The 134,097-nt window shown below is 37.8% G+C and overlaps 5 protein-coding genes across 13 annotated transcripts; 2 read left to right on the top strand and 3 right to left on the bottom strand.

Annotated features, from left to right (window-relative positions):
* The first annotated feature begins 20,585 nt into the window (after nucleotides 1-20,585).
* LOC104212513 (uncharacterized) lies at nucleotides 20,586-20,957 on the top strand. The gene has a single exon (XM_009761803.2). It carries the CDS (start codon nucleotides 20,586-20,588, stop codon nucleotides 20,955-20,957), a length of 372 nt encoding a protein of 123 aa, XP_009760105.2.
* Nucleotides 20,958-25,558: 4,601 nt separating this feature from the next.
* On the bottom strand, nucleotides 25,559-28,218 carry LOC138868127 (uncharacterized). The gene is made up of 3 exons (XM_070162592.1): nucleotides 27,535-28,218; nucleotides 26,688-26,754; nucleotides 25,559-26,453 (listed from the first exon to the last, which is right to left on the bottom strand). Exons 1-3 carry the CDS (start codon nucleotides 27,570-27,572, stop codon nucleotides 26,187-26,189), a joined length of 372 nt encoding a protein of 123 aa, XP_070018693.1. The 5' UTR covers nucleotides 27,573-28,218; the 3' UTR covers nucleotides 25,559-26,186.
* A 909-nt stretch (nucleotides 28,219-29,127) lies between these two features.
* Nucleotides 29,128-39,666, bottom strand: LOC104212514 (uncharacterized). Of its 2 annotated transcripts, XM_070162590.1 has the most exons (9): nucleotides 38,089-39,666; nucleotides 37,717-37,923; nucleotides 32,042-32,146; nucleotides 31,895-31,960; nucleotides 31,645-31,809; nucleotides 31,154-31,228; nucleotides 30,943-31,073; nucleotides 29,644-29,700; nucleotides 29,128-29,220 (listed from the first exon to the last, which is right to left on the bottom strand). In XM_070162590.1, the coding sequence occupies exons 1-8, from the start codon at nucleotides 38,704-38,706 to the stop codon at nucleotides 29,658-29,660; spliced, it is 1,410 nt and encodes a 469-aa protein (XP_070018691.1). In that variant the 5' UTR covers nucleotides 38,707-39,666; the 3' UTR covers nucleotides 29,128-29,220; nucleotides 29,644-29,657. The 2 variants fall into 2 exon arrangements, with proteins under 2 accessions (XP_070018691.1, XP_070018692.1); XM_070162591.1 differs by lacking the exon at nucleotides 32,042-32,146 and having other exon boundaries at nucleotides 38,089-39,665.
* Nucleotides 39,667-63,705: 24,039 nt separating this feature from the next.
* Nucleotides 63,706-86,180, bottom strand: LOC104212510 (uncharacterized). Of its 8 annotated transcripts, none has more exons than XM_070163061.1 (19): nucleotides 84,307-86,180; nucleotides 83,569-83,787; nucleotides 81,575-81,679; nucleotides 81,408-81,473; nucleotides 81,153-81,311; nucleotides 73,618-73,692; nucleotides 73,385-73,536; nucleotides 70,359-70,497; nucleotides 70,198-70,267; nucleotides 69,863-69,990; nucleotides 69,696-69,752; nucleotides 68,777-69,055; nucleotides 68,599-68,684; nucleotides 68,461-68,527; nucleotides 68,306-68,341; nucleotides 68,067-68,138; nucleotides 65,616-65,695; nucleotides 64,763-64,829; nucleotides 63,706-64,453 (listed from the first exon to the last, which is right to left on the bottom strand). In XM_070163061.1, the coding sequence occupies exons 1-19, from the start codon at nucleotides 85,510-85,512 to the stop codon at nucleotides 64,187-64,189; spliced, it is 3,330 nt and encodes a 1,109-aa protein (XP_070019162.1). In that variant the 5' UTR covers nucleotides 85,513-86,180; the 3' UTR covers nucleotides 63,706-64,186. The 8 variants fall into 8 exon arrangements, with proteins under 8 accessions (XP_070019162.1, XP_070019161.1, XP_070019165.1 ...); XM_070163060.1 differs by having other exon boundaries at nucleotides 68,067-68,203; nucleotides 68,306-68,372; nucleotides 84,307-86,179; XM_070163064.1 differs by lacking the exon at nucleotides 64,763-64,829 and having other exon boundaries at nucleotides 68,067-68,203; nucleotides 68,306-68,372; nucleotides 84,307-86,179.
* Nucleotides 86,181-96,309: 10,129 nt separating this feature from the next.
* Nucleotides 96,310-99,768, top strand: LOC138881950 (uncharacterized). The gene is made up of 3 exons (XM_070162256.1): nucleotides 96,310-97,239; nucleotides 99,127-99,220; nucleotides 99,707-99,768. Exons 1-3 carry the CDS (start codon nucleotides 96,310-96,312, stop codon nucleotides 99,766-99,768), a joined length of 1,086 nt encoding a protein of 361 aa, XP_070018357.1.
* Nucleotides 99,769-134,097: the final 34,329 nt, after the last annotated feature.

Genomic DNA, 134,097 nt, shown 5'->3' with positions numbered 1-134,097 from the left:
CCCAGAAATAGATTACAACAAGGGTTGGGGAGACATAGCAGGGAGGATCCTACAATTTCTGGGGAAGAGCATCAACATTAGATTTCAAAGCTTTGCTGATGTGCAGAACAAGAAATATCTGGATGCAGCAAAAATAATCCAGTGGCCATTACAGCAGACTGAGTCACAGGAGCAAACTAAGAATGATAGGGACGACAGAAACAGAGACGATGAAAACTTCTTCTCCAAATGCTTGGTTGGGACATTCAACGACGCCTTTAACCTCAGCCCCAACACAGAAGTTATCAAAAAATGGTTCCTTTACAGGTGGAAGATCACTGCAGGGCTCATTGTTACACCATTAGGCCACAATAAATTTCTCTTTGAGTTCCCATCAAGGCTTGAAGCGGTGCGAATCATAGCCGGTGAGTGGTTCTGGAATGGCAGGCGTCTCGCGCTTCAATGGTGGTCGCCGGAAAATGGTGCAGCTCCGACCAACAGCAAATCTGTGCAAAAATGGATAAAGGCTTTTGGTATACCATTGCATGCATGGAACCCCAATTCCTTTCGGTTTATTGGAGACAACTGTGGTGGCTTCATTGACACTGATGAAGACACGAAGCTTAGATCACACTTTTCTGGGCCAGAATATGTGTTAAATTTAAGGAAGGTGGTTTACCCAACAATTTGGTACTAGAAATTGGGAAGTTGAAGTACAAAATCACTATTTTGGATGACAATCTCGTAGAAATTATCACCGGCAGCGGAATAGAGACAGCCGGAGTGGAGGTGAAGAAGATGAAGTCAAGTACAGTAGCTTCCTCGAGCCAAACAAAGGCTACTGAAGTACAGCCTGTCAAACCTAAGCTTTTGCAATTGGGTTTGAACCACTTTAATTCAAATAAAGTGGTCAAAAAACATGTTGACCAGGTCAACAAACCAGCCCACTTGATGAAAGCCCAAAAGAGTAAAGAAAAGCAGCAGGTCTTGGGCCATAAACTGGATCAACTTCATTACTCTAAGAGTCCAAAAAACAAAGCAAGGAGAGCAAATAATAAATCAGTATGGAGGGCTGTTGGGCCAATCTCTGATCCTTGCCTCAACAAGTCTATGGAGCTCTTGATTGAAAACAGGTTTGACCCTCTATCGGTGGAAATACAAGTAGCATGTGCAAAACCCACAAAAAGAACTCCAACTCCACAGGCCAACACTTTTCAGTCACAGATGGAGGACACTTTTGAGCTCGTTACTGGAGCATCCGAGGAAACTTCCAACGAGGGAGACGATGAAGCAGACCAGTCACAATGCATGCCAATATCCTCGCTCCCATGTCTGAAGCTGACACCTACTCTGGTTAGTGCTTCTGATTCTGACCTCTCTTGCAGTCAGTTTTTGGCACTACCCTGGTACAAGGGTAGCTCTCAGAACAACCACTCTATTGCCGACCCATCTGTGATTGAGACAACTCAATGGACAAAAATTATCATGGCAAAGGCATGCCAAGCTATTGGTATTAATGTCTCGGGTTTTGAACATGAAATCCTTGACATGATATTGAGGATGGAACAAAAGAGGAGGGATCAACTCCAATCTCAAAGAACCGGGGCAAGGGCAGATAAGAAATCGAAAAAGAAGGGGAAATTGAGGTAAACAACCTCAGGAGTATGATTAATTATGAAAATGGGAGCTGCAGTTCAGTGGAAAGGCTTATGAGGGGTAGAAAACAAAAAGCTCTTTCTGAATGAGAGTTAAAATTATCAGCTGGAATGTGTGGGGGTTACATGATAGTGGTAAAAGAAGCACTATCAAATCTATGGTGCAAAAGTGGAAGCCAGATATTTTGTGTATACAGGAAACAAAATTGGAAGACTGTACTGTTGCGATGGCAAGGAGCATCTGGGGTTCAAGATGGGTAGACTGGGCAGAACTCAAGGCAAATGGTTCTAGTGGGGGAATAATTATATTTTGGGACAGGAGAATATGGACTTGTACTGATGTTCAGCAGGGCTTCTATTCTTTATCCACAATGCTTGAAGGGGTACAGATGGATCTTAGGTGGTGCTTCATTGGAGTCTATGGGCCTCACTCCAAGTGGGAAAGAACGGTTTTTTGGGAGGAATTGTCTTCCACAAGGGGCTTATGGAGTGAACACTGGGTGATAGGCGGAGATTTCAATGTATGTAGATTTGAGCATGAAAGGTTCAATTGCATAAGAAGATCCGGAGCTATGAGAAATTTTTCTGACTTCATCCAAGAGATGGAATAGATTGATCTCCCACTCCAGGGAGCCACATATACCTGGTTTAGGGGAGAAGACTCTGCTCAAGCATCTAGGATTGATAGATTCCTCATCTCCAATGAATGGAATGACATTATTGGCTCTGTGAAGCAATTAGCTCTCCCAAAGGTTACATCAGATCCCAGGCCAATAGTGTTGGAAAGTGGTGACTGGTCATCAAATCCCTCCTACTTCAAATTTGAAAATATGTGGTTACAACACGAGGGTTTCAGGGAAAAAATTTCAGAATGGTGGCAGAGTTACATGGTTAATGGCACCGCTAATTTTATCCTTTTCCAAAAGCTAAAACATCTGAAGAAAGACATAGCCATATGGAACAAAGAAGTATTTGGCAAAATAGAAACATGGAAAGCCAGAGCTTTGGAGGAACTGATGCTACTGGAGCAACTAACTGAAGGCAGGATCTTGAGCCAAGCTGAAAAAACAACGATGTTGAACTTAAAGATTGAACTACAGCACCTGGCAAAGATAGAGGAGATTTCATGGAGACAAAAATCCAGGTGCTTGTGGCTTAAAGAAGGGGATAGGAACACAAAATTCTTCCAAAAAGTTGCTAACTCCCACAGAAGATACAACTGCATAGACATGCTAAAGGTGGACGATGAAATCATTGAGGACAAAGATCTTATCAAAGGTAAAATACTCGACTACTACCAGAATCTATACTCTGAGGATGAGGATTGGAGACCTACAGCACATTTTGAGGGTCTAGAACGCCTAACACCTGAAGAAAGGGTGGATCTGGAGAATGCCTTTTCAGAAGATGAAGTGAGAGATGCCATAAACAGTTGTGCCCCTGACAAGAGCCCCGGTCCAGATGGCTTCACAATGGCCTTCTTTCAGAAGTCATGGGATACCATTAAGCATGATGTACTTGCCGCCATCAACCACTTCCATCAAAACTGTCACATGGTTACGTCTTTCAACGCATCATTTATTGCACTCATCCCTAAAAGAAAAGGAGCTATAGAGCTAAGAGATTATAGATCTATAAGTCTCATAGGCAGCATTTACAAGATTGTAGCTACAGTGCTAGCTGAAAGACTCAAATGGGTGATAGGGAAGCTTGTTTCTGGTCATCAAAATGCTTTTATCAAGGGGAGGCAAATAACTGATGCTACTCTTATAGCAAATGAAGTTTTGGACGGGAAAATGAGAACGGGGGAAGCTGGACTTTTGCTCAAGTTGGATGTTGAAAAAGCTTTTGACAAATTGGGTTGGTCTTATCTATTCTCAATACTTAGACAAATTGGATTCGGAGAGAAATGGATCCAGTGGATTAGATATTGCATCACTACAGTCAAGTACTCCATGCTTGTTAATAGAAGCCCAGTGGGATTCTTCTCTCCAAAAAGAGGGATTAGACAGGGGGACCCTCTTTCACCCTTCCTTTTTATACTGGCTATGGGGGGACTCAGTAGAATGCTTGAAAAAGCTAAACAATTACAATGGTTTGAAGGGTTCTCAGTGGGTAATAGCAGGAGCTCTCCTATTTCTGTGTCACACCTTCTGTTTGCATATGACACCCTCATCTTCTGTGGAGCAGAAAAGTCTCAAGTCCTTCACCTAAACATCACTCTTATGTTATTTGAAGTTATGTCTGGCCTGCACATTAATATGCTCAAAAGTGTTATCTACCCAGTGAACTCGGTACCAAATTTGCTAGAACTAGCAGACATTATGAGTTGTAATACAGGCTCCTTCCCTACCACATATCTGGGTCTTCCTTTAGGTGCCAAATACAAGTCTACTGAGATATGGAATGCAGTAGTTGAAAAATTTGAGAAGAAATTGGCTACGTGGCAGAGGCAATACATATCTCTTGGTGGCAAACTTACTCTTATCAATGGTGTATTAAATAGCATACCCATCTATTTCATGGCACTCTTTCCTATCCCAGCAAAGGTTCAAAAGCAATCGGACAGAATAAGAAGGAACTTTCTATGGGAAGGGAATAACATCAGTCACAAGATTCGCCTGGTGAAATGGACCAAAGTCACAATTCCGAAAGCACTTGGTGGACTTGGAGTTAAGGACCTAGCCTTACATAACAAAAGTATGTTGATGAAATGGCACTGGAGGTTTAATCAAGATGATGCTGGCTTATGGAAGAAAGTTATCATAGCAAAATATGGTAGACTCAACCATTGGTGTACCAACAGAATTAGAACTCCTTATGGCACAGGAGTGTGTGCCGACCCGCCAAACTCGTTACTGATTTTGCCGCCTACAGGGCCACAAACCGAGTCAAACCTGAATCATGGCAGCCACCCTCTGCCAACAAAGACAAGTGCTGCACAGCTGGGCAGGGCCACAACCTAGCAGCACAATCATAGGAGCCAATCTGGGCCAGCAGGAATTAGGGCCCAGCAGTTGGACGGGGCCACAGGCAGGAAATCTGCCAACATAATGATGGAGGCCACTTAGGGCAGTGCCTCACAGCTGGACGGGTCCATTGCCCACCAGTGGACAGTTTTGTATATAAATAGGCATACTTAGGCCTTGTTGGAAGGCATCTCATATACACTTTGTATTTTCCCTTTGTTTATCAAGTAAATCAAAAAATTGGCCTTGGCCTCCCAATCTTTGTGTGCCTTTCATTTCATTGTCTTTCCAGCCTTTGTGTGTGTTTGCCTTAGCTTGAGCACGACTTTGTGCTTGCTATTTTGTTAGGACTGAGACTAGAAGCAGATAACAGTTGTCTAGTTGTCCGCACGTAGCTTACTGGAGTTAAGCTCGTGACAAGTGACCCTGCCGAAATTTTGAAAAATGATTTTTTTTTTTCTTTTTTATAGTTTGATTTATTTGAAAAAACAAAAGAAAGGAGCCTTGTTTACAAGTTTAGTTTATGTTGGGCGAACTACGCCGGTTTGATTCTCATAGGGCGTTAGATACGTAGGCAACCGTTATTTTCGGCAGAGAGAATGATCAATTTACTTTTTACGTTCCAGTATGTATAATTTATTAGAATCTTGTGCTTAAATCTCCACCATAATAGTCTTTGAAAGAAAGAGATAAAACAAATCAAGAGATATAGATCGATTAATACCTTTGATGGTTGTGAGGAGCGGCCTGTAGCGGCTCTAAAGAAGGTACTGCTGTGATGTATTTCTTCCTTTACTTTTTGCTTATTAGCTTGAGCACGACTTTGTGCTTGTTATTTCGTTAGGACTGAGACTAGAAGCAGATAACAGCTGTCTAGTTGTCCGCACGTAGCTTACTGGAGTTAAGCTCGTGACAAGTGGTACCTCATAGCTGGACGGGTCAACTGCCCACCAGTGGACAGTTTTGTATATAAATAGGCACACTTAGGACATGCAATACAACATATCTTGATGGTTGTTGCCTCATACATAGTCCCTATGTCGGATGTTCCTTCACAATGCTTTGTCAGCACACGTCGCCTACGCGACTGACAGGATTTTAAAACTTAGAAGGGGATCACACCTATACAAGTCTAGTTCTTGACCGTGTTTACTGATTTCTTGCCCAACATATCTAATAGAAACATTCATGAAAATGGAGGAAGGGGCAAAGAGTTTCACCATGAAACATAGCTGCTTCTGAATTTGGATAACAAGATGTTCAGAGTAGCTGTAGAGGAACCATCCATTCACCGGTTGACTCAATGTGATTCAAGCAAACAGCAATAGCCTAGCAAATTGCATCATACCTTCATCTTCCTGGTCATGTTTGAAGGACACAAAGTTGCATAAATCATAGCTTTATTGCACTCAGAAGTGGAAGTTAGAATATTAGAAAATTTCAAGAATGCCACGGTTAGATTTGAACCTATATCCTAAAGCAATTTTTAAGCCATCTTTGCCACTCCACTAGCATCTTCTCTTTTGTCAAGAGAATTATTTTACCCTATTTGCGCAATTTAAGTTTTTGACGACGGCCTTTCAATTTACGCCCCTTGCGTTCACCTAACTTTGCCCCTGATTGCACTGATGACAAGTTAGCATTTTCTTTAGGTGATAGAATGGATTCTAGTTACATCTCCTGCTGAGGCAATAGCAATGACCACGCCGATGCCCAGGTGGCTGCTGGTACTGTTTTATGAAGATTCCTCAACGGATTAATCATTCGGTTTATCATTTCTTCAGTAGCAAGATCTTTTCCAGCACATAGAACCTAAAAGAGCAAAACTTATTTGACGTAAGATCGTTGCAAATTATTTCAACAATTTGAAACTATTTTACCTATCTACTTCTTTGATTAATGTTTATGTTATTTCGTATCAGAAATTCATTTTGTATGTGCTGTAAGTGGTATAGATCTGATAGACAAATTACTAACATACAACAAAAATTACTAAATAAGATTTTGTATTACTTCTCTTAATTTACTGGATAAAAAGGAGAATAAGAGTTGAAAATTTTAAGGGGCAAATACAAAGGGGCGTATAACCACTATAATCATTATCAATTATAGTTATTCTGTAATTAAGCACTATAATCATTATCAGCACTATAATCATTATCAGCACTTATCCATGTTTGGTGGAGCACTCAGCCATGTTTGCTGGAGCACTCATCCCTTAATGGGACCTTCCACGAAATGGCATCATCAGCATTATCCCACTGTCACATGTCTTGCACACTTGTCTCACAGCTCTGCCCACACTTTGTCTTTAACCTGCCTAGCCTTCGGACCATGCCTCGCACATTTGCTTATGACAACGTTCTTGTCACAGTCATGCCGTCCCACTGTTCCGTACACATGCCTTAGTCAAGTGCCATGTGTTTATCTTTCTCTGCCATAGTCGTCGCCCACAACCAAAGTTGTCTTGCCATCACTGAAGACACTTGTCTAGCTAACCCGCCCAAGTTCGTGCACAACTTAGACACACACCCATACATTGCTTTGTCAAAACTTCCACAAACCATGTCAAGGGGCAATGTACAAGCCTTTTACATTGTTTCTTCCCGGCATCCGTCATGACTCAACTTTAGGGGCTAACAAACCACCCCCACTAGTTGAACTCGACGTCCTCGTCGAGGCTTATTTCAAGTAGTCCTCTACTTGTTGTTCGTATTGCCACAATGAAGCACCCTTTTCCCAAGTCGCATCTGCCTCAAGCTTTCCTTTCCACTGTATCAAGAATTTTGTCCGCCTATTTTTCTTATGCATCCCAAGAACTCTGTGGTCAAGCACTTTCTCTATCTTTTCCTCTAGCTGAGTGCGCATCTCAGGAGGAGCTCTCTTTGTTTTGTGCCGGTCCGGATCTTCGGGATCATCAACATAAGGTTTCAGAAAACTCACATGGAAAGTCGGATGTATTTTCATTCTCTCAGGCAGAATTAGTCGGTAAGCAACTTCACCAACTTCAAAAGGACCCTCATACCTTGAAACTAAGGCTCTATGCCTAACCCGGCTACCAATGTTTTTCCAAATCTGTGGAGTAAGTTTTAGCAACACCTTTTCACCCACCCTGAACTCTAGTGGACGTCTGTATATGTCAGCATACTTCTTCATCCTCCTCTGAGCTTTTGCCAAGCTATCTGTCGCCTCTTTGATTATAATTTGTCTATCCCAACCATAACGGTAAGCTGCTGGACATTTACCCCGTCTTTTGTTGTGCAATCACCAATGGTTGTGTAGGCTGTTTCCCCAAAACAATCTCATCTCCGTTGCTGAAGACTTGTGCAAATTATAGAAGAGTTGTGCACAATCTAGCAAATCTGTCCAGTTGCATTGACTCGCAGTCACAAAGTGCCTCAAATATTCTTCCAACAGTTGGTTAGTTCTTTCTGTTTGACCATCAGTTTGGGGATGGTTTGCCGTTGAGAACTTCAAGTTTGTACCCATCAAATTGAACAGATAGGTCTAAAACCGACCTGTAAACCATGCATCCCTGTCACTAATGATATCCTTCGGCATTCCGAAGTATTTAACCACATTTTTGAAGAATAATTCATTTTTGAAGGGTGCTCACAACTAGAGCAACCCACTCTTGTCTTAAATTGCACAAACAATGAGGTTATTCTGGTTTGGTTTAAGTCGGGGATTCTTATCACTTGAACATAGTAAAATATGTAAAGTTAGTAATTATTCTGCCTAAGGACAGCAACACAAAACTTTAAAGATTCAACTCACTAAACCTATACGGCTATACCAAGTTATAGGTCATCGACTTTATGGAATATGTAACCCAATTGTAAAAGTGCAGCTAGATAGATACTTTTGCAGGTTGTTTCCTGTATCAATAATGATAAATTATTTTATAGCTGCTATTATATGACCATAAAGGTTTCATATCACCATAGGTAAAACCTGTAGCTGAGGATTTTGAAAATCATCCATAGCTGTAGCTAATGCTGGCAATACTTGGCTATGATACTGTTCTTGCAAATCTGGACAGAAGTCAGTCGACATGTTGCAAATTGCATTAATAGCAGCCCATCTGACTCGAGGATGAGGATCTCGAAAAGAATGAAGGACCATATTCACTACTTGCTCCAAATACTTCAAGCTTAACAGCCTAAGAAAATTTAGCTAAAACAAATAGGGGCGTGTGGGCAAACTATCTTATATCCTGACAAAAGAGCAGCTCTTAAATGCTACAAAATAATCCCATGAATACCCCAATTAATGAAAAAGAGTTGTACCTTTGAGCTACCTTCAGCAATTTGGGCAAGTGTCATGAGAGCTGTGTGGCATTTCTCCCACTCAGGGGCAACCACATAAGAAGTCAGCTTTTCTATGGCTATATGAGCAATAGTCTTGCCACCTAATGCAATAGAAAACCGGTATAAACAGCAAGCACCATAGAGGTAGTTGTCTATTGTCCATTGATTCCAGTATCTATAAATGCGGTCGTCTGTCTCTTCACCCTCGGCACTATGCCAACTAGGTCCATCCTTAATATCCAGTACCAAATTCAAAAACATTGTGAAACAAGTGTCAATAAACCGTGGGAGCTTTTTCATCATACCGGGGACTTTCTCCCTCGCCTCGACCAAAGTTAACAGAAAATTGCGAAGCGCCTTGTAGACTGTTGCAAAATCTTATCCTCTGCTATCTCAAACATGGTATTAACCGCTTCCACTAGTTGCAGCCTGAAAAACCTAGGCTCATTCTTCGCCAACTGTATAAGACTACTCAGCCCGTCTTATGCTGCCTTCTGACATTCCCCATTCGTCATTAATGCGTCAGCCAGTGTTTTCATCATCCCTGGAAGTAAATCCTAAAACCGCTCCTTTTCATATGAACTCGTTGTGCACTGAATGAAGATGTGCACTCTAAACAAGGATGTGATCCTCAAATTGAGATCGAGTGTATCGTCATTCAGTGTATCAAGGAATAAAGAGTGCAAATCTCGTACATAAGGAACCATATTTTCGCCAAATTCATCTCTTAGAATGCAAAATAATGAGAAAATTGAGTCTTTAGACAACTCGTCTGTATTGGGATCAGTGAGGCAATGATACAAGAACGACAATAATTCAGGCCTATTGTCATAGGGGAGAAGTGAAGCAGCTAGAGTCAAAACAGTTTCAGAGAGATGTTTGTTGATTGTTCGAGCTTGAGACGCATAAGGAGATTAGTCCTTAAAATGGATTGAGTTGAAACGCTTAACCTGTTCCAAACAGGGGTGGGCATAAAATCCAAAAAACGGAATTCCGAACTGAATTAATATTTCAGTTTCGGCTTTTTTAGGTATTTCGATATAATTTGGTATTGCATTTTCGGTATTTCGGTATTTCGATACATGGTATTAGAATTTTAAAATTTCGGTATACCGAAATACTGAAATTTTAAAGCTTTTTTTGGACCCTGCCGAGTCCTAAGCCCAATTTTATAATTTCTTTAATGGAATTTTTACCTCCTATAGCGAAGGTTAACACCTTATTTATGTTAAATAAATACCATTTAAAAAAATTATATTCTATAGATACCTTTTAAGTTTATAGCAAAATATTTAATTTTGGTTACCTCCTAGCCTAAGTCACTAAATACGCTAATCAGTTACACTATTTTCTTTCTCTCTCTACTTTAGATACATCCCATTGTAAAACATAACCCTTTATCTTAATACCCTCCAGAATTTTTGCGGATCAGTTGTGCCATTCAAACCCCATTGAAACAAGGATGAGTTTGGAGAAGAGGTGAGGACAAAATATGGAAGCAATAACACCGATCAAAATCGAGCTCCTAACAAATTTGAAGCTCCTCCAAAAGGATATAGCATACAACAACTGATTTGAAGTGCAAGTGTCTGATTTGAAAGGCCTTATCAAAATCAAGGTAAGGCCGCCACAGATTCGCCGACGAGGTGTCGATATTCACCGACGAGGTAAGGTACAAGGTGTTTCCACACAAATTGGTCAGTGCCAAATCCATGGTCGAAGACTATTGTATAATCATGGGTTCTTTATCCCTATGGAGTGTATTGTTTAGATCTCTCATTCTTTCTGATGGAGGTTAGAAATCCAAGCAACGACCATCGAAATCAGGCCATAAGAGTGGAAAGGCCTCATTAAAATCGACGGCGTTCCGATCGAGTAGTCCAGCCTGAAATCCTCCATTACAAATTTTTCGAACCAATTCTCCTCTTAGGCCGCCACAGATTCGCCGGAGTGGCTTCATGTATTTCATTATATTCATTGTCTTTTTTTCATTGTAATTTAATGTATCTCGTTGTATTCTGTGTATTTCATTGTATTCTCCGTCTTTTTTTCATTGTATTTCAATGTATCCCGCTGTATTCTATGTATTTATATGTTTTTTCAATTAATATAATTTATGTATTCAGATGTATTATATAATTTCTCTGAAAATTGCTATATTTTAGGGGGGGTTCCAGTTAAGAAAATTGTTTATAACCGAAAATACAAACTTTATGTGTTATAATTGAGTTTGTTGAGCGATATTAGTAGTCTTTTATGTTAATTGATACACTTTCCGTTTTAAAACAGTGTAATCCCCTGTTTCACGCCGTGAATACAGTCGAATACAGTAATCTGTCCAGTTGTAATCCCATGTTTCACTCCATGAAAATAGTCGAATACAACAGCTGATTAGCTGGACTTCCATGATTCACGCTTATTTTGCTACTGTATTCATGAATACAATAGCTTAAATACATCAAATGCATCATATAGCCACAGAAAAGGTATCTATAACCTGTAATATAGCAAATGATATCTATAGATGGCTAATTAATACTAAAAGATAGTGTTTTATGAAAATTTCTCTTAATGGATTTTTTACCTCCTGTAGCGAAGGTTAACACCTTATTTATGTTAAATAAATACTATTTTAAAAAATTATATTCTATAGATACCTTTTAAGGTTTATAGCAAAATATTTAATTTTGGTTATCTCCTAGCTTAAGTCACTAAATATGCTAATTAGTTACACTATTTTTTTTTCTCTACGTTAGATACATCCCATTGTAAAACATAACCCTTTATCTTAATACCCTCCAGAATTTTTGCGGATCAGTTGTGCCATTCAAACCCCATTGAAACAAGGATGAGTTTGGAGAAGAGGTGAGGACAAAATATGGAAGCAACAACACCGATCAAAATCGAGCTCCTAACTAATTTGAAGCTCCTCCAAAAGGATATAGCATACAACAACTGATTTGAAATGCAAGTGTCTGATTTGAAAGGCCTCATCAAAATCGAGGTAAGGCCGCCACAGATTCGCCGACGAGGTGTCGATATTCATCGACGAGGTAAGGTACAAGGTGTTTCCACACAGATTGGTCAGTGCCAAATCCATGGCCGAAGACTATTGTATAATCATGGGTTCTTTATCCCTATTGAGTGTATTGTTTAGATCTCTCATTCTTTCTGATGGAGGTTAGAAATCAAAGCAACGGCCATCGAAATCAGGCCCTAAGAGTGGAAAGGCCTCATTAAAATTGACGGCGTTCTGATCGAGTAGTCCAGCCTGAAAACCTCCGTTACAAATTTTTCGAACCAATTCTCCTCTTAGGCCGCCACAGATTCGCCGGAGTGGCTTCATGTATTTCATTATATTCATTGTCTTTTTTCATTGTAATTCAATGTATCTCGTTGTATTATGTGTATTTCATTGTATTCTCTATCTTTTTTTCATTGTATTTCAATGTATCCCGCTGTATTCATATGTTTTTTTCAATTAATATAATTTATGTATTCAGATGTATTATATAATTTCTCTGAAAATTGCTATATTTTTGGGGGGTTTTCCAGTTGAGAAAATTTTTTATAACCGAAAATACAAACTTTATGTGTTATAATTGAGTTTGTTGAGCTATATTAGTAGTCTTTTATGTTAATTGATACACTTTCCATTTTAAAACAGTGTAATTCCCTGTTTCACGCCGTGAATACAGTCGAATACAGTAATCTGTCCAGTTGTAATCCCATGTTTCACGCCATGAATATAGTCGAATACACTCGAATACAACAACTGATTAGTTGGACTTCCATGATTCACGCTTATTTTTGCTATACAATAGCTTAAATACATCAAATGCATCATATAGCCACAGAAAAAGTATCTATAACCTGTAATATAGCAAATGATATTTATAGATGGCTAATTAATACTAAAAGATAGTGTTTTATGAAAATTTCTCTAATTTAATTCTCAATTTCCCATCGCCCCACCCCTGCCCCAAGCCCAACTGCCCAAGCCCATGCTCAGTTTTGTCTCTTAGTTCTGAAGTCCACTCGCATTAGCAAAAAGAAATTACTACTCTCACAAATGTTGGTCACTAATATATGGTCTCATTTAAATTAAAAAAGAAAACAAGAATAAAGAAACTAAAATTGAAGCACAAAGAAATTAAAGACAGTACTCTTGTTATTTTGTGAAAAGAAAAATATTATTGTAGTATGTTATACAAAATCCAGATACATACAATTTTATAGTATTCAAAAGTTTAGGGAAAGTTTATCTCATTAGAAAAAATCAATGAAAATGTTAACATTGTTATGATAAATATCATATTATGGTGGATGTCTATTCTTGCTCCATGATCTTCATGTCAAATGCTTAATGACATATTCAATAACATATTTTATATGTTCAATGACATATTCCATGACATATTTTTTTCACTTTTCATGCCTATATAAAAGTCTTGTAATAGATAGGAAAATACAAGTTTGAAGAAAAAAATCTCTTCCTTCTTTCTATTTCCATTTCTTGTTCATGTTTTACTGAATTACTTTTATTTCCTTGTTCCATATTGATACTTTGAGTTATATTTCATAACAAACATCATTTTGTGTTGCTTATTTAGAAAATATTAAACTGAAACCGTACCGAACCAAAATAATAAATACCGAACCGTACCGAAATAATTTGGTACGGTATTTGGTATATACAATTGATAAACGGACTACCAAAATATCGAACCAAAATTCTTAAATATCAAACCAAAATTCTTAAATATCGAACCGAAATACTGAATGACCACCCCAGTTTCAAAAGCACAAGCCATAAACCAACGTGAAAAAGAAGGTAACACACTTGGTACGGAAAACAATGTCATCATGTGAAGAACCAATATCGAGTTTAAGAGCAAAGGAATTTGGATCATCGTTGTGAAACCTCAAGGTGAACATTGACACAGCCACCAAACCTTTATCATCGGTTTCACATTTGTATTCGGAAACAAGGCTTTCAAGCGAAATCCCCTCCATCTTCAAAATTTCTTAGTATTGTGATACATCAACTATTCTTCAAAAATAGCTAACTATTCTTCAAAAATAGCTCTTTCCCTGTATATCTAAACCATAAGTAGTAGCATAAATGCATAATCAATAATTAGATTCCCTTTCAATTAGTGGAGTAGGTTTGATTATTGATTTGCCCCACCAATTGTTAATGATTAATGAAAAAGTAACTTTAAACACACAAAAAAACGTTACATTACTTTGACACATACACAATCTATATTATATTTTATATGAATAATGCAATCATGTTTCTCACCATATGACAAATGGGAAAAATTATGGACATCCACTTCAAGATTATATATATTATTAAGGCCAATTAACATATGGAGCAACTAATTAGCTCACTTTTCATTTTTTGATTAAAAAGGAGCTGTTTGTAGGGTGATTACTTTAGCACCATAGAAGAATCTTATCTCTCTTCTTTTAAAATTATTATTATATGTTTTCCCCTTTGTGGTAGTATATCTGTCATTATATTCTGTTACAAATAATTGTCCGGAGAATTAGTAACTCAAATTAAGAGTAAACTACACTATGGTTTGCCTAGGCCGGTCAAATGGGCCGGGTTGACCCACAAAGCTACTCACATAACTCATTAAAATTGGTAAAAATAGCACGATCTAGCCAGTTTTCGGATTGGTCATTCAAAAATAGTCAGCGTTTACCAAGTCAATAAAAAATAGCCAATATTTTGCTGCAACAGAGACCGGTCCAACATAATATACTGGAGTTCGGTGCACCTGTATATGAACTTCCAGCATATTATGCTAGAACTCCAACACACGGAAAGTTCCAGCATAATATACTGGAGATTCGAGCACTTGTGTATGAACTTCCAGTATATTATGCTGGACCGGTATACTTGCTGGAACTCCAGTATATTATGCTGGAGTTCTAGTGTACTTATGCTGGAACTCCATCATATTATGCTGGAGTTCCAACATACTTATCATGGAACTCCAATATAATATGCTGAAGTTCAAGTATACTTATACTGGAACTCCAGCATAATATACTGGCGTATTTTTCAGGTTTTGAATAGTGTTTTCGCTAAGATTTATCTTTACATGAAAAGTGGCTAAATTTCGATTACTTTTGAAATTGGGCTATTTTTGAACGACCTCTTATAAATCTGGTTATTTTTGAATTTCCCCCTTAAAATTGATCCTTTAACCGGCCCATGACTCATGGAATCCTAATCGGACCAACCCATTAATTTAAGGGGCCTGGGCCGAGCTATAATATTTCACCCCATTGAATCGGAGGACCTGAACCAGTAGCTGATCCACGAGTCAACCTGCCCGGACCACCTCAGACACACACACAAACACACACATAAGTGGTAAACAATTTAATCCAACCATTGAAGAAAGAATATAGCAGCAGACACTATAAGGTGTCTTATCGATATAGTCGAATTTCATATGCTTCAGACTATTAGTTATAGAAATAGTTGAATTCCATATGTTTCTCAAGTTTTAATGTTACTTAAGTATGATTTTTCTTTCATTTTTATTCTAATTGGCTTCAACGACATGTAGTAATTTCAAGTTCGTATATATGTACAAAATTTGAAATTTTTCTATCATTTATTAGCTTTTAATAGGTTAAATTTGGACCGGGCCCTATAAGAAAGTGAACTTGACCGACCCGATTAAGGACTCACTGGCAAAGAGTCAACGAGTTAAGGTCCGAGTCAGATCGACCCATTTAACAGGTCTAGGTTTGCCTATGGTGTTAAGGCCATCCGACATAGCATAAGTACTAACTTATCATTACCTTTTTAATCAGTTTTAGCTCTTCTATCCAAACACATAACTATTTATTGATAAAACACTTAAAAATACTTTTCAACATTTAAAGCTTATCGATCATTTACTATCATTAGGGGTGTTCACAAAAACCCGAAAAATCGAACCAAACTGAAAACCAAACCAAACCGACCAAAAAACCCGATACTTTTTGGTTTGTTTTGGTTTTGAATTTTAAAAACCGATCAAATTTGGTTTGGTTTTGGTTTTAATCATAAAAAAAACGAACATATATATATATATATATATGTGTGTGTGTGTGTGTGTGTGTAATAATAAATTTGAAATAGTCGGTTTGGTTCGTTTTTTTTTTCTGATTAAAACCAAAACCAAACCAAATTTGATAAGTTTCAAAAAATTCGTGGTAAATGTTAATAGTTTGCACTTTTTTGAAAACTTTTCTTTTCTCTCTTTCTCTCGGCGCACGTTAGAGTGCATGAACTAACGTACGCCAAATAGCCATGGGAAGGGGAAGGCCGAAGAAACTCGTCGCTACTCATACTCTAATGGAAGCTTCAACATCAAAGACTCTAGTTCAAAAGTCTGGAAATGATTTGATAAACGATCATAACAAAACTCTGATGGAACAGTGGCCGGCATTGATGAACATGAAGGATAGGGGACAAACTCCAATGATAAGAACCGAACAAGCTAGTATAATTCATACGGAAGCAGTGATAGCTCATGCAGTTACTAATTCAAGTGGAAAAGGGACAATTGAGCAGAACACTCGATCAATTACAAAGGAAACAGAGATGCAAGGCGATATAGGGGAATTAGCGTCAAAATATGGTGAAGAAGTTGGAAAAGGACAAAAACAATGGGCGAATTTATTTGTAGGTTCAACTTATGCAGCTAAAAGTATGGATCTGAGCTATATTCCACCTATTATAAAAATGGTGAAATAACAGTTGAATTATGCAAAGAAGAGATAGATAAGGAAACTAAAAAATGGAAATTAGCTTTAATTTTGTATGTTGTAGGGGGTAGTCCAACAATTGGTGCAATGGAGAGGTATATAGCTTCCATGTGCAATTTTGTAGCGAAACCTAGAGTTTACTTCCATAACGATGGGTATTTTTTGGTGAAGTACAATTCGATTGAAGATCGGGATGAGGTGTTGTACTCTGGGCCTCACATGATAAATAATAAATCAATTATAGTTAAAGTGTGGTCGGCTGAGTTTGATTTAAACAAAGAAGTACTACAGACCATACCAGTGTGGGTGAAATATCCAAATTTACCTTTGAATTGCTGGGGTAATAAATCACTGAGCAGAATCAGTAGTGGATTGGGAGTACCTTTATATGCAGATGCATGTACTACACAGGTTGATAGGATCTCATATGCAAGAGTGTTAGTGGAGATGGATGTGACAAAAGAGTTACCAAAATCAGTTAAAGTAACTGATCCTAATGGGAGAGAGTTTATGCAGGAAATTGATTATGATTGGGTGCCGGAATTATGCACAAAATGTATGCAGGTGGGACATCAAATGTAGAATGAGGGACCAACCTAACATGAGGAACAAGAGTATGAAGCAGAAATAGGAATGACAATCAAAAAGGATATCAAAAGTAAAAGAGACAGTGAAGAAGATGACAGTACAAGGGGAGGTGACAAACAAATAGACAATAAATAATCAGCTTGAGAACAATAAAGGGAATGAGGAACAAAAATGGCAAACAGTTATAGGAAGATCAGCAGCAAGGAGTAGGGACAGACAACAGGCAGATGTAGTAAATGTATTAAATGGCTTCAATTTGCTTGCAGAGTCCATGGTGCCATACAAAGAAAGAGAAGGATCAAGTAGACAAAAAGAGGATACAGGGCAAGAGGGAGTTACTCAGAGCCTATTTATCCCAATATGAAGCTCATCACTTGGAACATAAGAGGGTTGAATAAAGCTGCTAGGCAGAAGGAGGTAAAGTGGTTTCTTACAAGTAATAAAGTGTATATAATAGCAATATTAGAACATAAAATCAAAAAACAGAATGCAGATCAAGTTACTAGGAGAATAGCTCCAGGATGGAAGTATATGGACAACTATGAACAGAGTAGCAAAGGGAGAATTTGGATATTGTGGGATCCCAGTGAAATAGAATGCAAAGAGATGTGTAAAACTGATCAACTAATTCATACTAGTGTATATGCGAAGAGGTTAGATACGCAGTTTAACTTTACTGTAGTATATGGATTGCACAAAATAGAACACAAGAAATGTTTGTGGTCTGAATTGGTAAGGATTCATTTAGTACATCAAGGGGCTTGGTTAGTTATGGGTGACTATAATGCTATAAGGGAGGGAGAAGATAGACCTGTGGGAAATTTGTACAAGAAGCTGAGGTTAGAGATTTTAATGAGTTCATGACAAGCAAAGGACTAGTTGAGCTAAAATCGAATGGAAGAAGGTATACATAGACCAATAGGAGTACATATAGTAAGATAGACAGGGCAATTGTTAATACAGACTGGTTACTCTCAATGCCACAGAATGAAGTGTGGGTTATGGATCCTCACTGTTCAGACCATTCTCCTTTGAGTATTGGTCTAGATATAAATGAAGAAAAGAATGCCAAGCCTTTTAAATTCTTAAATCACTTAGCTGAGCATGACAACTTTCTGAAGATTGTTGATGAAGCATGGAGGCAATCTTATGGTAGGTAGAAAATGTGGAATGTATGGAAAAAATGAAGAAAGTAAAACAAGCAATGAAGGAATTGAACAAGGCTGAATATAATGTTGTAGGGGTTAAGGTTAAGGAATACAGGTAGAAATTGATAGAAGTGCAGGAACATGTGAGTGATCTAGGGCAGAATAGACAACTAATAGAAGATGAGAAAGCAGCAAAACTTCAACCGGAAAAATGGTCACGAATAGAGGAAAGTATTATGAAGCAGAAGTCCAGAATAAAGTGGTTACAATTAGGGGATGCAAACACAACTTATTTTTTTGCAAGTATGAAGAGTAGGTGCAGTCAAAACAAAATCAGAAGGTTGATAAAAAGTGATGGCAACTCAGTTCACACAAAAAAGGATATAGAGTAAGAGGTGATAGGTTTCTATAAACAACTATTGGGGACTTCAACAAATGAACTACCAGCAGTAAATCCAGTAGTAATGAAAGATGGTCCAAAGGTGAACGGACTACAGCAGATGCAGTTAGTAGCAGAGGTGACTAAGGATGAAATATATCAAGCTTTGAAAGGTATAAGTGATGCAAAAGCTCCATGTTGTGATGGCTTCAATGTAGTGTTCTTTAAAAAAGCTTGGCTAGTGATAGGTGAAGAGGTCACAAATGCAGTGTTAGAGTTCTTTGCAGAATCCAAAATGTGCAAGCCAATTAATGTTACAACAGTTACACTCATACCAAAGGTGAAAAGTCCTGCAAGAATCTCTGAGTACAAGCCTATTTTCTGCTGCACAATTCTGTACAAAATTATATCAAAGGTCTTGACTAACAGATTAAAGGGTGTCATGGATGATCTAGTGGATAAAAGCCAGGCTGCTTTTGTTCCTGGCAGATTGATTAATGATAACATAATCCTAAGTCATGAGCTAGTTAAAGGATATAATAGAAAAGGGGTATCTCCTAGATGTATGATGAATATAGACATGAAAAAAGCTTATGATTTTGTGGAATGGAGCTACTTAGAACAAGTCCTAGCATACTTGCAACTGCCTGAGAAGTTCATACAGTAGATCATGCAATGTACTACCACAGTATCCTACTTTATCTTGATTAATGGTGACCTACAGAACCTTTTAAAGCTAAGAAGGGATTAAGGCAAGGGGACCCCTTGTCATCTTATCTCTTTGTGCTAGCTATGGAGTACCTAACAAGAATACTAAAGACTCTCAGAAAGAACCCAGATTTCAACTACCATCCAAAATGCATCAAAATGAATATTATTCAATTGAGTTTTGCAGATGTTCTATTGCTGTTTAGTAGGGGTGATATTATGTCAGTACAACTGGTATTTCAATGCTTTCAACAGTTTTCAAAAACATCAGGTTTAATAGCTAACAAAGAGAAAAGCTCTATAATTTTTGGAGGAGTAAAAGAAGAGCAACAACAACAAATACTAGATGGCCTGGGGTTTGTGAAGGGAGAGCTACCAGTGAGGTATCTAGGAGTGCCTCTTAGCACTAAGAGGCTATCCTTAATACAGTGTCAGCCCTTAATAGAGAAAATGCTAGGAAGGATAGAATCTTGGACAATAAAAATTTTGTCCTATGCAGGAAGAATTCAGTTAATCAAAAGTATCTTGTTCTCTATATAGATATATTGGTCACAGATATTTCTCCTCCCAAAGAAACCGATCCACTTGATTGAGAAAGTTTGCAGAACTTTCCTATGGACTGGGGGGATTGAAGAGTCTAGGAAAGCATTAGTGGCCTGGGAAACTTTGTGCAAGCCTAAGACAGCTGGTGGATTAAACATATTGAATGTTGAAGTCTGGAATAAAACTGTCATTTGTAAGTTGATGTGAAACTTAAGCAAGAAGAAAGATAGGTTATGGGTACAGTGGGTGCATGTGTACTACAAGAAGCAGATAGCAGGATGGAGTATTGAGGCAAAACAAGCTTCCTGGATAATTCAGAAGATTTTCAAAGCTAGACAATACTTTGAGGAAACTGGATACAATGAAACTGAAGTGAAAAAGATGGAAAGCTTTCAGTGAAGAATTTCTACACAAAACTGCGAGGAAACTTTGAACGAGTAACGTGGAGGAAACTTATGCAAAGTAATCTGGGAGTTCCAAAGTGGAAATTTATTGTCTATCTAGCTGTTCAAAGAAAATTAATGGCTAAAGATAGACTGAGAGGACTGGGATACGTGGAGGAGGTCACATATGAACTATGCAACAAAGAAGAGGAGTCTATCGATCACCTGTTCTTTTCCTGTTCCTACACTTCACAATTATGGACAGTGCTGTTGCAATGGCAGGGGATTTGCAGAATGACAATGCGATGGACTGATGAACTCAACTGGACAATCAAATGCTGCAAAGGAAGGAGCATTAAAATAGAACTATATCGACTAATACTTGCAGAAGCAGTATATCATGTCTGGCAGGAAAGAAATAATAGAATTTTTAGAGGAATGAAGCAGTCCATACAGGAGCTTGTTCGAGAGATAGTTCAAGCAGTACATGGACGAGGAAGATGTGTATAACGACTACAAGCTAGACTAGACGAGATGAATTACTATCCTACTTATAATTGTGTGTAATAGGTAGGACGATAATGTAGAGTAAAGAAGGTAGAAGATAGAGCTGGGAGATGTAAACAATTATGATCTTTGTATTCTGTTTGTTTGAAATGAAATGAAATTAATTACCAAAAAAAAAAATATAGTTCTTTACCTTTACATTCTAATTTGATTGGTAGTTTTCTTTTGTTTTGGGTAAGAATCCATTTCGTGTTAAAAATAACCTATTTTTTAATTGAGTCCTTAAATTATTCATCACTATTTGATTCAATTATCATCAATATATTTTGGTAAATAATATATTTCTCAAAAGGTAATTGATTTGATAGTGTTACATTGAAAATGTGGTCGCCGGAATATGTGTTTGGTAGTGTTGTCTTATATTTAAGAAAAAACCGACAAATAACCGCAAAAACTGAAAAACCGACATAAATCGAATCGAGAAAAAACGACTTAATTGGTTTTGTTTGGTTCTAATATTTGAAAAACCGACTTACTTGGTTTGGTTTCTTTTTAGGGAAAAATCAATCCAAATCGAACCATGAACACCCCTAACCATCATTTAAAACAATTAATTAAAAAAGAAACCACATGCCCCCAAGTCTCGTAATCTCTTGTTCGTGACTTGTTACTTTCGTTATTTTCTCCTCTCAAGTCTCCCAATATGGTCAACATTTTCCCGGTGTGAACACATGTAAATGCTCAGGAAAAAGACATCATAATACGAAGAACAAAGCTTAGCTTCTTTTTTCTTCTTCTATTTTTTTCTCTGAATTAAAGATTTGACAAATGGGAAAAAAGTCGCCTGGAAAATATCAGGAAAAACAATCACAAATAAGCTACAATACGCATTGTGTCTTTATATAACTTACTAGTATTAGTACCCGCGCAGATGCACTAATCATATTAAATATTTAAGTTATTTGGATTGTATGTAAATAATCTTAAAATTTACACTTTCTTAGTAAATATAGATAATCATTGGATATTAACTACATGAAAAAATTAACCATTTCTTCTATTTTTCTTTTTTGATATCATTTTTGCCGGTGTCATTAGATCTTAAAAATAGTAAGGAAGTAAAATAATAACTCATATTTATGGCAAAATAATCAAATGTTGAGACAATGAATGACTCTTTAGATAAGACTTAACTCTTTTACTACTACTTGAACTCTTATTTGGTGTGTTGATATCTCTTAAAAAATATTTCTTTCTTAAAAATTCAGTTTCTAAAACATTATTTTTCAATAATAATTATTTTTATAATAATATAATTGAAAATATTATTCTTAATTCAAAGCTCATTTTAGTTAGCTATCTAAAAATATAAAAAAATTCTTTAGCTAGTGAATTTTTTTACTCCATTTTGATATTTGACACTAACCATGTTAAATATCTGAGTTATTTGAATTATATGTAAATAACTTTAACATTTAAACCTTCTAAATAATTATAGATAATCGTCATATATTAATTAAGAAACACTACATGAAAAAAGACTAACATTATCTCAATTCTCGTAGTGATAATTTTATTTTTGCACTATTCTCATAGGTGTCATTGAAACCTAAAAATAGTCACAAAGTGAAATAGTAACTCGTATTTATGGTAAAGCACAAAGGTTGACACGATATAAACGATTATTTGATTACGGCGTGACTCTTATACTACGACTTGAACTCTTATTTGGTATGATTCTATCTTTCAAAAAATATTTCTATTTTGAAATTTCATATATATATATATATTATAATAATGATTATCTTTATAATGATGCAAGTGAAGATATTATCTTTTAATTTAAAATTCACTTTAATCGGCTATCTAAAAATTTAAATGATTCTTTGGCCGTATGTATTTCAGTATGACTCCACTTTAAGTTTATCGATATCTCTAGCCCCAGAATTTGAATTTTTAATACCCTTTTTATATACAAAAATTTTATTCTTTGAATCATTAAAAGTTAAATTAGTTGATTATTATTATAAAACATTGCATATATTGTCTTAAAATTGTCAAGTAATTTATTTTTCGATACCATACTGAGCTTAACCTCAATGCAAAGTACTCAAATTGCATTCTAATTCAAATTCGAATATCATATCAGTTTGTTAGTAATAGTGATTTTTTAAAAACGACAAAAATATAAATTAAAAAAAAAATATTCGAAGATATCCTTATCTTATAATCTATGTATTTGAGTTGAAAAAAAAATATTTGAAATCTATGAGATTAACTTTCAAATTTTTTATACTCAACAAAGATGAAACATAAGAAGAAGTTTGTTGTCATCTTTTATTTCTCGCTATTAGATCTTTCTAACATTTTTTTCAATATTTATTTTCTTTTATCTTATTTTTTATGTCATTATTTCTTTTGTTACAAAAAATTATTTTTTCACTATAAAAGGATGAGTTTTAAAAAAATTGTCTATACATGAACTTTAATTATATTTTTAGTCTTTGGTTGAAATTATTTCATATTTTTCTTTTGGCTTTATCTAATCAACCTAAATTGGTGCTCACCCGACCACTTAAATTAAAAAATTAAATGATATGTAATTTATATATAATTCATATTTAATATGTATATAATCATGTGTTGTCGGTATATCATCTATTTTATATTAGCTATAAAAAGTAAACAATAAATATGAACCGGATATTATGTAAATATTCCATAAGATTTCGTTTTTTTTTTGAGTTTATCCATGATATAACTTCTATTATAATAATTTTAAAACTCTCTACTAATCTTCAAAAATATCTTATCTTTTCATATAAATTTTTTTCTTTATATATACTCTTTGTTACACTTAAAAGTCGCTATAGAAACTATCAAATAAAAACCAATTTATCTCTTGTTGAGTTTGAAAAAAAAAACCTTTCACATAATCTAATGATTCAAAACTAATATTCTTCAACGGAAAAAATATTATACCTTTGCAATATTGGCTTGACTATAGCTAAATAAAGGAGTTTCAACTTATACCCTTCAATTCCTTGAATGTCTAAATTGAAATTAATGATAGCAATTGTATAGTCAAAGTTTAGTTATTTGTTTGATGTCCATTTATGCAAATTGACTCTTCAAACAAATATTCTTCAATAAGAAAAAAGAAACAATTTTTTTTAATATTGTCTGATTTTGTGATGTTTCTTTCTCTAGCATGTATGTTTACTTTATTATATATGTAAGTAAACTTTTATTTGGTTTTGTAAACTCTTTTTTGTTATTTAGATAAACATAGACGTGTACCCAATATATTACATTTATTTCAAAAGAATTTCATTTTATTCAAATCTAGCTACAGTGTTTCAAAGAACTATACATATAGGTTTTAAATGTGAAAGAGTTCTATAGTTATATGGAGTAGTTTTTTTTTTTGCTAGAGATGAAGTTGTATTTAAATAATTATAAAAAATAACAAAAGTTCCTAACATGATTGCATATGATCATTAACCGAATTAAGTATGATAACATGATAAAAAAAGATAAATTTTGTTTTTAATTTAAATTCAAATTTTAGAACTTTATCCATAAATTTAAAATTATCTTTTAATTCAAATAAAATAGTCAAATATAGAATAAAGTTACTATATACTATTTACATTTATTAGCTTGCCACTTGACTTAACCATAATATTAATTATATATGATAACTTTCTTGCTTTAATATATATACAGATTATAGTTATATCTATCCACATATCATAGGGAAAAGTAGGATCAGTTCCTATACAGAGTAAAAATAAAATATTTTAGGGCAAAAGGAAGTGTTATAAACATATAAAAAAAAATTCTGTGATAAGGCTGCAAATCTCATGTTTGGTCCTAGCATGTGATTTGTTTTAAATCTCTTTACTCTCAGAGCTGTCTACACCATTCTGAGGACAACTCCGCGAGAGAACAAATGTCTGAAATAGAGAGGAAATTTCTTGCTACATTTTTGTATTTGGCAACTCAAAAAGGAAGTTGTGAGGACATGGAATGCAAGTTGGAGATAGTATTTCAGCCTAAAGAGGATTGAAGTGAAACGATGCGGTGATTCTCTTGAAAAATCAATGAAGAATTGAGGAAGAGCTAGACTATAATGGAAAGGCAATCGAGCCATTGTTTACACCTTAGTTCGTCCGCCTGACGTGCACATAAAAGCTGCAACACTGGTTCAACAGGTAAGTGACACAAGCTTATTTGCATTATCTCCTGAGCTTGTTCATACAACTTTTTAAACATTAGTAAAACATACCTGACAAGTATTTCTTTGCTTTGCAGAGGTGAAAGACTGCAAATTAAAGATAGAAATGAACAACTCAGTCGAGCAACTGCTGCTCCTAGTTTCAAACTACCTTTGCGAAAATTGAAACGGAACTCTTAGTTGAGACCAGAAGGTTGAATCTGGCCTGTAAGTCGAGAAATTTGATAAACATACAGGACTAGGAGGTACTAATCCATGAGATTACTTGTTAGTCTCAACACAGAAGTTTGCAGGCTAAACCAAATTAGATTTTGCAGTTTCAATTGGACTATCATAAGCTAGTAAACAAGCCTATCAAGGAGAATGAGAGAACCAGATTCAATATGGCTTCACATAAATTCTTGATCATGTTTACTGATTTTCTTGCTCAACATATCTTATATAAACTTTCATGAAAATAGAGGAAGGGGTACAGCTTTTACTATGAAACATCGCCGCTTCTGAATTGGAATAATATCACCGCTTGGCTGAATGAGATACAAGCAAACAGCAATTGGCTAGCAAATTGCATCACACCTTCATCTTTTTGTTGAAAAAGGAAATTGTCTGCACCATAATTGTTCAGGCTCCTTAATTGTAATATATTGAAGCAAAGTTCAGCTGGAACAGTAGTATTATTCACATTGACACAATACAAAAGTAAAGGAAAGGTTCCACCTTTAGCTTGCAGGCTCTCATACTCCGCGCACACCTATGAAGGCCAATATAAAACGTCATTCCCCAAAATGAATGATTTTCGCTGGAGCAGCAAAATGTTTTAAGGACACAAAGTTGCAGAAATCATAGCTTCATTGCACTCAGCGGTGGGGTTAGAATATCAGAAAATTTCAAGAATGCTACGGTTGGATTTGAACCTATAACCTTAAGCTATTTTTAAGCCACCTTTGCCACTCCACTAGCATCTTCCCTTTTGTCAAGAGAATTATTTTACCCTATTTGCGCAATATAAGTTTTTGACGACGGCCTTTCAATTTACGCCCCTTGCGTCCTCCTAACTTTGCCCCTGATTGCACTGATGACAAGTTAGCATCTTCCTTATGGGATAGAATGGATTCCAGTTCCATCTCCTGCTGAGGCAATAACAATGACCACGCCGATGCCCAGGTGGCTGCTGGTACTGTTTTCTGAAGATTCCTCAATGGATTAATCATTCGGTTTTTCATTTCTTCAGTAGCAAGATCTTTTCCAGTACATAAAACCTAAAAAAACAAAACATATTAAGTGGCTACATGAGGGAAAGTTAATTTGATAAAAAGCCAGTGTAATTGTGAGATAGTCATCATGATAGATAAAATATAAGATTTTATGCAAATCTATAAGATTTTTATTACTTCTTTACTGGATAAAATATAAGAATTAGAGTTGAGAATATTTATATCAGGAACAAATGAACAACTCAATCTGGCATCTATAGGTTCTGATATAGAAATAACCTCTGCAAAAACTGATAAATTTTTTGGAAAATGCTCATATTTGGGACCCAAAAGTTCTCTGTCTGACCTGCAAAGCGTGAAAATTTGCAAAAACATTAAAGAATAGAAGGAAATTGATTTAAAAGATTACATATTAGAGTTTGCAAACTTTAGCTGGTGTTCAATTTGCAGAATGAGAAAATAGACAAATCATAGTAACAACCACCAATAAGATGATCAAGTCAACCCCACAAATGCTACAAAGATTATAGTTTAAAATTCATCTAACATTAGAAAGAACATGATGATTTTTTTAATTTAGCAGAAAGCCTTCTGTCAATATTCAAGATTGCAACTGCTAACCAAATTCTGTTAAACCAAATGTAACAGATATTTTCTAGTTACACCATCATAACTTTGAAAATGGACACAATACTATAACATTACTTCAAGCATTTATTTTGGCTAATGGTCGTGTAATTTTCCTATTATATATCTGAAATTAGGAAATTTATTTGGAACATATGCATCATGCATGCTATTATAAGAACACTCGTACTTTTATCTACGGAAAACATTTTAAATTATATGTTGCTATTTTGTGATCCTTTTTTCTTCTTCTAATTTTACAATTGATGCACCAAAATTTTGGAGTAATGAGAAACAATTGCTGAAAGCTAGTTGACCAACAAATGTGTTGACAAAAACCCAAAACAATTGAATTCGAAATTAGTAAAGATACGTTGTCATTAATAATCTTGTGACCTGCCTTAGCAATCAGTCGCCTTAACAAAAAGAAGATCTGAAAAGTAAATTAAAGAGCAGATGATGATAAAAAACTATAGAACAGACTAGTCCAGGACAGTACCTTTCGACCATTGAACAGAGCTGGTCGTGAACAACCATGTTACCTCTTATAAGCAGACAGTTCAACCAAGCCGGAATAATCTAGCAAAAAATTGGAATGAGAAATAAATGGAATCTCAACAAGTTATGTACATTGGAGGAGCATCATTTCATCTAGGAAGAACAAAAGCGACATGTTTTACCAAAATTCAGATATGGTGAGCATATGCATACTCAGTTGTACCAAACACCAAGCACCATGTTAGCAGTCCAGTTTCTTCAAAACAATGAAAAGTACTGACAATGCATGTTATACGTAAACGTGCCTTATATTTCCTTTTAGTAAATATATAGAAGTGTCTAAACTCTCCTTTTCGTAAGCTGACTAAATATCCTCAGCTACAGGATAATTAAACAAAATAAGTTGGAATGAAAACCAGCCACTAGAAGATTAAATAAGAATTATAGAAGTCTTGTAAATCACTATATAAGTGGTTGAAACGAGCACCATGTGTCTATATTCCTAGTTTATTGCAATCATTTATCAGGCTGGTATACTGACTTTCAGATTTTAAAATTTGTAGGACAAAAGTGCAAACATGAAATGAAGTTAGTAGAGAAGTACAACAACAAAATCTAAATGCATATATATGTGTGTGTGTGGGTGTATGAGCTGAGCAATAAAACATTAGGGATTCCCAGAAAATCGCACCTGTGTGGAGTCAATACTTTCCCGATGAAATTGACATATCTGACCAAGTGCAAAAACAGCATCATGATATGCCTGTTCATTTTCAGGTGCCAGAGCATGTAGATGTGTTATCACAACATTGATCCTTGAAAGAGCCTCTGAATCACGTTATGAGATTTGGTAAATACAAAAATATATCACTCTTCATCCACTTCCCCATGATGAGAAGAATCTCAAAATCACATTCAACGATATCATACCTCCAATAAATGGTTTGAAAACAAAACCACCATATTTCGCACAAAGCCTAAGTCCATAAAGTGCATTCTGAACATAACATTAATGGCGTTTGGATGAATCAAACAGTAAATGTCACATGACTGAAAACTATCCGAACCACCAAGATGCACAAACCTCTCTAAGAACTGGATTTTCGTTGTTGCTTGAGTCCAAAAGAAAAGGAAGACATATATTATAATACCTGGTTTGAACAGAAAGTACTATCAGAATTGTGACCTTATTTAAGAAAAACCTCATAAAGATAGACCTACTTTAGAGCTGATTCGTTGCATTCCTCCACAAGTTTATTAAAGATATTTACACATGCACTTCTCCCTTGAGCTGTTTTATCCTTGCCCTTTCAAGCAGTGAAAAAAGAACAATGAGAAATAATGGTGGAAAACAACCTAGGGGATCGAAACGTCATTGGTTACCATAAACTGAAACTCACTGTCATAGGCATTAGATATGAGGAAAGCTCATCAAGGAAAGGCAAGAAAGCAGCCTTGAAGGTTTTGATCAATGTCAACAATATGCAACCAACCCTATAAAATACTTTTTCTTCTAGCTCTCTTTCCTCTCTCAGCAATTCAGCTTCCTCAGCATCAAAGTCTTCTGATTTCTCTCTCTCTCTCTCTCTCTGAGTTTTCCTTTTCTACGTGAACTTTCTATAATGACGTGCTTTATCCCATCTGTGATTCTATGAACCTGATATTCATTGAGAAGTGTTCCACCGATCTGAAAGAAGACACAAAAAGAACCATAAGAAGTGAAAGCTGCCGTTCTAACTCATGTCAAGGTAACTTTTGTAAATACAGGATTTATGGTAAATTCTAGTCCACGTTTCAATTCTTAAGCATTATGTGATGGTCCAAGTATGTCTTTTGTAGGAATAACTAGAAATTCTGCATGTGCCCACGCACAGACTAAGAATGACCAAGCCTGCCGCTCCTATTTTACTTTTCCCTGAAGATCTTACTCTATGCAAGTTATTACTCTTGTTTCCAGGTCTTGCTATGTACAAGGTTGTCCTATTTTACACTTTCATTCTTACGAGCATGGACAAGTGTGTTGCTTATCATAATGGACATAAAAAGCTTGAAAAGAAACTGCATAGAGTAAATTCCTGCAAAGTAAATAAACCATCATAACCTGACATACATTTAGGCAATTATTCAATTCCTGCAATATCTTTTCACATAGTTTTGTCTCAGGCTCCTGCATGCAATAGCAATTGAAGTGTCACTTTCTCCTTGTTCAGATAAATGGAGATCAAACCTTTTCCCAACAGGAAAAAGAAACCGTAAATATTAATGTGTTGAAGGTAACCGAATACAATGCGTCCCCCAAAGCCAATATTATACGGCCAGGCAACTGCTTAAAGTACCACTTGTTTCCACCTCGAGCAGTCCCTTTCTCTACTGCCAGTTTAGCAGAACGCAACAAGGATACCGTTGCTTAACCACCACAAATTAAAACAATATCTCATTAGAAATTCGATAAGTTAAAGAAAAAAAATTGGCGACCTAAGAAGTATTGGGGAGAGGTGATCAGACAGGACATGGCGCGACTTAGGATTACTGAGGACATGGCCCTTGACAGGGAATTATGGAGGTCGAGCATTAAGGTTGTAGGTTAGGGGAAAGTTGTGAATATTTCTACAGCACAATAGAGTGAGACTAGCCAGTTAGGAGTTAGACTAAGAATGTCATTGGTCGTCTATTGATGCAGGGCTTTACCTGCTAGTTTTACTATACCAGCCATCTATTTCGTATTTCGTATTCTGTATTTCATATCTCTTATATTGCTGTTATTTTATTATGCATTTTTATGGTACTAATATATCGGCTCCTGTTGCTTTTTTGAGCCGAGGGTCTCCTGGAAACAGCCTCTCTACCCTTCGGGGTAGGGGTAAGGTCTGCGTACATATTACCCTCCCCAGACCCCACTTGTGGGATTATACTGGGTCGTTGTTGTTGTTGTTGAGGTCACTTCCATAGATGCATATCATTTCACCCCCAAACATGACTTTGTGCATACTGCAAAATGTGAAACTTAAGCAAGATATCCCTGGTAGCCCGAATTATTTTGAGAATCACTCGTGTTGTTATCTGTTGGGAGATATGGAAGTCTATGTGTGCTATTAAGTATGGATCCTCCACGCTATCCATTAAGCGTACGACTTATCAGATTTTGTTCTTCTTGAATTGGGTGGTATTCAAATATAAAGGGAATAATGAACGGCCTACAAGTTAGGAAGCTATATGCAGGTTGGTTATTGATCTTTCTCCCAGAACTGAATCATCACAGTTAATGGGAAAGGCCACCTCCGAACTGGATGAAAATAAACACCGACGGCAGTAGAAATATGGAGGAAATGATTGGTGCAGGAGGAATCTGTAGAGACCATAATGGCAAGATGATAAATGAAAAATCCAAACCTCAATGATAAAAACTTACCTATCATATAGTTTATCTGAGGATACAGTCTTATCGGGCTCAAGTTGAGCACATTCAACTGCATATGGCATGACTATACTCATGTAAGGAAGAAATTCCTTCCCAATGCACACACAAATCCCGTACGACGCCTGCAGTAAATCAAGAAAAGATTGAGAGGCTAATCTAATAAAAAGTTCTGAGCCTGTAAAACCAAACGAGTAACACTTACCTTTAGACAGCGAAGAATATTTGTATACTCTGTCACATGTGATTCTTGTAAGGAGTACTTAAGCACTTCCATAACCTTTAATATAACAGAACATATAGAAAGGAAGGTCCGCGTTTAGAAATGAATGAATGGATAAGATCACACCGCCAAGAGAAGAAAAGAATGCCAAGAGAGATGCAGAATGCTGGACCAAAAAGGAACTAGGAGGAGAAAATATATGAGGCAGTAGTCATTGATCCCAACAGTTGAAGAAAGTGGTATTTCAAATAGGTGTAATCAATAATATGGTTTGTCTATGGAAAAGCCATTTAAGCACACTTTTCACTTAATCATGGTTAATTAACATATATTTTCACCTCAAATTATCAATAAACCATGATAAATCTTTGTGGCATGGTATAAATACCGGTACTGTAGATAAGTTTTTCCCATAGCACTAATACATCGCACGCACATGCAAAGAGAAGCATCGAGTATAGTTTGGAGACGACCTGCTTCAAGTCATCTCTGAATTTCTCTTTGCCTGCAGCAAGCGCAACGTTGCTTATGCACAGCAAGACTTTGCTTTGAAGCATCTGATTAGATTCATCATTTGCATTTACCAGGATTGTTTTTAAATACGGCATTACAAAATCATAGTACTTTTGGAAGTGCTCCTGTTGAAGTAATATATTAGTCATCATTAGCTACAACATAAGTAGAAACAGAATTGAGTCAAAAATAAATGCAAGTAGGTAATACCTTATAGAAATAAGCTACACTACCCAATGCAAATAATGCTTCATCTTGAACCATTTGATTGTCATTCTGCATTTCAGACAACAGCAATGAATCTCTTAAGACTCGTTAACAATAATCTACCTTTATAACAAATCTATCTTTGCATACCTGTAGAAGTACAAACAGTTTGTTAAGTATTCTATCAATGTGGGAAGAGCTTATTGGCTCTTTAAGTGCAAGTAGGAACATCACGGAAGCTGTAGCTGCACATGCCTATGAAAACGCAAAGGGAGTAAAACGAGTAACATTGTAGGTATTTTGAACTGAATGAAGTAGCAATGACACAGCTGTACCAAAGCTTTACACTACAAATTCTTCAAACTCTATTCTGAAAAGGGCCAAAGCTATCCCTTTTGTTTAGTAAATGGTTTAAAATTAACCTTTGTCCGCCTTTTGGTCCAAAAATACACACAATGCTATTTTCAGGCTTAAAATTACCCCTCCTGCTAACGGCACAACATGTCGGCCCCACCTTTAATGAGTTGGCAACGTACACGTGTCATTAGCTTTAAAGAAAACTTGCATCCTCTTCCCGCACCATCTTCACCACCCCATTTTAGCCATAACCACTGCAAAATCCAGCCGGAAAATATTTCCAAAGCAATAAATTGGATCCGTTGCCACCCCAGCCAAATCTGTGGTGTCCAAATTTGTGGACTTAGTGTTTGGTGTCTAATCTTCCATGTTTCTATTTTTACGAGCTTTGTCTTGTTTCTGCTCATTGATGGAAAATTTCAAATCTGCTTTTCCGGCATGTAAATTGACTGCAAAATACAATTGGGTTATGAGTTTGCGATTCTCACTCCCTTCTGTCACGGGCCGACCTTTTTCCGGACGCTAGCTGCACCAAATAGCCCGTGCGGCGCCTGTAGTCACCCCTCTCTACAGGCTAGCCTTTCCTCTTTCCCAGGTTTTCTAGCACGATCTTGTGCCTGTGGTGGAGCTTGCCTAGGAGGCTTACGTCAAATGTGTCGTCCGTCTGATGTCTAGGCTCATAGCCTTGACTAGCTGTGGCACTTCTCATCTGCCGGATCTCATCGATGCGCACACCCGGGGTTGGCTAAGGACATGTCCGTCCCTCACCTAGCACAAAGCATCGCTCTCGCGTGCACAGTCTAATCCTCAAGCTTGACACTCGCCTCGTGCATCCGCACCCAGTTTGTGCTTCGCCCGAGTAGGTTAACCTTTAGTCCTTGGCCTTTGTCATGTGTGTCTTTCATAACATGCCCATGGTTGTCTTATGGCATAGCCAAACATATCCCTCGCAACATACTTCCATCCCGCATAGTGCAGTGTCGTCCCACAACTGCATGTCCAGGCCAACAGACCCTTTCTCGCCTAGCTGAACCCTAGCCAAGCTCACAAGTCGACAAATGAGGTCCCTAAGATAGGTGCTTCAAGTATCTAATCGGCACGGAGGTCTTTATCCACCATTTCGGTAGTCCACAGGGCATAATCATCCCACACGTCAAGCCTCCGGTGCTAGTTTTGTGCCCAACGCTAGCCCTGAGGCGTCGAGTCGTCAATAGAGTTCCCAAGCTCGTATGGATACCTTACACACTCTTTTGAGATGTCCAGGCAGGCCCTTGAGGTTCCCCCTCAAGGTAGCTCACTTGGTGTGGCTTGGTGGCAGCACGCACGGTGGAGGCTGGCTGAGCTTCAACACCTCTGCCCCCCTTTTATATGCTTAAAATAAGAAAGCCAATGATCCCCTAGTAGACATGTTTTGGCCACAAAAGGAAAAGCTGTGAAGACCTAAGATTCGCCAGTTAGTCATAATGCAGAACTGATTATAGTAAATCTATCTTATGCCATTCGCAGTGGATGTTTGTCATTTGTGCTTAAAATTTAATGTTTCATACTTGGAACATGTGGCATGCCACCATCTATCTATATCTATCTATATCTATACTATATTAAAAGCACGAAAGCCTTTAGCGAAATGTCGTTCGCCTTTTTTACCCTTTCAAAATAAATCTCACACTGGACTAACTTGTAATTTAAGTTATTTTCCTAGTATTTAGGAATTTAAAATTACTAAAATTTTATTTATCAAATCATTCCTTATTTGAACTATGTATGAAGTCCTAATATTTAAGATTTAATAAGAATACTATAAGGAAAGGAAAACATGTAAAAGATTTTCCAACAAAGTAAAACAATTCGATTACATAGCATGTATTGGATCAAAATTTTAGTTCCGACAACCAATGGTGTAACTTTAAAGTCAAGTACAAATATTTTAACTTATAATTTATAATTTTTTTCTAGAATTTAATACTTTAGTAGTATAAATAAAAATAGATAATAGATAATACGCTTTCATATAATATTTGAACTACCTTCATATTCAAATAATATATTCTCTTCATCATTTTTGTTATAATATTTGAACTACCTTCATATTCAAATAATATATTCTCTTCATTTGGGTTCTCAGCCCAAATGAAAAGCAATTTAATCATCAAGAAACTTTGAATCTTTTTCCACTGCACCCAACTGGGATTTTGCAAGAAGGGACTACAAGCTCTTCTCCTGCTTCTGCTCATGATCAGTTGACTATTCCTAGTAATTATACTCCTTCAAATTTAGTGGAAGCAAACTGTTTTACTGATCTTGGAATTGGTGCTGGTGATCATCAAGTCTTTAACTTCTTATGTGGAAAGGGCCCTTGTGAGAGCCATTATTGAGAATTATTTTGTGACATTTTGCTGTGTTTTCACCTGGTTGGGTTCTGCTTCATGTTTTGTGTTGATCTCAAAGAGTATATGTGAGCATATCCATCTGAACAACGCAATATATTGTGAATTTAATTGTAATTTCATTTTGTGGAAAGGAACCTTTCTTTTTAATTTCTCTACCTTCATCATTTCATCTCATCACAATGTTATTACACTTGATTTCATTGTATGTTGGGTTCATGGTGGTCGTACAATTTGAAGCTGAAACCCCCTTATAAGGCGGTGAACTGAATTCTAGATTTAGACTTTTCGAAATAAAATTGTAGTTTGCAGTACTTATCGTCTAAGTTTATTCTAGTTGCAGTTTCACGAGAATTATTATTATTAGTAGTACCTTGTTGAGCTGCTTCCTCCCATTTTCTAGAATTTAATTTAGGCTTGGTCAAAGCTATCCTTATTGTCCAAGTAAACTAAGGGACGGTTTACATAGCTACATTGAGTGCAACTAAGAAGGAATAATTACTTGTATCTTAGCCGCTGAAATTATCTATTAAGAAGAAAGAGTAACTGAATGCCGGAGATCTTAAAGATTCTTTTTTTTGTGTGCAAATCAAGTAAAAGGAGTAGACAACTGTCTCTCTTTTCTCTCAGCGCACGTTAGGTGCTAGCTAACCTGCGCCTTCGCCGGAAATGGGAGGAAGAGGGCGATCTAAGAAGAACACCAGCAAAACACCAGTAATTGAATGAAAACTAATAGATATCATCACGCGAGAGCAAGGAAACACAATGCAAAAGCCAAAGATATGGCCTTCGGACACTTCGAACTCCGAATAAGGCACCGTCTGTTCTTAAAGCTTTATCTTGACTTCCTTCACACTTCCATGAAGTTTCACCCCATTCCCATAGTCGTGGAAATAGTTATGGCCTTCGGACACTTCAGCAAATTACGACAATGCCACTGTCCTTGCGAAGTCAAGCCCATAGGCAAACGAACTCCAAATGACGCCAAACTTGGTCAGCATATATAAGAGCATACTAGGAACAAGGCCTACTACCGAAATTCTCTGATGATGATTTTATTATTTTATTGCTTTATGTGTTTGACATGCTTATTGTTCGCAAGAATAAATCCAGAATTGTAGTCCTTAAGAAGCAGTTGAGCAAATCGTTTGCGATGAAGGACTTGGGGCTCCTCCCCCTTTCCCTCTATTGTCTTCTTTGTTCTCATCCAGGTGCTTGTTCATGGATAAAGGTGGCAAAATGGTTAAAAGAAAACAGTTATCCACCCATATTATCCATAAAAAAATGGGTTGGATAATGAACGATTTAAAAACGGGTCGAATATGGATAAAGAACCATATTATCACTTAGAAAATGGTTAACCAAATGGATAACCAATGGATAACTAATGTATTTAACTTTTACATTTGTAAAGCCTTAAATTGGAGTTCCTCAAGTTTGGAAGACTAGGAATTCTCCCATAAGTGACCATATTTAAGAAGTCATTGATAATATATAGATACCATATTATCCACCAGATAAACTCGTTTTATCCATCTCAAATACGGGTCGGGTCAGATAATTTATCCGTTTTTTTAATTACCCGTTTGAACCGCTCATATCCGATCTGACCCGCCCGTTTGCCACCCCTATTCATGGAGTATATGTATCAGCGTGAGTCCCTTAGAGGGTGGTGAATCACAATAGGTGTTATAGTCAAGAGACCTTCTCAAAATATTCAAAAGTTACATCTAGAACACAAGAACTTAAGCAGATGCAATAAAATAATCAGTTTGGTATAAAGTTATATTGCACCAACAATGAGGTTATTATGTTCATGTTTAAGCCGAGGATTCTTATCAGTTGAACATAGTAAAATATGTAAAGTTAAGTAGTTATTCTGCCTAAGGATAGAAACACAAAACTTTAAAGATTCAATTTACTAAACCTATACCAAGTTATGGATCATCAACTTTATGGAATATACATTAGAACAAGTGGGTTTCCTACTTTTCAATTTTATAGCCCATATTTCAATTTACAACCAACTAGCCCAGAAATAATAGGCTAATACCCAACATTCAACTCCAATAGGTTCTCGAAATTACTATTTAATTTTTAAAAAAGATTGCTCAAGCTTTTAAGTTAATTTTCGAATCAGTAACTGTGACTCAATTATTAGTTCAACAAACCAAATCCATTTAGGTGGTGAAAATTAGATTTTTAACAAGCTTAAATATGTGGATTTAAATTCCGGATTTGATTTTGTAAAAAATTTGGAGTGATTGTTATTCAGGCTTGTTAGAAATAGTATAAGGAGGTTGTATATAAAATTTGAAGTCATTTAATGGAGATTTGGACTGGTTTTGAAAAGAATTGCAACTGAAAATCGTGGAAGAAGTTCGTCTACGGACGCTTGTATAAAGGTGTATAATAGTGTATAAGATGTGTTTATACACTCATACACTATTATACATAATTATAAAAAAAAAACTGACTTCATCTTCTCCCTTGCGTCTTTTCTAAAATTTAACTCAAATCTTGCTCAAATCTACTCCAAATCACTTCAAATTTAAATTTTGAACTCCTTTTGATATTTTCGATCAATTGGAACAACACGCAATCCAAACAACTAACAAACTCAAAAAATCATATTTTCGAAAGCAAAGCTTTGAATGGCCTTCAATGGTGGACTTCTACTTTTCAATTTTCTGACATCGCAATCAAGTGACACAAGGAGAGAAGCAGTAATGGCGGATTGTCATTTGAAGCATATGTAGAAGATATGAGAAGAAGAGAGAGTGATAGCAATGGACGTGAGAACACAGAGTTAACTCTATAGCTTTTAGAAGCAATGGTTGTACGAACACAGATTTTGAATTTGCTAGTGCTTTCAAAATATGTACAATATGGGCTAGGTCAGGTAAAACTTAAAACATGGGTCATTTTTTGTTATGATATGAAGTCATGTGTATTTTCTTGTAATTCCCCATTGTAAAAGTGCAGCAAACTAGATACTTTTGCTGGTTGTTTCCTGTATCAATAATAAAAAATTATTTTATAGCTGCTATTATAAAGGTTTTATATAACCATAGGTCAAACCTGCACTCGAGGATTTTGAAAATCATCCATAGCTGCAGCTAATTCTGGTAATACTTGGTTATGATACTGTTCTTGCAAATCCGGACAGAAGTCAGTCGACAAATAGACAATTGCATTAATAGCAGCCCATCTGACTCGAGGATGAGAATCTCGAAAAGAATGCAGGACCATATTCACTACTTGCTCCAAATACTTGATCATCATCACCTATAAACAGAGAAACCATGGGTTCAAGCTTAACAGCCTAAGAAAATTAAACTAAAACAAATAGGGGCATGTGGGCAAACTATCTTATATCCTAACAAAATAACACCCTCTTAAATGCTACAAAATAATCCCATGAATACACTAATTAATGAAAAGGAGTTGTACCTTTGAGCTACATTTAGCAATTTGAGCAAGTGCCATGAGAGCTGCGTGGCGTTTCTCCCACTCAGGGGCAACCACATAAGAACTCAGCTGTTCTATGGCAATAGGAGTAGTGTTGCCACCTAATGCTTTAGCAAACCGGCGTAAACAGATGGCACCATAAAGGTAGTTGTCCACTGTCCATCGATCCCGGTATCTATTAATGTGGTCGTTTATCTCTGCACCCTCAGCAGTATGCCAAGTAGGTTCATCTTTAGTATCCAGTATCAAATTCAAAAACATTGTGAAACAAGCGTCAATAAACCGTGGCAGCTTCTTCATCATACCGGGGACTTTCTCCCTCGCCTCGACCAAAGTTAACAGAAATTCAATTGCCAAACGCCTTGTCTTCTCTTCCAAAATCTTAGCCTCTGCTATCTCAAACATGGTATTAACCACTTCCACTAGTTGCAGCCTCAAAAACCTAGGCTCATTCTTCGCCAACTGTATAAGAAAACCCAGCGCGGCGTGTGCTGCCACTTGATTTTCCCCATTTGTCATTAATGTGTCAGTCAGTAAATCCTGAAACCTGGCAGTAAATCCGGAAACCTGGCAGTAAATCCTGAAACCGCTCCTTTTCATATGAACTCGGTGTGCACTGAATGAAGATGTGCACAGCAAACATGGCCGTGATCCTCACATTGAGATCGAGTTTATCGTCATTCAGTGTATTAAGGAATAAAGTGTGCAAATCTCGTACCCAAGTAAGTATTTTTTTCGCCAATCTTACCTAGATGGCAAAATATTAAGAAAACTGAGTCTTTTAACAACTTGTTTGAACTGGAATCAGTGACGTAATGATACAAGAATGGCAATAATTCAGGCCAATTGTCATCGGGCAGAAGTGAAGCAGCTAGTTCCAAAACGGTTCGAGAGAGCATGTTGTTGATGTATGTTGATTGTTCGAGCTTGAGACGCATAAGGAGATTAGACTTTAAAATGGATTGAGTTGAAACGCTTAAACTGTTCCAAAGGCAAAAGTCATTAACCAACGTGAAAAGAGGGCAACACACTTGGTACGGAAATCAATGTCATCGTGTGAACAACCAACATCAAGTTTAAGAGCAAAGGAATTTGGATCGTTGTGAAACATTAAATTGAATATTGACATAGCCATCAAACCTTTTTCATCGGCTTCCCACATGTATTGTGAAACAAGGCTTTCAAAGGAAATCCCCTCCATCTGCAAAATTTCTTAGTATTAACGTAAGTAGTTGTTATGTCAGTAGAAGAGAGTCTCTAAATTGGGAAATTGATCGAATTAGGGTTGGGCTTTATATTCCAAAGAGCTGGGAAGGAGACGGTTATGCAAATTCTAGTAAATCATTTCCCAACTTCTCTTCTTCTTATTCTCTCAGGTGAATCCGCCATTAAAGTTCAAGCTCCAATTGAAGGCCCATTAGTTTCCAATTGCAAACTCTCTGAGTTGTAATAAAAGTTTGAACTCCATTTGTTTACAATTTCACATAAGAGCATTACAGTACTACCCTATTATATACTACTACTCCACTATATGTTCTTCCTTAGCAACTGCGATAGATCAATTATTTAAGTCTTCCAAAATATCTTTTTTAAGTGGAAGTAAGTCTCATTAATTGATAATAATAGCTGTCTTCATATAAATGATAAACGTGTCTTCACTATGTGACAAGTGACTTGACGGGCAAATTTCCTTTCTCCGCTTTATTAAATGAAGATTTTTATCTATTATTATTTTTCAACTTTTCCGTAATTGGTAAAGTTGATGTAATATGTCTAGAATATCGTGGATTCGAGAATAGACCCTCGTGTTCCGCCTCTTTCTGTACCCTATTCATAACGGAAACTTAATGTATCGGGCTACCCTGCATTGTTTTTATTTTATTTTATATTATATAGATTACTATATTCTTAAAAAAAGAGCTCTACAAATGTTGGCATAATAAGCTTGCAAAATTTAGTAAACAAAATCGTGCTTGAAAATTGTAACAATTTGTCAATTATCCAATATTTTTATATTTAGTCATTTTCCCTATATATATATATATATATATATATATATATATATATATATATATATATATATATATATATAAACCATAAGTAGTAGCATAAATGCATAATCAGTAATTCGATTCCCTTTTAATAAGTGGAGTAGATTTGATTATAGATTTAGCCCACCGATTGTCAATGATTAAAGAAAAAGTAACTTTAAACACAAAAAAACGTTACATGTAGGCTACCATTTTTGAAGAAGTTTTGCCATTACTTTGACACATACACAATCTATATTTTATATGAAAATTGCAATTATGTTTTTCACCATATGACAATGGGAAAATTATGGACATCCATTTCAAGATTTCCAGGGAATAGCAGGCAGGACCCGTCAACATGTCTGCCTATCATGAGGCAGTTTTGGTATTTCATAATTATTGCGTTGTATATGTACATTTCCTTGCTTGGACAGAAAAAACCAGATAAACATGGGTTGGAGAGATAAAGTGAAGTACATCTTCTCTTAAACGTGGGCTCCGGAACATCCATTTGGTCACACATAATAACTCTCAAGACACTATCCCATTTGAATTCTCTATTTTACACATAACTTATTGTTCTCTTGATACATATAACTAGGAAGAGTTAGTTTAATCGTAAAAATACAAAACTAGAATCGGGACCAGAAAAATAGTAAGGCTTAAATAAGCAAAAACTTAATCAACTAACTTCGCATAGAAAATGTAAGAATTGTTCTATTTAATGTTAGAGTAAATCTGTCGACTCTAGTAATCTAAAGATTTTAAGGAAAATTAGAGAAATTACAAAGTAACATATAAATTAGATTCCCCCCCCCCTAATATCTCCTCTTTTAACGTTTAGGATTTAGGGTTAATTGAAATTTAGGATAATCAAAACTTTAAAAAAGAAGGTAAAACAAAAGGTTCTTTTTAGAAATTATATTTAAGGGTAAAATAAAAGGCTCTTTTTAGAAATTATATTTATTCTCTAATACCTCATTTTGTTTAAAGGTCTATGATATAGTTAATTGAGATTTAGGAGGATCAAAACTTTTAACAGAAAAAAAGGTTATTTGTAGAAAATGTCATCCTTCTGTAATATCTGAATTTGCTTGAAATTTAGTCTGAAAAATCAATGACGGAGCATATAATTCAAAGAGGAATCCATCTTCAATGAGAAAAAATTATCATGCATAGTGGCATTTATTTTGCTCTAGCTATGATAAAGCATTTTTGTTCAATTTGAACTGTGATATTTTAACTATTGTAATCTAAGAGAATAGTTTTAAAGAGATGATCACTTTATATACAAATATAAGAGCTCAAAAATTAAACAATTTTCAAATCAATCATGTATGCAAATATATTCCAAATATTTTCAAAAAGTTTTTGGTAATGACAAATAGAAAGGTGTATAGCATGTTAATCTTGCTTACCGTGACTTATGAAGAGATTTAAACATTAAGGTTCTTGATTTTAATTTGTTAATCCTATTGCCATTGTTAGATAGTTTGAAATCTTTTAAATCGTCTCTGGTTGAACATCTGGATGCACATATATAGGTATAAAGGAAAAATATACTTTGCAAATGGTAATCTAATGTAAATATATTTCCAGAAATATGAAGAAAAATGGTAACAAAGGCCAATTGATGATACTGAATTTCTCTACCAATAAAAATATTACTTTTCCAACCGATTCTTTGAAGATCAACATAAAGTTTATACTTTAAAAATCAACTTCCAACAAGTAGTCACAAAAGTGAAAGATAACTAAAAGATTTTGAGGATCAAACGTTTGAAAAGAAGAATTCTCAACCAATTTATAAAGAACGCAAAATAAAGTGGTAAATAAAGGGGACAATTTCATAATAATTCTTGGGTTGTAGCACACAATCTAATTTTTTTTGAATTGTCATATTTTGTGAAATAATATATAAAAACTGATGTTTGATATATTATTAAAACTTATATTGTCAGAACATATAAGTTGTCTTTTAAAATTTATTTCTCAGATAATATTTGGGATAAAAAAAATTGGAAAAATTACACTACACAACAAATATATATACGCTGTATTTATTATTTGTAGCTATACTTTCAGCAAATTTATCATTCATAGCTATATTTGAAATTTGTAATAAATCCATGAAATAAATGATTAATTGTTTTGAACTGAAATAAGAGAGCAAAGATCTCTTAGCTTAGTTGGTTGGAGCACCGTTTATTAAGCTGAGGTCTTGAGTTTTGACTCTCAACAAGTGCATTTTAATTTTTGGTATTTTGCCTTGGTTTGTATCCGTTACGTGAAAAAACTATACTCATTGCACGTCTGAATATGCAACCATAATACTTTATGAAAATTTCTCTTCTTTATTCATAACTATACTATATTGTTTAGCGGTGTTATTGGGCCCGTGCACTGCACGGGCTGTCTATACTAGTATGTATATATATATATATATATATATATTAAGGCCAATTAGGCTCGCTTATCATTTCATTCTTGAGCCCTGTCTCGTGTTCGCGTAGAGTAGATGGGGAGCTGAAGCAGGTTGTGCTTCACGAACGCGAGGGTAGTGCCGTGTTCACGAAGAAGGGTTCTCCTCCACTCTTTTTTTTTTTAATTATAAAGATCGGGGTCTTACTTATTCGGGGGGGGGGGGCTCGCTCCCTCTTTTCCAAGAATTCATCCACTTTGTTAGTTTGTAGTCCACCAAACTGTAGAGTATCTGGTCCTATATGAGATAATGCTGAGAATACTGTAAAGACTGAAAGTAAAGAAGACAAGGGATTTTTACGTGGAAAAATTCCACACAAGGGGATCAAAAAATCACGACCTACTCTTGTAGGCTTTTAACTTTACTAACTTGCAATCTCCATATTACAAGCCACTTTGCAATAACCCTATTACAAAGTCTTCAACTAACTTGTGATGCTCTCACCGCAGGCCATTTTATAACTCTCCTAGTTACAAAGGCTTTAAACTTATGACTATTCCTAGTCACAACATAAACTCGAAAGTTTACGGATTTTTGGTTTTTTCCTAAGACAGAGAATCTAAGAAAGCAGACTAGGAAATACAACGAAGAACAAACGACAAGATTACAACTCAACTACGGATGTACATAATCTCAATAAGAAACTGATCATTAGTGGAGTTGTCTTCTTGTTCTTGACACACCAGTGAATTCAATGTCGGATAAACACTGTTATGCTTGAGAGAAAATCATTGAATGCTCAAAGATGTTGTGCCTTGCACTAGGTTGTTATATCACAATAGATAGTGATGTCAATTCTTGGTACACGCTTCTTTCCAATGAGAAGTGACTGATGTACTCTCTGCACAACCACTTCTGTGCAGTTGCGTTCCAGCTGGATAGTCGACTTGTACTTCTGTCAGAGAACACTAACGAACTGGGTCCTCATTGTGTTCCTCTTCTGTAGCAGTTGCGAGATGATCACTTTCTGCTGCTACGTTCCAGCTGTACAGTTAACATGTACTTCTATCAGAGAAGCCTAAGGGACCAGGTCCCTATTGTGTTTCTCTTTATAATGATTGTGGACAGTCACTGACTTGTACTTGTATCAGAGAACCCTAAGGGACTAGGTCACCAGGTCCCTATTATGTTCCTCCCTGTGGTCGTTCATTCATTTGCTGATTTTCAGATTTGGACGAGGTTCTCTATCTGGTTCTTCACAACAAGTTTGTTAGATCATCAAAACATAAGAGGCATAAGGCAAAGACATTGAAAACCCATCAATTTCCTCATTTTTGATAATGACAAACTTAGGCATGGATAGTATTTGTTTAGAGCAGAAATAACCAGATAAGCTACCAAAAACTACACAAAGTTCCCCCTTAATCGTAGTTTTTTTTTTTTGTATTCCCTTAATCTCAGTTCACAAAGTTCCCATTTAATCTCATTTATTCCCCCTTTGGCATCATTAAAAAGAGCACAAACAGGTATTTAGTACAAAGAAGTCTAACATAGCTAACTCATGCCACATATGTGCACACAACATGATAGAAAAGAGAAGCCAGAGAAACAAAGCAATGTATAGGCAAAAGGGAAGCTATTTTATTAATGTTTACAATGGACTGAGCAAGACAGGAGCAGTAATGGTGAATTCCAATATGCCATCACAAAAACAAAGGCAAACAAAAATAAAACAGTAGCCACAAAATATTAGAGCAAAAATAGATGGACATTAAGAGGATCCTAGGGGACACTAGAAGAAGGAGGCTTGGAAGAGGAGATATCAATGGTTTTGAGAACCAGGTCCAGTCGAACATTAGCAGATAATTATTCTTCAAGCAATTGTGACCGAAGTTTATCATTTTCCTTTGTCAGTCGTGCAACTTCTTCATTAACAGAATCATGTCCTTTAACTGCTTAACTGAGCTGAGTTTCTAGTATGGCATTTCGAGCCCTCAACCTTCTGATCTCTTCAGAAGCTACATTTTGAGCATTGATCAGCTGAGAAATGGTTGAGATGCTTCCACCAACTCTTTCTACACATTTATATTCTTCTAAAGTGGTCTTAGAGAAGGTTTGTTTGCGTGTGCCTACTCTGGGATTCCCCGAGGGGACCTTGTAGAATCTGAACACCTAAGTGAGGAGAAAGCCATATGGTACCCTATGATTCTCACCTTTAAAGTTTGCCACCTTTTGCATATGATCTATCATGATTGCCGACAAATTGATTGGGACAAACTCATCAAGTGTTTACATTAAGACCATATCCGATTTTGTAGCAATAGATCGCCTCTCAGAATGAGGTAAGAGCACCTTATTGACCAGTTCAAAGAGAAACTGATACTCAGGAAGCAATACCTTCTTATGCACCTGTTCCCCATGCTGAATAGCTTGCTCCTTCATAATGGCTCTCCTAAAGTTTACACCACAGACACCCTTGGCAGAAAACATTCCTTCACATGGAATTCTGAGAACCTTTCCCAATGTTGAAGCGTCGAGTACAATGTCTACTCCATTTACTAGCGCACAAGTATGATCCCCTCAACAGTGAAGAGAGATGCTTAAAAAGTTTTTACCGCATCTTCGTACACCAGAGGCATGATCCCTTCAGATAAGTGTTCCCATTGTTGAAATTCCACAATCTCCAGAATTTTTCTCATACCGGCCATCTCTGAAATTGTTGGATCGAATGTGAGACCCCACAAGACTTTCCGAGTTCTTAATCTCTACTGCCAAAGACTACTCTCACAGGGCATGGTCTTTAGTGAACCAGGTTCTTTAGCAGTTTCCCGTTTTTGTTTGCTAGACCCTTCAACAGACTTTCCTTTCCAGCTTACTATCCCTACAATATCATCTTGATACATAGCTTGCTCAGTTTGACTCCTTTTAGACTTGTTGCTGCCCTTTACGGCTGACCCTTTTTGTTGCTCAATAGTTTCATCGGAGGCTTTATCCTCAGGCTTTTGAGCTTTCATAGATTGTTGTACTGATGAACCAGGTTTCCTTGGAGCATTTTTGTCAACCCCGCTTACTAAAGCACTCTTATCAGTGACAAATTCCCTTTGGTTCATTATCCTCCTTTTTCTTTTCTTGATACTCCTCTTACTTTTCTGCAATGTGGGCTCAAAATTCTCTTGCTGCTGTGACCTGATAGTGGGTGACTTGGAGGAGGATTCTACGAGCTTAGAATGATCAGGAGGTGCAGGAGTGGTTTTGCATGGAAGGGAATCAGGTTCTTCAGAAGGTTTTTCTGAGAACGTCTCATGAGCCAAAGACTTAAGGAGTACTGTGGTTCTTACATCTCCTAGGAATGGAGTTTCTTCCCTTTGATACCCAGATAAGAGATACGCTTCTTCATTCATCAAACTCTCAGCAACGATAGCCATGATGTTATGCATTGCTTCCTTTTCTGGTGACTCTGAGAGAGTCACTAAGTCCAGGATGGAGGAGTTCAGATATTGGTCAGGATCATCCTTAGAAAGTTCTAACACTTGAGAGGTAAAACCTCTTGAGTGTACGTTGATGAGATTAGAGGAATGACTAGACATAGGTTTTTCAAAATGAGAGAGAGCAGGGTTTATCAGAAAAGGAAAAACTGTAGGAAAGGAGGAGGATCTAGGAGTGGGTAAAGTAGGAGAAGGAGTGAAATAGTGAAGCTATAGGGATGATTTCAGGGATGATAGGGAAGAAGGAGTGGTGTTAATAGTGGGAGAAGGAAGCGATTTTTCGATTGCCATTATATGAGTACTTGGAAGACGAGTAGAGTGACAGAGAGAGAGATGAAGAGAGGATCACAGCTACACAAACGAGATGAAGGTTCATGACTTGCTGTGAGAGAGAAAGAAAGTTTTATTGGAAGAAGGGCTAATGATGAGGGGAGAGAGAAACATGTTCTGAATAGTTCTGAAAATGGTGGTTGGTTTATGGGAAAGCATTACCGTGCAAAGGAGATGAGGGGATTTGATAGACAAGATAAGACATACAGATTTTGAAAAGTCGGATGAAATGGCAGTTGAGTTAATTTTGTTTGAATTTTTTTTGTTTTGTGATGGCATGCAGAATAAGTATATTACTACTAACCTGGGGTACAGGAACCTGATGCCAGACCATTTTTTTTGAAAAAGGTTTTAGCAGCTCATCTCTCGTAGTTCATACTATACCCTTAGCTTCTATGATCGTCATGTGTGTTTACCTGCGACGGTATTGATTTGAGTTAGTCTTGGTCAGAAAACACTTTAGCTAACTTTACCTGATGGTGTCTTACATAGCCAGCTGATGGAGGATCAGGTTCTTTATTAGACTCTTATGACCCCATATTCACCTTGTTTGATCCAGAATATTCTCTACTCAAGGCTTTGACAAAGATATCTGGAATTTAGTCTTATGTTCTGCAAGGCTTTCCCCAGATCAACCCTTTCTTCATATTGACCTTCAGAAGATAATCCCACCCCTGAATGTGCTTGGTCCTTTTGTTCTGAGATTCTTCTTCAGTTGTTGACGAGGCCATTGAGTTTTGCTTCCTTTTCCCCCCAAGGGATGAGGCATGATCATGGCCAATGAACCGTTCCAGAAGTGCTTTTCCTTTCCACAAAAAAACTGCACATTAACATCATCATACCTAACAGGATTAGGAACTTTGTCACTTGAGGGGGAACACGGGAACGGGTCCTAAGTTCCCTTAAGGTATCTCAAACTTCTGTGGACATTCTTCAAGTAGGATTCCTATGGAGTTTCACTTTGGATTCTATTCTGGAGTGGTGATATAGAAGGAACAATTTTTTTTTTGAAAAGAGAAGGAAAAAAACTTATCTAACTCTAGAATAAAAGAAAATGATTAGCTTGTCACACAGATGGGAGCTTTGTGTTTCTAGTTTAGGGCTGAAGTTTGATTGGAAGGGGAGATTTGGAAGAATTTGATTTTCCATACTCTGTGTTCTGTTGCTTGAGAGGTGCCATGAGCTGCATCTCCACTCTTTCTTCAACTTTAGTGGTAGTAGGTGAAGTACCAGGTTCCTTGTGAGAAGTGGAAGATGATGTTGCATTATCTTTCACCAGTCTCCTTCATCTTACTCATTTTATCAGCCTCCCTATTTGAAAACTCAGATATTTCCTAGTGACTAGAGCTGGTCCATCATATTGATCATCACTGTTTCTTCCTTGGCTAGAGGAAGGTGTCTTGTTGAATACCCCATGAGCATTTAATTCCATTTAGCACCCTTTGTTATAGACCTTGTGGCCTTGCTTTGTGGAGAGTACCCCAGCAAGATTCCTTTGTTCGTCTTTTGCATTCAACTTCCCAAGCTGATCCTTCCCGTTGTCGAGAACATGGCATTTTCAGTAAAGAAGGTTCTCAGATGAGTTATCTTTCAGTCAAGAAGGCATTTTCTTCCATTTGGCAGCTCATAGTGGGTTTTGATTCAGGAGGGACCTGATCAAACACCTGTTCACCAAGTAGAAAGCAGTATTTACTGCTTTTGCCCAGAATTTCTTGGTGATTCCATAGTTGATGAGCATTTTCCATGTCACATCTTCCAGTTCCGTTCTCTCTTTCAGCAATACCATTTTGTTGTGGAGTCCTTGGTATAGAGACATTGTGCGTGATCCCTTTTTTTTTGCTTTCACTTGAATCTTCTTGACAAGAACCATTAACACCTCGAGAGTCTCCTCCTTTGTTTTGTGAACCGTGTCCAAGTGACTCTTGAGTTTGGCAGACTACGCACCAGGTCCTTCTGAGTTAATTTATTCAGAGATGAGAAGCTTGCATACACCAATCTTTCATGCTAATTTTTCGACTTCACCCATCTCATACCACCAACTTTTGGAGATTCTTAGTCGACCGAGTGGATGTTCTTGTTTTCTTTGTCCATTGAGACCACTCGACCAGTTATCAGATTGGTACCTGTACTTTAGGCCATTCACATAATACATGTTCCCATCTGAGTGCCAAAAAAAACTTTCCAACTTTACATCTACTGAGAATGTACTCTCTCATTTCTTTTTAAGGATACATTCCCTTCTTGCAGGGCTTTCAGTGAGAGAAATTCATGATGTTTTCAGTCACGTACTTTGAACATCCATAGTCCACTGTCCATCGTAGTTCGCTTCCTCTCATTGTTCCCTGCACATGCAAATCAAAGGTTAAATTTAGGAACCCAAACTAGTTTGAGTCCCTTGTTATGATTGAAAGGATGAATAAAGGCTTTCCTAGTCCATGCACAACATCCACTTCTTGTGAGTGGTACCTGGTCCTTTGATAATAGTCACTTTATCAGTAAACACTTTGTTTTTCTGAACATACTGAACCTTGGCCTTGCAATTTTCTTTAAAATGCTCATTGTTCCCACAGTGGGTACATAGCCAGTTATCAGGGACAGTGACATACTTGCTGTGAGGGTTGTAAGGAGTTTTCTCCCTTTGGAACCAGATGCCCTACCTATTTCCACTATTGTTAAGATACATGGCAATGACAACATCTGAGGACCAGGTCCACTTCAGAGATTTCTCAAGATCAATTCTTACTTTCTCCAATTCAGCTTGAAATTGCTGATTTTTCTCGAGTTCACTACATAGACTGGTTTTCACAACAATTAATTCCTTTTCAAGCTTGATGTGTGTCTCACTAGCTACTTCATTCCCTTTCCCAAGACTCAAATTCCTATGTTCTCTATTGAGCCCCTCAATGGTTTCCTCTAGATCAGTGCATATCACTAAAAGATCATCCCTCTCTTCCTCAGTAGTTGCAATTTTTCCTTCTAAAGTGTATTTCTCATTGCTAAGACCTTCTATTGTTTCTTTTAAATCAACAACTACTACCATCAGGTCGTCTCTCTTATTTTCCATACTAGTTATTCTTTCATTCAAGGCTTCCTTTTTTTTTCAGGATTAGCTATGGTCTCATTTAGGTCCACTACACAGACCACCAGATCATCTCTAGATTGTTCTGCCTCCCATAATTCTATGGTCAGGATCTCCTTATCATTAACAAGGCTATAATAAGCATCAATTAGGACATTTGCTAATGACCTTAGCTTCTTAGAAGAGTAGTATTTCAGATTTCTCTGAACATCCCTGAAGTTTACCTTATCGTCTTCATCTTTTTCATTATCATCAGACTGAGCCATCAGCGCGCACAATGAATCATACTTCGTTGCTTCGGTTTCCATTGCCATCATGTAACTATTTTCTGCCTCTAGTTCCCTTTCGGATTTACTAGAGGAGTCTCCCCAAGCAGCAAGAGCCTACTTAACAATATTGTCAGCAACACTTTTTCAATTGAATCGTTTGTCTGGAACCAGGTTCCTTTTTGCTGCTTTGTTAGGATTTTGTTTGTATTGTTCCTGTTTTGCGAGTGGGCAGTCTTTGATGAAATGCCCTGGCTTTTCACATCTGTGATAGAGATCGTTGTTCCTTGCTTTACTTGAACTGCCCCACTTTGGTATACCACCATTTCTTCGGACCATCTTTTGAAATCTCTTAGTAAGATAGGCCATGTCACTATATTCATCACTTGAGTCACTGCTTTCAGCTTTGAGTACCAGGTTCTTTTCCTTCTTATGCTCTATTCTTTCACTATCTTTCTTTCTTTTCATCTCGTATGTCTTCAGATTACCAATCAACTCATCCATAGTCAGAGTTTGTAGATCTTTAGCTTTAATAATGGCATTTACCTTACTTTCCCAAGAACCAGGTAGAACACTGAGGATTTTCCTTACAAGCTTGTTTCTGGGAATGACATCTCCAAGTGAATGAAGCTCATTTATGATGGGGGTGAATCTGGTGTGCATATCTTGTATAGACTCATCATCCTTCATCCTAAAGAGCTCATATTTCGTGGTGAGCATGTCGATCTTGGACTGTTTGACCTGAGTGGTTCCTTCGTGTGCGGTTTGCAATGCTTCCCATATTTCTTTGGCAGTGTCACAAGCTGAGACTCTGTTGTACTCATCAGGTCATATGCCACACATCAAGATTTTCTTGGCACGATAGTTCTTTTCTAACAACTTTTCTTTCAATGTCGATGTACTCCTTTCTGCCTTTCGGCACCATTGGTCCTGTTTCATCAAGCTTCTTCATGGGGACATGTGGACCATCACAAATGATGTCCCATAGTTCTGAATCTTCTACCATCATAAAATCATACATGCGGGTCTTCCACCAGCCATAGTACTGACCATTGAATCTGGGAGGTCTGTAGGTTGATTGTCCTTCCTCAAAGTTGGGTGGAGCAACCATTGAGGTCCTTTCTAGGTGTTAACCTTTTAGAAAGAACCCGTTCTGATACCAATTGTTAGTTTGTATAAGTCCACCAAACTGTAGAGTACCTGATCCTATATGAGATAATGCTGAGAATACTTTAAAGACTGAAAGTAAAGAAGATAAGGAATTTTTACATGGAAAAATCCCACACAAGGGGATCAAAAAACCACGACCTACTCTTATAGGCTTTTAACTTCACTAACTTGCAATATTCCTATTACAAACCACTTTGCAATAACCCTATTACAAAGACTTCAACTAACATGTGATGCTCTCACCACAAGCCACTTTATAACTCTCCTAGTTACAAAGGCTTTAAACTTATGACTATTCCTAGTCACAACATAAACTCGGAAGTTTACGGATTTTTGGTTTTCTCCTAAGACAAAGCTTCTAAGAAAGCAAACTAGGAAATACAATGAAGAACAAATGAAAAGATTACAACTCAACTACGGATGTACATAAACTCAATAAGAAATTGATCCTTAATGGAGTTGTTTCTTGTTCTTGACACACCAGTGACTTCAATGCCGGATAAACACTGCTATGCTTGAGAGAAAATCACTGAATGCACAAAGATGTTGTGCCTTGCACCAGGTTGTTATATCACAAAAGACATCACAATAGATAGTGATGTCAATTCTTGGTACACGCTTCTTCCCAATGAGAAGTGACTGTTGTACTGTCTGCACAACCATTTCTGTGCAGTTTCATTCCAGCTAGATAGTCAACTTGTACTTCTGTCAGAGAACACTAACTGTCATGCCCCAAACCTGGGGAGGCCTGGCTGGCACTCGATGACGCATTTGCCCGAGCGAACCACTCTGCAACTCTTTTATTTTCTTTGTAACTATCACGGGCCAACATGGTCACAACTTATAATGTACAACTATAAGTGGGAAAGCACTGTATCCCTGAATCATTTTTCTTAAAACACTAATACATATGGGCTGTCAAGGCCTCTGACATACTGCACATAGTAAACTTGTGTCTACAAAGCTTATAAGATTATTTGACATAAAATGGGACAAGGTACCAGCCTACCCATAAGTCTATAGCAAAACTCTGACATGTGACTCATAAACTTGGCTGCACTCCGAATGAGATGGAGTCTTACCGACCCTTCGCTGAATGCCAATCTTGTCTACGATGAAGGCTTGTCAAACTGATTATCTATACCTGCGGGCATGAATTCAGCTTCCCCAACAAAAGAACGTCAGTACGAATAATGTAGTGAGTATGTAAGACATATAAATAAGTATATAAAGGACATGGAAGAAAACATGGAGTAAATGACTCAGCATGTAAATCTGGATAGCTCTGTAAATAATGAAATATTTATAAGGTCATGCATATGCGTATAAATGTCATGTAATACATAGGTTGGTATGTACATAACATTATCAAGCTTCTAAGGGCATCCCATCATATCATTTCAGCCACTGTGGGCAACATCATCATCGTATACCAGCTGATCAGGTGGTGGTGCGTATATAACGCCGTAACCTTTTTCCCATATCCCATATACATATATTTATATATATACGCGTATATAACACCATGTGGTGCCACTGTGGGCAAAATCATCAACATATAACAGCTGATCAGGTGATGATGCGTATATAATGCTGCGAAGCAATGGCCACGTCCGGATCTGATCTATTTACTCAGCAATTCACAATATTTGGACATCTATTGCAAGTGCATATACCACTTTTGCACAACATAATTATGAAAATCCATGAAAAGCGACTAGGTGTCTGGGCAGTGTCTTTTAAAGACGGGAATTTGGCCATTTTTATCTCATTTCCTCCATGGGAGCCGACCTAGGAGCAATTTCGGAGCACCATTTTCATCGCCAATCATGAGGTAAGTGATTTATATTAGTTGTGAGTTAAATACAAGGTTTATATATGGACTTAGACATAAAAATTTGTAGAAATTTGGGATTTTAAAAAGACCTAGAAATTGATATTTTTGGATTTTGACCACGAATTTGGGCATACAATTGAGACTAAATTATATATTTGAATTCGTGAGGTTATGGGTAATGGTTATCTTCATAAATATTTAGAATCTGGGCACGTGGCCTCGAGAGTTGATTCTTATCGACTTTTTGAGTGGAGTTGGAATTGTTTACATTGATTAAGTATGGGTATTAGAACATATTTTGATTGGTTTGAACATTGGTTGCGTAGTTTTGGGCCGTCAAGCTTTGGGTTGAGGTGTTAGAGTGGCATCAGAGCCGGTTATGGAACGTCGGAGCGAGGTAAGTCTCTTTTCTAACCTTGTAAGAGGAAATTCACCTCATAGGTGATTTAATTTAATATGTGCTTCTAATTGTGGGGGCTACGTATGCACGAGGTGATGAGAGTCCGTACGTAGCTACTAGTTGTGCTTATGTCCAGGTAGTCTAGGACCCAAATCATGTTATACCTGCGATGTTTGCACCCTACTTGTTAATTTAATTGTTTAAATCATATTAGAACTTGATAAAGGGATTTTAAAAGGTTAAACTTCATTTACTTGAGTTTTGGACGGGTCACTTGACCGTTAATGAGAATTGATATTTCTTTGAATATTAACCCCTTAATAATCTTGAATCGCCTTTTTAATGTATTTTCTCTTTCTGTGGAATGGGCCGAACGCCTCGGTAGTAGATAGATGCATATATGTTTCGTGTCGTTCGCCCCTCGGTAGTGCACAGTTTATATCTATATGTTGGATCAGGTCGTAGGACCTTGGCATAATTCGTGCGTAAAATTTTTCTTAGAGTCCAATTATAATCGATATTGTTTCATTGACTTGAGAGATTAATTTGTTAAATGATGGAAACTAATTTGGAATATACTATCAGTGAAAAAATTATTTAGTTACTTCTTGTTCTTGATTTTCAGTTGTTCCTGCATAATCCATGCTTAATTATAATATCGATATTTTTGGTTAGCCGATAGTAAGTGTCGAAGTCGACCCCTTGTCACTACTTCTTCGAGGTTAGACTAGATACTTATTGGGTACACGTTGATTTAGGTACTCATACTATACTTGATGCACATTTTGTGCATGTACATATATGTTTTGTGGTCTTGTGGGCGTAGAGGCGCGGCTATTGCGGAGACTTAGGTGAGCTACATCCCATGTTACGAATCTGGAGCACACAGAGTCTTCATTAGAGTTATTAGACTCTCCTGTCTACTTTGTACTCCAAACAGATGTTGTATTATACCTTATTTCCTAGTTGATGCTCATGCACTTGTGACACCGGATTTTGGGGGGTTCTTATGGGTTTTTCATTATTATAGTGGCAAAAAATATTATCACTTACCCTGTAAATTTTATTTCTCACTATTTTATTGAAGGAAGTTATGATTTCAAAAAAATACTAAAATGAGTAATTGAGTTAATCGTTTATTGTTGGCTTTCCTGACGGCGGTGTTAGGCATCATCACGACCTTTAATGGATTTTGGATCGTGACAGCTTGGTATCAGAGCATTAAGTTCACTTAGGTCTCACGAGTCATGAGCAAGTCTAGTAGAGTCTTTCGGATCGGTACGGAGACGTCTATACTTATTTTTGAGAGGCTACAAGGCTATTAGGAGCATTCCCCTTTTTTATTCCTCATTGTGCTATTTGATTCCCTTGAGGCTTATGCCTTTATTTCTTTCCTATTCAATCTTATGCGACGTAAAGCGCTTGTTATCAATTGGGAATTGAGGAATTGTAATAGTACTACAGACATGGAGCAGGATGTTTCTCCCTGCGCATTCGAGCAAGTCATTATCGACTTCTTGCGAAAGGATGTTCTGTCATTTTGGCTCAGTTCCTATGTTTTCAATGGTTTCGAGGCCGCGCGCAGATTGTTATGATGTTTAGACGTTGTTATCGCACTGTGTTGGTGTAATGGTAAGGCGTTTGTTTAAGTGTCGAGGCAGTGAATGACTTGAAATGAGGTTTTTCTTAGTGCATGATTCGGAGGTTCAGCATTTTATTTCCAATGGAGGAAAGGTAATCGAACTATGAATGTTCAGGTTTAGGATAATGGAGTAATGAGACTTGGTATTTTTGAGCATGGTAGAATTCTCAATTGTGATGTGGTGTCATCGTCCTTGTTGAACATGTTAAGGTTCGCCGGTATTATGGTCTTCATCAATTTTGCCTTTGGGGCAGGTTTTTGTAAAATGGTGCTGGAGAAGCGGTTGTCAGAGATAGCAGAGTGTAGCGATTCCGGAATCATATGGGTATTACTAATGTTGATGGCTCGAGAAGGATGATCTTCTAGGAGGCTTGGAGTTGGTGGCAATTTATTAGCTCAAGTGTTACAGAGATGGATTCAAATTTGAGGCAACAATTGGGCAACAAAGGATGAGGAAGGACATGTGGAAGGTGTTTTGCGGCGATTGAATTGCTAGAAGGTGAAGTATGAAAAACAAAAGTCGAGGAGTTGCTTAAAGGCGAGAGTTTAACCAAAGTGGGAGAGTGGCACAGTAACATATGGGTTCTGTGGTAGGATGGCCACATGCCTTGATAAAAGTTTAGAATGATTTGGGATTTATGGTGGACAGTGACTAGGTCTACGGACTTAATTTGGAATGTTGGCTACTATACTGAGGAAGATTGGATACGACAGAAAGGAGTTTGCTTGATATGAAAAGGAATGCAACATGACTTCAGGTTGGAATATATTGTCGCACTTTTAGTGATGTCAATGGGGAGTGAACGAACTTGTATAGCTAGTGAATAAGCATGGGCTTAGGATGGTTTACTGATTTCGTAGTAATTGTACCCAGCACATCAGCGTTGGAAGATGTCGGCATAGAATTTCCACATATAGGTCATCTCATGTAAGCAGGTTAGCTGTTGCATGGTGTTGATGAAGCTTTTACAAAGAATTCTATTGGCTACCCAGTAAGAGGTCAATATGTGAATATGGCTAGTGATTCAGAATGCTCATTGAATTTTAACATGAAGATTTCAAGAAAATTTGGTGGGTTGATTGTGCAAGATCATGTCAATGAGGAAGGAGGAGTCTTGGTGGGTTCTGGGGTTATGTAATTGTAGCTTCAAGCTAAGTGGGAGAGCCCCACTGTCTACAATTGGATAGCATGGTTGTCTACTTGTGAGGTTCCTGGTTATCGGCATATTGGTGGGCTATTACGACTAAGGAAAGAAAATATCAGTGGTAATTTGAGTAAAAGATTTGGGGAATGTGTGCTATATTTGGCTTTATCAATTCATGTTGAGGCTTTAGGAAGACTCAGAGTTTATGTTTCGTGTAGATATGATGTACAAGGAAAGTGATTCAGTTGGGTGCTTCTTTGAGAGGGTGTTCATGTGCTAGTAGAGCTTTGGAGTTGATTATATTCGGGACCAAGTCGGAGTGGGTGGCACTCAACAACAGTCCTAGTGGATTCAAAATTTAAGAGTGGTGCCTAAGGATTTCGAGTCCATGGTATGGTTAAGTATCGAGCTTTTACAGCGGATTATGAAAGGGGCTTGGAGTATTCTATGTTATCTTCGGTCTGTGGCGTAGCATTTGAGGAATAGGAGAAAATAACTTCGAATTTATAGAGGAATTATCAGAATGGGTGTACCAGTTGAAGATGCAAATGGGCGCACCCGGGGGGTACAAGATGGTTTGTGGGTTTTGAGACAATGTGGTCTCGTGAAATAGGGCCACTCGGGATAAGTGCGGATTGAGTTTGTTATATTTTGAATGGATCTATTGTTATTTCTAAGGAAAGTCTAGAGTAAATTAGAAGAAGTTGGTTCGGTTAGCAATGGTTGAATCGGCATGGTGGTGGCAATGATCCGTTCCTTTAGCGTGTTAAGTCATGCAGGTGATTTGTGGCGGTATGTGCGAGGCTTGATGGCCTCCATAATTTGATTTATTTTAAGGCATTCGAGTATTTGTGGCATGTTATGGGTAGATGGATTCCGGAAGAGTTATGGTGGCCTAGACCACAACTTGAGGTTGTATTTTCTGCGGTTTTGGGATTCGGTCACGTGTTCAATGGTTTTCCATAAATGAGCTAAGTGAAAGGTTTCTAGATGATGAAGTGTTTATTCTATTAGTGGTTCAAAAGTTATGATGAAATTCTGGTACTCTCGTGTAGTGGCTAGGTGCAGTGAGCGGTATGGGAATTGGAAGCTGAGGATCAAGGTTGTGGTTTGGTGTTGACAAGAATGTCACGAGCTCAGATGAGCAGGGAAATTTTTTAGATGTTTAGAGTAAGCTGGTATTGTCTTCAGCGTCATCTGAGATCGATGTCATATGTAAGAGGCTTTGTGTACTGATCTGCGGATCCTTGAGTCGCTTTATAGCATTAGTATGGCCGGTGGCATGGATGTGCAGACTTGTTACCTGGTGGGGAAGGTCGTGGGAGCGTATCCCATGGGAAGATTATATTAGTGTGACATGTAGTCACTTGATTGATTAAAGATTGAAATCAAGTATGGATATTGTGGTACTATCGCTAATGTGAGTATTTATGCCTGAAGGGCGCTTTGTTCATTTGGCTGTGAACCGTGAAAGTTTTTTCTGGATTTGATGACTATTCTTAGGTGTCATGGGAGAAAGGTCAGTGTAGATCCTTGAAAGATTATTAGCTCAGTACGGTACGATCAGAATTAGCTTGAGGTCCGTGGATGGATCTAAATGTGAATGTGTGCTCTATATCATGTCGGATGTACATTTCAGCATAGCATTGCTTACGGAGGGGTCTTCGGGCCTTAGATGTTATTTCTATCGTCAGATATTTCGTGTAGTCTATATTATGCCATGTGGGTTGTGGGATGGCTTGATTTGTCGCACATGTGTTGTGGTCCCGTGTAGCTTGCGGTGTTATATGAGTAGGATGGCTTTCGAGATGCATGTCATTTATTGTACTTTAGTCGTGCTTGAGTTCTGTAACGTATGGCGCTATCTGCCTCCCAGGGATGGTATTATGCACTTGGCGTGCTTGTGGTCGACATTCGGGTATTTCGTAGGTATGAGTATTCTAGCTCGGTAAGTATTTCCTTATATTTTATTATGTGTGGATCGGGTGGCACGCTGCCACAATATCATGGTTGGATCGGGTTACACGCTACAACAGTATCATGTATGGATCGAGTTGCACACCGCAACATTGTGAAGTTGAGTACAGTTCCCCATATCTATCTTTGTGTGTTGTTTCTCATTTTCTGAGGAAGGTTCATAATGTCTTTTCGGTTGTTTAATTAGTTACGTGGGTTGAGTAGTTCTTTATAGAGTTCATTTTTCTTATGTATCACATTCGAGTTTATAGTTTGTTGGCACATTGTGGCATCATATGAGACTTTTGGTAGTGTCTGGTGTGGCTTATTGCCTGAGCATCTTGAAATGGGTGAGGCGAGATTATTGGACCTGGGATCAGTGCGATCGGATTTATAGAAGGCATATTAAAGAGCAGATATCGTTATTCAGTTCAGAGTGAGGTAATGGTTCTTGTCAGAAGGAGAGACTTCATAAATTGTGATTCCCCAGGTGGTTATGAGTTTCTACACATATCTTCCGTCGTGGAAGTACTGCAAGGGTTGGAACACAACTTATATACGTCATGAGGTATGTTGTGGGCATCAGATTCGTGGGATTTCAACTATTGTTGTCAGAGGATGTTATTATGGTCATGTGAATTATGCAGTGCATGGTGTGAATTCAGTAAAGGTATGAAATCATATATTGGTACATTGTGTAGTGATTGATACGGTGTTCGTATGTTGGCAACATGCCCGATAGAGAATTTCGGACGTTAGAATTTGGCTTTAAGGCATTTTGACTAAATAAAAGGGAGAATCTTTAGATTGGCTCGAGCTAATGTGCTCAACTGGGTTGTGGTAGCACGTGTAAGTACTCAAGGGGTTAAACAATGATTTCGACCAACTCCGATCCAGAGCAGTTCTTAGCACGTTCGAGGGCGAATGTATATTTAAGTGGGAGAGAATGTAACGACCTGACCGGCCATTTCTTTATCTCTTGCACGTCGTTCAGCGGTTAGGCCATGAATAGCTTCACTTCAGGTATTATGAATTGTACGTGTGGTCGGAATTGAATTTCAGGCAGTTCGAAGTTGATTAGGAAAAAAAATTCTAATTTCGGAAGCTTTAAGTTGGAGGAATTGACTAAGGTTTGATTTTTGAGTAAACGACCTCGGAATTGGGATTTGAAGATTCCAACAGGTTCGTATGATGATTTTGGACTTAGGCGTATGTCCGGATCGGATTTTGGATGACCCGGGAGCGTTTCAGTGCCTAATGTGGAAAGTTAGCATTTTGGAAGAATTTCATGAATTTGGGTTGAAGTGTATTTCAATGTTATCGATGTCCATTTGGGATTCTGAGCCTAGGAATCGCTCCGTATGGTGATTCTGGTCTTAGGAGCGTGTGCGGATGTGGATTTGGAGGTCCGTAGGTCATTTCGGGGTCATTTGGCGAAAGTTGGAAATTTGAAGGTTCTTGTAAAGTTTGACCGGACTGGACTTTTTGATATCAGGGTCAGATTCCGATTCTAAAAGTTGGAGTAGGTCTGTAATGTCTAATGTGACTTTTGTGCAAAATTTGAGGTCAATCGGACGTGATATGATAGGTTTCGGCATCAAATGTAGAAGTTTGAAGTTCTAAAGTTCATTAGGCATAAATTGAGGTGTGATTCATGATTTTGATGGTGTTTGATGTGATTTGAGGCCTCGAGCAAGTTTGTGTTATGCTATTGGACTAGTTGGTGTGATTGGACGGGGTCCGTAGGGCGTCATGTGTGTTTCAGGATGGTTTCGGACCAAGTTTGTATGATTAGTTGTTGTTGGTTTGCTGGTGCTGGTTTTGTCCTTCACGAACGCGGAGGGTAAGACGCGTTCGTGAAGAAGGAATTTGGACTGGGAGCCTTTTGTTCTTCTCATTCGCGACAGGGGGGTCGCCTTCGCGAAACGCTGGGCAGTGGTGCTTCACGTTCTCGAGCCCTGTCTCGCATTCGCGTAGAGTAGATAGGAAGCTGAAGCAGGTTGTGCTTCACGAATGCGAGGGGCTTGCCGCGTTCGCGAAGAAGAAACTTTGGTACTGGTTTGCTAAGCTTCGCGAACGTTAGGACAATGCAGCGTTCGTGAAGAAGGGTTGGACTGGGAAGTGTCTTTCAAAGACAAGGATTTGGCCATTTTTATCTCATTTCCTCCATGGGAGCCGACCTAGGAGCAATTTTGGAGCACTATTTTCATCGTCAATTATGAGGTAAGTGATTTCTACTTGTTGTGAGTTAAATACAAGGTTTATATATGGATTTAGACATGAAAATTTGTAGAAATTTGGGATTTAAGAAAGACCTAAAAATTAGTATTTTTGAATTTTGACCACAAATTTGGGTATGGAATTGGAAATAAATCATATATTTAAATTCGTGAGGTTATGGGTAAATGGTTATCTTCGAAAATTTTCAGAATCCGAGCACGTGGGCCTCAGGATTAATTCTTATCGACTTTTCGAGCGGAGTTGAGAATTGTTTACATTGATTAATTATGGGTATTAGAACACGTTTTGATTGGTTTGCACATTGGTTGCGTAGTTTTGGGTCGTAAAGCTTTGGGTTGAGGTGTTAGAGGGGCGTCGGAACTGGTTATGGAACTTCGGAGCAAGATAAGTCTCTTTTCTAACCTTGTAAGAGGGAATTCACCCCATATGTGATTTGATTTAATATGTGCTTCTATTTGTGAGGAGCTACGTACGCACGAGGTGACGAGAGTCCATACGCAGCTACTAATTGTGCTTATGTCCGGGTAGTCTCGGACCCAAATCATATTATACATGCGATGTTTGCACCCTACTTGTTAATTTAATTGTTTAAATCATATTGGAACTTGATAAAGGGATTTTAAAGGTTAAACTTCATTTACTTGAGTTTTGAATGGGTCACTTGACCGTTAATGAGAATTGATATTTCTTTGAATATTAACCCCTTAATAATCTTGAATCAATTGTTTTAATGTATTTTCTCTTCCTGTGGAGTGGGCCGAACGTCTCGTAGCAGTTAGATGCATCTATGGTCCGTGTCGTTCGACCCTCGGCAGTGCACAATTTATATTTATATGTTGGATCGGGCCGTACGACCTCAGCATAATTCGTGGGTAAAAAAATTCTTGGAGCCCAATTATAATCGATATTGTTTCATTGACTTGAGAGATTAATTTGTTAAATGATGGAAATTAATTTGGGATTTACTATCAGTGAAAAAATTGTTTACTTACTTCTTTTCTTGAGTTTTCAGCTGTTTCTGCATAATCCATGCTTAATTATAATATCGATATTTTTGGTTAGCCCATAGTAAGTGTCGGAGTCGACCCGTCGTCACTACTTCTTCGAGGTTAGACTAGATACTTATTGGGTACGCATTGATTTACGTACTCATACTATACTTGCTGCACATTGTGCAGGTACATATATGTATTGTGGCCTTGTGGGCGGAGAGGCGCAGTTATTGCGGAGACTTAGGTGAGCTGCATCCCATGTTACGAATCCACAACACACAGAGTCTCCATCAAAGTTATTACACTTTCCTGTCTAATTTGTATTCCAGACAGATGTCGTATTATACCCTATTTCCTAGTTGATACTCATGCACTTGTGACACCGGGTTTTGGGAGTGTTTATGGGTTGTTCATTATTGTAGTGGCGAAAAATATTATCACTTACCTGTAAATTTCATTTCTCACTATTTTATTGAACGAAGTTATGATTTCAAAAAATACTAAAATGAGTAATTGAGTTAATCGCTTATTGTTGGCTTGCCTGACGGCGGTGTTAGGCGTCATCACGACTTTTAATGAATTTTGGGTCGTAACATTTTCCTGGTGTGAACACAAGTAAATGCTCAGGAAAAAGGCATCCAGTAGGAATCTTGATAGCATCTAGTATAGAACAAACTTACTGGTAACAAGGGATGAAGCCTATATCACTGCTTTCTTGCTCACTATAAAGGTGTCAAAGGTAATCAATAGACTTTTGAACAAACAAACTTATTGTTGCAGCTTTTTTGTCATTATAGGAAGAACAAAAATCATCATCTAAAATGTCAGTATTGTGATTATTTCCTGCAAGTACGCTAAAGCCAGCTTTTTTGTCATTATAGGAATGTGATTTCTATTAAATCTCTTTACTTTCAGAGCTGTCTACACAATTCTGAGGACAACTCCGCGAGAGAACAAATGTCTGAAATAGAGAGGAAATTTCTTGATAGATTTTTGTATTGGACAACTCAAAAAGGGAGGATTAAGGATGGAAAGTTGAGAGGATATGGAATGCAAGTTGGAGATAGTATTTCAGGTCCAAGGGCAGACTTATCTTCTGCTGAAGTCAAAGAAGGTTATGATTTTCTCCTTTCACCGGTTCCAGGAAGGTGGCCTTTGTTAGTTAATCTGTATTACTATAATAAATTATGAAACATAAAATCAACAGTAACATAATGTCGAAATAATCAAACAGAATCTAGAAAATAATTTCGGAATGAAAGCGAGCTGGGCTGGGCTGGGCTGGGCAGACGCCAAAATAGTGTCACGACTCAAACCGATGGGCTATGACAGGCACCCGGTACCTTACTCAACCGAGTACCGATATAACGTATCTTTCATATCATGTTATCACAGGTAAATGAGACGAAAAGGCTGCCGTAGGATAACTAGAATAAAACATGTAATACAAACTTATGCAACAACCGATGGCAATCGGCAACTTACTAAGCTTAGCCCCATGCGCACAGCACCTTACGGCGCTACTTGTACCATGCTTAGCCGTTCTGTTGCCAAAAGCCATCAGGCGACCCATTGAATCCACAGTGTGTCCTTAAGGAAATTATTCCCCTCAAGTACCCAAGATGTTGGAACATTATCCTCCCATGATAGAACTATTTAACTCACCGGTGTATCGGGACCAATAACGCCGGTGAACACTGAACCACTTAATGACTGTAAATCACACTAGAATTTAACTGTGCAGATGAGTCCTTGCCAAACCTCAAATGGCTTCTGGAAGAAAGTTGTTTCTATGTTCAAGAAATCACTGCTGCTATTGCAAGCCTAAAGAGGATTGAAGTGAAATGACATGGTGATTCTCTTGAAAAATCAATGAAGATTTGAGGAAGAGCTAGACTATAATGGAAAGGAAATCGAAGACATTGTTTACACCTTAGATTCGTCCGCCTGACGTGCACATAAAAGCTGCAACACTGGTTCAAAAGGTAAGTGACACAAGCTTATTTGCATTATCTCCTGAGCTTGTTCACACAACTTTTTAAATATTAGTAAAACATACCTGAGAAGTGTTTCTTTGCTGTGCAGAGGTGAAAGACTGCAAATTAAAGATAGAAATGAACAACTCAGTCGAGCAACTGCTGGTCCTAGTTTCAAACTGCCTCTGCGAAAATTGAAGCAATTCGTGGAAGGTACTAAGTGAGACCAGAAGGTTGAATCTGGCCTGTAAGCCGAGAAATTTGATAAATATCCAAGACTAGGAGGTACTAATCCATGAGATTACTTGTTAGCCGACACAATAGTTTGCAGGCTAAACCAAATTAGATTTTGCAATTTCAATTGGACTATCATAAGCTAGTAAACAAGCCTATCAAGGAGAATCAGAGAACCAGATTCAATATGGTGTCACATAACTTATTGACCATGTTTACTGATTTTCTTGCTCAACATATCTTATAGAAATTTTCATGATAATGGAGGAAGGGGTAGAGCTTTCACTATGAAATATAGCCGCTTCTGAATTGGGATAATAAGCAGTTTAGAGAAGCTGTAGAGGAACCATCTATTCACCGGTTGGCTGAATGAGATTCAAGCAAACAGCAATTGCCTAGCAAATTGCATCATACCTTCATCTTTTTGTTGAAAAAGGAAACTGCCAGTAGAAACCTTGTACATTTGTCTAATAGGTTGTCACGCACCATAATTGTTCAGGCTCCTTATTTGTAATTTATTGAAGCAAAGTTCAGCTGGAACAGTAGTATTATTCATATTTACACAATAAAAAAATAAAGGAAAGGATCCACCTTTAGCTTGCAGGCTCTCATACTCCGTACACACCAATGAAGGCCAATATAAAACGTCACTCCCCAAATGAATGATGTTTGCAGGAAGAAGTGAGCAGCAAAATGTTTGAAGGATACAAAGTTGCGGAAATCATAGCTTCATTGCACTCAGCAGTGGAGTTAGAATATCAGAAAATTTCAAGAATGCCATGGTTGGATTGAACCTATAACCTGAAGCAATTTTTAAGCCACCTTTGCCACTCCACTAGGATCATCCCTTTTGTCAAGAGAATTATTTTACCCTATTTGCGCAATATAAGTTTTCGATGATAGCAATTCAATTTAATCCCCTTGAGTCCACCTAACGTTGCCCCTGATTGCACTGATGACAAGTTAGCATCTTCTTTAGGTGATAGAATGGATTCCAATTCCATCTCCTGCTGAGGCAATAGCAATGACCATGCTGATGCCCAGGTGGCTGCTGGTACTGTTTTCTGAAGATTCCTCAACGGATTAATCATTCGGTTTTTCATTTCTTCAGTAGCAAGATCTTTTCCAGCACATAGAACCTAAAAAAACCACAACTTATTTGTCGTAAGATCTTTGCAAATTATTTCAACAATTTGATACTATTTACCTATCTACTTCTTTGATTAATGTTTATGTTATTTCGTATCAGAAATTCGTTTTGTATGTGCTGTAAGAGGTATAGATCTGATAGACAAATTACGAACATACAACGAAAATTACTAAATAAGATTTTGCATTACTTCGCTTACTTTACTGGATAAAAAATAAGAATAAGAGTTGAGAATATTTATATCAGAAACAAATGAACAACTCAGTCTGGCATCTATTGGTTCTGATATCGAAATAACCTCTGCAAAAACTGACAGAATTTTTGGAAAGTGCTCATATTTGGGACCCAAAAGTTCTCTGTCTGATCTGCAAAGCGAGAAAATTTGTTAAAACGTTAAAGACTAGAAGGAAATTGATTTAAGAGATTACCGATTAGAGTTTGCAAACATTAGCTGGTGTTCATTTTGCTGAATCGGAAAATAGACAAATCAAAGTAACAACCACCAATAAGATGATCAAGTCAACCCGACAAATGCTACAAAGATTATAGTTTAATAATTCATCTACATTAGAAAGAACATGGTGATCTTTTTATTTAGCATAAAAGCCTTCTGTCAAAGATTCAAGATTACAACTGCTAACAAAATTCTGCTAAACCAAATGTAACAGATATTTTCTAGTTGCTCCATCATAACTTTGAAAATAGACACAACACTATAATATTACTCCAAGCACTTTGTTTGGCTAATGGTCGCGTAAGTTTCCTAACATGTATCTGAAATTAGGAAATTTATTTAGAACATACACATCATGCATGCAATTATAAGAACAGCCGTACCTTTATCTATGGAAAATATTTTAAATCATATGTTGCTATTTTGTGATCCTTTTTTTTTCCTAAGTTTTACAATTGATGCACCAAAATTTTGGAATAATGAGAAACAATTGCTGAAAGCTAGCTGGCCAACAAATGCGTTGACCAAAAATCCCCAAACAATTGAATATTTGAAATTAATAAAGATGGGTTGTCATTAATAATCTTGTAACCTGCCTTGGCAATTATCAGTAGCCTTAACAAAAAGAAGATCTGAAAAGTAAAGTAAAGACTAGATGGGTGATAAAAAACTAGAGGAGACTAGTCCAGTACAGTACCTTTCGGCCATTGAACAGAGCTGGTCTTGAACAACCATGTTACCTCTTATAGGCAGACAATTCAACCAAGCCGGAATAATCTACCAAAAAATTTAGAATGAGCATATGTGGTGACAATTCAATTAAGCCGTAATAATATATCTACAAGTTATGAAGTACAATGGAGGAGCATATGCACAAAAGGTGTAAATAAAAGTAATATTCAGTTGTACCAAACACCAAGCACCATGTTAGCACTTAGCAATCCAGTTTCTTCAAAACAAAGGGAAAGTAGTGACTGTATGTTGTACATAAAAGTGTTTTATGTTTCCTTTTAACCTATACAATATTAAAAGCACGAAGCCCCTTAGCGAAATGTTGTTCGCCTTTTTTACCCTTTAAAAATAATTTTACACTAGATAAAATAGTCATTTAATTATTCTCCTACTAATATTTAAAAACAAAAGTATTTTCCTAAAATTTAGGACTTCTTTCCCTTCCTTTTAGATTTAAGAGTCCTTATTATTTTAACCTATGTTATGTCCTTATTATTTGGCATGTTTTCATAGATATATTATTTAATGCAATTTCACCTTTCATCAAAAGCAAAGATAAATGATCCATTGGTAAATTCAACCTTCTGACCAATTTTAAAAAGTATTTAAAAAGAAAAGAACTTTAAGTTGGATATTACAAATATAATTACACTCAATGAACTATCATTTATTTAAAAAAAGTTATGACTTTTTATCTAACTACGAAATTACCACTTTTACTATTAATTTTGTTCATCTTAATTAATATTCCTTTTGTTCCAATTGATGTAGCACTATTTCCTTTTTATTCGGTCCTAAAAATATCACGTTCTCTTATTTAGATACAATTTATTTTTAGAATTTTACTTTACTCTAAATGAATTAATTAGCAACCACCCAAATATTATGGTAACCATACCCACAAGCTTCAAAAATCTTCTTTTTTTTCTCTTAAATTCCATATTAAATCAAACACCGCCATATAAGTTGAGATGGATGAAGTAAAAAAGCCTGCATTTCTTTATATAGGGATGCTATATTTCGATGTACTCCAACAGAAAAATATGAAATAATTCATGATAGCAAGTAGTGTATTACTTATTTTACATTGAAATACAAGATCTTAGTCTTTGAGCTATCCTGGCCAAATTCAAACACTTTATGCCTTCACTGGAAGATAAAAATGAAAATTTTAAAATTAGGACAGATTCTAGCTTTTGTCATTTATTTTTTATTATATCAAAGTGAAAACAATCACCGGCTCGGAATTCTTAATATTTTATGATAAAAAATTACCACTATGTTTGAGTAGAAATAAAAGAACTTGAATTTTGAGATTCGCTTTTTCAGAGATTGGGATTTCACAGACCCCACTAATTGGGATTTCACAGGGTCGTTGGTGTTGTTGCTTTTTCAGAGATTGGTTTACGCTAAAATTTTGCAATAATGCAAATAATGATCAAAGATAAATTTGGAGTCTAAAAGATCTGTTTTTAACAAAATTAATTTTTTTTGGCTAAATACTGTGTATTTTTCTTAATATTCTTGTTTTAACAGAATGTAAAGGATCTTTTCAATGTTATTTCTAACAAAATATAAAAGATGAATAAATTATTATTACAACCTGACTATTAATTTCTTTACAATATATTCTACTAATTAATCGCACAAGAAAGAAGATAATGAAATAACTTCGTGAATTGGAGGTAAAGCTTTAAGTTATAATAAGACATCTGAAGTATGTGGGGCGGGAGTTATTGTTTTATTAAGCTAGCTAAATCAATTAATTTTAATATTGTCAAAAACTTACTTTTTTTTATTATTTATATTATTGGTAAAAAAATTATTTAATAATAATTACATAATCTTTTTAGATTGTGTCATGGGGTACACGTACAATAATTTGTTACTTGCCATATACAATTTTTATTGATTGATGCGATACACACAACAACGCACGTACATAAAGCTAGTGCCTAAAAGTGTCTAAACTCTCCTTTTCGTAAGCCAACTAAATAACCTCAGCTACAGGATAACTAAACTAAGTTTGAACGAAAACTAACCACTGGAATTTATACATCTAAAATGGAAAGAAGTTGGAATCATAGCGTATATGCATATACATATATATATATATATATATATTTTGCTTTCAACAAAAAGATTAAACAAGAATTATGGAAGATTCTTGTAAATCACCATGAGTGGTTAAAACGAGCATCATGTGTCTATATTCCTAGTTTATTGCAATCATTTATCAGGCTGGTATACTGACTTTCAGATATTAAAATTTGTAAGACAAAATGCTGGTCATCGCAAGTGCAAAACTGTTGATACATGAAATGAAGTTAGTAGTGAAGTACAACAACAATATCTAAATGCATATATATATATATACACACACATACAAACATTAGGGATTCTCAGAAAAATGCACCTGCGTGGAGTCAATACTTTCCCGATGAAACTGACATATCTGACCAAGTGCAAAAACAGCATCATAATATGCCTGTTCATTCTCAGGTGCAAGAGCATGTAGATGTGTTATCACAACATTGATTCTTGAAAGAGCCTCTGAATCACGTCATGAGATTTGGTAAATACAAAAATATATCACTCTTTGTTGACTTTCCCATGAGAAGAAGAATCTCAATATCACATTCGGCCGTATCATACCTCCGATAAATGGTTTGAAAACAAAACCACCATATTCTGCACAAAGCCCAAGTCCATAAAGCGCATTCTGAACATGAAATCAAATGGTATTTGGATGAATCATACATCAAATGTAACATGACTGAAAACTATCCCAACCACCAAGATGCACAAACCTCTCTAAGAACTGGATTTTCGTCGTTGCTCGCGTCCAAAATAAAAGGAAGACATATGTTATAATACCTAGTTTGAACAGAAAGCAACTATCAGAACTGTGACCTTATTTAAGAAAAAACTCATAAAGATACACCCACTTTAGAGACGATTCGCTGCATTCCTCCACAAGTTTATTAAAGATATTTACGCATGCACTTCTCTCTTTAGCTGTTTTATCCTTGCCCTTCAAGCAGTGAAAAAAGAACAATGAGAAATATAGGTGGAAAACAACCTAGGGGATCGAAATGTCATTGGTTACCATGAGCTGAAACTCACTGTCATAGGCATTAGATATGAGGAAAGCTCATTAAGGAAAGGCAAGAAAGCAGCCTTGAAGGTTTCGATCAATGTCAACAATATGCAACCAACCCTATAAAATACTTTTTCTTCTAGCTCTCTTTCCTCCCTCAGCAATTCAGCTTCCTCAGCATCAAAGTCATCTAATTTTTCTCTCTCTGTGAGTTTTCCTTTTCTGCATGAACTTTCTGTAATGACGTGCTTTATCCCATTCATGATTCTACGAACCTGATCTTCATCGAGATGTGGTCCACTTATCTGAAAGAACACACAAAAAGGACCATAATAAGTGAAAAATTGCTATCCAATACGAGTAATTTCTACAATTAGTGTCGTTTCTTGCTTTGAAGCCGGGGCTTCTTCCTCGAGTCCTGTAATGACAGTAATCATGAAACATTTCATAAGTTGGCTTAACAGTGATAATACTGAAACTAAGTTTCTCTACAGAGTCAACTACTACATGGTCAATAATCTGTTCGTCAGTCTTGCCTATTCATGTCAAGGGAACTTTTGTATATATGGGATTTATGGTAAATTCTAGTCCACGTTTCAGTTCTTAAACATTTTATTACGGTCCAAGAATGTCTTTTTGTAGGAATAACCATGAATTCTGCAATGCGCCAAAGAATCAAGTCTGGAGCTCCTATTTTACTTTATCCCTGAAGATCTTACTCTATGCAACTCATTACTCTTGTCTTCAGGTCTTGCTATGTAAAAGATTGTAAGTACTAAACTTTCTTTTGCTTCTAGTAGAATATCATTCTCACGAGCTGGGACAAGTGTGTTGCGTATCATAATGGACATAAAAAGCTCAAAATATAGCAGAACACCATCATAGAAAAGAAACTGCATAGAGTCAATTCCCACAAAGTAAAGAAACCATCATAACATGACGTACCTTTAGGCATTGATTCAATTCCTTCAATATAATTTCACATAGTTTTGTCTCATGCTCCTGCATGCAATAGCAATCAAAGTGTCACTTTTTCCTTATTCAGATAAATGGAGCTCAAACCTTTTCCTTAAAGGAAAGAAAAAAAGTTAAATACTAATGTTGAAGGCAACCGAATATATTGCGTCCCCAAAAGCCAATATTATACGGCCAGACAACTCCTTGAAGTACAACTTGTTTCCACCTTGAGCAGTCCCTTTCTCTACCGCCAGTTTAGCAGAACGCAACAGGGATGACATTGCTTAACCACAACAGATTAAAACAATATCTCATAAGGAATTCGAGAAGTTAAAGAAACATAAAGAAAACCATATGAAATCATGAGATTTTTCACCATTAGCAGAATACATGAGGTGATTCATGGCTATAAAAAGCATAAATTAAGACATGGCATCAGGAATTGGAAAGAAAAACAAAGAAAACCAGATGAAATCATGAGAAATCTCACCAAAAATAGCATTTTCCCTGACATCGTCGTGGATGTAGAATTTCAGAAGTGGATCTAAGACTGAAGCAGCCTGTTTCATGCATTTAGCCATTGGGATCATTACTGATTCTTAAATTACTCAACAACACGTGAGAAATGAGAAAGTGATTATTCAAGTCAACCTGGGAAATCCAAGGGTAGAAATCTTCCTCCAGTAAGACAGAAATGATGTCAAGGAGATGACAGGCTATAGATTTCTCCTCTAGTCGGATATTATCTTTGATGCACATGTTTGTTTCTTCAAACTTGACTATAATGTCCCTGCAAGATGTGAAACTTGAGCAAGATCCTCTGGACCTAAATAACCACCTCTACCCGCAGTCTTTGTACTCAGTAAAGCAAAAGAAAGAATATACACCAATAAAATCATATACAGTAAGTGTAAGGCCACATAAAATTTCACCAAGGAATTTAAGGTTGTATGGTGCTGGGGCCACGGGTACGGACTTTTGGGTTGTAGAATGCATTGAGGAGTTGGTGGAAATTTGTGCAGAAGGAGGCAATTCTGCGGTCAGTTTCGCGACCGCAAATCCATTGCGCAGACCGCATACACATTGCGGAGTTGAGCAGAAAAAGTTTTTTTGAAGGTCGTTTTGCGGTTCATTACGCGACCGCATTTCCGTTTTGCGGTCCGCACTTCCTTCGCACATCCAGCATGAGAAATTCCGGAGGGTTATTGTGCGGTCCATTTTGCGGCCGCATAACTAATCTGCGGACCGCAGACCTACCGCAGACCTAACCCGGCCAACCCAGTTTTGGAAGATGATTTCGCGATCCCTTATGCGGACCGCATACTTGTTCTGTTGTGCATTCTGCGACCGCAGAGTTAAATTTGGAGGGTCCATTTTTTATTTTTATAACCCAACCCCATTTTGATTAAAAGCCATTGGGGCTTGTTTTGAAGGCAAAAACCTGATGTTTTAGAGAGAATAGAGTATCTTAGAGAGCGAGGGAGAAGATCTATCAATTCTACTCGTCCATTCTTGCCCCAATCTTCAAGAATCATGAAAGTCACTCATTAGGCCATCAACTATCCGGGTAAGTCCTTCTCCTAAGCTTTCATGCAAGTTGTTACGAGTCTAAGTGGTATACTTTACTCTTCTCATGTCTATTTCTTGTTACTAATTCTTAAATTATTCATGGGTAAGGTTGGGTAGAAGGCATCAAATAGGCTTGCTTGACAGGGATGTCTCGATCGAGCGCCGGTCGCGCTCCCAAGGTCGGGGCGTGACAGTAAGGTAGGAACTTAAGGATACTACAGATTCCGAGACTATCCAGCCTCCCAACTTCAACTACAAACTCTTACTTCTCCATCTAAGTTGGACTAATCCCTCAGCTGGAAAGAAATTTCACTAATCAAATAGAAAGCAAGTTTCCACTCACTATGAAGGGGCAAATATAGTTCCACATATGATGAAATTGAAATAAATAATCTAATGAAATATCATATGTAGTGTCATCGTCTTGTAGATGTACTTAATAGATGCACCAGCTAGGGATCAGAAAGAGTTGTATGGAGTGTCCTACTCCTACTTGAGTTTTCCGATCAACCAATCCCCTATTTCTGGGACATTTGTGTTAGATGGGCCCAGGGATCATTGATTAGTCGAATGAGCCCATATCTGGCCTATTATTTGTTGGCCGATCCAGGTGGGGCCTCCTTTGTCTCCTGTCTCTATCTTGGGGCCCCTTTGTTTTATGATTAATCGCATATCATCTACCGTGCTTGCTGATAGTGTGCATTAGGGTGTTCTCTTCCCAAACAAGTCACTATTCCAGATGGAGTCTAAGGTATTTGGAGGTTCACGTTATATTTGATATGTCCAACCATTTGTTACCAAGTTAGACCAAAGGCCTTAAAGTGTGTTTTCTTGGGCTATTCCGGCCTTCAGAAGGGGTATCGTTGTTACTCTCCTGAAGTGAGCAAATGTTTTGTGTTAAATGACGTGGTATTTTAGGAGAATACACCATTCTTCTATATGCTTTTCATTTTGACAAGTCAAGGGAGGAAGATGAATGGTTAATCTACCAGGTCACTGGTGCTTTGACTGAACAATCAGTTGATATTTTTATTGAGCACCAACCGACTATCATGTCTCAAGAGTCAACAATTGCTCTATTTGCTTTACCAAGGCCGCCTGTTGTTCAAGTTTACTCTAGGAGGTGAGATCTAACGCCAGATACGCTAGTTCCCTCTTCAATCACTCCTTTCTCTCTCTCACTTTCTTCCAACTCCCTCCCCTCTTCTACCTTTCTAGTTCTAGGTCCCCTAACTCATTTATAATGTTCCTCGTCTTCGCCTCTACCCTGCCAAAAACTTCATTAATTCACACCTTTGAGCAATTTCAACTTCTTAGCAAGCCTGTAAGATGGGCTTCCCACCACATTGTAGCCACTCTACCATCCAACTACATTTTCATCAAAAATCCTCGTTCGTAATCACATGTTGTCAAATCTGAAAGGAGTCTTGTACTTTTTCGTCTTCCCCCATCCAACATGATAGGTGAGTAATCCGATGCCAGTCTCGTGAGAGGAGCTGTAACACAATCGAGGACAACTCCTCCCAGATGGTAGAAACCAAAATATGATCAAGTCTCAATTTGGATATTCTATTGCAAGATGGGCTTCTCCCTACCCTTCCAGGGTAGGGGTAAGGCTGTGTACATCCTATCCTCCTCAGATCCCACTTGGTGGGATTATACTGGGTAGTTGTTGTTGTTGTTGTTGTTGCTGCTGTTGTAATTTTAAATGAAGTATTTTGTGTATCATTTATCGAAAATCCAATGCTAGATACAACAGAATGATAGTCCATCATATGAATCCTAAATTCGTATGGTCTTACAAAATGCAGCATACATGTAGCACTCAGATTAACTTTAGTAATTCGTTCTAAAAAATTAGCAAACTCAAGCAAGCATTCATGATGGCAACAACATTTCAGATAAATACAGTACCACTTTTCAATGGAATGAGAAAATAATATAGACTATTCTCCATGAGAAGACTATAATACCACAATGTCACTTTGGGTTTTGCTACTTCTACCATTGCATCCTGATCTTTGTGAACAGGAAAAAGAAAAAAAGAAAAGAATAGACAACGTGCAAATTCAATAAAAAGTGAACTTTACAAATACAGGAAACCTTACCTATCGTAATCTAATCCATATAATCCAGAGTATGAATGATCATAGATGGTTATATCAAGTTCAACTTGAGCAAGTTGAATCATAAAAGGGATGGCTACCCTCATGTAAGGAAGAAATTCCTTCCCCATGCATAAGAAAATTCTGGCTCCTGCCTAAAATGAAATCAAGAGAATTGAGACAAGACAATCTAGAGAGAAATTATCTGCTCGTAAAATCTAGATATCAATACCTACCAAGAATAGATAAACATTACTGCGATCGTCTGCCTTCAGTTGTGATCCTAGTAATGACAGAAGTACTTCCATTACCTTGTGACAAAAACAACAAAAAGAAAAAGCTAAGATTTATGTATTGAGAAATGACAGAACACAAATAAGTTCTTGAAAGTTTGAGTAGAAAAATATTCTTCTATTCAATCATCAAATCTATACAAGAGTCATGAATTTATACAAAGAAAAGTTCTGCAAAAGATGGTAACAATCCCTTGACTCAAGGAGATTCCTGATTTCAAGGGATTTTCTGTTTAAACATTTTCCTAAAATATCTACATCTATATCTCCTAAGGATCATACAAATCTGATAAAATCAAAATCTATTATCTTTTTCCTTTAATCTCTACACTCCCCCTCAAGTTGGTGCATAAGATATCAATCATGCCCAACTTGCTAACTAGAGATTCAAACTGTTGCTTGAATAGTCCCTTAGTGAGAATATCAGCTATTTGTTGAGAAGTCTGAACAAAGGGCATGCCGATTACTCTATCTTCAACTTTTTCTTTAATGAAATGTCTATCTATCTCAACATGTTTTGTTCTATCATGTTGCACTGGATTGTGAGCAATGCTGATCACTTCCAAATAGAAGCCTTTACAGATGCGGATTGCGTTGGATCTCTAGATGACAGAAGATCAACATCCGGTTACTGTACGCTCGTAAGAGGAAACGTGGTTGTGAGAAGGCACGGGAGAAAATATGATATATTGATATTGTATGTGATGCAATACAAGAGGTGCTATTTATAGCTACTCTATACAAAGGGGATACTACTCCTATTCCAATGTGGGACAATTACATAGCTATCTCTAACACTCCCCCTCAAGCCGGAGCATATAAATCATATGTACCGAGCTTGTTACATATATAATCAATGCGAGGACTAGTGAGGGACTTGGTGAAAATATCTGCAAGTTGATCATTCGATCTCACAAACTTCGTAGTAATATCTCCTGAGAGTATCTTTTCTCTGACGAAGTGACAATCAATTTCAATGTGTTTAGTTCTCTCATGAAACACCGGATTTGATGCAATATGAAGTGCAGCTTGATTATCGCACACAAGTTCCATCCGACTGATTTCACCAAATTTCAACTCCTTGAGCAATTGTTTGGTCCAGACTAGTTCACATGTTGCCATAGCCATTGCTCGGTATTCTGCTTCTGCACTAGACCGAGCAACTACATTCTGTTTCTTACTTTTCCAGGACACCAAATTTCCTCCTACTAAAACACAATATCCAGACGTAGAACGTCTATCAGAAGGTGATCCTGCCCAATCAGCATCCGAGTACCCAACGATCTGCTCATGACCTCGATCCTCAAACAGTAATCCTTTACCTGGAGCCGATTTTATATACCGGATAATGCGGACAACTGCATCCCAATGACTATCACAGGGAGAATTCATAAACTGACTTACAACACTCACAGGATAAGAAATGTCGGGCCTAGTCACTGTGAGATAATTTAATTTACCAACCAGCCGCCTATAGCTTGCAGGATCGCTAAGCGGCTCCCCCTGTCCAGGCAGAAGTTTAGAATTCGGATCCATCGGCGTGTCAACAGGTCTGCAACCTGTCATCCCTGTTTCCTCAAGAATGTCTAACACATATTTCCTTTGAGAAATAACAATACCTGAGCTAGATTGAGCAACCTCAATACCTAGAAAGTACTTCAATCTGCCTAGATCCTTAGTTTGAAAGTGCTGGAAGAGATGCTGCTTCAGATTAGTAATACCATCCTGATCATTGCCCGTAATAACAATATCATCAACATAGACTACCAGATAAATACATAGACTTGAAGCAGAGTGGCAATAAAACACAGAGTGATCAGCTTCACTACGAGTCATGCCAAACTCCTGGATAACCGTGCTGAACTTACCAAACCAGGCTCGAGGAGACTGCTTTAGACCATAAAGTGACCGACGCAAGCGACATACAAGGCCACGAGACTCCCCCTGAGCAATAAAACCAGGTGGTTGCTCCATATAAACCTCATCCTCAAGATCACCATGAAGAAAGGCATTCTTAATGTCCAACTGATAGAGGGGCCAATGACGAACTGCAGCCATGGATAGAAAAAGGCGAACTGATGCCACTTTAGCCACTGGAGAGAAGGTATCACTGTAATCTAGCCCAAATATTTGAGTGTATCCTTTGGCAACAAGACGTGCCTTAAGTCGATCAATCTGGCCATCGGGACCAACTTTGACTGCATAAACCCAACGACAACCAACGGTAGATTTACCTGAAGGAAGAGGAACAAGCTCCCATGTACCACTTGTATGTAAAGCAGACATCTCGTCACTCATAGCCTGTCGCCATCCTGGATGAGACAATGCTTCACCTGTAGACTTAGGGATGGAAACCGAGGACAATGAAGATATAAAAGCATAATGGGGAGATGACAGACGATGATAACTCAAACCAACATAATGAGGATTAGGGTTTAGTGTGGTCCGTATACCTTTTCGAAGTGCAATCGGTGTACTAGGAGCAGGATCCGCAGTAGGAGCCGTGTCAGGTGCAGGACGAGAACCAGATGGGCCTGATGTAGGGCGCGAACGACGATGATAAGTCAAGAGTGGTGTTCCTGTGGCTGGGGAACTAGGAGGGATAACACTGGACTCCTCAAAAGTTGGTATGGGTGAAACCTCTGTGGTTGAAGGTGGAGGAGGATTACTAAACTCCTCAAAAGTCGGTATAGGTAAGACCTCAGATATGTCATGGTGGTCAGCAGAAGTGACATCAGTTGTGAAGAAAGGTTTAGACTCGAAAAATGTGACGTCAGCTGACATAAGGTACCTATGAAGATCAGGTGAATAACAACGATATCCCTTCTGAACACGAGAATAACCAAGGAAGACACACTTGAGAGCACGAGGAGCTAACTTATCTTTCCCCGGGGCTAAGTTATGAACAAAACATGTGCTCCCAAAAACCCGAGGTGGAAGAGGGTATAAGGCTGACTGGGGAAACAATATTGAATGTGGAATCTGACCCTTGATGGGAGATGAAGGCATCCTATTAATCAAATAACAAGCTGTGAGAACTGCATCGCCCCAAAAACGCAGCGGAACACGAGACTCAATTAGAAGTGTGCGAGCAGTCTCAATAAGGTGCCTATTCTTTCTTTCTGCAACCCCATTTTGCTGAGGGGTATAAGGACAAGATGTCTGATGAATAATTCCATGAGAAGACATAAACTGCTGAAACTGAGAAGATACATATTCTAAGGCATTATCACTGCGAAAAATGCGGATAGAGACACCAAATTGGTTTTTGATTTCAGCACAAAAACTCTGGAATATAGAGAATAACTCAGAACGATCTTTCATTAAGAAAAGCCAAGTACATCTTGAGTAATCATCAATAAAGCTAACAAAATAACGAAATCCCAAGGTTGAACTGACTCTACTAGGACCCCATATATCAGAATGAACCAAGGAGAAAACAGACTCTGCATGACTCTCAACACTACGCGTAAAGGAAGCTCGGGTATGTTTCCCAAGCTGACACGACTCACAATCTAATCTAGACAAACTGGATAAACTAGGCACCATCTTTTGAAGTTTGGATAAACTCGGATGTCCTAAACGTCTGTGGATTAGATCTGGAGGATCTGTAACTAGACATGTTGTGGAAGGACTGAGCGAGTTAAGGTAGTAAAGACCTTCTGATTCACGACCTGTACCAATTGTCCGTCCCGTACTGCGGTCCTGCATAATAAAAGAATCATCAATAAAATATATACCACAATTGAGGGCACGAGTCAAACGACTAACAGATGCAAGACTAAAAGGACAACCAGGAACATAAAGAACGGAATCTAGGGTGATAGAAGACAATGGGTTGGCTTGTCCAACTCCTTGTGCCTTAGTTTGACATCCATTGGCTAAAGTAACAGTAGGAAGAGACTGTGAATATACAATATTCGACAAAAGTGATTTATTACCAGAGATATGATCAGAAGCGCCTGAGTCCATGACCCATGGTCCAAGAGTACTAGACTGGGAAACACAAGCAAAAGAATTACCAGCAATAGGAGTGTCAGTCTGGGCAACTGAGGCTACTTGTGGAGATGTTTGCTTACTTGCTCGATACTGAAGGAGCTCATTATATTCTTCTTTAGATACAGAAAAGCCCTGGTTACCTGTAGTCTCGCTCTGAGCAACGTAGGCATTTTTGGGTGGACAATCATTTAAGGAATAACACATTTCGCGAGTGTTCCAAGTTTGTGACAATAAGAACACTTGGGTCTAGATCTCCCAAAACGACCGCCTCCTCGTCTATTCTCCATAGCTTGAGATGCCCGAACATCCACTGTCTGGGATGCAAGAACAGAGGAATCAAGTATTTGTGATGAAATCACTAGGTGACTTGGTGCTGCAGCAAGGCGAAGTAATCGAGAGAATAATTCATCAACTGTAGGGACAGTCGGACTCGCCAAAATCTGGTCTCGTACTGAATCAAGATCATGAGGAAGTCCAGCGAGTGTAAGAACTAGAAACATTTTCTGTCGCTGCTCTTGTTGTTTTGACACACTAGCAGAAACTGGCATCAATGTCTCAAATTCCTCCATGACTGCCTGTACCTGACCCAAGTAAGTAGACATATCTAATTCTTGCTTCTTTAAGTTTGTCATCCGTGATATCACATCATAGAAGCGAGATATATCATTAGTGTATAACGTACGAGCCTTTGCCCAAACCAAATAACATGTCTGGAATGGCCGAAACAAAGGCATCAACTTAGAATCAATAGAACGCCACAAGATGCTACATAATTGAGCATCAATTTTTGCCCAAAGCGCTATCGCCTTTTCATCTCCTTCGCTAGACTGTTTAATCAGATGATCTTGCACACCTTGACCTTTACACCACAACTCGACAGATGAAGCCCAAGCTAAGTAGTTTGAACCTCCCATTAAAGGTTCCGAGGTAATCATAACATTAGAGTTTCCAGAACTCATGCTTTTAGACCCAAAAACATCAATTCCCAAAGACATCTTGTAAATTATTACCAAATAAGAGAAATAATCAACTGTAATCCACTGAAAATAGAGTAAGGAACACTGAACCAGAATAGTAAACTACTGTAGCAGTTGGAAAGTTACTGTTGCAGCCGGAAAATATTCAAAGTGGTCGGAATGAAATAAAAACAGTAGGGGTAGGATCGGAATTACCAGAAGACCCAACTGTTCTGAAGGAACTTTTTCAAAAAATGGCCGGAAGTCAACTTTTTGAAATCACTATTCACGCCGGAAAAATAAAAAAGTAGTCGGAATTTGGTGTAACCTGGATGGATAGGCTCGGAATTGCAAGGGAAACAATCTGTCCTGAAGAGTCATCGCCAAAAAATGGCCGGAAGGTGGCCCACGCAACGTTGGAACTTCGCCGGAAAATTTTCTTTGGACAGCTACAGTACCGCCGGAGATTTTCACTGGGATTTGGTTGCCGGACAGTGACTACTCTTGTGGTAGTGTTGGATTTTGTGCATAACACTGACCGAGACAAAGCAGACGCAAAACAACTTTGAAAGTCGCCAGAAAAAAAGGGTTCCGGTGACTGATTTTACTTCCCGGAATCGCTGGAATTTATGCACAGCGATAAATCTCTCACGATAGCTCTGATACCATGTGAGAAGGCACGGGAGAAAATATGATATATTGATATTGTATGTGATGCAATACAAGAGGTGCTATTTATAGCTACTCTATACAAAGGGGATACTACTCCTATTCCAATGTGGGACAATTACATAGCTATCTATAACAGTGGTTACTTGGAGAAGCAAGAAGCAAAGTGTAGTTGCTAGATCAAGTGCGGAGGCAGAATATAGAGCTATGGCTCAGGGTGTTTGCGAACTGTTTTGGCTACAAAAGCTACTACAGGAATTGAGACAATATGAAAAAGGAAAACTTTCCTTGTACTGTGACAATAAAGCTGCCATCAGTATAACTCATAATCCAGTCCAGCATGACCGAACAAAGCATGTGGAAATTGATCGACACTTCATCAAAGAAAAAGTTACAACTGGTGTCTTGAGTTTGTTTCATGTGCCATCGGAAAAACAGCTAGCTGATGTGTTTACAAAGGTCTCAACAAGCGAACTTTCCATACTTTGAGTTGCAAGTTGGGCATGTGCGACATCTTTGCACCAACTTGAGGGGGAGTGTTGATTGGCATGATTCAAGGAGACTTGATTTAGGAGTGTTAATTAGCATGATTTCAGGAGATTTGATTATATTTAGGAGATCTAATTAGCATTAGGAGCTTTGTACAAATTTCTTTGTTCATGGGATGTAAACATACACAGAAATACAAGAAGACTTTTCTTCTTCTCAAAATCTACATTATTACCAATTGTTCTTGTGCCGAGGGTCTATGGGGAACAACCTCTCTACCTTCTCAAGGTAGGGGTAAGGTCCGCGTACACACTACCCTCACATACCCCACTTGTGGGATTACAATGGGTATGTTGTTGTTGCTATCGTCTTTTACAATTATCTTTACTCTTGACATATCAGTCATTTTGCAATTGACACCACTAGAACCTCCCAAATGTTCACCCACTTTTTAGAAATACTTAATGCCAAGAAGGATTGGCAATTCGACGAAATTCACTACCAGATCTCCCCCATTTTTGCTACACCCTGTTCCCACTGTCCCATCTGTCAAGAATTAAGAAGGTCCCTCCCATCCACCTCTGTACCTCTTGACAAACCCTTGAGGCTTTTGATTCAGAGGATTGGCATTTTCGGCAATATTCACTTCCAGCATCTTGGGATGGCTCTTCATAAGACGTTTGGGCTGAGCAGTGGTACTGAGATTGCAATATAGACTTTGGAATCTGAGGTGGAGCCTTTTTACCATTCTCTCACCTGATGCTCAGACAGGTTCCTCCATCGTTACAACTCAAACAACAGAAAACTTTAAGTTCCTACAGAGAAATCATTATCTCTACATGCCGTCTGTAAGTTCATCAGAGAATCGAAGGTTTACCTCTTGTTGAGTCTCTGGGAGTTCCAGAGAGGAGACATTCTATTTCTAAATCTGGCATATAACATTATCTTCCCAATAATTTATTATTTAGAGCTTTGAAGGTTCTCCTCTTTTAAATAACTAAATCTCTAATTATATGGATTAATTAAAACATGTTATATACATTATAACCAAATTTTTAAGAGGAATTTAATGACAGATGTGTCGGGTGAGCAAGAAAAGTAATCCAATGCGTAAAACGTGTACACCATGTCTTTGGGGCATAAGGGACTCTAATTGTACTAGTAAAGCATGAATAAGATAAATGCATCAGCTACTGAAATATTGATCCCATAAAACTAAAATTCCCATAACCACTCCGTATTCCGCAATGTTATGAAAGTGCCTCTCCTCGTGACTCGAGTCCCAAATTTGTGCTTTAAACATTGATGTCATTCATATGTGACTAGACTAGAAGTATTGGTTACTGGACAAAGTTTGTAGAAGACCTGTTTTGCGTCATCTCTGAATTTCTCTTTGCCAACAGCGAACCCAAGATAGCTTATGGAGTATATTGCTCTGGCCCGACCTAATACATTAAAGTTTCTGTTTGCCATGGCGGTTTTTAAGTACTGCATAACAGTGTCATAGTTTATTCTGCAGTATTCCTGTTAAAGTATAATATATTACATCCTTATCCTTATAATAAATAGAAATAGGATTAAGTAAAAAAAAAAACTATCCTTAATAAATCTAGGTAATACCTTAGACAATTTAGCTATACCAGTAAACACCATTGATGCTGCATCTTGGACCATTTGTTTGTCATTCTGAATTTCAAATAGCAGAAATCAAGAAAATACACCATCAGTCTATTGCACTTGTCAGCATAAGATACTTTTATAATATGGTGGGCTCTATATTTGCACACCTGTTGAAATACAGACAGATTGTTAATCATTCCATCGAAGAAAGGTATCAAAGTTTCTGGCTTAGAGGATGTATAGAACCTGTAGAAAGCAACCGAGGATTGTACCTTCCAAGAGAAAGTGAATAGAGCATTAAGACGCGTTTGAACCAAATCTTTCAGCTATGACATTTTCAAACTCTAATTAATACTAATCTTGGCATTTTCACACGTGTTGTTGATTAAGAGAAAAGATCATTACTTCCTCACTAGTCTCTTATATCAAAGTTGGTCCACTTTCTTTTAACCAACAGCAAGATAGCCCTCAAGGTAGCAACAATAACAACAACAACAACCCAGTATAATCCCACAAGTGGAGTCTGAGGAGGGTAGTGTGTACGCAGACCTTACCCCTACCCTGGGGTAGAGAGGCTGTTTCCGAATAGACCCTCGACACAAGAATATGAAATGCGACAATAGAATAGTAACAACAACATAACCAGAAAGATAGTACCATGCAGTGACAAGGTCTTAGAAAATAGTACGAGCACAACATGTACCACTGGCATACTAAAACACGACACTGGCTGACTAGACTTACACACAGAACGGAGTAGAAAAACGTTCAATTACGTGCTAACCTTCAACCTTAATGCTCTCCCTCCATACCTTCCTAACAAGGGTCATGTCCTCGGTGAACTGAAGTTGCGTCATGTCCTGCCTGATCACCTCTCCCCAATACGTCTTTGGTCGCCCTCTACCTATCCTCATACATGTTAGAGCCAACCACTCGCACCTCCTAACCGGGGCATCTACCTCTCCTCTGCACGTGCCCGAACCATCTAAGTCTCACTTCCCGTATTTTGTCTTCCATGCGAGCCACACTCAACCTTGCTCGAATATCTTCATTCCTAATCTTATCCAACCTCGTGTGCCCGCACATTCATCTCAATATCCTCATTTCTGCTACTCTCATATTTTGGATATGGGCAATTTTAATTGGCCAACATTCTGACTCATACAACATGGCTAGTCTAACCACCGCTCTGTAGAACCTGCCTTTAAGTTTCGGGGGGGCACCTTCTTGTCACACAAAATGCCAGATGCTAACCTCTATTTCATCCAACAGCAAGATAGCCTTCAAGGTAAGCAAGATGAATTAATAAAATCAAATTTTCCAGCAGCACCCTACTAAGCCTATAAGTTAGGTAACTAACAAGTATTAATTTTTTCAAGATTCTGGAGGGCAAGTTTCAGAAACATTAAACGCTTGTGATACTAGAACTCATGCCCTATCGAGCATGTTATCCCATTTTGAAATTGGTTTATTCTGCAGCAGAATTTCTCTCACATTACAGAAAAGCACAAATGACCGTTGACCACATATCAAGAACAAGTACAATGCAGATACATATAGCCAAAAGATTTATCAAAGTATCCAGAAAATTACATCAAGACCACAAGATCTAAAGCATAACGCATTAGGACGAGTGGTCTGGTATAGAGCCAAATCTCGTACATACAATTAAAGCAGGGCGGTAGTTACCTTTAGTGAGGGAGTTCAATTGAATCCCCTTTGTTGGAAAATCTTTGCGCGAAAAAGATGAAAACAAACTTTTGTATAAATATAAATTGTTGAATCCCCTTGACAGAATTAAAACTTAGTTTTGAAATTTTAACATTTTTCTATATCCCCTTGCCGCTGCACTAAAGATGTTATTTAAATTATGTCTTAATCCCATGATTCTCGTCAGTCAAACATGCTAGAGTAACAAAGTAAATTTATCAATTATTTTCACTGGTGGACAACAACAAAATCTCAAAAATCAAACAGGGAGTAAACCTATACAAAGTTAGAGATGTTCAACTGTATGATTTATGTAATGCCATTGTAAAAGTGCACTAGATAGAATTTTTGCCGATTGTTCGCAAAATTGTTCCCTGTATGAATGATAATTGAAATTGCATTTGGGAAATTGCAGCATCAGTAAAGGGTTCATATCAGCATAGGACAAAACCTGTATTATTGGATTTTGAAAATCTGCCATAGCTGCAGCTAATGTAGGTAATACTTGATCATGGAATTGTTCTTGCAGCTGTGGACAGAAGAAGGTCGAAAACAAGGCAATTGCCCTAATAGCGGCCCATCTTACTCGAGGGTGAGGATCATGGAAACAATTCAGAACCATGTTCAGGAAATAATTCAGAACCAGTTCCTCCATACTCGTAAGCATCACCTATAATAGCAAAAAGGACATTGGTTCAAACTTCAACCTAGCTAACCCCCCCCCGGGGGGGGGGGAAGTGAAAGAGAGAGAAGACCATAAAAGATAAACCCGGCCAATAAAACATATTGCAAGGCATTTGGATTGAGAATAGAGGCATGTGGGGAAAAGTATCTTTGTATGCAAATTATAGTAGCTGGTTCGCCAGCAAAAGCACCTCTTAAATGCTACCATTCCGTCCCAGAGTTTAGGAGACGAAGGACTTAAAAGATTTCAGTGTAAATTAGATTGAGTTTCTTAATTCTTTTGACATAAAAGTTATATTCTTAGAAATTAGACAAATTTTCTGTAAAATAATATCTTCTAATTAAAAATAATTATAAATCATAGCCTGAGGGAAACAAAATAAAAAATATAGACTCCTAAAGACTACAGAGGGCATGTCCAAATAGTATGCATAAAGATCAAACTAACGCCGTAGGAACAAATAAACAACTAAGAATGAAGTAATATAGATTCTATCATTTGTACCTTCGGGCAACATTCAGAAATAACAGCAAGTGCAAGAAGTGCTGCATGGCGTTTCTCCCAGTCGGGGGCAGCCAAGCAAGCAGAGAGCTGCTCTTTAGCAACAGGAGCAATAGTCTTAGCACCTAATGCACGAGACAAGCGATCGAAATAGCAGATCCCAACCATAATGTTACCATATTCCCAAAATGCAACCTTGTGGATATTGTTCCAAGGTGGTTCGTCCTCAACATCTTGTAACAACTTCAATAACATAGCAAAACAGTTGCTAGTAAATAATGGTAATTTCTTCATCATGCCGGGAGCTTCCTTTTTCGCCTCAACCAAAGTTATCAGAAACTTAATCGTCAAGTGCCTCGTCTCCTTTTCCAAACTCTCATTCTCTGCTATCTCAAACATGGTAGCCACCACTTCTACTAGTTGCATCCTTAAGAACCTAGGTTCATTCTCAGCAAACTCAACAAAATGTTCCAGCGCTTCCCTGGCAGTAACCTCCTCACCTTTGTTCAATGCTTCTGTCAAGGTCCCCAACAAAGCTGGCAATAAACCCTGATACCAGTCTTTATCGTTTGAACTCGGGAGGCACTGAATGATGTCGATCGCTGCCCTCAGGGCAGCCATCCTCAATCTCATATCACTGCAACCATTCAGTGCACCTAGTAATATATCCTTGATCCAAGGGGCTGATGATAAGTCCTCTCCTTGTTTGGCGCACTGGGAAACTAATGACAAAGCGGGCTCTATTACCTTGATATAAATGGAGCTGTCATAATATTGGTTGAACAAGCTACGTACTTCAGACTCCTTGTTATCTTGGAGGCTTACACAAAGCGTAATATAAAGGTTCTGGATAATGGATTTTGATTCTTCAATCTTGATACGGTTCAGAAGGATACATTGCACACTGGACCGAGTCGATAGACTTAGATTGCGCCAACCATATCCATCATCCCCAAAAAACAAATTTTGGAGGACGATAGCACACTTAGCGCGTGAATCATCAGTGATATGGGGAGAGTCAAGAAGGTTAGCAAGCTTAACAGCAAGCAAGTTAGAATTCTCCTGCTTGATCATGTCCAACATTGACTCAGCCTCAGAGGAGCTCGACATGAGATCCGAGATAAAGGTTTCAAAATGAACACTAGAGTCAGACCCAAGAATCGCCTCCATCTGGGCCCTCTGGAACTGAGTCAACTCGCTAATATCCATTACTGTACTGAGAGAGTGGACTATGGAGTTGTGACTTGTGACAGAACTGAATTATACACAAAATCGGATGAGGCTCCTTCCAGAGGAGGATCTCTCCAGTTCCTTCAGTTGGTCACTGAATTTTCTTAACAGTAGCTTTTAACAAGGGTTAATTCCTGTCTCTAAATTCACTCTAAAAACAAAAATAACAAAGTTGAAGCATGAATCTCTTACATATATATAAACAAACAAAGGACAATTTCATAAAAAGAAAGAGAATGATCTCAGATAGAAGATTTCACTAATGAATAGAAAAAGTAAGAAGCAAATCAAAAAATAGTGAATTTCATCGGAAACCCCAAGTTTGCATTCACCATTTTTATTCTCTTCTTCCCGATGCCAAGTTCGGGTGCTTGATGTAGGTGTAGAATTTTCTAATTGTATTACAATTCTTGATTTTCCATTTTGTTATTCATACATTTGCAATTTATGAAATGAAAAGCCCTTACAGCTGTGGAGAAATCCCAAGTTGAGAATTTTAATACTTCTCTTTGACTTGGCCTTATTACTTTGGAGCCAAGAAAACAAAAGGTCAGAGCTTCAAAATAGTTGACTGTTGTCTTCTCTTCGTCTTAGGTGCATTCACCTGGCATCTGGCAGCCGAAAGAACAAGTTAAGAGAGAGGATTTTGAGAGGGGAAAGATAGCCTTTGCACATATATTTAAAAAATATCACTATAGTTTTTGAAGTGGTTTTGAAAAATAATTTTTGAAAATTGGGACGTGTATTTATTTGAAGAAAAGTTTAAGTTTTGTGAACATAAGAAAAAAGTTTATTCAAAAATTATCCTAAACCAGTTTTGGGGGAATTTGAAAATTTTTGAAACTTTTTTATTCCAAAATATGATCATATTTCGTAAACAAATAAATTTTTTTAATTTTTTTTTTGAAAAAATGAAGCCAAAACTTATGGCCAAAGAGAGAGATTTATCCAAAAATAAAGCCCAACTGAAAATATTGGTAAAAAATTGCGTGGGGTAGTCACTTTTTAAAGTGATATTTACTTTCTATCCAGCATTTTAAATGCAGAGCAAAATTAGCCACTGGTCTATTAAAATTAATATGAAAAGACGGTGTTACCCGTTCTTCTATCTCTTGACCCCGCCTTGGCCCAGCATATCTTCTTCGCTTCAGTGTCAAAAGTCTTTGCTCTTTATTCCCTTTATCCTCCTCGAGATCGATCAGGTGAGCTCATCTGACTAGCCAACCCAATTACCTCTCTCTCTCTTTCTTGGGGATTATGTGACAAACTATACAATTCAACATCAACCAAAGGAGAGATACTTCACTCTTAAAAAACCTCAAGCTTTTTTATCTGGTTTGCTACTTGGTTTGTAGTTTATGTTTTCTTTGGTCTAGAACAGACTCCAAAGTAGAGTTTTAATTAGTAGCAATTAAAAAAAAAGAAATAAGGTTAACAAGAGATCTTAATTAAGAACCAGAAGTTTCCTAAATTTCAAAATGAAAGTTAAGGACAGTAGGTCCTGAACTTACAGTTACAAGTTCAAAAGTTAAGGACAGTAGGGCATCAAGTCCTGAACCTAGACTAACAAACTCAAAAGTTAAGGACAATAGGTCCTTAACTTAGACTAAGAAACCCAAAAGTTAAGGACAATAGGTCCTGAACTTAGACTAACAAGCTCAAAATTTAAGGACAATAGGTCATGAACTTAGACTAACAAGCTCAAAAGTTAAGGACACTTGGTCCTGAACTTACAATTACAAGTTTAAAAGTTAAGGACACTTGGTTTTGAACTTAGACTAACAAGCTCAAAAGTTAAGAACAATAGGTCCTGAACTTAGACTTACACGTTCAAAAGTTAAGGAAAAGTAGTCCTTAACTTAGAGTTACAAGCACGGAAATTAAGGACAGGTGGTCCTGAACTTCGAGTCCTGAACTTTGAGTTCCAAGTTCAAAAGTTAAGGACATGTAGTCCCGAAGTCCTGAACTTAAAGTTGCAAGTTCAAAAGTCAAGGATATGTAGTACTAAAGTCCTCAACTTAGAGTTGCAAATTCAAAAGTTAAGGACACTTGGTCCTGAACTTTTATGAGCAGAAGGTATTTTCGTCCGGGCAAGTAAGGTTTATTAAAGCAGTGGTTAAAGACTAAAGATATTTTAAATAGTAGCTTAAAAGTAAATACATGTATTATTAGTGGCTAACCGTGCACTTCCCCCAACATATTGTACCTAATTAATCATATGTTTACACACAACGTTTACATTCGGTATACATATAATATTTTTTAGGATGTCAAAAGTACTTTTTCGTTAAAACGTGTTTTTTCTATAAAAAAAAAATTAAGGCATTTAGAGCATATTTGACCAATCTTCTAGGAAGTTAAAAGTATTTTTTAATTAAAAAGTACTTTTTGAAAAATTTGAATTATTTGACCAAAATAAAAAGTATTTTTGAATACCAGTAGAAGCAGTTGTCACACCTTCTTTTTCTCGAGGGGATAAGGAGTTTTTCTTAAAGTGACATTAATCGAAATAAGATTATTTATTTATTTCAGAGTCGCCACTTGGGATAATTGTTATGGTGTTCCAAGTCACCGGTTAATTTTAAATCCCAAGTCGAGGAAATTTGACTCTGCTTAAAGTCCGTGAAACCAGAAGACCGGGTAAGGAATTTTGTTAACATGGGAGAAGGTGTTAGGCATTTTCGGGTTCCGTGATTTTAGCACGGTCGCTCAAATATTAATAATTGGTCTGATTTATTACGTATTTAGAATCTATTGTGCATTTTTACTTTTTTAACCGCTTTTAATTATTTATGGAATTATTTTTGAAACAAGTCAAGATGTCGTACACTTGTCGTTTTGATACACATTGCAAACTGCGCCACATGAAATGCACCCGCGATTTACAACATGTTTATTTTATTATTATTCGAAGTTATGGTCACGTCACATGAAATGCATACCCGAATTGGGGATTAGATATTATGACTATGTCACGGGAACTATACCCATAGCCGTAATGATTTAATTACGCACCTAAAGAAAACTACAATTTGAATGATTTCTTAAACTATTTTGAGATTATTGGTAAAGTCGTACTTGACGGAAAAATTCTTTGTAAGATCGATTATTGAATTTTTGACCAAATCCATTCTTTGACCAAGTGAAGGGAAATCGAAGGGAATAGCTCATAAGATGACATGATAAAGAAATCATTCAAGTGGCCCTTTGACTGTTAGCATATGTTGTTTAAAGGCAATCAAGTTATGAAATTCTAATAAGATATTGTTATTGCATTAGATGTGGGCGAAAAACTTTTAATGGGCTAAGCAAATTACTTGTGGATTTTAAGTGAGGCCTAGATGTGCTAACCCTTTATAGACAGGAGGACATCAGCACACAACACTGGGCTCAACATTGAGCCCAAGTGGATAAACAAACTCCAATAATCACGCCAGGCCCAGTAAAGGATAACAAATCTTATATAATATTCAGTACACGATTATACACAATTATACAAGCTTAAAAACAATACCCATTTGCAACATTAAAGAATTACAAATCTTGAATCACAGTTTCAATTACTCCAATCACAGTTCATGAATGATTACATAAATCTGGAAAAAACAGAGTAATCATGAGAGCTTCAAGATGATATCAACACACTACTTGCACTGGATTATCTAAACACTTTTTGGTGTTTTCTTCTTATGCTTCAATATCTACTGGTTTAGCCAAACCCACTAGCAATTGAAGCCTGAATTGGAGCTACGTGTCACGTTCTTAGTCTTAAACTAAGCGCACGTGCGACACTTGGCAACTCGCTCACGATCTTGCACAGCTTGCTCACGTTCTTACTATGCCAAGTCAGCCTTACTACACTCAAGATCGCTAAGAGAATGTTAGAACACAAGAGAATTGCCAAAGGAAGCTTTTGTATTGGAGAGAACTTGATAGTTTAGCTTGGTTCCTGAATTACAAATGAATGTCTCCTATTTATACTAATCACTTAGGGGCTAGTATGTAAATAATAATTGTTCTACAAGTCCTTCCGTATTTACACATAAGTCCTTTCTGTCGAATATTCTACATAGCTAGAATCTTCTAAGGACTTTCCTAACAATTCTATAGGGTTCTAGGGTCTTCCTAAGGAAACCTCTATATTTCTCTAGAACCTTCCTACAAGTGCATAAATATCTAGAACATTTCCAAAGAAATTCTCCATAGTTCTAGAATATTCCACTAAGATCTAGTATCTAACTTATGTAACCATTCCATATGACAAAAATATATGCCAAGTGGCATCTACATGGCATAATGATGTGTCGGGTCATGACACTCTCCCCCACCCAATTTTGTGCTGCCCTCGACACAAAGCATTGACACATATGTGCGCACCTCATCTTGGTGTCGCCAAAGATCTTTGTCCATTAGCCATGATGCCCTATGAAGCGGTTCTCCTTCCCATTTCACAAGGTACTGGCTACCTTTCTTCTTACGCCGTTTGTACTTTGGACGACTAGCAATGATGGCCTCCATCCTCCGCCCATTGGATGCCCCTCCTTGCTCTTGACCTGAATCTTCCCATGACTCAACCAAGTCTAGCAGCTTCTCAAGCATTGAGTCCATGTTTCCATTCCCGATTTGGCTACCCTCCGTGGTCCAGCCTTATTGGCAAACTTGAACCCTCTGCTTGGTGCATCGTCTGAGTCCGATAGCATGCCATCACTTTGTAACTCTTCATCCTTTTCAACTATGTCCGTCCAACTTTTCTTGCTTCCACCATGCTCCATTTGCATGGTCCCAAGATAGGCTTTGGAATCCCCTACTTTCGGCTTAGATTCCAAGCGCATCCCTCCAATACAAACGGTTCCCCTTGTGTCATCCTTATGTGCTTGAGCAAAGTTCCCTATCATTGTTGTAAGCTTCCCCAACTCTGCGCATTCACTTGCCCGATGTGATCCTTCACAGAAGTAGCGCCCTCCCTTAGGCACATACTCCCTACCATTTTCCGGCCCCTTGCCGTTTCTCTTGGACCCCTGTCCATTATGGGATGGCCCCTTGCCATTATCCTTGTATAGCTTGGCTATGCATTTCCCGTTGTCCTCATCATGATCTCCCTCATCCCTCTCGGCGTTGCCTTCTTTGGATTTGGCAGGCTCTATCTTGAAGTCAACAAGTGACTAGGCTACTCCGATAGGCCCGTTCACATTGGCTATTTGATGTCTTCTTAACTTATGTTTTGCCCAATTTTGCAACCCATCCATGAAGTAGAAGAGGAAATCTTCCTCGAACAATGACGAGATTTGCATCATTAAGGTAGTGAACTCGCGTACATACTCTCCAATTATGGCCTATGTCGGAGCTCCCTTAGCTTCCGCCAGTCTGCCACCTCGTGTGCAGCCCGTGCACCATCATACTGCTTTCACTTAGGGACCTTCGCGTTGATCCCTTATGCAAGTACCAAGCCCTTGGTAATTCCGGCCATGGTTCCCTACAAAACTTCCTTCTAACAATTTCTTGTATTCTTTCTAACATTCCGTAGTCATAACCTTTGCTCTGATACCACGTTGTCACGTCCTTAGTCTTAAACTAAGCTCATGTGCGACACATGGCAACTCGCTTACGATTTTGCACAGCTTGCTCACGTTCTTACTATGCCAAGTCAGCCTTACTACACTCAAGATCGCTAAGAGAATGTTAGAACACAAGAGAATTGCCAAAGGAAGCTTTTGTATTAGAGAGAACTTAATAGTTTAGCTTGGTTCCTGAATTACAAATGAATGTCTCCTATTTATATTAATCACCTAGGGGCTAGTATGTAAATAATAAATTGTTCTACAAGTCCTTCCGTATTTACAAATAAGTCCTTCTCTAGAATATTCTACATAGCTAGAATCTTCTAAGGACTTTCCTAACAATTCTATCGGTTCTAGGGTCTTCCTAAGGAAACCTCTATATTTCTCTAGAACCTTCCTACAAGTGTATAAATATCTAGAACATTTCCAAGGAAATTCTCCATAGTTCTAGAATATTCCACCAAGATCTAGTCTCTAACTTATGTAACCATTCCATATGACAAAAATATATGCCAAGTGGCACCTACGTGGCATGATGATGTGGCGGCTCATGACATACGTGTGTATTCCTCCTTGAGGTTTTCCAGCTAACATGCAAACCCAAGAACCATCAATGGTAAAATTTTACAACTTAAACAAAATAGCTTATCAAATGTAAGTTATCATAGCCTCCAATTCTAATTGGTAATAGACTATAAACCTCATGGCTAAAGAATAAATTGCATAAATGAGTAACTTCATGCAGATTTGCAAATAATTTCAGCTAAACAAAATTTCAATCACTGTTTGACATGATGCATGCAGTAAGTTAGCTCATACCCAAAGGTGCATTCTAACAATAAAAAAAACAGCACACAACTTAAGAAACACCAAGCAATAGTTATAATACTGAAACTTGACAGGGCAACAAACACCTTCATAACTTCAAACAAACTGCAATTTACATTATTTAATCAGGAGTAATACCTCAGTAGTAGCAAAAAGCAGAAGAAAACATAAAATAAGTCTCTAAACTTGGTGATAACAACAGGAAGAAACAACACAGCAGCAGGAAATCAACAAGAACAAAAGAACCAAGCAGCTGATTTGAAACCCCACAGGACTGGAATAAACCAGTAGAAAATGAAGAGAAAATCCAGCTTTTCTTTTTGTGTTTTCTAGTTGTGTATTAACTCCTTGTGAGTGTTTTTTTAGAGCAAACAAAAGTGTAAAGAGCCTTTTTTTGTATAGAAATCAGTTTATATTTTAGAAAAATCTTAGTGCGTCACTTCTGTGAATGAGGGAGTGTGAGTCCCTTTTTATAGAAGGTGAGAGTGCAAGATAATAAGAATGAGAGAGGGGTGTGGGAATATTCTGTAGCTCCCTAAAAATCAGGAAAATAGCATCTTGTGTAACATAAAATGGACAACTTTTGGGACAGCTGTCCATTCAAATATTTACTCACATTTTCTAACCCTTTTACTTATGATTTTAAACCTTTTAAACCCCAAAAATCTGATTTAATTCAATTGTTTATTACGTTTTAGACGTTTCGTACACAAATATCTCAAAATTCCTGATTTTTTTATTTCTTTTGGCCTCTTTAAAGTTTCTATTATTACCCCTTCACCCAGTTAATTCCAATTGACATTTAACATTAGCAATCAAACAATCAAAACCCAAATCAAAGATCAAATGTGTAACGACCCGACCGATCATTTTTAGCTCTAGCATACCGTTCAATAATTTGAGGCCATGAGCAACCTCACTTTAGGCATTATGACTTGTACGCATGGTCGGAATTGAATTCCGGGAAGTTCAAAGTTGATTTGGAAAGAAAATTCTCATTTCAAAAGCTTGAAGTTGGAAAAATTGACTAAGATTGATTTTTTTAAGTAAATGACCTCGAAATCATGATATGAAGGTTTCAACAGGTTCATACGATGAATTTGGACTTAGTCGTAAGTCCAGATCAGGTTTTGGATGACCTAGGAGCGTTTCTGTGTCTATTGTGGAAGTTAACATTTTTGAAGAATTTCTTAAGTTTGGGTTGAAGTGCATTTCAGTGTTATCGATATCCGTTTGGGATTCTGAGTTTGGGAATAGCTCTGTATGGCGATTCTAGTATTGGGAGCGCGATCGGAAGTGGATTTGGAGATCTGTAGGTCATTTGGCCAAAGTTAGAAATTTGAAGGCTTTTGGGAAGTTTGACCGGAAGTGGACTTTTTGATGTCGGAGTCGAATTTCGATTCCGAAAGTAAGAGTAGGTCCGTAATGTTAAATATGACTTGTGTGCAAAATTTGAGGTCAATCAGACGTGATTTGATAGGTTCCGACGTCGGATGTAGAAGTTTAAAGTTCTAAAGCTCATAAAGCTCGAATTGGGGTGTGATTCGTGATTTCGGCATTGTTTGATATGATTTGAGGCCTCAAGCAGGTCCGTATTATGTTATGGGACTGGTTGGTGTGATCAGACGGGGTCTTGGGGCCTCGGGTGGATTCCATGTGGTTAATGGATCGAATTGGAGTTGGGAGGAAGAGTTGAAGCCTGCTGTCATCTGGTGTAACCGCACCTGCGAGGTCTTGGCCGCAGGTGCGGAGCCGTAGAAGGGGCCGCAGGTGCCACAGAAGCGGGAGTGGCTGCACTAGGCTGGGACCGCAGATGTTGTCATCTTGCCGCAGAAGCGGGACCACACCTGCGGAAGGAAGGCCGTCGATGCGGAAGTTGAGGGCTTGGAGGAGAGCAGCAGAAGCGGATTATGGGTCGCACTTGCGGAACCGCAGAAGCGGTCAAGTGATCGCAGGTGCGGAAATGCTAGAGGCAGTGAGGTTCTTTTAAATTGGGGGTTGGGTTCATTTCAACCTCATTTCTTCCATTAGAGCCGATTTTGGAGCAACTTTGAGGTGCAATTTTCACCAACAAGCATGAGGTAAGTGGTTTATGTTAGTTTTGAGGTAAATACATTGATTTTGTATAAACTTTAGCATGAAAATTGGTAGAAACTTGGAGTTGAGGGGAAAACATAGAAAATTGATATTTTCAAATTTTGACCACGATTTGGAGATGAAATAAAGAGTAAATTACATATTTGAGTTCGTGAGGTTATGGGTAAACTTTATCTTTGAAATATTTTGGAATCCGGACACATGGGCCCGAGGGCATTTTTGTCAACTTTTCGATCGGGGTTAGGAATTTTTATAAATTGGATTATCATGAGTAATTGAGCATATATTAATAGATTTGCATAATTATTGGCTAATTTTGGAGCGTTATGCATCGATTTGAGTTTTCGGAAGGGCGTGAAATGCCGGTTATCGAGCTTCGGAGCGAGGTGAGTCTCCTTTCTAACCTTGTAAGACGGAATTGTCCCCATAGGTAAATTAATTGGATATGTGCTCCTATTTGTAGGGGCTACGTACACACGAGGTGACGAGAGTCTGTGCGTAGCTACTATTATGCTTATGTCCGGGTAGTCTAGGGTCCAAAAGCATGCTTTACTTGTAATATTTGCAACCTTGTTGTCAACTTAAGAATGCTTAAAACATATCGAACGTATAAATAAATTTCTAAAAGGCTAGACATTTCTTGACTTTTAAAAGAGAAGCTTGCCTTTTTCCCGAATAATTGCTCCTTGATGAATTCTTAATTAGATGTGGACATAAAATCCGAGAAACCCAAAAACGTGCTAAAAGGGGGAATGCAGCAACTAGGATAACAATCAAGTTCTCAAGTCATAATGGAGGCTTGCAAGAATGGGCACCAAAATCTCCACTTCAGGTCCTTCTGAAACCAACTTCGCCATACTTGCTCCATTTTAGGCACAAATATATGAATCAGATAAATTATTGGCTTGATATAAACTGCCTAAACAGTATACACCCACGCCGGCATTTGCATCTTTGCCGTCACCGTGTGCTGCTACAGTTGTTACAGGGCAACAAGCTTGGAGGAGCAATTTTCTTATTCCAACCTTATCAACAAGGATCTTCTCTCTGTAAAAATTCTGTTGTCTTTGTCTAATTTTCTCAACGCTCTCATTATTCGTCGGAACAGTAGCTTCTACCGGCGACGAACAACTATCGAACGGAGAATCAAATTGCTGCCTTTTCATTTATCAGCTCTTTTGCGCGTTCTTTTGCAAGTGAGCTTAATTTCTCCCATTCTTTACTTCATTTTCTTATCCTTTTTGTGGCATTTAATTTGTCTTGCATATGCTTTGTTCTTTACAATGTAAAATTACCTCTGTGTTGGGTATAATCGCAATTTTCCTTATCTCTTTCCGTGAAAATTTTCACAATTTTATCTATTTTCATATACCTTTTCAATTTTTGGATCTGTAGGCTATTTGGATATTAATTAGTGGCAATTAGGGTTTCCATTTCTAGACTAAGATTTTTGTTTTTAATTACCATTTAAGGTACTTAAGGCTTTTGGGTGTAGTTCTCTGCTTTATCCCAACATTTCCCCTTCTACTGTCATGGCTACACTAGTGGTAGCGGTGACAGCCCTTTTTGGTTTTTGGGTTGTGGTATTTTTTGTATTTTCAAGGAACTTCTCGAAGTTGTTAAAGACAAGTTAGGCGCACGAGCACTAGAAAAGGAGATCAACCCGGACGAGCGTCAACAAAGGGCGGTGGGAAGCGGTGCGTGAGCGTACAACTACATCGAGTACAACAAATCAACATAGGTTTGGTTCTCGGGAGTTGGTACCTCCCATTCTACTGTTTGCCTTTTGGTGTTAGCTAAATTGATGTTACTTTAGTTCACAATAGTTCAATCATTCAACTAGTGTACTTGTAGTCACTTGTTTCCTTCTAGTTTGATTTGTTGTTCATTGGGCACTAGCGAGTCTTCTTTAGATTTGTCGTAGGTGTAGTGGCTGTAGTCTGGAATGATAGATTAAGAGCATATCCTCGGGTGGGGCAGAGTGTGGGGCCGGGGTCAGGGTGTGGGACGAGAGACTGGGAGGTAGAGGAGGCAAGGGATCCTATAGGTTGAGAATCGGGTAATGGAACATAGGTTCGCTAACGAGTAAGAGTTGACGAAAATCCTTCAGAAGAGGAAGATTAATATAGTGTATGTCCAGGAGACTAGGTGGGTCGGATCGAGGGCGAGAAATGCGGATGGGTATAAGTTGTGGTACTCTGGAGTCCTGAGGGGTAAGAATGGAGTGGGTATCCTGGTAGATAGCAATCTTAGAGAGTCGGCGGTAGAGGTCAGGCGGGTGAATGATAGACTAATGACTATTAAATTGTTGGTGGGTGAGTGTACTTTAAATGTCGTTAGCGCGTACGCGCTGCAAGTAGGCTTGGATGAGGAGATTAAAAGGCGCTTTTGGGAGGGGTTGGATGACATCGTTCGTAGTATTCCGCCTACCGAGAGGTTATTCATAGGAGGAGATTTCAATGGTCATATTGGGTCGTCTGCAAGTTGTTATACTGAGGTGCATGGCGGTTTTGGTTTCGGGGAGCGGAACAGAGCGGGAATTTTGCTGTTGGACTTTGCCAAGGCGTTCGATCTTGTGATTGCGAACTCAAGTTTTCCGAAGCGGGAGGAACATTTGGTTACTTACCAAAGCTCGGTGGCAAAGACTCAGATTGATTATCTCCTTCTCAGGCGATGCGACAGAAGGTTGTGCGAGGATTGCAAAGTTATCCCAGGTGAGACCCTTGCAATGCAACATAGGCTTTTGGTGATGGATATTGGCATTATGATAAGGAGGAAGAAGAGGTCAATAGGAGGCCGCCCGAGGATTAGGTGGGGTGCCTTGACTAAGGATAAAGCTCAGGAGCTGGAAGGAAGGTTATCGACAATGGGATCTTGGAGAAGTAGTGGGGACACAAACACTATGTGGTCGACGATGGCGGACTATATAAGGAAGGCGGCGAGAGAGGTGTTAGGGATATCTTCAGGCCGAGCCGGGGGCCACAAAGCAGACTGGTGGTGGAATGCAGTTGTCCAAGGTAAAATGGAAGCGAAGCAAGCGGCTTACCTGCGGTTAGTAGGGAGCACTAGCGAGGAGGAGAAGAGAGCGAACAATGAGAGATATAAGGTAGCTAGGAAGGAGGCAAAAATGGCAGTAACGGAGGCTAAGACGACAACTTTTGCTCGTCTATATGAGGAACTAGGGAACAAAGGCGGGGAGAAGAAGTTATTCCGACTCGCTAAGGTGAGAGAGAGGATGGCTCGGGATCTGGACCAGGTGAGGTGCATAAAAGATGAGGACGACAAAGTTTTGATGTGGGATGACCAGATTAAGAGGAGATGACAGACCTACTTTCATAAACTTCTAAATGAAGAAGGGGATCAGGATATTGTACTAGGTGAATTGTGGAATGCAGACAACCCCCATTAATTAAGTTATTGTAGGGACATTGAGGTCGATGAGGTCATAGAGACAATGCGTAAGATGAGGAAAGGCAGAGCTACCGGGCCAGACAAAATTCTGGATGAACTTTGGAGATGTGTGGGTAGAGCAGGCTTGGAATGGCTTACGGGGTTGTTTAATGTTATATTCAAGACTAATAGGATGCCTGAAGCGTGAAAGTGGAGTACAATGGTTCCGTTGTATAAGAACAAAGGCGATATCCAGAGTTGTAACAACTATAGGGGTATCAAATTACTGAGTCATACCATGAAAGTATGAGAGAGAGTGGTAGAGATGAGAGTGCGAAGGATGGTGTCTATGTCAGACAACCAGTTCGGGTTCATGCTGGGGCGATCTACCACAGAAGCCATCCACCTTATTAGGAGGATGGAGGAACAATACAGGGATAGGAAGAAGGATCTCCACATGGTGTTTATCGATCTAGAGAAAGCGTATGACAAGGTTCCTAGGGAGGTCTTATAGAGATGCTTAGAGGTTAAAGGGGCCCCGGTAGCCTACATTAGGGTGATTAAAGACATGTATGATGGATATAAGACTCGGGTTAGGACAGTAGGAGGCGACTCTGAGCATTTCCCGGTTCTTACGGGGTTGCACCAAAGGTCTTCATTCAGCCCTTTCCTATTTGCCCTGGTGATAGATGCCATAACGCATCATATTCAGGGGGAGGTGCCATGGTGCATGCTATTTGCTGATGACATAGTCCTAATTGACGAGACACGACGCGACGTTAACGAGAGGCTAGAGGTTTAGAGACATGCCCTTGAGTTTAAAGGTTTCAGGTTGAGCAAAACAAAGACGAAATACCTCAAGTGCAAATTTGGGGCCGAGCCGACGGAAGCGGGAGTGGAAGTGAGGCTTGACTCTCAAGTCATCCCTAAGAGGGGTAGTTTCAAGTACCTTGGGTTAGTTATTCAGGGGATCGGGGAGATCGATGAGAATGTCATACACCGTATAGGGGTGGGGTGTATGAAGTGGAGATTGGCGACGGGAGTCCTGTGTGATGAGAAAGTGCCACCATTACTAAAAGATAAGTTTTATAAAGCAGTGGTTAGGCCTTCCATGTTGTATGGGACCGAGTGTTAGCCGGTTAAGAACTCACACATCCAGAAGATGAAAGTAGCAGAGATGAGGATGTTGAGGTAGATGTGCAGGCATACAAGGATGGATAAGATTAGGAATGGAGATATTCGAGAGAAAGTGGGTGTGGCCCCCATGGAGGACAAGATGTAGGAAGCAAGACTCAGATGGTTCGGGCACATTCAGAGGAGGAGCACTGCTGCACCGGTGAGAAGGTGTGAGCGACTGGCTGTGGTGGGCACGAGGAGAGGTAGAGGGAGACCTAAGAAGTATTGGGAAGAGATGATCAGGCAGGACATGGCACGTTTTAGGATTACTGAGGACATGGCCCTTGACAGGGAATTGTGGAGGTCGACCATTAAAGTTGTAGGATAGGGGGAAGTTGTAGATATTTCTACAGCACACTAGAGTGAGACTAGCCAGTTAGGAGTTAATCTTAGGATGCTACTGATCAACTACTGATATAGGGATGTATCTGTTGGATATTAGTATACCTTCCATCTTTTTCGTATTTCCTATATTTCTTATATTGCTGTTATTTTGTTATTTTATGTTATGTTATGTATTTTATGTTATTTTATGTTATTTTAGTATGAGTCTATTGATAGTACTAATGTATCGTCTCTTGTTGCTGTCTTGAGTCGTGGGTCTCCTGGAAACAGCCTTTCTGCCCCTCGGGGTAGGGGTAAGGTCTGCGTACATATTACCCTCCCCAGACCCCACTTGTGGGATTATACTGGGTTGTTGTTGTTGTTGTATGCATCTATGGTTCGCGCCATTCGACTCTCTGGCAGTGCACAATTTAAATATTATTGGATCGGGTCGTACGTCCTCGACATGATTTGCGCATGCTTGTAATATTTGCCTTAGAGATTTTAAATATTGATATTTGTTCTCCCTGGCCTGAGATACATGTATAAGTAATAAAAAGAAATTTGAGAATTTCATATCAAAGAAAGAATTGTTTACTTGCTTCATTCTATTGAGTTACAATCATGTTTATTAAAAAAAATCTTTGATTTATTACATTATTGGTGTATCATTATTGGACCACTAGTAAGAGTCAAAGTCGACTTCTCGTCTCTACTTTTTCGAGATTAGGCGGGATACTTACTGAGTACACGTTATTTTTGTACTCATGCTACACTTGCTGTGCATTTTTGTTGCACAGGAACATGTACTTCTAGCGGCCTAATGGGCGTAGCAGCATGGATGATACAAAGACTTAGGTGAGCTGCATCTCTCGAGGCGACTCGCATCCGGCATAGTCTCTTTCACTGTATTGTATTTTCTCTACTGTCCTATTTGTATTCTAGACAATTATTGTACTATATTGTTTCCTAGGAATTGCTCATGCACATGTGACACCGGGTTCTGGAATGTCTATGGGATTACTTAGTATTTTAAAATTGTTAAAGGTATTGTAAGCACGTGATTTTTGCCCTATATGAGAAATACTCCCAAAAAAAATGCAAAATAAAATGATTTTCCTTGGTGTGCAATTTTGAGTATTTTTGTGATATTTTTGGATAAATATTTGTATTTGTTTGTGTTTGCTTATTTGTTAAATTAATAAAAAATATAAATATATGTCGCATTTTGCATGTAGAATTTAATTCTACAATTGTTAGTAATTAAATTAGTTTTACAAAAATTAAAAATTACAAAAATAGGCACCTTTTGCATTTTTAGCATTTAATGTCCAAATATACAATTTTATGCTTAATTATTACTTAATTGTGCGTTAATTGTTATTGGGAGTTAATTTGCGCTTTTATAACTTAATTTAGTTCTTAATAATAATTTAATTACTTTTATAATTTAGTTTTAGAAAATAAAAGAAGAAAAGAGAACAAAAATACAAAAGAAAATTGGATTGGGCCACTTCTTCAATTGTAAGCCAAAGGCCCAAAAACAAATTGCCCAATCTTCTCCACGACCCAGTCCACTTCAGACCGGGTGGACCCGGTCCGCCCCATGACCCAAATACCCAACACCCCTTTTTCATTTTGTCAAAACACAAAACAAAACAAAAAAATAAAAAAATCCAAAAACCCTAAAAACCTAAACTAACTCATCCGCCCCTTCCCTATCTTCTTCTTCACCAAACTCAAAAAACTCCTCCAAAGCTCCAACCAAGCATCCATGGCTGCCCAGCTTCCCGTCCCAAACACCACCAAACGACACAACCTCTTTCGCGTTCAAACAACCCCAGCCCTATCCGTCATTGATGAAGCTCGTCGAGCTCAAGCTTGAGCTCGACGTCCATGTCGCTGCTACTTCTGTTTCAAACCAAACAACCTGCTACTCCTGCCTTCTACTTCATCGTCCAAACAACTAAACGACCACAGCCTCGACGAGTCAGCTGTTGTTCGAAGCTCCCATCGCCGCTGCTCGTCACGGCCAAGCTCGCACGCTGCCATCGGGTCCAGTACCGTTTCGCCATGGACGTCATCGACCAGTTGCTTCTGCTTGCTGCGTTGACCAGCTTCACGGCTTCATCTTCCCCATGGCCAAACGACCTCCGTTACTGCTTCGCTTCTCCGAGCTTGGGCATCACCATGGCCAGGCTGTCGCCGGACTGCTGCTGCTCGACGTACAGTTCCTCCGAGCTGCTGTTGTTCATCACTTCTCCTTCGCCCAGCTGTTGTATCTTCAGACGAGCTGCTCGTTTGAATTTTAGTCGAGGTCGTCGAACGTCGTTTTGAGTTCGTCAAGTTTACAAGGGAGGTGAGTTCGTCGTTGAGTCCGGACAGATTTATTCCCATTTGAGTTTTGTCAAAACAGTTCATACATATGTCGTGTTGATCCGGTTAGTAGTTTTTGAATTTTATGTTTGTCCGTATTTTGTTTTGATATTTTCGAATCTAAAATCGGCAAATGTTTGTTTTGTTTATCGTTTGAATTAATTTTTAGTTCATGTTCATGTGTTGTTTGTTAAATTAATTTTTCAGATTTCAAATGGAAGTTAATTAGTTATTTTTCATGTTTATTTCATGTTTGTATTGTTGTTTAAGTGAATATTTGTTAGTTTTATGTTTGTTAGATTCAAATTGAAATTTAATTAATTATTTCTTCAATTTGTTTCTTGTTGTTTCCAGAAAATATTAATGTTGTTTGAATCGTTAGAATCCGTCATGTGTGTTGCTTAAAACAGATTTAATTCATGTTCATCTTTGTTTGAAGTTCATGTTTAAATCCAGCGATTTAATGTGAGTTTATGTTTGTTTTGATTTGTTAGTTTAATTTGAATCATGCATATTGTTGTTTGTATTATTGTCTCTTTGTTCATCCATTAATGGTCTAAATTAACCAGGATTGGTTCCCGATATGGTTGATTTATTTCCATTAATTTGGAGTTTGTGTTGTTCATCATGTTCATGTAAATTGTTGTTGAAGATTATTGAGAAATTGGTCATCTTGACTATATTTTGGTTGAGTTATGATTAATTGATTGTTTAGAGCAGAGGGGTAATTTGGTAAATTGCATTGCATTCGAGGGTAGATTTGTAATTGCAATAAGGTCGGAGGGGTAGTTTGGTAATTGAACATAATTTTGATTCTTTATGTTAAGCATGAGGACAAATATAATGGGGTGGGGTTTTTGATGTACTTGTTTAATGTAATGGGGGACAAGACAAAACATAATTGGGAGGAATCTTGTACTTTTTTAATATAGGCATGGGGGACATATTGTAATGGGTTGGGAATGTGGTATTTATTTAATGTAGGCATGGGGGACAAAATTTAAAATAAAGAAGACATTTAATAGTGGGCCAAAGCATGCCATTGGGGGAATAATTTTGGGGTTGGGAATGGAAGACTTGTCTTGCTATATATAGAGTCATTCTTGACTTGAAATAGAGAGGATTTTTTGAGAGAGTTTTGAGAACTTGAATATTATTGAGAGGATTTTTGGGGAGAGAGTTTTAATACGTGAGGTAGAACATAAAACATTTTTCTACATTTTGAGAGCGGACATACTTGAAATATTTTGAGAGTAAAAGAGAAATGCAATTTGAATTTTCACTCGAATAATTTCCGTTTGCTTTTCTCGAGGGTTATTCAAAATCCGAAACTACTGCCTCTTGCATCTGTTCTCTCTTCTGCTTTGATTGTGATTGTACTTTTGCACTGCTGAGTTTTCAATCTGTTACTGGGTCATTCTACTGGTTGTTACTGGTTTTGCGGTGTTGCTGAACCTGCTGTTGCCGCGTTATTACTGTTGCTGACTCCTACTTCTTTTGTTCTTGTACTGCTGTTTCCAGGTACACATTTGTACACTCTTGGCTTGAAGCGAAAAATGAAATATTAATCAGGCTCCTGTTCCTGTTGAATTCTTTTGTTTGGATCTGTGTTTGAATATTAATTTTCCTCTCTTTGTATAAAAATGTAGTCGATTAATTAATGAGTAATGAGGCTGCATATGTATGATTTCTTCATCTAATAATGCTAGTTTAAATTATTTGAAGAATAGTTAATCGGCTTTGATATTATTGTGTATCCCTCTCATGTTCTAGCATTAGTAAATAATAGAATATAAAAATGAAAGCAGTTTTTCTTTGTACAAACTCGATCGCAATTTTCCAATCGCATTAGCCGTAAACTAATAACTAATAAGTTACGTTTTCAGCATGTAAATAATTAAGAGATTTTCTTTTATTTTAGAGACGAACTTAATAGAAAATATAGTCACTATAGGTTTATCCTTTAAAATAAAAATGAGACGAGCCTCGCCAAATAAATCACAAACCGCCGGGGCCCTCAATAAAATACATAACCATTGACTAGACTTTGGATTTGGCCGTTTAATGAACCTTCACGGCCTCTTCCTAAAATAACAATACGTTAGACTCTTTAGGACGCGCCTTAATAAATCTTACCTTCTTAAACTCGGGTGCACATTTATGTGACCCAAATCCAATTCTCAACGGAGTCGAAATGTGTTTCTAATCACGGGTACATTGATTGTGACGTGGTTCGAGATGCGTGTCCATGACGTTGCAAATTCATTTTAAAAAAATAAGAATGAGATGAGCCTCGCCAAATAAAATACAAATTGCGGGGCCCTCAGTAAATATTTGCTTTAAAAATTGTTTAGACTTCGGGATGGACCGTTTAGTAAAATTCCACGGTCCTACCCAAAATAAATACGCTAGTCGCTTTAGGCGCGCCTTTAATAATTTAATTTCCTTAAACTCGGGTGCACATTGATGTGACCCAAATCCAAATCTCAACGGAGTCAAAGTGTGTCGACGACCACGGGTACATTGATTGTAACGTGGTTCGAGATACATTTTCACAACGTTGCAATTCTTGATAAAAACAGTAAATGATAAAAGCGGTTAAAAGTTAAATTTTGCACATAAGTTCACACTTGTATAAAATCAGATAATCAAGCCGAATATAACAGTTGAGCGACCGTGCTAGAACCACGGAACTCGGGAATGCCTAACACCTTCTCCCGGGTTAACAGAGTTCCTTATCCGGATTTCTGGTACGCAGACTGTAATATGGAGTCATTCTTTTCCTCGATTCGGGATTAAAATTGGTGACTTGGGACACCCTAAATCTCCCAAGTGGCGACTCTGAAATAATTAAACCAATCCCGTTTCGATTGTCCTTTAATTGGAAAAAACTCCCTTGCACCCCATCGGGTGCGGAAAAAGGAGGTGTGACAGCTCTGGCGACTCTGCTGGGGATAAAACCCAGAACCACTGGTTCAGGGTTAAGAATTCGAGCTTAGATAAATTGTTATATTTGGCTTTATCTGATTTTTACATGTTTTGAGCCTAATGTGCTAAATGCTGCTTTTACCGCTTTGATATTATCTGAACTGTATATAAATTGTGCCGAAACCTTTCTCTTCTTACCTCCGGGGATGTGCTCACTGGTTGAGACTCCCTATTCTGTTAGTGTCATACCCTAAATAAAAGAGGCTCGGAAAGTTTCTAAGCCGGCTGGCCTTTTGGTTCCCGGAAAGGAGCTCCTTCCTCAACTCGAGTTGTCCGCTCGGGTACACTGTCTAGAACACCGACCCAGGTTTTGAACATAGAATAACGTGACTTCATGCCGGATCCCTAGTAGGAACGCTTATTTGCATCACGTTGCATTTGACTTAGGGGACTCAACACAGGGGTTGGGTCCGTCTAGGACTAGCAACCTGATATGAAAAGACCATCCTGATGCATCCTATTTGTTTTCCGTGCATTTATTTTGTCTCGCTGACCGGTGTTTGAATATTATGAATATTGTGAAATCGAAAAATAGCGGTTAGGGAATTGATTGTTTATTTTTGAAAAAAACCAATACCCCAATACTGTCAAAACTCTGCCGAAATTTTGAGAAAATAAGAATGTCTTATTAGTTTGTTTTATTAAAAGCAAAGGAAAAATAGAAAAAAAGAGTCGTTGTTCTGTCTTGTTTTTCAAAAAAATAGAAAAGGAAAATAATTTGTCTTGCCATGAAAATGAAAATGAAAAAGAGTCTTTCATTATTTGTCGCAAATATATATATATATATATATATATATATATATAAATCCGAAAAGTTTTTTTTATTTCCGAAAGATATATATATCTTTATTTGCTGCAAAGGGTATTTGTCTTGCCAAGAAAATTCAAAGTAAAATTCCAAAAAGATATGTCTTGCAAAAATAATATAAATATCTTTATTTTCCATTGTTGATAAAACAAAAATAATAAAAATGCTTTCTTTTTTAAAAAATAAAAATAAAAAAAATAAAAAAATCCGAAAATATTTTGATTCTTCTTTCAAATTGAAAAGAAAATTCAAAATTCAAAAAATACTTTTTAGAAGCATTTCTTTTATTAAAAGTAAAATTCCAAAAATATTTTCTTTTTTCTTTAGAATAAAAACAAATGAAAATTCAGAAAAACAAATATCTTCCTTTTACTTTTGAAATTCTCAAAGTTCAAATCAAAAGAAAAGGAATTTTTACAAGTCTTTCTTTCAAAAGAAAATCAATCAAAAAAAAATACTTCCTTTCTTCTTTTGAAGCAGTTCTTTCACAAATTTCAATTAAAAAAAATGTTAGTTCATTTACTTATTCATGATCAGCCCGAACTACGCGGGTTTGATTCTCACCGGATGTGAGATACGTAGGCAACCCTCATCGGGTCCAACCCCATCTTTTGCTAAAAAGCCAAAAACAATTAATTAATAATAATAATAAAAAACAAATAATATGTCAAATATTGATTTTTGTCGTAAATAAGTCGGGTGATGTTGTTTTGCCATAAATAGCCGAATGTTCCCGAAAGGGACGCCGGAAGGCCGACTTTGCATAAATAGCCACCTTTGGGTCATGTTTAGGATTTTTGGTCTAGTCGACCCACACAGCCTTATAAATCTTCGTCCCCGAGGCGCTGAAGGGTCGTGTTTGCAACACCACATTTTTATTGTAGTTTGGAAAAAAGTCAGCGGTCAGGTGAATACCTTTGGGTTTTGTCAAAAATAAGCCAAGCCAGCTTCAGCCGCGTCTTAAACCGTTCTTGCCGAAATAGCCTTAGAGTATCTTTCAGTTGTCGAAAGGCTATTTTCGTAAAAGAACGGACAAGTTTGTAAAGTGTCATAAAATAATCCTCCTCGGCCTCAAAATTCATGTGAAATTTGGAAGGGGCCACATTTGCAAAAATAGCCGTTTGGTTGCATTTGACAAACGGGGAAAGGAAGCTAGCGTTTGTTTTTGAGTTTGTAAATCTTTTGATTAGAATATGCGGGTTGTTTGATTTTCAAGTTTGTAGGTCATCTTTAAACCTTTGAAACCCAGTTTGTTTTAATATGAAAATAAAAAAAAATGTTGAGTATTGTTTATCTTTATTGGGCCGAACTACGCAAGGTCTGATTCATGCGGGGTCATGATACGTAGGCAATCTCCACAAGATTCGACCACAAAAAAAAAAATTGAGAAAAAAAGAGAAAAAAAATGAAAAATCAAAAGAAAAAGAAAATACAAAATAGAATAAAATACAGGGGTTCCCAAAGTACTTCAAAGGGGCAAATAAGCAAGCCAGGATGACGCATGTTGTTTGAAGCAAAGCATGTTAGAAACGGTTAACTGCCTAGGAGCATTGCATCCTCAATGTGTTGTTATCAAATCTGTTAAACTCTAAACGCTAACAAGTTTGTTTTCCGAATCTCAAACAGTTAGTTGTTAAAGAATTCTGGCAACACACCCTTACCAAACTAGATCCAAAGGACCGATAACAACAAGCATGACTACTTCAGAGAATAGTACCAAGGAAGAAAGGCCGGTGAGCCAGTTGTTAAAGGAAGCGATGGAAAAGATAGAAAGGATGGGACTAGAGATGAATGCAATGCAGCTAGCTCTAGCCAAAGCACAAAGGAGCCCTGAGCCACTAGGGCACGTGCCCGAATACCCCCACTCCGGCCCTTCAACAAGCCTCCCAAATCATCGTTGTCTTCAGGAGAGAAGCCCCCATGATTCTCAAGCTCCACCATCCCATCAACCTCTCCCGACACCAAATGTTCCCACTTTTGTGGGACCCACATCAGTCACCCTGCAAAGAGCGACCATCGAGCCATTGTTTCAGGCTCCTGATACGCAATACTATCCCCCTGAGCCCACATTTCATGCACCAGAACCCCATACCTACAACCTGCACTTAGAGGTACCGGTAGAGATTGAAAAGCTGGTTAAAATCCCTGAACAAGATGAGGTGACGAGGAAGTTCAAGAGCCTGGAGCAGTCCTTCAGGAACCTGCACGGATTGGGCAACCAGGTCAGCGTGGCCTACAAGGATCTATGCCCTTTCCCGGATGTCCAACTCCCGGCTGGGTTCAAGATGCCTAAGTTTGATTTATATGAAGGGCACGGTGATCCCATGGCGCATTTGCGGGGATTCTGTAGCAAAATGAGAGGGGCAGGTGGCAAAGATGAGCTGCTGATAGCTTATTTCGGCCAAAGTCTTAGTGGATCGGCACTAGAATGGTATACCAGGCAGGATTCCAGCAGATGGTACACTTGGGATGATCTGGCGCAGGCTTTCGCAGGTCATTTTCAATACAATCTCGAGATAGTCCCTGACCGTCTCACATTGCTGAGGACTGGAAAGAAGCCTGGGGAAAGTTTTCGTGAGTTTGGTTTCCGCTGGAGAGAACAAGCGGCCAGAGTTGATCCTCCCATGAAAGAGGGAGAAATGGTGGACTACTTCTTGCAAACACTTGATCCAACTTACTTTGGTCACTTGGTGACAACGGTTGGGAAATCCTTCAATGAAGTGGTAAAGATAGGGGTCATGATAGAGGAGGGCCTAAGGTCTAACAAAATCCTAAATTACTCAGCGCTCAAGGCAATGACCCAGGCTATTCAGAGCGGCGCGGGAGGTGCGCTCGAGGTCGCATCAGTCGAAGCAGGTACTGGGTCCAAATTCAGAGGTCCTTCCCCTCACTACCAGCCCAGGCCCAGTCATCCAAATTATCCACACACTCCATACAACCTTCCACAACCCTACTACCCACCATCAAAGCCACTCTTTTCAGACCATCATGCCCAAGCCTGCCTCCGAGCTCCATATAATCCGCCTCAGTATTATCCTCCGAACAAGGTCCGGTCGCAGGGTCAACCATCAGGTCACCCCCGCTGGCGAGAGCCAGCACCACGTGATGCATTCTTGCCTTCACAACGTTTTCAAGCACCCAACGACCCTAGAAAACAGGGGCATGGGGGAAAACAAAGGCAAGGAAACAATTTCACGCCAATTGGGGAGTCCTACGCGAGTTTGTTTGAAAAGCTAAAGCTTTCAGGACTGATTGAGCCGCTCCTTGGCTATACTCCAGACCCATATGCAAAAGGATTCGATCCTGCTGTTCGATACATGTATCACTCTAATGTCCAAGGACATAGCATTGAAGACTGTCGTTCTTTGAAAAAGGAAATAGAAAGAATGATTCAGGAAGGGGCAATTGTGATCGATGACAGTGACAGGGAGCACGCGAATCCTCTTGAGAACTTGTTGACCGATGTTGATGATATTGAAGCTGGTAATGGTCTTGGCAGTATCGATGCGAAGCTCAGTGGCTAAGATGTCAGTCTTGATAAAGTGGAAGGACGCTCTGTTACTTTGTTAACAGGAGAGAAGCTTGTGGTGGCTTATTTTGTTTTCATTTCTGTTGTTCGGATCATTAGGATTGTAATTCGGATTGTTTTGTGTCAATATCATGCCGCTTATCTTTCCGTTTTTGTCATAGCGGTCTGTTTAAGTTTTGTCAGGGTTGTTTAGGATTTTGTTCTGGTTTGTTTTGTTTTGTTATTCAAACCATTTCGTCGGTAGTCTAATGCAAAATCCGGTCTTTTATTATTTCCAATCTTCTTTTGTTTAGTCCTTTTATCATTTTTTCAACGACGATTCTAGTGACATGACATGCGCACACAGTTTGGGGCCTAATCTTAAAGTTAATTATAAAACCCCGATCAGACCATTTAAAGGAAATAAGGACGGTTGAGATTATTCAGAGCTCGAGTCATATGGAACTGGGGCAAGTAAAATATGAAGAAAAATCGTTAAAAGCAAGATTCGCCAAATTGGCATGAGGGTCGTTCATGATAATGAGAGTGTCGCCCAACGATTCTTTAGAAAGGACCAATGAAAAAGCAAATGTTGAATATAATTGTCAAGTCCAGCACCATCGGAAGAGGCTACAAATCGTTGTTTAAATTGTGTTATTTGCACTTGGCATAGTTTGAAGACTGGAATGACGAAGGCATTTTATTCTGCTACCTAAACACTTTATTATTCGTTACCCCTTTTGAGCCTTACTTATTTTTTGTCATACCCCTCGTTCGGAATCAGAAAAAACGACTAGAAAACGCAAGCATATGGCATGAAAAAAAAACAACAAAACGAAAAAAAGAGAAAAACGAAAGAAGAAAAAAAGAAAAGAAAAAAAACAAACAAAAGAAAGTCGGAATGAAAAGAGGAATTGGGAACTACGTTTGACCTGATTCCTCAAAGAGGATACGTAGGCGCTTCACGGCTCGGTCATAGTTTTGAAAAATGAAAAAAAATCAGTTAGGATATCCCCAAGCAAGAAACTGGGGCAAAGGTTGCGTTTATTGTGAATAAATCTAATTCCGAAGGTTGTAACTAATAACCCAAAATTAATGTATTTTTTTTGAGCCTTTTATACCCTTTCTTTCTAGCCTATCCAAAACCCACATTACGGTCCAAAGAAAGACCTTCTGACCAGTCTTCAAAAGATGCCAAGTCAGACAAATGAGAGTCTTACCGGCGAACATAACATTCTGTTCCACAGCAGAAAGGACTCTAATCTCCAACAGAAAGAGTCATACCGGCGACACTCCAAATCCCCAGCTGGAAAGTAATACAAATGAGAGAGTCTTATCGGTGAAAACCTTCACAGGCACCATAAGGCGATGAAAGCTGAGAGAAAACCAAAATGAGAGAGGCTTGATAGTGAAAAAACCCTTCGGGCACTACAAGTCGAATAAGATTGGGAATCAGATGGGGAATCGTCAAGGGAAGGTCTTGAGAGACGATTGACGGCAGAGGATAGGCCACATACGCATGTCATGGCCATTAGAGTCGGTATCTGCGTTTGATAGATTTTTATTTATAGTTTCTTTTGTTAAAGAGTCATCTTTTCCTTTGTCTTTATTTTGTTTCTTTTTATTTTTTTCCTTTCATAGGAAAATTCCCTAGTAGAGTCTGTTTGGTCGGAACCAGTGGGAAATGACTTCAAAATAGGCCATCAACTAGTACATCCAAGTGGTACAAGGAACAGGCGCAAAACCCGTGTCAAGAAGGGTATCCCTATCAAGATGAGATTGATAAAAGGGATGGGCCAGTGTCAGCAATTAATATCATCCCCAGCAAGTTTGATAGCATAATGGAACACAAAGCTGGGAAAGGAGAAAGAGGAAACCATCCCCAACAAGAGTGGCATGACCGCTTACCATGTTTTTAAACTAACAAATTTTTCTTTGATTTAGAAACAGGGAAAATGAACGTTATTGATGGCGGAAAGACAGGCCATAAAGAAAATCATCAAACCGGGGCAGAAAATTTTCTCATTGTGAAAATTTTCTCGAAGACAGGCGCCCACCTGAATAACGAGAGGAATACTTTTATGTCTTAGTATAGACAGGCGCCCACCTGAATAACGAGAGGAATACTTTTTGTCTGTGCATTTCATATTTCAGGCACCCACCTGTATAACAAGGGAATACATTTCATGTCTTTACCATTAGGCGCCCACCTGTATAACAAGGGAATACATTCCACGTCTGTTCCAATAGGAGACGCACTTCCTAAGCCTAGCCTTTACCAATAGGAGACGCACTTCCTAAGCCTAGCCTTTACCAATAGGAGACGCACTTCCTAAGTCTAGTTTTGCCAATAGGAGACGCACTTCCTAAGCTTTACCCATAGGAGACGCACTTCCTAAGTTATTTCACCCATAGGAGATGCATTTCCTCCTAAGTTTATTTTTACCCATAGGAGATGCATTTCCTCCTAAGTTTGTTTTAGTTTCACCCATAGGAGATGCATTTCCTCCTAAGTTTGTTTTAGTCCACCCATAGGAGATGCATTTCCTCCTAAGTTTGTTTTAGTCCACCCATAGGAGATGCATTTCCTCCTAAGTTTGTTTTAGTTTCACCCATAGGAGATGCATTTCCTCCTAAGTTTGTTTTAGTCCACCCATAGGAGATGCATTTCCTCCTAAGTTTGTTTTAGTTTCACCCATAGGAGATGCATTTCCTCCTAAGTTTGTTTTAGTCCACCCATAGGAGATGCATTTCCTCCTAAGTTTGTTTTAGTTCCACCCATAGGAGATGCATTTCCTCCTAAGTTTGTTTTGGTCCACCCATAGGAGATGCATTTCCTCCTAAGTTTGTTTTAGTTTCACCCTTAGGAGATGCATTTCCTCCTAAGTTTGTTTTTTACCCATAGGAGATGTATTTCCTCCTAAAGTTTATTTTTACCAATAGGAGACGCACATCCTAAGTTAAGTTTCACCAATAGGAGACGCACATCCTAAGATAAGTTTCACCATTAGGAGACGCACTTCCTAAGTCAGTTTCACCAATAGGAGACGCACATCCTAAGTTAGTTTCACCAAGAGGAGACGCACTTCCTAAGAAAAGTTTCACCAGTAGGAAACGCACTTCCTAAGCCAAGTTTTACCAATAGGAGACGCACGTCCTAAGGAGACGCACTTCCTAAAAATAGATTCACCAAGAGGAGACGCACATCCTAAGTTATTTCACCCAATAGGAGACGCACATCCTAAGTTATTTCACCCAATAGGAGACGCACTTCCTAAGTTAGTTTTACCCAATAGGAGACGCACTTCCTAAGAAAAGTTTCACCAATAGGAGACGCACTTCCTAAGTTTATTTCACCAATAGGAGACGCACTTCCTAAGTTTATTTCACCAACAGGAGACGCACTTCCTAAGTATAGTTGTACCCATAGGAGATGCACTTCCTAAGTAAGTTTTACCAATAGGAGATGCACTTCCTAAGTTTAGTTTTTCCCAATAGGAGACGCACTTCCTAAGTTTATTGTACCCAATAGGAGACGCACTTCCTAAGTTCAGTTTTACCATAGGAGACGCACTTCCTAAAGTTCAGTTTTACCATAGGAGACGCACTTCCTAAGTTCAGTTTTACCATAGGAGACGCACTTCCTAAGTTCAGTTCTACCAATAGGAGACGCACTTCCTAAGTTCAGTTTTACCATAGGAGACGCACTTCCCAAGTTCAGTTCTACCAATAGGAGACGCACTTCCTAAGTTTATTGTACCCACAGGAGACGCACTTCCTAAGTTTATTGTACCCAATAGGAGACGCACTTCCTTAAAGTTTAGTTTTGCCCATAGGAGACGCACTTCCTAAGTTTACTTTTATCCCATAGGAGACGCACTTCCTAAATTAAGATTTCACGCATAGGAGACGCATTTCCTAAATTATTTTCATTCATAGGAGACGCACTTCCTAGTTCAAAATCATTAAGGTTTCACCCATAGGAGACGCACTTCCTAAGACTATTTAACCCCTAGGAGACGCACTTCCTAAGTTTAATTTCGTGCATAGGAAACGCACTTCCTGAATTAAGTTTACTTTAGGAGACGCACTTCCTAGTTTGGCTTTTTCAGGTTATACTTTTACTTTAGGAGATGCACTTCCTAGTTTGGCTTTTTCAGGTTATACTTTATTTCAGGAGACGCACTTCCGGAATTGAGATTTCACCCTTAGGAGATGCACTTCGTAGTTTGATTCATTTTGAGTTCGACCATAGGAAACACAATTCCTAGTCTAGTTCTTTGAAGTTTTCACCCTTAGGAGACGCACTTCCTAGTTTAGCTCATTCCGATTCAACCATAGAAGAAGCACTTTCTAGTTTGAGTCATTGAGGTTTTTTTAGCAGACACATTTGCTAGCAAGAGTTTTGGTTTTACTCGTAGGAGATGCACATCCTAGCCTAGTCTTTAGTTTACTCTCATCATTGCATCAGTAGTATAAATAGGTTACAATTTTGCTAACGACTCACAAATCTTCCCAGTGCAAACTGGGTTAGGAAATTCTCGTTTGTTTTGTTTGTTTTGGTTGTAGGATCCCACCTGGAGAATAGAGGTTGTTAAATTCAAGATGATGAAGCCAGGCGCCTGCCCATAATAACAGAAGAATACATTCCAGTCTTTACTTTTCAAGTGTTGAAGTTGGGAGCCCGCCCAGATAACAGAGGCATACATTTCAAGATCAAGTCAGAAGACAATAAAATAGAGGGTTACAACAAGAATCTCCAACAGGAAACAATAAAATCTCAGCACCGGAAACAGAAGGTTGCAACAAGAGGTCCCAGCACAAATTCAGGCGCATGACTCAAAAGGAAGAAAAGACGCGTCTTGAAAGAAGCAGCTGGTGAACATTAAATCATGCCCAGCATAACAAGTCTGATGAAGAAAGCCGTACCCACCAGAGGAACCGCCAAAAGCTTAATGAAGAAAGCCATGTCCCCAGCGGACCGAGCAAAATGATGAAAACTGGTATTCAGAAAAGCAGATGGCCAGTATCATTCCAAAATTCACGGAAGAAAAGCACCGGAGGAAACACAAGTCGACAAGAAAGCAAGGCAACAAGAACAAATTTCAATCTAGCCTAGCTTCTTGTTTTCTTTTAAGCACGGTGTAACAAGGAGATCGGTAAGTAGTGATAACAACATGCAACAGCAGTAACATCGCAGTCCCACGGTAGTCTCAGCTACCAAAACTTCCCGAACTACATTAACCTGATTCCCCTTTCGCCAGGGATATGTAGGAAACCTTTGAAGCAAAGGTTCGGTTAAATCTTTTTCTAAAAAAATGCTTCACACGGAGTACTCGGATGGGCAAAAATCGCTCGCTTTATCTTTGCACGAAAACCCTTCGTGTCTCCGGGCAAAGAGGGGCAGCTGTAAGCACGTGATTTTTGCCCTATATGAGAAATACTCCCAAAAAAATGCAAAATAAAATGATTTTCCTTGGTGTGCAATTTTGAGTATTTTTGTGATATTTTTGGATAATTATTTGTATTTGTTTGTGTTTGCTTATTTGTTAAATTAATAAAAAATATAAAAATATGTCGCATTTTGCATGTAGAATTTAATTCTACAATTGTTAGTAATTAAATTAGTTTTACAAAAATTAAAAATTACAAAAATAGGCACCTTTTGCATTTTTAGCATTTAATGTCCAAATATACAATTTTATGCTTAATTATTACTTAATTGTGCGTTAATTGTTATTGGGAGTTAATTTGCGCTTTTTATAACTTAATTTAGTTCTTAATAATAATTTAAGTACTTTTATAATTTAGTTTTAGAAAATAAAAGAAGAAAAGAGAACAAAAATACAAAAGAAAATCGGATTGGGCCACTTCTTCAATTGTAAGCCAAAGGCCCAAAAAAAATTGCCCAATCTTCTCCACGACCCAGTCCACTTCAGATCGGGTCGACCTGGTCCGCCCCATGACCCAAATACCCAACACCCCTTTTTCATTTTGTCAAAACACAAAACAAAACAAAAAAATAAAAAAATCCAAAAACCCTAAAAACCTAAACTAACTCATCCGCCCCTTCCCTATCTTCTTCTTCCCCAAACTCAAAAAACTCCTCCAAAGCTCCAACCAAGCATCCATGGCTGCCCAGCTTCCCATCCCAAACACCACCAAACGACACAACCTCTTTCGCGTTCAAACGACCCCAGCCCTATCCGTCATTGATGAAGCTCGTCGAGCTCAAGCTTGAGCTCGACGTCCATGTCGCTGCTACTTCTGTTTCAAACCAAACAACCTGCTACTCCTGCCTTCTACTTCATCGTCCAAACAACCAAACGACCACATCCTCGACGAGTCAGCTGTTGTTCGAAGCTCCCATCGCCGCTGCTCGTCACGGCCAAGCTCGCACGCTGCCATCGGGTCCAGTACCGTTTCGCCATGGACGTCATCGACCAGTTGCTTCTGCTTGCTGCGTCGACCAGCTTCACGGCTTCATCTTCCCCATGGCCAAACGACCTCCGTTACTGCTTCGCTTCTCCGAGCTTGGGCATCACCATGGCCAGGCTGTCGCCGGACTGCTGCTGCTCGACGTCCAGTTCCTCCGAGCTGTTGTTGTTCATCACTTCTCCTTCGCCCAGCTGTTGTATCTTCAGACGAGCTGCTCGTTTGAGTTTTAGTCGAGGTCGTCGAGCGTCGTTTTGAGTTCGTCAAGTTTACAAGGGAGGTGAGTTCGTCGTTGAGTCCGGACAGATTTATTCCCATTTGAGTTTTGTCAAAACAGTTCATACATATGTCGTGTTGATCCGGTTAGTAGTTTTTGAATTTTATGTTTGTCCGTATTTTGTTTTGATATTTTCGAATCTAAAATCGGCAAATGTTTGTTTTGTTTATCGTTTGAATTAATTTTTAGTTCATGTTCATGTGTTGTTTGTTAAATTAATTTTTCAGATTTCAAATGGAAGTTAATTAGTTATTTTTCATGTTTATTTCATGTTTGTATTGTTGTTTAAGTGAATATTTGTTAGTTTTATGTTTGTTAGATTCAAATTGAAATTTAATTAATTATTTCTTCAATTTGTTTCTTGTTGTTTCCAGAAAATATTAATGTTGTTTGAATCGTTAGAATCCGTCATGTGTGTTGCTTAAAACAGATTTAATTCATGTTCATCTTTGTTTGAAGTTCATGTTTAAATCCAGCGATTTAATGTGAGTTTATGTTTGTTTTGATTTGTTAGTTTAATTTGAATCATGCATATTGTTGTTTGTATTATTGTCTCTTTGTTCATCCATTAATGGTCTAAATTAACCAGGATTGGTTCCCGATATGGTTGATTTATTTCCATTAATTTGGAGTTTGTGTTGTTCATCATGTTCATGTAAATTGTTGTTGAAGATTATTGAGAAATTGGTCATCTTGACTATATTTTGGTTGAGTTATGATTAATTGATTGTTTAGAGCAGAGGGGTAATTTGGTAAATTGCATTGCATTCGAGGGTAGATTTGTAATTGCAATAAGGTCGGAGGGGTAGTTTGGTAATTGAACATAATTTTGATTCTTTATGTTAAGCATGGGGACAAATATAATGGGGTGGGGTTTTTGATGTACTTGTTTAATGTAATGGGGGACAAGACAAAACATAATTGGGAGGAATCTTGTACTTTTTTAATATAGGCATGGGGGACATATTGTAATGGGTTGGGAATGTGGTATTTATTTAATGTAGGCATGGGGGACAAAATTTAAAATAAAGAAGACATTTAATAGTGGGCCAAAGCATGCCATTGGGGGAATAATTTTGGGGTTGGGAATGGAAGACTTGTCTTGCTATATATAGAGTCATTCTTGACTTGAAATAGAGAGGATTTTTTGAGAGAGTTTTGAGAACTTGAATATTATTGAGAGGATTTTTGGGGAGAGAGTTTTAATACGTGAGGTAGAACATAAAACATTTTTCTACATTTTGAGAGCGGACATACTTGAAATATTTTGAGAGTAAAAGAGAAATGCAATTTGAATTTTCACTCGAATAATTTCCGTTTGCTTTTCTCGAGGGTTATTCAAAATCCGAAACTACTGCCTCTTGCATCTGTTCTCTCTTCTGCTTTGATTATGATTGTACTTTTGCACTGCTGAGTTTTCAATCTGTTACTGGGTCATTCTACTGGTTGTTACTGGTTTTGCGGTGTTGCTGAACCTGCTGTTGCCGCGTTATTACTGTTGCTGACTCCTACTTCTTTTGTTCTTGTACTGCTGTTTCCAGGTACACATTTGTACACTCTTGGCTTGAAGCGAAAAATGAAATATTAATCAGGCTCCTGTTCCTGTTGAATTCTTTTGTTTGGATCTGTGTTTGAATATTAATTTTCCTCTCTTTGTATAAAAATGTAGTCGATTAATTAATGAGTAATGAGGCTGCATATGTATGATTTCTTCATCTAATAATGCTAGTTTAAATTATTTGAAGAATAGTTAATCGGCTTTGATATTATTGTGTATCCCTCTCATGTTCTAGCATTAGTAAATAATAGAATATAAAAATGAAAGCAGTTTTTCTTTGTACAAACTCGATCGCAATTTTCCAATCGCATTAGCCGTAAACTAATAACTAATAAGTTACGTTTTCAGCATGTAAATAATTAAGAGATTTTCTTTTATTTTAGAGACGAACTTAATAGAAAATATAGTCACTATAGGTTTATCCTTTAAAATAAAAATGAGACGAGCCTCGCCAAATAAATCACAAACCGCCGGGGCCCTCAATAAAATACATAACCATTGACTAGACTTTGGATTTGGCCGTTTAATGAACCTTCACGGCCTCTTCCTAAAATAACAATACGTTAGACTCTTTAGGACGCGCCTTAATAAATCTTACCTTCTTAAACTCGGGTGCACATTTATGTGACCCAAATCCAATTCTCAACGGAGTCGAAATGTGTTTCTAATCACGGGTACATTGATTGTGACGTGGTTCGAGATGCGTGTCCATGACGTTGCAAATTCATTTTAAAAAAATAAGAATGAGATGAGCCTCGCCAAATAAAATACAAATTGCGGGGCCCTCAGTAAATATTTGCTTTAAAAATTGTTTAGACTTCGGGATGGACCGTTTAGTAAAATTCCACGGTCCTACCCAAAATAAATACGCTAGTCGCTTTAGGCGCGCCTTTAATAATTTAATTTCCTTAAACTCGGGTGCACATTGATGTGACCCAAATCCAAATCTCAACGGAGTCAAAGTGTGTCGACGACCACGGGTACATTGATTGTAACGCGGTTCGAGATACATTTTCACAACGTTGCAATTCTTGATAAAAACAGTAAATGATAAAAGCGGTTAAAAGTTAAATTTTGCACATAAGTTCACACTTGTATAAAATCAGATAATCAAGCCGAATATAACAGTTGAGCGACCGTGCTAGAACCACGGAACTCGGGAATGCCTAACACCTTCTCCCGGGTTAACAGAGTTCCTTATCCGGATTTCTGGTACGCAGACTGTAATATGGAGTCATTCTTTTCCTCGATTCGGGATTAAAATTGGTGACTTGGGACACCCTAAATCTCCCAAGTGGCGACTCTGAAATAATTAAACCAATCCCGTTTCGATTGTCCTTTAATTGGAAAAAACTCCCTTGCACCCCATCGGGTGCGGAACAAGGAGGTGTGACAGGTATCATTATTTATTCAGTGGGATTTATTATTTATTGTCTAAATGTATAAAAGAAGTGATTTCAGAAATATCTAAAATGGAAAAATTACTAGTTATTTGGTGTTGGCTTGCCTGACGATGGTGTCCAGCGCCATCACGATTCTTAGTGGATTTTGGGTCATGACAAAATGAAACAGAAACAAATTACTTATTAAACCTAACTAGATTATTGAACTAATTAAAATTGATTCAACACATGCAATTAAACTAACAATCATGCAATTAACTTAAATATTCTTACTTTAATTGAACTAATCAAATTAATAATTAACACCTAACTAGTGATCACAAAACAGAAAAAGAAACAAGAAAACGGAAAAATAAAATATATTGATTTGGCCGGAAATGAGTGGACAAACGAGGCGAATCAACGAACAATGATGGTGACGAAGCTTGGTCGGTCAGTGGTGACTTGGCCGAAATTCGGCGAGTTTTAAAATGAACCAAACTAACATGAATCGATTGCTCGTGTCAAGAGCAATCGACTCATGTAAGTTTGAACCAAAACATGCTTGAAATTTCCAGAGAAAATCATATTTAGGTTTATGATTTTCTTAGATTTGAAACTGGCCGAATTTAGTGGGGATTTTGGGGAAATGGTTATGGGGTTTGAGGAGAGGGGAGGATAAGGAGTATAGGAATATGATTTTGGGTGGGGTTGGAGCAGTGTTGTCGTTGTGGGAGATTTCCGGTGGGTGACGACGACGGAGGTGAGAGAGAGAGAGAGAGAGGTGAGGGAAACGGCTGATGTTGTCTCTAGGGTTTTGGGGGTATGGGGGTGTTTAAGACAGTAATAAGGAAATGGGGGATCAGTTAAGAGCCGTTGGATCTGTGGAGAACAACGGATAGGGTTGCTTCTAATCAAAACGGGGTCGTTTGGCTTATTGGGAAAGGTGGACCGGATTTTTAACGGGTTTGAGGTTGGAGTTGGGTGAGATAGTGAGAGGAATTTGGGCTATTTGGCTTGTTTGGCCCAATTACAAGAGCAACAAAGGGTGACCTTTTAACTTAGCCAAATTCCAAAATAAATCCAGTTTTTTTTGCACAATTAGCCAATTTTGAATTTTTCCTAATATTAAACTAATAGACATGTGGATCAAAAACACTAACTAATTAACCAAAAACTAAAAATGATTAAAGCATTCTTGCACTTTCCTTTTCTTTGTTTTAGAAATTCTAATTTCATTAATTAAAAAAAATCATGAACAAACTAAATAAAATCCTAAATTAGACTCTAATTTAATTTATTTTGTAGAATTGATCTTACTTATTTTCACTAATGTAATACTGATTAATTAAAGTTGTAGACAATTACAATTTTATTGAATTTAAATCCATAATAAAATTTGGATTTAATCTCAATTAAATGTATTTTATCCCAAATAAATATTACGGGCTAATATGATTGAATTAGTTATATAAGTCCAATATATATGAGTTAAATAAATAGGTCCAAATTTATTGGGTTAGCCCATTTAATTGGGCTAAAGTGATGAACCCACTTCATTAGGCCCAAGGATCATCTTCCTAGAGGCCCTGTTTAGTGCCACGCGGACGTGACACGCCAAGTCAAGCGGAAGATCCAATAGGATCATGCCACGTATCAAAATGACAAGGCATGCCAAGTCACATTAAAAGGCCAATGAAATCATGCCACGTGTGCAAATGATATGTTCTGGCCAATCAAATGCGGTCATGCCACACTTCAATTTGATTAGTCGGAAAGAGTTTGTTCTTATCATGATTCCTCCCTTCCACAACTATAAATAGGGGTCTTCATAACCCAGAAAAGACACCAGAAGTTATAACAAGAAGCAAAAGAGAGCTCGTGGATCAAACGCTGCAAATTTCTTTACAAGTTTCAGGCTTCAAGCTACCAAGTTCGAGTTCAATAAATTAAGTTCAAGAACGAAGAAAAAATCAAGTATTCAAGCTCAAGAACAAAGAACAATTCAAGTATTCAAGATCAAGAACGAAGTCAAATCAAATACAAGGCGTTCAAGATCAAGGCTACTTGTTCGTGATAAAATTCGTGGCAATAATCAAAGTGTTCGCGATGGATAAATCAACTACATATTCAAGCTCAAGCTCAAAGGTCCTTGAATTTATACTAGAAAAGTAGAATCAGAGGAATCATAGAGATTGTAACACTCAAATATTCGAAATAAAATACTACGATTATTGCAATATTTTTCGGACTTGATTTTATTTTCTTGACGCAATTTATTGTCTACAAGTGGAAGTTGACTCTAAAAGAAATGCAAGAGAAGGAGTACACATTTCTGGACTCTGATGTGCTAACCATTTTCGAAGAACTCCTTGAGTTAAATCTTATTGAGCTTCTGGAGATGAAGCGACCAAATGAAGCTGATAAAACAAATGACCCAAATTACTGCAAATATCACCGACTTGTAAGCCACCCTCTGGAGAAGTGCTTTGTCTTCAAGGATAAAGTCATGGACTTGGCTCGCAAAAAGAAAATCATGCTTGAAGATGAAAAAGCAAGCGCAAACCAAGTCTCTATCACCTTTGGCTTATTCAGTCCGTATGAATTATGTGGTTTTAAAGAAAGTAAAGATGAAGAATTACTAGAGAGCGACAAAGCCGAAGTCAATCAACCTGATGATGATGAAGGTTGGACATTGGTGACTCGTCTTAGGCACTACAAAAGGAGCCCACGAAAAGAATCAGTAGAACAACCAACAAGGAAAATGATGGTGAAAAGACCAATTAGATGGAATCAAGTTAAATATTTGAAGAAAGCAAAAGTGGAGGTGCACCATCCTCAAAAGCCACGACATCCAGTGACCTTGGAGGAGTTCTTACCAAGTTGGTTCCGCACGAAGATTTCCCATGAGGGTATTGGGGCCTCTTGTTGCAATGCTAATAAAGGGCAAGAAAAGAGTGATGTCCTTCTATTGGCCCATCTTTGGAAAAGCTCATCGAGTCCACTCCTCAAGAAATTAATGTTTGTGAGGAAAAAGTCACATTCACAAATGATAATCTTCTGCTAGGTGACACTCTTCATAACCGCCCATTATACGTGATTGGCTATATGCGTGATGAAAAGGTAAATCGAATTTTGATTGATGGAGGATCTTCAGTGAACATTTACCAATTCGCACTATGAAAGAACTTGGTATTCCCATGAACGAACTCTCAGAAAGTCGTGTGATGATCCAAGGATTCAACCAAGGGGGCAAAGAGCCATAGGCACGATCAGGCTGGAAATCACTATTGAAGATATGCAATCAAGTGCATGGCTACATGTGATCGATGCAGAGACTTCATACAGCGTCTTTCTTGGAAGACCTTGGATACATGAGAACAAAGTGCTTCCATCTACCTGCCATTAATGTTTGAAATACTATGAGGGTGAAGTCCAGAAGAAGATAGTTGCTGATGATGAGCCATTCACCGAGGCTGAGTCACACTTCGCTGATGCAAAGTTCTACTTGAAGAATCGCATTGTGAAGGAAATAAAAGTTGATGGTGGCATGAAAAGCAAGAATGACGAGCCCATAACTAAAAGAGATGAGGTGACTATTGGTAAAGCCAAACCTGTTACTGAGGAGGTAAACGCCAACGTGAATAAATCTCATAAAGGGGGTATTGCATCTTATGGCAAGAAAGTAAGTTGTGCGCTCCAATATGTCCCTAAAAGGAATAAAGATGAAGGTGAATCATCTAGTCTCCAAGCTAACATACTAAAGGAGTTAACTCTTCCGGTCAAATGAATTGAGGCAGTAAAGTCGTCCTCAATGTCGCTTGCAGGGTTTGTGCCCCAAAATCGTTTGCAGAATGTGGCACTCCCTACAAAGCGAATAGATGAAGGTTTTGATCCTAACGCTTGCAGGCTATTTGAAAAAGCTGGTTACAATCCTAATGAGCCGTAAAAGTTAGGTAAGCTACCAACAAAAGCTGCAACGAGACAACCACGTGACAGTTTGGGATACAAGCAACCGTCACTAGTACACATCTCAATAAGAAGGGTGAGTAGCAGTTACATCATTGTAGAAAACGAATCTGCCGCTTCTAATAGGCCTTATATCTTTGACTGACTTGGAAAATCAATTGTGAGAACTTCTGTATTTGAGAGATTGGGTCCATTAAAGAAGGGGAACAAGTTCCAAAGAAATTTTCAAAGCATAAGAACACTCGCTCTACCCAAAATCCAGAATATCTCTAATGATTTCCAAAGTTTGGTTCCTTCAAGAATGAGGCAACAAACAAAACTTGTGGTTTCATGTAAAGAAGTACTAAAGGTAAAGCCATATACTGTGGTCTATACTAAGGAACGTGACGAAGATGAAGAAAGTGTAGGTTATTCGTATCATATCACTGTACAAGGTGAGAATGGTGTTCCGTCTTTGATGGAGGATAGTGCAGAATTGGAGCATGTTTCATCGTGTTATCACATATCCTTCAACGATGTGGACCCTAAAGAAGATGAAGATGCGAAAGATGTTCCACCTAAACTTGAAGAAGGAGTGAAAACGCTAGTTGATGCCTTAAAAGAAGTCAACCTTGGCACCGATGAATAGCCAAGACCCACCTACCTAAGTGCTTTACTAGAAACTGATGAAAAGAGCACTTATATTGAGTTACTCAAGGAGTTCAGGGACGTCTTCGCTTGAAGTTACAAAGAGATGCCTGGCTTGGACCCGAAAGTAGCAATACATCACCTTGCAGTCAAAAATGGTGCTCGCCCTATTAAACAAGCTCAAAGACATTTTAGGCCGGACTTGGTTCCCTTGATTGAAACAAAAGTTAACGAACTCATCGAAGTTGGCTTTATTCGTGAAGTTAAATACCCAACATGGGTTTCAAGTATTGTCCCTGTAAGGAAGAAAAATGGCCAGATTCGAGTGTGTGTTGACTTTAGGGATCTTAACAATACATGTCCGAAAGATGAGTTCCCGCTTCCCATTCTAGAACTGATGATCGATGCTACTATTGGGTATAGGGCAATGTCATTTATGGATGGTTCATCGGGCTATAACCAAATACGTATGGCACCAAAAGATGAAGAGCTTACTGCATTCCGTACCCCAAAGGGTATTTATTGCTACAAGGTAATGCCTTTTGGCTTGAAGAACACTGATGCTACTTACCAAAGGGCTATGCAGAATATTTTCGACGATCTTCTCTACAAGAATGTCTAATGCTATGTTGATGACTTGGTGGTAAAATTAAGATAGAAGGGCGGCCACTTGAAGGACTTGAGGATGGTATTTGAATTGCTCCAGAGGTACCAACTTAGGATGAATCCATTGAAATGTGCCTTTGGAGTTACTTCTGGAAAATTCCTTGGTTTCATTGTCCGACATCGAGGGATCGAAATTGATCAAGCCAAAGTGGATGCCATTTTGAAAATGCCCGAGCCTCGGGATATCCATGAATTGGAAAGTCTGCAAAGAAAGTTAACATACCTTAGGAGATTCATCTTGAACCTAGCTGGGATTTGTCAACCATTCAGTCGCCATATAAAGAAATGTGTCCCTTTCAAATGGGACCAAGCATGCAGTAATGCCTTTGAGAGCATTAAATCCTACTTGATGAAGCCTCCAGTTTTAGTAGCCCTTAACCATTGATACTATACATTGCGGCACTCTATTAGAGCATTGTTGGCCCAAGAAAATAGTAAAGGGAAAGAAAACTCTCATTACTACTTGAGCAAGATGATGACACCGAACGAGCTGAATTATTCGCCAATTGAAAAGTTGTGTTTGACGCTAGTCTTCTCAATTCAAAATTTGAAGCACTAATTTCAAGCTCATATTGTTCGTCTTGTTTCTAAGGCAAATCCCATTAAGTTCGAATGTCAAAACCTATTCTTAGTGATCGACTAGCGAGATGGTACCTCCAATTTCAACAATTCAAGATTTTATACATCCCTCAAAAGGCTGTAAAAGGACAAGCATTGGCAGACTTCTTGGCAGATCATCCAATACCTGATTACTAGGAGCTAATTGATGAACTACCTGATAGGGGTGCAATGATCGTTGAAGTTCAACCTCTATGGAAGATGTACTTTGATAGTGTTGCACATCGTGGAGGAGCTGGTGCTAGCGTAGTATTTGTCACTTCCCAAGGTGAAGTCTTGCCCTACTCATTCACCTTGACATAACTCTGTTCCAACAATGTTGCTGAGTATCAAGCATTAATACTTGGACTTGAAATGGCCGTTGATATGAAGCAATTGCAATTGCAAGTCTTTTGTGACTCCCGGTTATTGGTCAATAAACTTTTAGGTAGTTACGAGGTTAAGAAGCCTGAACTATGCCCATATCATGATTACGCTAAAACGTTAATGGGGTGGCTCGGTGATGTGACTATTCAGCATGTGCCAAGGAAAGAAAATAAGAAGGCTGATGCTTTAGCCGCCCTAGCTTCGTCATTAGCGCTGCTTGATCAAGCGCAAGTTACTATCTGCCAAAAATGGGTAGTACCGCCGCCAAATGAGGCTAAAGGTGAAGAAAATGATCTCAAGCGTCTTGTCGCTGTTTCTGAAGTTGAGAAAGAAGAATAGCGACAAACCATTATCGACTACTTGTACTATGGGATACTTCCAGAAATCTGCGGAGAAGAATTAAAATTCGTCGTCGTGCACCTCGCTTCCTTTACTACAAAGATACCCTATATAGAAGATCATCCGAGGGAATACTCTTGCGATGCTTAGGGGAAGATGAAGCACTCCAAGCTTTGCAAGAAGCGCATTCTGGGGTATGTGGGTCACACCAGTCTGGACCAAAGCTCCACTTCCATATAAAAAAGGATGGGATATTATTGGCCAACGATGGTAAAAGATTGCTTGGACTACGCTCGAAGATGCAAGACTTGTCAATTCCATGCAGATTTTATTCATCAACCTCCTGAAGTGTTGCACCCAACTATTGCATCCTGGCCATTTGACACTTGGGGATTGGATATTGTTGGACCACTACCAAAGTCCTCTGGTGGGCACCTATACATCTTGGCTGCAACTGACTACTTCTTAAAATGGGCTGAAGTTGTTGCTCTTAAGGAAGTAAAAAAGGAAAATGTTGCAAGTTTCATCCGAGTAAACATTATTTATCGCTTTGGCATTCCTTGTTACATAATAACGGAGAATGGAAAGCCATTCGATAATAGGTTGATGAACAAGATTTGTGATCTCTTGGCTTCAAGCAACGTAACTATTCGATGTACAATGTTGTCGCCAATGGTCTAGTTAAGGCATTCAGAAAAACTCTATGCAACTTGTTAAAGAAAGTCGTCTCCAAATCCAAACGAGATTGGAATGACCGTATGGAAAAAGCTCTATGGGCATATAGGACGAATCACTGCACGCCAACACAGGCGACTCCTTATTCACTTGTTTATAGAGTCGAAGTCGTCTTGCCACTTGAGCGTCAAATACCTTCGTTACGATTGGCTATTCAAGAAGGGATCACTGATGAAGAAAATGCTCGACTTCGATTAGCAGAGTTGGAGTCCCTTGATGAGAAGAGGTTGGAAGCTCAACAAAGTCTTGAATGTTATCAAGCTCGATTGTCTCGTGCCTTCAATAAAAGAGTTCACCCGAGATCTTTTCAAGTAGGAGATCAAATCCTTGTGGTACGAAGACCCATAATTACTTCCCACAAACTCGTAGGGAAGTTCACTTCAAAATGGGATGGGCCATATGTCGTACAAGAAGCTTACTCAAGTGGGGCTTATAAGCAGGTTGATGCAGATGGCATGAGAATCGGCCCTATCAATGACAAGTTTTTGAAGAAGTATTATCACTGAAGTTGCAACGCTCCTTGACGCACGAGCCTAAACTGCATGTTGCTACTCTCCTTGACGCACGAGCCTAAACTGCATGTTGCTACGCTCCTTGACGCATGAGCCTAAACTGCATGTTGCTACACTCCTGGCCCGCATGAGTCTAAACTGTGTACGACCCCTAAAAAAAGAGTCAGCTAGGTTGAAATCTTCGAAAGAGGCGGCCTAGGAAAAAGTTAGGACATAAAAAAAGGAGTCTGCTAGGTTGAAAACTTTGAAAGAGGTGGCCTAGGCAAAAATTAGGACATAAAAAAAATCAAAAATCACCCAGTCTAAACTACGGTATGACTTGATCCTCTTCACCGAGGTACGTAGGCAGATTAGAGTTTCACTCTAAGTCCAATCGCATAAGTTCAAAAGATATATATTGCCCCAATTATTGTTCGATTGAAGTATGAAGGAATGTAAAATCAAGTTGAAATGCCATCCTCCTATTGAACTTTGATCTCATTTGATTTAAAGGGGGCAACCCTCCATGGTAAATTGATATCTTCAATAGGCCGATTTTAGAAGGATGTCAAGTATTTGCATTGAAGCCCAGGGATTCTCTATGTCTCCAAGTTGAAACCTTCAAGTTCGTTGGTCTCCAAGTCCTCCCTCTACCTAAAGGGGGGGGAAGAGAAGAGAGGCGTCAAAAGGAAACACAACTATAAGGAAAAGATTGCTTGGCATAACGTTTCAAATTCAGTGGGACTTGAACTCAAATTTTTTGTGAGAACATAGCTCTTAAATTTCGATTGATGGCAAGTAAGACATCTTCCGATCTTGAGGATTCCATACCAAGATATGAATTTTGTGGAGGGACTGCGCAAATCTGGAATTGGTAGCGTGGTGCAATATAAAGTTAATTTTAAAATATTATCTGGGACGATTCTGAAGTTTTTTGATTGCGAATTTTGGATATGTTCTATATCTTGAAGTCTAATTTTCAAAAAATCAAACGGTTCATAATTTCGACTTTCCTACACCAAGATGTGAATTTTTTGGTGAGACTGCGCAAATCTGGAATTGGTAGCGTGGTGCAATATAAAGTTGATTTCAAAATATTATCTGGGACGATTCTAAAGTTTTTTGATTGAGAGTTTTAGATATGTTCTATATCTTGAAGTCTAGTTATCAAAAAATCAAACGGTTTGTAATTTTGACGTTCCTACACCAAGATATGAATTTTTTGGCGAGACTGCGCAAATCTGAAATTGGTAGCGTGGTGCAATATAAAGTTAATTTCAAAATATTATCTGGGACGATTATGAAGTTGTTTGATTGAGAATTTTGGATGTGTTCTAGATCTTGAATTCTAATTTTCAAAAAATTAAACGGTTTGTAATTTCGAGTTCCTACACCAAGATACGATTTTTTTTGTGAGACTGCACAAATCTGGAATTGGTAGCACGATGCAATCTAAAGTTGATTTCAAAATATTATCTGGGACGATTCTGAAGTTGTTTGATTCATTTTGGATATATTTTAGATATTGGAGTCTAATTTTCGAGAAAATGGTTCATTATTTGGACTTTCCCACAACAAAATATGAATCTTTTGTTTCCAAGCGCTTAAAGCTGAAAATTATGCGACTAAGATAAAAGTAGGACAATGTAAAGCAAAAGAGAAGCTGAAACATTTAAGCCCTAGAAGTCTCCAAGTTGAAATCTTCAAGTTCGTCGGTCTTCAAGTTGAGGTCTTCAGTTCACCACCCTTCAAGTTGAGATATCTAAGCCCTCTAGGTCTCCAAGTTGAAGTCTTCAAGTTGAGGTCCTCAAACTCGTCGGTCTTCAAGTGGAAGTAATTGAGCCCTCAAACTTTTCAGATTGAAACATCAAAGTCCGCCGAATCTTCAAGTTTGTCGGTCTTCAAGTTGAAGTCTGGAAAGTCCGTCAAATCTTCAAAGTTTTCCAAGTGTTCAAGTCGACGCCATCAAGTCCATGAATTCTTCGAGTTGAAGCTTTATAACTTTCCATCCTTAAGGTGGACATATAAGTCCATTTGCACCTTAAGTCGGCCTCTTCGTGGGTTTGTCCTTAAAATGAACTATAACTTTCCAATCTTAAAGTGGACATATGAGTCCCTTTGCACCTTAAGTTGGCCTCTTCGGTAGTTGAGACACTTTGAGAGTAATCTCTCCGATAGTCGGGCCGCCTTGAGAGTAATCTCTCCGATAGTCGAGTCATTTTGAGAGTAATCTCTCCGATAGTCGGGTCGTTTTGAGAGTAACCTCTCCAATAGTCGGGTCATTTTGAGAGTAATCTCTCCGATAGTTGGGTCATTCTGAAAGTAATATCTCTGATAGTCAAGCCACACTGAGAGTAATCTCTTTGATAGTCAAGCCACATTGAGAGTAATCTCTCCGATAGTCGGGTCATTTTGAGAGTAATCTCTTCGATAGTCAGGTCATTTTGAGAGTAATCTCTCTGATAGTCGGACCATATTGAGAGTAATCTCTCCGATAGTCGGGTCATTTTGAGAGTAATCTCTCCGATAGTTGAGTCATTTTGAGAGTAATCTCTCTGATAGTAGGGTTATTTTGAGAGTAATCTCTCTGATAGTCGGGTCATTTGAGAGTAATCTCTCCAATAGTCGGGACGCCTTGAGAGTAATCTCTCCGATAGTCGGGTCATTTTGAGAATAATCTCTTTGATAGTCAGGTCGTGTTGAGAGTAATCTCTCCGATAGTCGGGTCGTGTTGAGAGTAATCTCTCCGATAGTCGGGTCATTTTGAGAGTAATCTCTCCGATAGTCGGGTCGTGTCGAGAGTAATCTCTCCGATAGTCGAGTCATTTTGAGAGTATTCTCTCTGATAGTCGGGTTGTGTTGAGAGTAGTCTCTCCAATAGTTGGGTCATTTTGAGAGTAATCTCTCCGGTAGTCAAGCCACACTAAGAGTAATCTCTCTGATAGTCGGGCCACTGAGAGTAATCGCTCTGATATTTGGGCAGGGATGAGTACCAATCCCCTCACACCCTAAGACCGCCTTCTTCATGCGTGGATCATCTTGTTGAACAAGAACATATCTTTCTTGTTTGACCTACAAAAAAAAATGACAAAAGAAAAAAAGCACAAGACATGAAGAAGAAATTACCTTCACGTCAATGCTTCCGAGTCCGCAAAACTAGACTCAATATGACTTGCAAATACTGCAAATTGATACTAAACAAATACGACACACGGGTTTATATGGATCTCAAAGGTGGCGGCTGAAACGTGAAAGTGTCGATGTGGGATGATTGTTGTAATCGAATCCTATTTGGTCTCAATTAATTAACGACGGTGGTCGGCCAAGTCCATGTTTGAATTGGATTCAATCTTCTTATTATGCTGCCAGTTATGTCTCTTCCTATATCCAATTAAAGAATGGGATGGAATTTCTATAGGACAAGGCTATGGGGGACCACAATATAAGGTTATTAAAAGAATAACATGGATGTTCATACTCTTAAGTACTTGCTATGTTATAAAATCATATTAGATAACACGGCACCAAATATTTTGATAATCGTGGAGTTAATTCATGTCTTGCACAGTTGCAACTAATGTTTGCGCAGATTACTAATAATTTCAAAAAAAGTATCAAACTAATACTTCAATTCTAGTCTTTTAAAAATTTAAATACTCCGACAAGTCTTGAAGTAGGGGACATTTGTAGACAATTAAAATTTTATTGAATTTAAATCCATAATAAAATTTGGATTTAATCTCAATTAAATGTATTTTAGGCCAAATAACTATTACGGGCTAATATGATTGAATTAGTTATATAAGTTCAATATGTATGGGTTAAATAAATAGGTCCAAATTTATTGGGCTAGCCTATTTAATTAGGCTAAAGTGATGAACTCACTTCATTAGGCCCAAGGATCATCTTCCTAAAGGCCCAGTTTGGTGTCACACGTGAAATGACGTGACACGCCAAGTCAAGCGGAAGAGCCAATAGGATCATGCCATGTATCAAAATGACAAGACATGCCAAGTCACATTAAAAGGCCAATGAAATCGTGCCACGTGTGCAAGTGACATGTTCTGGCCAATCAAATGTGGCCATGTCACACTTCAATTTGATTGGTCGGAAAGAGTTTGTTCTTATCATGACTCCTCCCTTCCACAACTATAAATAGGGGTCTTTATAACCCAGAAAAGACACCAAAAGTTATAACAAGAAGCAAGAGAGAGCTCGTGGATCAAATGCCGCAAATTTCTCTACAAGTTTCAGGCTTCAAGCAACCAAGTTCGAGTTCAAGAAATCAAGTTCAAGAACGAAGAACAAATCAAGTATTCAAGCTCAAGAACAAAGAACAATTCAAGTATTCAAGATCAAGAACTAAGTCAAATCAAATACAAGGCGTTCAAGATCAAGGCTACTTGTTCGTGATAAAATTCGTGGCAACAAGGCGTTCAAGATCAAGGCTACTTGTTCGTGATAAAATTCGTGGCAACAATCAAAGTGTTCGCGACGGATAAATTAACTACATATTCAAGATCAAGCTCAAAGGCTCTTGAATTTATACTAGAAAAGTAGAATCAGAGGAATCATAGAGATTGTAACACTCAAATATTCGAAATAAAATACTACGATTGTTGCAATATTTTTTTGACTTAATTTTATTTTCTCGACGGAATTTATTGTCTACAAAAACTAAAAGCTAAAATGTATACTTGACTATTGTATTTTTTTATTGTAATTTTTGTTTAATAATGCCTATTAATAAACAACTTAAATCCTAAAATGCAATTAAAAAACTAAAATGCAATGCATGAATTGTTTTGACATTTTTGTGGTATTTCTTATAATTTTAAAATATTAAATATGCAAATACATGCAAACAAAATTTAGCGAGAAATTTCTAAAAATTCTATAAAAATTAAAATAATTAGAAAAATCTTATTTTGTGAATTATGTAGGAATATTTTAATCGGAGCAAAAATCGCGTGCTTACATCAATTTTTCTACTTTTGGGGGAAATTACAAATTTTAGCTTCAAAACTCTATAGAAGTGTGAAAGATAGAATTTCAACATGCAATAGGACTAATTGTCGCGTGTGAACAAAAGAAAAAAAAATATAGTACTATATTAAATTACTAGATGCCGTTGGCCCGTGCTAACACATGCCCAAAAACTTGTGTTACATTATTTTATCTGATAAAATTTAATAGTGATAATTAATTTAAATTCTGTTATTTAAGTTAGATTTATATTTTTAAATTGTGTTTGGACATAAACTTCACTTAATGAGAAATCACTACAACAAATATGATATCTAGCAATGGAATTATTAGCCACGACATAAAATTCGTCACTAATTATTTACTTTTCGTGACAAAAATTATAATTCGTCTTTAAATACATAAATCACATACTTTTAGTGACGAAACATAAAATTTCGTAGCAAAGTATCGTCCACTAAAGTTTCCCACCAAAATATAAGTTGGCGCCAATATTAGCCACAAAATTAAAGTTATCGGTGACAAATAAGTTTGTCACTAATGATGTAGCTAATTAGCGACAAACCATTGTTTGTCATAAAATTAGTTAAATTTTGGATACGACAAATTTTCGTCGCAAAAAATATGTGGTTACAATAGCGACGAATTACAATTTGTAGTTAAATATTGTAAATTTCAGCCATAAAATTCTATATTTAATTGTGACCTTACTTTTTGTCACTGATAGTGCAAACAATTAGTGACGATTATTTTATTGTCTCTATTTAACCTAAAATTTAGTCACAATGAATTTTGTCATATAATATATAATTTTTAATTTTCTGCGACTTAATTTTATAGTTGAATCGTGTCATTATTGGCTACAAAACAATTTGTAGTTAAAAAATAGAAAATCATATTTCATTTTAACTATGAATTTGAAGTTTTGTTCATGCAATATACATAAGACTAATTGAACTAGTGAGTGAAACAACCATTTTTGAAAAATTATTGAGCGATGAATCCCCAATTTCACTTATATTAGAAATTGTATGAATATGTTTTTTTCTACTTTGAGCACATGAAATTTCTTATTGGAAAAAGTTTTAGTTTTGTTTAATTCCATATTGAAGCGAACCGTTTTATTTGGTTTTAATATTAAATTTATACTGTAAAATTAAATCTACATTTTAAAATTAGTGTACCTCTTTAATTTAATTTCGTCTTACTTAAACTTTAATATTAGAAGATGATTATCATCTGTTGAGATAAAAGCGGATAAAAACTAACTTTTTTTTTTTTAGAAAAAGTGATATATATGTTTCCATCATTATTTTTACCAATTTGAAATTTATGGCATATTAGAAAAAATATAATTCCAATTAATATCTTTCTTTTTTATATTTACATTAGAGATTGATAGGAGTACAAGTGGATCTAAGATTACAAGAAGATGGATGCACTATTATGAAAAGTGGTTCTAGTATATAAATTTAATAGGTTCAACCTTTTAAATTTTATCATTGATCTTATTATACTTTTAAAATCATAGGTTCAATTTTTTTAAATATAATATTTTACGATTTGCATACATCTATACTCCTTGCTGAAAATGATGGGATCAGTCAAAATTCATCGACTATATGCTACATCCTTCTATGTTACTAATTTTAATATACCTATGTAATTTAATTATATAAAGCTTATGATGACTAAATTTGAATATGAATTCAGACTTATAAAATTTGAAAGAACAAACCAAAGGAAGAAATAAAAAGAAATAAAAAAGTACCTAATTAAAACGCAAGAAGGGACACCCGACATTTTGGACACTTACGAGATCAAGCTCAAGAAAGAACGAAAAATAAATCAAGATTCAAGGAGTACAAGTCTAAAGTATCTGTCCGTTGAATTTAAAATTATTGTTCATGGCTAGATTCAAGATCAAGCTTAAAAACTCTTAAATTTTTTTTAAAGAAGAATCAATAGAACTTTAGAGATCGTAATATTTAAAATATTTGGAATAAAATGCTACACTTCTTACAATATTTTCTAGCCTTGACTATTTTCTTGGTGTGAATTTAATGTATTCCCTTGAAAATTGAAATCATTGATATACAAAAATACAAATATATAATATAATCTTAATATTTAATGGAAAGTCATTAAAGGAGAGAAGTTTTATGTATAAAAATTCTACCCGAAAATATTGGAGGGAATATAAAAAAAGTTAAACTTTCAATTATTTCACCTTCCCTCCAATATTTTCGTGTAAAATTCTTCTCTCACCCATTCCCCTATAAACCACGAATAACCTCCCACTAAGATTAACTTGAAGTATCCAATTCAACTACAACTACGTAGACTCCTAAAGAAAAGAGAAGTTCCTGCATATGTTTAGTGTTTTTCTTCTTTTTCTATCAAGTGTTTTCTATTACCCAACTAAAACAACTCATCTCCCTCGTATGATATTGACCTCGCACCAATACTCTATTAGTCTCTATGCAAAAGTTGATCAACACAAAAGTAATTCCACAAGCTTTTGTTGTGAAATCTGTCCTTTGCTATGAATTGAAGGCCTTGATTCATGGCTTAACGAAGGAATTCTTGACATTCTTTTGATGAAGAGGTAAGTTTCTCTTGATGTAGTTTAGAATTTTTTAGAAAATTTAATTACTATCTATTTCTCATTTTATCATTTGATTCACTAATTAGTGTTACTTTTGTGATTTAAGTTTGAAGATATATTTTGTTTAAATCATGAAATTAGAAAGTATGTAAGACTATTTTTTCCCCCTTTTCACAGGTATATGAAGGTGCAAAAAGTGTGAGTTTTAACCAAGGGATGTTGCACACATGAGGAAGCAACATACCTATTTTTTTTTTTTTTAGCATTAACATGTATTTCAATTAGACCTTTTGTGTTTGAGGGCTTTTAGTTTGTAGTTTGTACTAAGATGTTATCTTAGAACAATTATAGATGTATAGTACATATTTTTTGTATGAATTTTAGTATTATGTTTCTCTTTTATTTCTGTGATGTTTTTGGTTTACATAAGAGTACATTTAGTGACAAAAAATTA

This window comes from Nicotiana sylvestris, chromosome 11, assembly GCF_000393655.2.
Source record: "Nicotiana sylvestris chromosome 11, ASM39365v2, whole genome shotgun sequence".
Taxonomy (NCBI): domain Eukaryota; kingdom Viridiplantae; phylum Streptophyta; class Magnoliopsida; order Solanales; family Solanaceae; genus Nicotiana; species Nicotiana sylvestris.
Note: the sequence above shows the minus strand (reverse complement) of the source record. Positions and strands in the feature narration are given on the sequence as shown.

What these genes read in the sequence shown, in the direction of transcription:
- LOC104212513 (XM_009761803.2), top strand. Translation starts at nt 20,586, where the DNA reads ATGGCTAAAGATAGACTGAGAGGACTGGGATACGTGGAGGAGGTCACA.
- LOC138868127 (XM_070162592.1), bottom strand. Translation starts at nt 27,572, where the DNA reads ATGGTTGTTCACGACCAGCTCTGTTCAATGGTCGAAAG. An exon ending in CTCTGTTCAATGGTCGAAAG is followed by an intron (nt 26,755 to 27,534) that starts GTACTGTCCTGG and finishes CACGCTTTGCAG; the next exon opens with GTCAGACAGAGAACTTTTGG. An exon ending in ATTTATCAGTTTTTGCAGAG is followed by an intron (nt 26,454 to 26,687) that starts GTTATTTCTATA and finishes TTGTTTTTTTAG; the next exon opens with GTTTTATGTACTGGAAAAGA.
- LOC104212514 (XM_070162590.1), bottom strand. Translation starts at nt 38,706, where the DNA reads ATGAAAAGGAGCGGTTTCAGGATTTACTGCCAGGTTTCCGGATTTACT. An exon ending in AACTGTTTGTACTTCTACAG is followed by an intron (nt 31,961 to 32,041) that starts GTATGCAAAGAT and finishes TCTGAAATGCAG; the next exon opens with AATGACAATCAAATGGTTCA. An exon ending in ATATTCTTCGCTGTCTAAAG is followed by an intron (nt 31,074 to 31,153) that starts GTAAGTGTTACT and finishes GATTTACTGCAG; the next exon opens with GCGTCGTACGGGATTTGTGT.
- LOC104212510 (XM_070163060.1), bottom strand. Translation starts at nt 85,512, where the DNA reads ATGGATATTAGCGAGTTGACTCAGTTCCAGAGGGCCCAGATGGAGGCG. An exon ending in AAAGTATTGACTCCACGCAG is followed by an intron (nt 65,696 to 68,066) that starts GTGCATTTTTCT and finishes ATTTTTTGGTAG; the next exon opens with ATTATTCCGGCTTGGTTGAA. An exon ending in CTCTGTTCAATGGCCGAAAG is followed by an intron (nt 64,830 to 65,615) that starts GTACTGTACTGG and finishes CTCGCTTTGCAG; the next exon opens with ATCAGACAGAGAACTTTTGG.
- LOC138881950 (XM_070162256.1), top strand. Translation starts at nt 96,310, where the DNA reads ATGACTATTAAATTGTTGGTGGGTGAGTGTACTTTAAATGTCGTTAGC. An exon ending in AGTTATTCCGACTCGCTAAG is followed by an intron (nt 97,240 to 99,126) that starts GTGAGAGAGAGG and finishes ATGTTATTTTAG; the next exon opens with TATGAGTCTATTGATAGTAC. An exon ending in TTCTGCCCCTCGGGGTAGGG is followed by an intron (nt 99,221 to 99,706) that starts GTAAGGTCTGCG and finishes TTTGTTGCACAG; the next exon opens with GAACATGTACTTCTAGCGGC.